Source organism: Rhinoderma darwinii, chromosome 5 (assembly GCF_050947455.1).
Source record: "Rhinoderma darwinii isolate aRhiDar2 chromosome 5, aRhiDar2.hap1, whole genome shotgun sequence".
Classification (NCBI taxonomy): domain Eukaryota; kingdom Metazoa; phylum Chordata; class Amphibia; order Anura; family Rhinodermatidae; genus Rhinoderma; species Rhinoderma darwinii.
In genome coordinates this window covers 169,244,451-169,388,629 of record NC_134691.1, presented here as the reverse complement: position 1 = coordinate 169,388,629, position 144,179 = coordinate 169,244,451, and positions in this window count along the sequence as shown.

The following is a 144,179-nucleotide window of genomic DNA, read 5'->3' as shown; positions in this document are numbered from 1 at the left end:
GGTATAGTGAGCATTTAGACCCCACACGTCTTTTGCAGAATTGATTAGAATTAGGTTGTGAAAATTAATATCAACATTATTTCCACTAAAATGTTGCATTTTTTTTCAATTTCACAAAGGATAAAGGAGAAAATGCACCCCAACATTTGTAAAGCAATTTCTCCCGAGTACGGCTATAACCCACATGTGGTCATAAATGTTTTTTTCTTTGGAAAGTAATTAACCGTTTCCGAACTGATCCATGTTTTGCTTTTTCTTTTTCGTTTTTCCTCCCCGCTTTCCGAGAGCCACAACTTTTTTATTTTTCCGTCAGTAGAGTGGTGTGAGGGCTTATTTTTTGCGGGACAAGCTGTAGTTTTTATTGGTACATAAGACTTTTTGAGCACTTTTTATTACATTTTTTGTTAGAGCGAAGGTGACCAAAAAACAGATTTTGCCGTTTAAAATGCTTTATTTTTCACGGCGTTCACAGTGCGAGTTTAATAATGGTATATTGTAATAGCTTGGACTTTTATGGACGCAGCGATACCAATTTTGTGTATTTTTTTACATTACTTTAGAGAAAAAATGTGAAAAGGGTTTATTTTTGGACTTTAAATATTTATTTAATTTTTTCCACTAATAATAACTATTTACTTTTGTTTTTACACATTTTATTAGTCCCCCTAGGAGACTTGAACCAGCAATCGTTAGATCACAGGTAGAATACACTGCAATACTAATGTATTGCAGTATATTGTCATTTTTACAGACTCCTGTAACAGCGAGATCGCTGTTTGGGTATGTTCACACGGCAGCGTCCGTAACGGCCGAAATTACGGGGCTGTTTCCAGGAGAAAACAACCCCGTCATTTCAGCCTTAACGGCATGTGCTGGCGCTTGAACGGCGCGTCCATTACGGACGTAACTGGAGCTGGTTTTCCATGGAGTCCATGGAAAACGGCTCCATTTACGTCTGAAGAAGTGACATGACACTTCTTTGGCGCGGGTGTCTATTTACTCGCCGTCTTTTGACAGCGACGCGTAAAAATACGCCTCGTGTGAACAGACAAACGTCAGCCCATTGCTTTCAATGGGCAGATGTTTGGCAACGCTTTCAAGCCGTAATTTCGGACGTAATTCGGGGTTTAAAACGCACGAACTACGTCCGTAAATAGGCCGTGTGAACATACCCTTTCTGTCCGTTAGTCCCGGGTATCAGCTGTAATACACAGCTGACACCCGCAGCGTATGGCGCGGGCTCAGCGCATGAGACGCTCCATATATCACCCCCCACACAACGACATGCTATTAAGTTGTGGTGCGCGAAGGGTTTAATGCGCAGCGGATGGTGCAGAGTGAAAATTACAATTTTCCACTGATGTGCCATTTTAGTGCACTATATGTTGTGCCCAATTTGTGCCCCAAATACCTCATAAAATTTTAACCGGGTTCTCCTGGTTATGGCGATGCCATATCGGTGGACGTAAATGGCTGTTTGGGCATGCTGCAGGGCTCAGAAGGGAGGGACGCCATTTGACTTTTGGAGCGCAGATTTTGCTTGGTAGAAGCTCTGGCGTTTTGCTGGTATTTCAGTTTATAATGTGGGGGCATATGTAGACTGGGCAGAGTACATCAGGGGCATAATAAGAGGGTATAATAATGCTGTAAATAAATAATAATCCGCAGATATGTGGCCTTTGTGGCACTTATAAATGGCGCCCGATCTTATCCGCTTTTGGAACTCTGCATATTTTGCATCGCCATATTCTGGGAGCCAGAACTTTTTTTATTTTTTCACCACCGGAGCTGTGTCAGGGCTTAGTCTTTGCAGGACAATCTGTAGATTTCATTGGTACCATTTTGGGGTACATGCCATTTTTTTGATCACTTTTTATTCAATTTTTTGGCAAGCCAGGTGACCAAAAACCATCAATTCTAACAATGTTTTTTATTTATTTTTTACGGCTTTCACCCTGGGCTATAAATGACCATTATACTTTATTCTGCGGGTCGATACGATTATGGCGATACCATATGTATATCGTTTTATGTTTTGCAGAGTTTGCGCAATAAAATAACTTATTTAGAAAATAATTTATTTTTTGTGTCACCATATTCTGAATGCCATAAGTTTTTTATTTTTCAGTCAAAAAAGCTGTGTAAGGGCTTGTTTTTTGCGGGACGGGTTGTAGTTTGTATCGGTACTATTTTGGCGTACATGCAACTTTTTGATCACTTTTTATTGTATATTTTGGGAGGGGTGGTGACCAAAAAATAGTGATTCTGGCATTGTTTTTCATTTATTTTTTTGCGGTGTTCACCGTGCGGGAAAAATAATACTATAGTTTTATAGTTGGGGTCGTTACGAACGCGGGGATACCAAATATGTGTAGTTTTTTTTTACGTGTTCATTTTTTTTCCTATAATAAAAGACTTATTATAGGAAAAAAAAAACAGTTCTTGTTTATGTCACTTAACTTTTATTTTTACACTTTTTTGGAAACATTTTTATTCTTTTTTTTTTACTTTTTTCACTTGTCCCACTAGGGGACACTTAGGGTATGTTCACATGGCCTATTTACAGACGAAATTCGGTCGTTTTAACCCCCGAATTACGTCCGAAATTACGGCTTGAAAGCGTTGACAAACATCTGCCCATTGAAAGCAATGGGCTGATGTTTGTCTGTTCACACGAGGCGTATATTTACGCGTCCCTGTCAAAAGACGGCGTGTAAATAGACACCCGCGCCAAAGAAGTGTCATGTCACTTCTTCAGACGTAAATGGAGCCGTTTTCCATGGACTCCATGGAAAACCAGCTCCAGTTACGTCCGGAATGGACGCGGCGGCTGGTCCTCATAGGCTTCTGTACATGGCAGCCCGGAAGCCATTGTCTGGCGACCGGTTGCCATGTGTACCATCACCAGCCCCCGTGATTTCACGTGGGGGCTGCCGTTCGGCGCTAAACACCTTAATTGTGGCGGTCAAAATCGAACGCCGCAATTAAGGGGTTAACTGCCGAAATCAGCGGCGATGGGCCACTGATCGGCAACGGGGAATGCAGGTCAGACACCCTGCACAGTTAACCGCCGCTGCGGTGTAGCGCCGCGCGGCGGTTAACTGTCAAAGCACAGACGTTACTGCACGTCAAGGTGCGCAAACTTACTGCACACATTGACGTACATTAACGTCAAGGTGCGGGAAGGGGTTAAAGAATATGAAGGACACTATATCCAATACCTTAAAGAGTTTTTACATCTTCTGACAAATGATGACCTATCCACCAGTACATGATCTGTGGGGGTCCAACTCCCCGGCCCCGCATAGATCAGCTGGTCCAGTTCCTCCATGCACCGGACGTACATGCCGGAAGCAGTTGGCTCCGGCCACAGAATAGTGGCCGAGCTATAGTACTGCTGGTCGCTATACTATGTACGGAGCCAACTGCTTCCGGCTCTGTACATAGCATTATGTGCCATAACATCCAGAGTGGCGGATCTGTGCGGGGACTGGGTGTCGGACGCGCACCGATGGTATACTGATGACCTATCCGGTGTATAGGCCATCAGTTATCAGAAGGTGGACAACCACTTTAACGTACCTACACAAGCTGAATTGCTGCTGCTTAAATCCATGTGACTTTCAGCAGCCAACAACAGACTACAGATTATTTTGTGATAGCCCACAGCCTTTACTACATGTAAATGACAAAGAAAAACATATGGTTTTCCACCCTATTGTTGCTGTTCCTATATCTAGAATGGGGGTCAGTTGCGCGTGGTTCTCTCCATTCTTTTCTATGGGTATTACGGAAACAGCCGAGCAAGCGCTGCTCGACTGTTTCCGTAACTCCCCGAAAACCGAATGATCCCCTCTTCGCTAGTACTGGCCTTGAAGGAACAGCCAGCGGCCACCTCACCAGCTGAAACGTTCTCTATAGATGCGGGTCCCAGAGCTAGGACATGCATCTATCATATATTTGTGGCATAACCTGTGGATATGCCATCAGGGGCGTAGCTAAAAGCTCTTGGGCCCTGGTGCAAGAATTCAGCTTGGGCCCCCCTACCCCCACCAGACCCGTGTCCGTGCCTATGCCCAGCCGCCTTGCCCAACAGCCCCCATTGATGCCACCACAGTATAATGCCCCCCATAGCTGCCCTCACAGTATAATGCTCCCCATAGCTGCCCCCACGAAGTATAATGCCCAGCATGGCTGCCCCCACACTGTATAACTCCCCTCCATAGCTGCCGCCACACGGTATAATGCCCCCCATAATTTCCCCCACACAACATAATGCCCCCCATAGCTGCCCTGACAATATAATACCCACCATAGCTGTCCTACACAGTATAATGCCCCCCATAGCTGCCCCACACAGTATAACGTCCCGCATAGCTGCCCCCACACAGTATAATGCTCCCATAGCTGCCCTCACAAAGTATAATGCCCAGCATGGCTGCCCTCACACAGTATAATGTCCCAAGAAGGTAGAAAAACCGCAGCACACACGTTATCCAGGTGTCAAAAAAGAGGTGTCTTTATTTCACCATAAAAAGCGACGTTTCGACCCAAGTGAGGGTCTTTTTCAAGCAGTAAACAAAGTCCTAATGTGCAGTTTATATAGAGGAAGTGACATCATGACACTAATTACAAATGTCAATACAGGTGTAACATAACCATGAACAACAAACAAAGTACATCAATAAACGTACAGTAAAATACATTACATACAATATAAATAGTACCCTAGTGGATGGATGGCCGGACCGTCTAAAACGAGCGGTCAATAACTCGTCAATATTACATTTTCATGTATCGGCATTCAGCCCTAATGCCCATGTGAGCGCAAGCAGCAGGCAACGTCATCGAGTGCTGATCACTGATGTCCAGACACTCCAAATACATAGTAAGTAGTGATTTAAAGGGGTTGTCCAAGAAAAAAAAAAATTCTAAAAAAAAGTGTCCCCCAGCCTTGATTTGCCTTCACTAATACCCCCTATTAAACTTCTAACCAGTTTCTGTTTGATTTCCATCGTCACTGCTGCTCTTTCAGTCTGTTTACATACCTTGCTGTTTGTTTACATCCCTTATTGTCTGTTTCCTATCTTGTAACCCACCATACCCATGATCCCCTGCTGCATCTGAGGAAACAGTTGCATCCCCCCTTCTTTCAAAGCATCTTAGCTATTTGCATACTGCCACGCCCCTCTATGGTCACAGTGTCCTTCCCTGCTCTAATTAGAAATTACAGGCAGACAGCTCCCTCCCTGCACACTGTCTGAGGCCAGATTTACACGAGCGTGTGCCTTTTGCATGCGCAAAAAACGCAGCGTTTTGCGCGCGCAAAAGGTACTTAACAACTCTGAGTGTCAGCTGCGTATGATGCGTGGCTGCGTGATTTTCGTGCAGCCGCCATCATTATGATACTCTCTTTGTATGTTTGTAAACAGAAAAGACACGTGGTGCTTTTCTGTTTTCATTCATACATTTTACTGCTGTTGCGCGAATCACACGGAAGTGCTTTCGTGTGCTGCGGGTGATTTTAACGCACCCATTGACTTCAATGGGTGCGTGATGCGCGAACAACGCACAAATATCGGACATGTCGAGAGTTTTACGTAGCGGACACGCTGTGTGAAACTGAAACTCACGGACAGTCTGCACGGCCCCATAGACGAACATAAGTCCATGCGAGGCGCGTGAAAATCACGCTCGTTGCACGGACGTATTACACGTTCGTCTAAATAAGCCCTTACACAGTAATAATCATCATTATCCTTTGTGCTTCCATCTATCCCTGATCTAAGTACAGGCACCCATCTCCCTCCCCCGCCCCTTTCACAGCCTGATAAATGTTAGGGTATGTTCACACGCAGAGTCAAAAACGTGTCAAAATATGGAGCTGTTTTATAGAGAAAACAGCTCCTGATTTTCAGACGTTTTTTTGTGGCACTCGCGATTTTCGCTGCATTTTTTACTGCCGTTTTTGGAGTTTTATTCACCACATTCTATGGAAAACGGCTCCAAAAACGTTTCAAGAAGTTTCCTGCACTTCTTTTTTGCAGTCGTTTATTATGCGTAAAAAAACGCATCAAAAAACGCTCCTTCGGAACAGAACGCCGTTTTCCCATTGAAATCAATAGGCAGATGTTTGGAGGCGTTCTGCTTCCGATTTTTTGGTAGTTTTATGGGAGTTTACAGCCCGAAAAACGAACGAAAATAGGCCGTGTGAACATACCCTAAGTCTACCCACTCCACCTAAGTCAGACATATTGGTACACACAATCCAGTCAGCACATTTACCTCACCAGCTGCTGGATCTGTTCCAAGAGATCCTGCATTAGGCCCTATTCACACTGAGTTTTTTTGCTAGCAGAAAATTCAGCATCAAAATTCTGTCTTGAATTTGGAGGCAGATTTTGACCAGCTTGCGCGCCGTTTGCCACGTTTTTTGCCCGCGGCCATTGAGGGAAAAAGAAGCGGCATGCCCTATCTTCGGGCATTTACTCCTCTGACCTCCCTCTGACTTCAATGGGAGGCAGAGAAAGCGTTTTTTCGCAGCGTTTGTCCATTGCGCTCCATGGCCGCGGGCGAATTTTCTGCCTGCAAAAAAACTCTGTGTGAACAGGGCCTTACAGTGAAGCAAACTTCCGACTGTGTAGAGACACGGCGCGTTATCAACTACCTTAAGGCTCTATTCACATGACAGGGTCCGAGTTTCAGCCGATAAAAATGGCGGATTTGGTGCGTTTTCTCGGCTGTTTTGCATCCCTTTCCATTCCGGGCCATGCTTCAGTTTTTAACCCATTTTGCGCCCATTTTTTTCCTTGTCCGTTTTAAAAACGGATGAACTTCATTTGTCAATTTTCTGCCACACACTGCCCTCTGTAGATAATGCCACACACTGCCCTCTGTAGATAATGCCACACACTACCTTCTATAGATACTGCCACAGCCCCCCTGTAGGTAATGCACACAGCCCCCCTGTAGGTAATGCCACACAGCCCTCTGTAATCAATGCCACACAGCCCCCCTTGTAGGTAGTGCTACACAGCCTCCCTTGTAGGTAGTGCTACACAGCCTCCCTTGTAGGTAGTGCTACACAGCCTCCCTTGTAGGTAGTGCTACACAGCCTCCCTTGTAGGTAGTGCTACACAGCCTCCCTTGTAGGTAGTCCCACACAGCCCCCCTGTAGGTAGTGCCACACAGCGCCCTGTTTGTAATGCCACACAGCCCCCCTGTAAGCAATGCCACACAGCCCCCTATAGGTAGTGCCACACAGCCCCCCTGTAGGTAGTGCCACACAGCCCCCCTGTAGGTAGTGCCACACAACCCCCCTGTAGGTAGTGCCACACAACCCCCCTGTAGGTAGTGCCACACAACCCCCCTGTAGGTAGTGCCACACAACCCCCCTGTAGGTAGTGCCACACAACCCCCCTGTAGGTAGTGCCACACAACCCCCCTGTAGGTAGTGCCACACAACCCCCCTGTAGGTAGTGCCACACAACCCCCCTGTAGGTAGTGCCACACAACCCCCCTGTAGGTAGTGCCACACAGCCAGCCACCCTGTAGCTAATGCCACAGAACCCCCCTTATACATAGTTACCCCCCTACTTTCCTGTAGGGGACGGCTCTCGGAGAAATCCCTCACTTTACTTTCCATATATGGACATTGAAGGCAGAGACTTCTCCTGGAGCGGAATCCCCGGCCACATCGCTGGGGATTCCGTTTCATAAGTCCCTGACGTCATTGTGTCCATACATGGACAGTGAAGGTAGAGACTTTTCCTGGAGTGGAATCCCCGGGCACATCGCCGGGGATTTCACTTCAGAAGTCCCTAACGTTACTGTGTCCACATATGGGACTTCTCCTGGAGCGGAATCCCCAACCACATCGGTGGGGATTCCGCTTCATAAGTCCCTGACGTCATTGTGTCCATATATGGACAGTGAAGGCAAAGACTTCTCCTGGAGCGGAATCCACGGCCACATCGCTGGGGATTTCGCTTCATAAGTCCCTGACATCATTGTGTCCATACATGGACAGTGAAGGCAGAGACTTTTCCTGGAGCGGAATCCCCGGCCACATCGCTGGGGATTCCGCTTCATAAGTCCCTGACGTCTTTGTGTCCTTACATGGACAGTGAAGGTAGAGACTTTTCCTGGAGTGGAATCCCCGGGCACATCACCGGGGATTTCACTTCAGAAGTCCCTAACGTTACTGTGTCCACATATGGGACTTCTCCTGGAGCTCCTACAGGGAGCAAAAAAACACCCTCCTTCTCCTCCTCACATGTGTTTTGCACTGTGAGGAGGAGAAGGAGAGAGCGACGGAAGACACGGCCGTCACACTACACACCAACACCACATTGTTACATAGTTACATAGTTTGTACGGTTGAAAAAAGACACATGTCCATCAAGTTCAACCAAGGGATGGGAAAGGGGAAGTGGGATGGGAAAGGGGAAGTAAAAAATTTCTACACATAGCAGTTAATATTTTTTTGTTCTAGGAAATTATCTAAGCCTTTTTTAAAGCCATCTACTGTCCCTGCTGCGACCAGCTCCTGCGGTAGGCTATTCCATAGATTCACAGTTCTCACAGTAAAGAAGGCTTGTCGCCTCTGCAGGTTGAACCTTTTTTTCTCCAGACGGAGGGAGTGCCCCCTTGTTTTTTGAGGGGGTTTTACATGGAACAGGATTTCACCATATTTTTTGTATGCGCCATTCATATAAGTTAATCATGTCCCCCCTTAGTCGTCTTTTCTCAAGGCTAAATAGGTTTAGTTCTTTTAATCTTTCCTCATAACTTAGATTCTCCATGCCCCTTATTAGCTTCGTTGCTCTTCTTTGTATTTTTTCCAACTCCAGGGCATCCTTTCTATGAACTGGAGCCCAGAACTGGACTGCATATTCTAGATGAGGCCTCACTAATGCTTTGTAAAGTGGTAATATTACATCCCTGTCCCGCGAGTCCATGCCTCTTTTGATACACGACAATATTTTGCTGGCCTTTGAAGCAGCTGATTGACACTGCATGCTGAAATTTAGTTTATGATTTACAAGTACACCCAGATCCTTCTCAACAATTGACTCCCCCAGTGTAGCTCCCCCTAGGACATATGATGCTTGCAGGTTTTTCGTACCCAGATGCATAACTTTACATTTATCTACATTAAACTTCATTTGCCAAGTGGACGCCCAAACACTTAGTTTGTTTAAATCCGCTTGCAATTCACAAACATCTTCCATAGTCTGAACTATATTGCATAGCTTGCTGTCATCTGCAAAAATAGAAATAGTGCTATTAATCCCATCCTCTATATCATTAATAAATAAGTTGAATAATAGTGGTCCCAGCACTGAACCCTGGGGTACACCACTTATAACTGGGGACCATTCAGAGTAGGAATCATTGACCACAACTCTCTGGATACGGTCCTTGAGCCAATTCTCAATCCAATTACAAACTATACTTTCTAAACCTATAGTCCTTAATTTACCCATTAGATGTCTATGAGGGACAGTGTCAAATGCCTTTGCAAAGTCCAAAAACACTATATCCACAGCGGCCCCTCTGTCTAGGCTTCTGCTTACCTCTTCATAAAAACAAATCAGGTTGGTTTGACAGCTTCTGTCCTTTGTAAAACCATGCTGGCTGTCACTTATAATACTATTTGATGTCACATAATTCTGTATATAGTCCCTCAATAGCCCCTCAAACATTTTCCCCACAATTGATGTTAAGCTTACTGGTCTATAATTACCCAGCGAAGACCTAGAGCCCTTTTTGAAAATAGGCACCACATTTGCCCTGCGCCAGTCCCTTGGCACTATACCACTCATGAGAGACTCTCTAAATATTATTAAGAGGGGGACAGAAATAACTGAACTAAGCTCTTTAAGAACTCTAGGGTGTAACCCATCTGGTCCCGGGGCCTTGTGTACATTTATTTTATTTAATTTAGCTTGGACCATGTCTACATTCATCCAATTCAGTATATCAACTGATATATTAACAGCACCGGCAGCGGCTACATCAGCTGCTCTTTCTTCTGTTGTATATACAGAGCGGAAGAACCCATTTAGTAACTCTGCCTTCTCTTGATCCCCTGTGACCAACTTCCCATTACCACTATCTAAGGGTCCTACATGTTCAGACCTGGGCTTTTTTGCATTTATATGCTTGAAGAATTTTTTGTGATTTGTTTTACTATCCTTGGCCACCTGCCTTTCATTTTGTATTTTTGCTGATTTTATTACATTTTTACAGATTTTATTAAGCTCTTTATATTTTACAAAGGCTGCAAATGTACCCTTAGATTTGTATTTTTTAAATGCTCTTTTTTTGTCATGTATTGCCCCTTTCACAGAAAGTGTAAGCCATGTGGGGTTTAATTTTAGTCGTTTATACTTGTTACCTGTAGGAATACATTTTGCACTATAATAACTCAAAGTAGATTTGAAAATCTCCCATTTATCATTTGTCCCATTATTTGACATTAGTTCTTCCCAGTCTATATCCTGAATTGCCGCCCTCATCCTGGGGAAATTGGCTTTCTTAAAATTAAATGTTTTTGTCCTCCCAGCCTGCGTTTGTTTTTTACAGTATAGGTAAAATATAACTATATTATGATCACTGTTACCGAGGTTTTCACGAACATTGACATTCCCAACAAGATCTGCATTATTAGAAATTACCAGATCCAACAGAGCTTCACCTCTAGTCGGGTCTTCCACAAACTGGCACATAAAATTTTCCTGCAACAGGTTGAGGAAATGTCTCCCCTTTGCAGTTGAAGCCGAACCATGACACCAATTAATATCCCGGAAATTAAAATCTCCCATTATCACAACAGTACCCGCCTGTGCAGCCCGCTCCATCTGTTTATATATTTGACCTTCTATCTCTTCAGTTATATTGGGGGGTCTATAGATTACACCAAAAGTAATTTTTTCAGTGTTTACTTCCCTTTGTAATTCCACCCACAATGTTTCAACCTCCTCATGTTCCATTGCGAATGCGCACATTTTAACTTACACGGCTGCTGAAGATGCAGCCATATCATTTAACAGAGAATGCGTGGTGGAGTGTGTCAACCATGCATGCTCTAAGCAGGAACACGTGGTACAGTTACGTAATTTGTGACGTAACCGTACATTGTGAAAGCCGGAAACCGGAAGTTAGATAGCGGAGCGAATGGACGGGTCTGCACAGGAAGTAAAAATTTTACATTACCAAGCGGTCACGTGACGGAAGACAGGATACGACGCTACATTCATCTAATCAAACGTAAGTACATTACAAAGTTATATTTTTTCCATTGTTTAATTTAACTATAAAAGTAATTTTTTGCTTCAGGAAAACCCCTTTAACTATTCATCTGCCAACATACTTGCTTCTTAATGTAACATGCTCAAAAGGGCATGTAACCACGAGTGGATGTCATAGATTAGAAAACTAAAGAAATATCACGTCAGTATCACAGTCTAATTTTTATAAACACTCATTCAATAGGTTCCATCTAAATTTTAACTTATCTTTAATTTTTAACCCATTGTATAGGAAAGCAATACAATGCTAATGTCCATAATGTTGTACGCGTTAAGGATAACCAGCACTGTACCCATTCATAATGTTCCACAACCTAACAATAGACAAAATCATAAGATAATATCGCAGGAGGGGGAAAAACATTTTTTTTTAAAAAGAATCACCCCAAATATAAGTACATTTAGTATTACTATGCCTAAGGAGCATATACTCAAATAAAAGTTTTCCTGTGTCTCAAGGTCTCAGGGAACATTATAATCTACAGTGTAGAAATATACATACCACCAAAGGGCATATAAAATAATTTTATTATAATGAATGACATCAAGAGGAAATATGCATGGCAGAATAACTCTAGACATTTGAAAAAGATGTTAATTTATATCATATTGGTCCGGAATTCCATCTCCACAGAGTTTACAACATCCCAACAGGTGTAAACAATCTAAGAAAAAAGAAAAATATTTTTTTGTTTATTATAAGATAAAGCCAAAAAAATTATAAAAACATAACAAATCCGTACAATTGTTAAGTACAAGCACATAAATTTAAAACCAAACCTACAGCAACATGGTAGAAACAGAGCCAATTTTGAATTCTCGATTTAAGCATTTTGGCTCCAAACAATCAAGCTCATAGATCCAACGAAGCTCCAACCTTTTCAACATGGCTTCCCTATCACCTCCCCTACATAACTCAGGGATCCCATCGATAATTCTAAAGCTTAATTGAGAGACATTGTGTCGATATTTTTCAAAATGTTGTGGGATGGGTAAAGCCAACTTTTTTTTACGTATAGTATATTTATGTTGGCTAATCCTATTCCTGCATTCTTGTGTGGTTTCCCCAACATAAAGCAACCCACAGGGGCAATGTAAAAGGTAGATAACAAAATCAGTTCTACATGTAAAGTATTGTTTTATTAAGTAACGTCTACCAGTACGGGGATGTACAAAACTATTCCTCTTCTGTATGCTGTTGCAATTGCAGCAGCCTAGGCAGGGGAAGCATCCTGTCTTACCATGTCCAGAAATCCTCTGGCCCATGGAATCAGTCTTGACCAAACGGTCTTTTAAATTTTTAGATCTTCTGAACGACATTAGTGGAGGAGTGTTGAACTCCAGAATATCAGGAAATGTTTGTGGAAGAATAGACCAATTTTTCTTTACAATATTACCCAACCTTTTGTTAACATTGGAATAAGTAGAAACACTTTTCAATTTTATTCCTTCCACAAAGAACATCATTCCTAGAATGCTTCATTACCTTCTCTCTATGGCGATTCACCAAACTACTGGGATAACGCTTCGCTAGAAATCGATTACACATCTCATCAAGACGAACATCAACGATATCGTCCTCCGCAACAATTCACCTAACCCTCAACAGCTGGCTAAGTGGTAGGGACTCAATCATATTTCTGGGATGTTGACTCTCATATCTAAGGGTACCATTCCTGTCTGTCGGTTTGACATATAAATCCGTCATGAGCATATACACATCAGTCAAAGATCCCAGGGTATCTACTCTATATTTGCTTCCTAAAATACATAAAAATAAGGAGAATCCCCCAGGAAGACCTATAGTCTCTGGTGTGGGAAATCTAACCGAAAAATGCAGCATTTGGTTAGATCATGAACTTAGAGATATAGTCTACCAGCTGCCTTCCTACACCAGAGACACAATGCAGATTCTGAAAGAGATAGAAGGGATAAATCTAAACCCAGATGAGATACTTGTGACTTGTGATGTGGAAAGTCTCTATACAAGCATTGACCACTCCAGAGGATGTAGAGCTGTGGAATTTTTTCTATCTAAAGACACCAATTATAACCCTATACGGAAAAATTTTGTTCTCCGGGCCCTGAAATTTATTCTCACCCGAAACTACTTTCTATTCGATGGTCGGTTCTACTTACAAACTCGCGGAACTGCAATGGGAGCAGCAGTTGCTCCTACCTTTGCTAATATTTATTTGGGCTGGTGGGAGGAAATGATTGTCTTTGATGACAGAATGAGGTATTTTACAAATCATGTCAGTCTATGGCGGCGTTTTATAGACGATATTTTGGTGGTTTGGAGCGATACTGTCTCCAACCTTCAAGAATTTATACAACAACTTAATGATAATGACTTCAATCTTAAATTAACTTTGGATTTTAGTTATAACTCAATACCATTCTTGGACATTAAAATATACAAAGACGATAATGGAGAGTTAAATACTGACTTATATAGGAAAGAAACTGCCACCAACAGTCTGTTAGACGCCGAGAGTGCACACTCTCCCAGTACTATTAGGGGAATTCCTAAAGGAGAATTTCTGCGGTTGAGACGCAACTGCTCAACATTTGAGATCTTTAAAGAAAGAGCTGTAGAATTAAAATCAAGACTACAAATAAGAAATTACTCTAATAGAAGCATAAAAGAAGGCTACAATATAGCATTACGAACAAACAGAATCGATCTCCTAACTCCAAAGAAAAAAGATCTTGAATTTCCACGCCAACCGAGATTTATTACTGACTATCATGAAGATTGGAACACAATGCTTGACATTTTAAACAAACATTGGCATGTTCTAAAAACTGATATAGATCTGGGAAAAATTTTGGGAGAAAGAATTCCCACAGGCTATCGTAAGAGTAAAAGCATCTCAGACATATTAGTTTCAAGTCATTTCTCCCGAACTAATAATCAACCAAAAATCTTAGCACCAGGATTCCATCCTTGCAAGCTATGCAGGGCATGTAAAATTCTAAAAAGTACAAAGACCTTTCTGGATGGGTCAGGTAAAAGTTACACAATAAGGGAACACATTAGATGTTCATCAACAGGTGTCATTTACTGCCTCGAGTGCCCTTGCGGCCTTAGATATGTATTCAAGACAAAAAGAGAACTCTGTTAATCCAAACGGCCTTAATGAGAGTTTTAATTTTGGTTGCTTTCTGTGAATAAAAAACCCCTTAAAATAAATAAATACTCTTGATACGTTAATAATTTGTCAACATCTACTGGTAATCTACCATGGGTATGATAAAGATAATTTGTTAATTCAACGTGCTTAATATTCCTAAAAAATCCCCCTATTTCTCTCCTTCGCCTATAAAATTTGATAATTAAAAGGGTACTATCTATGGATGTCATTTCGGTATATGAAAGAACAATAATTGGAGAAGAAATACTTTGAAGTGAAGAATATGGAATGGGAGATAAATATACACATAAATAATTATGTACTTTGGACATTAAAATAAACATCAATAAATCAAGTACAACAACCCTCTACAAACTTCACATATGATATCAAAGAAATCTTTCTCATCATATCTGTCTGAACTATATGTATATATGTATATGGAACTAATATCCATATGTACATTAGAAACTCACAATTTAAATAGACATAGGAAACTAAGAGTAAAAGTTAATATCATAACAAAACATCATTTAAAATTGATTCTTCTTTTAAGAAATAATATTGAACCCTATGACAGATATTTGGAACTGCTCTACCTGTCATTTACACACTGCTATAATCAAAACAATCCTATTGGCCCCCTTGGCTGTCACTCAGCACGCACAATATTTAAGGGCGTCAGAACCGGCGGGTTACACCCCAAGAGGAAGCCGGAATGCCGGCGAAACGCGCGTCGGGTGTCCAGTCATATTTATGAAATCAATGTCTAAGGTCCCAGCCTTATCAAACGCTACCTGAATAATTAACTAAAAGTCGGCAACGACTTACATGTGGAAGCGCTGCTCCCTGAAGGAGAGCGGTGTGTGTATCTTGACAGACGCTGCAGGGAAAAATCCCTGGCAGCGCTCATTGAACCAGCTCACTAAGCCAGCTGATATACAAAAGCTGGTCGATCAGATTACCAAATCGTGCTGCTATTCACTGCCCAATCTGTGATAGCGGAGATAGTGAACAGCAAGCAGCTCACAAACAGAGCACAATATAAAGTGGATATCTAATTGAATTTGTAGCGCTCACAGGGCTCGCTGACACACACAGGCATCACTGTCAGAACATTACAATCTATGTGGAAGCGCTGCTCCCTGAAAGAGAGCAGTGCGTGTATCTTGACAGACGCTGCAGGGCAAAATCCCTAGCAGCGCTCATAGAACCAGCTCACTAAGCAAGTTGACGTACAAAAGCTGGTTGATCAGATACCCAATTGTGTTGCTATTCACTACCCTTTCTGTGATAGCAGAGATAGTGAACAGCAAGCAGCTCACAAATAGAGCACAATATAAAGTGCATCTTTAATAGAATTTGTAGTGCTCACAGGGCTCGCTGACACATACAGGCAGCTCTGTCAGAACATTACAATCAGCTGCTGCTCCTTGCCCTTATGGAAAGCGGCGATAACAGACAGCAAGCAGCCCATAAACAGTGCAATTCTATCTGCAAAAGATCGTTGGCACACAAGCTATCTAGCATACATACTATCTAGTGCTGCTGTTCACAGTCTCTCACAAACCCACGGTGGGAAATAACGATGAGCACATGACAATTAGAGCACTCCCTGTAGTGCCCATTCACACAGATTAACGCACCGTTGCTATTTCAGACAGAATTAGCCAGCATGTTAAAATAAAACAATGTGGACAATTGCAAGAATCTAAAATTGTATAATAAATTCAGTGAATCTAAGAGAACTTTGAGAATTGACAACTTTTAGACTAGCAAGCTTATAGTGACACATTCAGTGCACAGCACAGAACCAAAAATTGATACAATTTCTATTTACAAATAGAAAATACTGCAACTGTCAATGCATACAAGAAACAGATACAATGTTTAATGATTGACAGCAATACTAATTCACACAGTACATACAATATACCAGAGTGATAAGATCTTCACTTACCTCAGCAAGTAATAGAGTCCAACCTTGTTGTACAACAGTAGCAATTGATAATAGAGTATACAAAAGACAAATTCTGTTCTTCAAGTGCAGGATAAGGGGTTTTCTACACTGCTATATAAATTTTGACCTACATTGATAAAATAAAAAATATTATTTTAGAATTATTTTAACAAAAACATATTAATAAAGTTTATTATTTTCGTTCTCTACAGGAACCACAACTCTTTTCCCTTCTTCCTATTTCCAAAATATAAAATTGCATATACTGGTGGTATACACCTTTGTGGTTCCCTAAAACTCACTTTGTATATAATAAATAAGTGAGGGTATCAGCAAAATCTCTATTTTTATACACATTTGTGTCCAGGAATTGCAGACTCTCACTTGAGTAAACAGAAGTAAATTGTAACTCTGTATGAATCCCATTCAGATAACTCAGCCAATTATTAAGACATTTTTCTGTCCCTGTCCACACGGAAAATATATCGTCAATGTATCTCATCCAACCCCTCACAAATTGGAAGGGGCTGGATGAGTATACATAGTCCTGTTCAAAGAGTCGCATAAAAATATTGACGTACGTAGGGGCCACATTTGACCCCATCACAGTGCCTCTGCGTTTGAATATAGTATCGATCCAGGAACATAAAATAGTTCCCACGGAGCACTAGTTCAAGTAATGAGAGAAGAAAATTATTACTTTCTACATCAAGAGTGGAGTCTGCCAGTACACAATTAACAGAATCTATTCCCATATCGTGGTCTATACTCGTATACAGACTTTACGACATCAAACGAGACAAGTAAACCATCACCTTGGGCGTCCAATGATTCTAACCTGAGGATGAAATCAGTTGTGTCCCTCACATATGATTGAGCACCTACTGCAAATTTTCTGAAAGTTTTGTCCAAAAAGGTGGCTATTAGGGTAAACACTGAGCCCACCCCTGAGACAATTGGTCGACCTTGTGGATCCATCATGTTCTTATGTAACTTCGGTAAAGTATACAGTATAGGTGTAATTGGGCAGATAGAGATTAAAAAGTCATGCAGTTTAATAATAACTACGTCCATAGCTAAAGCATCATCAACTAGCAATTTAACTCTACGTATAATGTTACATTTCGGATTGGAGTAAACTCTCTCATATACATTGATATCGTTCAGTTGGCCCTCAATTTCAGTAATATATTTAGCAGTATCCACAATTACTATCTCTCCCCCTTTATCCGCTGTTCTTATTGTAATATCGGGGTTATCACATAACTTTTTAAGGGATTTAACTTCAGTACCTAAAAGATTAGGTTTAAATGAATGTTTAGTTGTTTAGTTGTTTTTCGTTTAAGCTCTGCTACATCCTTTTTTACCAATGAGATATAGGCCTCAACTGCATTGCATGTAGTAGGAGGTTGAAAAGCAATTTTGCTATATAAATGAACATTATTCAATGTCATCATGTCAGACTCGCACTTCTCCAAGATTCAAACACATTATCATAAATTTTTCTATTATTAAGGAATTCCTTCAAATGTAATCTCCTAAAAAAAAAAAGCATGCAAATCAATCTCACATCTGAACCAGTCCACATCAATACCTGGACAAAATGAAAGTCCTCTGTTTAGGAAACTAATATCAGTGGAGGATAATGAGTGTTTATAAAAGATTAAGCTATTAGACTGCGATACGGACGTGATATTTTTTTAGTTTTCTAATCTATGACATCCACTCATGGTTAAATGCCCTTTTGAGCATGTTACATTAAGAAGAAAGTATGTTGGCAGATGAATAGTTAAATTACTACTTACTATGTATTTGGAGTATCTGGACATGTGATCATCACTCGATGATGTTGGTTGCTGCTTGCGGTCACATGATCGCGGTCGCCAGGCAACGTTAACGCTGCTGTGATGCGTATTGAATCCTGTGCATGGGCATTAGAGCTGAATGCCGATACATAAAAATGTAACACGAGTTATTGACAGCTCGTTTTAGACGGTCCGGCCATCCATCCACTAGGGTACCATTTATATTGTATGTAATGTATTTTATTGTACGTTTATTGATATACTTTTTTTATTGTTCATGATTATGTTACACCTGTATTGACATTTGTAATTAGTGTCATGATGTCACTTCCTCTATATAAACTGCACATTAGGACTTTGTTTACTGCTTGAAAAAGACCCTCACTTGGGTCAAAACGTCGCTTTTTCTGGTGAAATAAAGACACCTCTTTTTTGATACCTGGATAACGTGTGTGCTGCGGTTTTTCTACCTTCTTGTGTCCGCTTTGGAGTTGGATTGGCTATGACTCAACACTGCCTGCACCGATTGAATTTTTTTTTCTCCTGCTTAAATGCGCCCTGTGATTGCTCTCTGGGACTGTGATGTGCTGCTGATCTCTTTCTTTTGTTTACAGTATAATGTGCCCCATAGCTGCCCCCCCCACACAGTATAATTCCCCTCCATAGCTGCACCCACACGGTATAATGCCCCCATAACTGCCCCCACACAGCATAATGCCCCCCATAGCTGCCCTCACAATATAATGCCCACCATAGCTGTCCCACACAGTATAATGTCCCCTATAGCTGCCCCACACAGTATAATGCTCCCAATATCTGTCCCCACACAGTATAATGCCCCCCATAGCTGCCCCACACAGTATAATGCCCACCATGGCTGCCCCACACACTATAATGTCCCGCATAGATGCCCCCACACAGTATAATGCTCCCCATAGCGGCCCCCACACAGCATAATGCCCCCCCATAGCTACTTCCACACTGTATAATGCCCCACATAGCTGCCCCCACAATATAATGCCCCCATAGCCGCTCCCATAGTATATTGCCACCCATAGCTGCCCACCACACAGTACAATGCACCCCATAGCTTCCCCACAGTACAATGCCTCCCATAGCTGCCCCCACACAGTATAATGCCCCCATAGTTGCCCCCACAGTACAATGCCTCCCATAGCTGCCCCCACACAGTATAATGCCCCCAGAGTTGCCCCCAGAGTATAATGCCCCCATAGTACAATGCCCCCATAGCTGCCCCCACACAGCATAATTCCCCCACAGCTGCCCCCACAGTATAATGCCACCATAGCATATTGCCACCCATAGCTGCCACCCACACTGTATAATGCCCCATAGTGCCTCCCACACAGAGTATAATGCCCCCATACAGTATAATATATCACAAATCTGCTTTGTGTGAATATACCGTTTAATTACAGAGGACTCATAACAGCATGGTTCTTGCAAATCTAAGCCTGATGAACAAATCAAGCAGGCATGGACATGGACAGCTGTTTACATAAATGTAATAATAAGATTCTAATTCAAGTTATTCCAGGGCTTCAGTATGAAATGTAACTCACTTTTCATTAAAACTCCTGCTGATTGAGTGACTTCTATTGCATGCTACAGACCAGGAATTGCTTATTCTTCATAAATAAATGTACCAGGATCCATATTTATTTGCTGGTCTACTCTCTCCCAACTTAGGCAGACACTGAATTTCACACCAAATAACGAGAAGCTGCTTTTGGCATAATCAAATTTACAATATTCTATGATAACCAGAATAGCATAGCATGTTACGTTATTCTTTACAGTAAAAAAAAAAACAAAAATCTAATGGACCCATTATAAGTCAACAGAATCTGCAATACCCGGTCCTCAAGCGGCTCTATTGAACCAAACTTAGAGTTAAAGTCCAAGTGTATGTTCACACGCAGTGTTTTCAGGCATATTTCGGGGCGTTTATGCCTAGAAAACGCATGAAAAAACAGAAGCTGAACGCCTACAAACATCTGCCCATTGAAATCAATGGTAAAAACAGCTTTTAGTTCATACTAAAAAGTCGCTCCGTAAAAAGAAGTGCATGTCACTTCTTAAGGCTGAGTTCACACGACCTATTTTCAGGCGTAAACGAGGCGTATTATGCCTCGTTTTACGCCTGAAAATAGTGCTACAATACGTCGGCAAACATCTGCCCATTCATTTGAATGGGTTTGCCGACGTACTGTGCAGACGACCTGTAATTTACGCGTCGTCGCTTGACAGCTGTCAAACGACGACGCGTAAATTGACTGCCTCGGCAAAGAAGTGCAGGGCACTTCTTTGCCACGTAATTTGAGCTGTTCTTCATTGAACTCAATGAAGCACAGCTCAAGATTTACGAGCGTCACAGACGCCTCGTAAATTACGAGGAGGAGCATTTACGTGTGAAACGAGGCAGCTGTTAACAGTCTGTCTTTTCACACGTAAATGCCTCTCAGCGTGTGAACATACCCTAAGGCATTTTTTGGAGCTGATTTTACATTGAACACTTTGAAAAACGCCTTAAAAAACGCCTCAAAAGAAGTTCCAAATTAAAAGAGGCTTCATTTTCAGCTTCAAAAACGCCTGAAAATCAGAGGCTGTTTTCTCTGAAAACAGCTCTGTAATTTTCAGCCGTTTTTGACGCTTGTGAACATACCCTAAGGGTTCTATAGTGACCAAACTTTGGTACAGTAAATTTCTGGATATTGCAGCCAAAATATGGAATGTAAAATGTGGACACCTTACGGTGGTATGAAGCTGACTCAGTTCAGTGAAACGTACGTCGGGACATATCGACCCTGACAGTAGGGAAAGATTACACAGGGCAAGATTGGAGCCATGAATAATAATTAACTAATCCTGCCGAATTCAAGTCCGCTCCAGACAGCTGGAGGGAACAGACGTAGTGGCGACACTTGAGACCAGTGTGTTGCTGAGTGCCCATGACGTCGCGGCACTCACAGCCAAAACTCTGAAACAGCCAGCAATCCTTACAACTGCACGAACCAGTAGTTTTCACTGCTAACAGGCAGGCTGTCTGTTTGCCTAAACACAGCGTACGCTGCTGTCTCTGTATTGCCGCCGAGTTGTGTATCGCAGCGGCAACGCTGAGAACACTAAATAAAACACAACAGGCAGTTTGTCTCTCTGCATTGCCGCATAATTAAGAACCGCAGCGGCAACGCTGAGAACACAAAACGCACTCGGTGACCAGCTAGCTGCTCACTGAGATAGATTGCCTTCTGTCCGCGTTGCTGGCCGAGCTGCTGCTTGAGCCAGGAATGGAACAGCAACGCTGGTAACAGAACAAATACAACTCAATCTGAAGACTAATTAACTGTTCATTGACACAAAAATTTTAATCCTTTTGCGCTGCTACTAACCAAAAGTTTGGAGCGGCAACGCTTAAAAGGTAGTCAATGATCAGGCAGTTGCTCATAGAGTTTGAACACCACCTCCTGTAGTGTGCATATGCAAGGTATCTTACAGATACAAAAATAACCCTTGCAGCACCACCTCGTTTATTTCCACCTGAGTAGTAGGGCCAACAAGCTCCCTACCCAGTGGAATTTGTTTAAAGCTGTATTCACACTGTGCAATAATTTAATCAAAATACCACACAATGTGGCAATAAAGGGGACATTGCACAGTATAATCCTTCTCCTACTACACTAGTCGGTATCAATAAAAATTGAAGGTGACATTGTCCACCTTGCTCTACCTTTCCTCCTCTCTCCCTATACCTACAAGTTTCATGATTTAATAGGTGGTGTACACCAGAGCATGGAGGGATAAATTTAACAACTTATAATATAAATTGGAAGTCTACTCTACAATTTCACGGTGGTATGAAGTCCTAAGGCTGGGTTCAAAATTGCTGTTTTTTGTGCAGCTTTTTGTTCCACTTTTTTAAAGGGATCCTGTCATCAACATCTTACCTGTTAAACTCACCTGACCCCTCAATGGCCGCAGCTGTTCAGAGTTCATTCCTGTTCTCTTCTTTCCTGAAGTCCTCCTCTGTCAGTAAATATAGTCATTTAAACTTTTCCTGCCTTTTATGGTAATTATTTTTCCCTCTGGGATGCAGCTTCTTAACCACACCCACTGCCACCACCTGTCCGGCCCTGACTGGCTAAGGAGCTGTCAATCAAAAAGAAGGAGGTGGAGTCCACTCTGAGATGCTGGAGGAATGAAAACCTGACTCTTTTCAGATGAAGATTTGACTCTTTTCTGCTCATTTGCATACGGTGTGGGACCACTGAAAAACGGAATACTAAAGGTACAGAGCTCACTTAGAACATATTTATAGCTTAGATGACAATGATTTTTCACCCACTTTCACCAGGTATTGCTGGCTTTATAGCTAAAATGCTGGTGACAGGTTCCCTTTAAGTACATACTGTAATATATTTTACTGTAATTTTACAAAAAAAATGTCTAAGGAAAGCAGGGCAAAAATCCATGAAAAACTATGGCAAACACAGCATGTTGAACCTAACTAAATTCTAATCCATATTTCTAATCCATTCATGACCTGATCAGGTGAGTCATTTCTGATTGTCTTATTGTGAATATACAGATGCAGCCGTCCTTATCATGACTTTTAACGGATTAAATAAACAATCTCTAGATCTCTTATCTTGACATTTTCAATGACTTTTCAAAGGCTTTTGTTGTGTGATATTACGCTGCAGCAAGTTATCAGAATCAAGTTCAAGATGGCTACATCTGTACACTGCCTAATGTGTTCAGCCTTTTTAGTGGGGTTGTGAAGCTGCGTGTTCCTGCAACCAGTCTGTCTATGATTACTTAAAGGGGTTTTCCGGGCATGGGGCGTTTTTTTCATACTAATGACCTATCCATGGGATAAAGCATCAGTATATGATCGTTGGGGTCCGACACGAGGACCCCGCACCGATCAACTGCTCCGGCTGTTTCCGGGCACCGGATGTTATGCAGTGGCTGGTGTCATAAGCAGATGTCTCCGTAGACGGTATAGCGGCCATGCTGCAGTACTGCAGCTCTGCTCCTATTCTGCTCCTGTAGCTAGGTCATCAGTATGAAAAAACGCCCCGTGTCTTGACAACTCCTTTAATTCCTTAACTTAAAGGGGATGTCCCAAGATCAACATGTATCACCTATCCACAGGGTAGGGAGGGGTCTGGGGGTACGAGCTACCTGTTCCTCCTCACTGCACCACCGCAGTGAGAGCATTAAATAGACCGGTGGTTGAGCGTGCGCTTTACCGCTCCACTCAAAGTCTATAAGACAGACTGAGACAGACAAGCACGGCGCTCGGATGTTTCTTTCAGCCACATAGACAGTGAATGGAGCGTCATGGCGCATGTGTAACAGGAGGGGGTTTAGGATGGTTACTGTCCCACAGAGGAAATTGCGCAGACAACACAGGTATAAGATGCTGAACAGAACTTTACTCCAACACAGGCACAATCTTCATGGTTACAATATTTAGTACATACAGTTAGGTTCACAATTATTTGGACAGTGACACAATCTTCATGTTTTGGGCTCTGCATGCCACCACAATGGATGTGAAATGAAACAACTGAGATGCAATTGAAGTGTAGACTTTCAGGTTTAATTCAAAGGGTTGAACAAAAATATCATGTGAAACATTTAGGAATTGCAACCATTTTTCTACACAGCCTCCTCATTTCAGGGGCTCAAAAGTAATTGGACAAATTATCATTACCATAAATAAAATGTTATTTTTTAATACTTCGCAGATAATCCTTTGCAGGCAATGACTGCCGGCAAATCCACCCACTTACTCCCTCTCCTGCATATCCCACATACATCACTCTTTCTCTCTCTCTCTTCCATCACTCAGCAACTGTCACTATCAAAAAATATCGTTATTTTTTTTAAAGACTAGGCTCCTCCCATATTTTTTTTTTTAAAAAGGGCCGCACGCCACAACTGACCTCTGACGCTAATGTGCCTTCACAGAGTCCCTCTGTACAAAATATAGAGTGCTTCATAGAAAATAACCTCTTCTCCTAATACAAATATAGTTACATTACATAACATAACATTAGGCACTTAACATATATACATAAGTGGGTTTGGGGCACACCCTACACATGCACCGTATATGGTGTTGAATAAACATGGATCTTGCACAGATACACCCCAAAAACCTGTATTATAAGATAATTGAGATAATGGAATGTATTACACTGACATGCAGCAATGCTTTGGTATAGCAAGTATACCAAAGCATTATAGAATCGATCAAAGCAGTCCCTAGTGGGACTAAAAAATTATTGTTTTAAGTCCAAATTAAATTAATAAACTGTACAGTAAAAAATTAATAAAATTATATTTTTCTATAAAAAGTGTTTTTATTTTGTCAATGTATTTAAAAAAAATGCACATATGTGATATTGCCACAATTGTAACGACCCGAACAATAAAGTTAACATGGTATTTAAACCACATGATTAGAGATGAGCGAACCGGGACAACAGAACCCGGTTTCGGTCCGAACATCGGGAAAAGTTCGGTTCGCAGCGAATCCGAACTTCACCGGGTTCGGCCGAACCCGTTTTGATCGAACCCGGCTACATTTTGGCGCCTGCCACATGTTAGATGTAAAAAGGAGGATTTCACAATATCACCTGACATCAGACTACCCCATAATGCCTTGCAAACGGCTCTTCCAGCCAATTGGGAGGCAGCATAGGGGCGGGCTCAAGCCTGCAATAAAAGTCTATGCACGGAGCTCAGCGGCCATTTTACAGACAGGAGCTGTAGGGATAGCATCTCTGTGCAGTTAGGGAAAGCTTTAGGAATCTAAAAGCCAGGAATCCAGCAATCGAAGGGGCTCATCCACTACAGCGGGAGTCTACTCTAAACATCCAAATTGCAATACAAATTCTCCATTTGCCAAGCCAGTGTGTGAATAAGCTTTTAGAAGGGGCTCATCCCGTTGCATGGGTTAACCTAACAATCCAACTTGCAATACAGGCAGCCTTTGTAGTACTACAACGCCCAGCATTCCCTGAGTGCACAGTGGCTGATAGAAATTCTCATTCATTGCCATTTGCCAAGCCAGTGTGTGAATACGCTTTTAGAAGGGGCTCATCCCCGTTAACATAACAATCCAACTTGCAATACAGGCAGCCTTTGTAGTACTACAACGCCCATCATTCCCTGAGTCAGTGCAGTGGCTGATAGAAATTCTCATTCATTGCCATTTGCCAAGCCAGTGTGTGAATAAGCTTTTAGAAGGGGCTCATCCCCGGCCGTTAACATAACAATCCAACTTGCAATGCAGGCAGCCTTTGTAGTACTACAGCGCCCAGCATTCCCTGAGTCAGTGCAGTGGCTGATAGAAATTCTCATTCATTGCCATTTGCCAAGCCAGTGTGTGAATACGCTTTTAGAAGGGGATCATCCCTGTTGCATCCAACTTGCAATACAGGCAGCTGAGGCAGCCTTTGTAGTACTACAATGCCCAGGGCCAGCATACCCTGAGTCAGAGCACAGTAGCTGATAGAAATTCTCATTCATTGCCATTTGCCAAGCCAGTGTGTGAATAAGCTTTTAGAAGGGGCTCATCCCCGTTAACATAAAAATAGCAATCCAGCCTGCAATACAGGCAGCCTTTGTAGTACTACAACGCCCAGCATTCCCTGAGTGCACCGCGGCATGGCTGATAGAAATTCTCATTCATTGCCATTTGCCAAGCCAGTGTGTGAATAAGCTTTTAGAAGGGGCTCATCCCCGTTAACATAACAATCCAACTTGCAATACAGGCAGCCTTTGTAGTACTACAACGCCCAGCATTCCCTGAGTGCACCGCGGCGTGGCTGATAGAAATTCTCATTCATTGCCATTTGCCAAGCCAGTGTGTGAATATGCTTTTAGAAGGGGCTCATCCCTGTTGCATCCAACTTGCAATACAGGCAGCTAAGGCAGCCTTTGTAGTACTACAACGCCCAGCATTCCCTGAGTGCACCGCGGCGTGGCTGATAGAAATTCTCATTCATTGCCATTTGCCAAGCCAGTGTGTGAATACGCTTTTAGAAGGGGCTCATCCCCGTTAACATAACAATCCAACTTGCAATACAGGCAGCCTTTGTAGTACTAAACGCCCAGCATTCCCTGAGTGCACCGCGGCGTGGCTGATAGAAATTCTCATTCATTGCCATTTGCCAAGCCAGTGTGTGAATACGCTTTTAGAATGGGCTCATCCCGGGCCGTTGCATCCAACTTGCAATACAGGCAGCTGAGGCAGCCTTTGTAGTACTACAACGCCCAGGGCCAGCATTCCCTGAGTCAGTGCACAGTGGCTGATAGAAATTCTCATTCATTGCCATTTGCCAAGCCAGTGTGTGGATAAGCTTGTAGAAGGGGCTTATCCCCAGGGTTTTGATTCAACTTGCTGCACTCCAGCAGTGAAATGTCTGGTAAAAAAAAGGTTGTGAAAGGATGGGGTAGAGGAAAAAACACCCATGTCGTGTCCTCTTCCAGTCCAAATGTTGGATCTGTTGGTGCCAGACCCAGTACCAGCATTTGTGGCACAAGACATGTGCCCAGTTCCACTAGTAGCAGCAGCAGCCATGTGCCTGCTGGTAGTAGTAGCAGTATCAGCAAGCCAGACTTGTCCATCTCCTCCGGTGGGCGGGTTACTTTATACAATATGGCCATTGTAGACTGGTTGGCTGGCTCGCGGTCATCTCAGCAGGAAGACTCTGATGATCTGGCTTCAAGCCAGGTTTTGTTGGATTCCAGATCCTCTACAGTTGCTTAGCACAGTGACAGTAGTAATATGGGTATTTCTAGCGTTTCCATTCCATCATCTATGTCTTCACTCCCCCTTCCTAGCGGGAAGCCATCTTTCCTGAAAGTCCTAAGAGACATCTCCTCGGGTGCGAAGGAAGATACTGAACAACATAGTGATGGTGATTTGTTTTCCACGAGTCAGCCAACGGAGTGTGTTGCGGCGGTGGTAGTGTCCGAGACGCATAGCTGTGGTAGTGGGGGTGTTGGTGGTAGCCGTGGTGGCAGACGCAGTAATGAGGGGGGGCATGAAGCCCGCCATGATGTCACATCACATTCAAAACACAGTGACAGAAGTGGCGGGGATGATGAGGAGGGCTATGATGATGTTGTTTTAGACAGGACGTGGGAACCAGGTGACGAGGTGATGACGGCGTCAGAGGAGGAGGGTAGTAGTGGCGGCACTGGCAGTGATAAACAGCCAAGCCGAGGTAGGGGAAGAAGTCAATCTGCAAAATGTTGCAGCAGTAGCGTCAGCTCTGGAGCCGGTGATGGCGAAACTGATGCTACTGGTGTAGGCTCCCGAAAAAGCCTGCCAGACAAGGGGCAAGCTCGGATGGTGGTGGTGGTGGTGGACGTGGTACTACCTCTGTACGGTACTCTGCCGTGTGGCAATTTTTCTGTACCTTCCCGGAGGACGAAAACATGGCACAGTGCCGTATCTGCAAGCAGAAAGTAAGGCGTGGGCAGGGCAGCAATGTAGGAACTACCGCTCTACGTAAACACATGGAGCGGCATCACAAAGCCATGTGGGACAATCGACATGCCCCACCATCATCATGTACATCTAATGAAGACCCCTCTGCCGCTGCTGCTGCTCCGAGTCCCTGTCATCTAAGTAGTTGCCAGGCCTTATCCACCATGTCGTTGTCATCATCATCATCACTGTCATCTAGTGCTCCTCTTACGTCCCGTCAGTTATCCATTACGGAATCGTTGTCCAATAAGCAACAATATATACCCAGTCATCCACTTGTCGTGCGGCTTAATTCACACCTGGCTAAGTTGTTGGTGGTGCAGTCGCTGCCGTACCACCTGTTCGACTCCGCCGGCTTCAAGCAATTGATGGCGTGCGCTCAGCCTAGGTGGCGAATACCTAGCCGACATTACTTCTCCAAAACAGCTGTCCCTGCCTTGCACAAACATGTGGAGGAAAAGGTGGCCAGTCCTTGCAATTATCCGTGTGCAGCAGGGTACATGCCACCGTCGACACGTGGAGCAGCAACTATGGGCAGGGACAGTACATGTCTTTCACAGCCCACTGGGTCAATATTTTGCAGTCCGATGCACCACCGCAGCAATGCCAGACATTACCACCTCCACGCTTGTATCTTTCTGGTTCAACTCCGGACACCAGGCGCCTACCATCCTCCTCCTCCTACTCCTCCTCCTCCTCCTTGCCTCCATCCTTGGAGGTCTTCCCGTCCCCGACAGGACACAGCGTATCTTCCACTCCTCCTACCTCCTCTTTTCATAGGTGCAAGGTGAAGCGCCACAACGCTGTCTTACACCTGCTGAGCCTGGGCGAGAAAAGCCACACAGGGCAGGAGCTGCTGCTGTGCATCAAGGAGGAAATCGCACGCTGGCTGTCTCCTCTGAAACTCACACTGGGCAATGTTGTCTCTGATAACGGCAAGAACGTTGTGGCTGCACTGCATCTAGGTCACCTGACACACGCTCCTTGCATGGCACATGTGATCAATCTGGTCATAACACACTTCTTAAAGTCATATGTTGGTTTGAAGGGTGTGCTGGCCATGTCCAGGAGGGTTTGCGTTTGCTTTAGACGTTCGTATGCATTTAAGCACGCCCTCCTGGACTTGCAGCGTCAAAACAATCTCCCAGAACACAGCCTGATTTGCGACGTTCCAACACTCTGGAATTCCACCCTGCACATGTTGGACCGTCAGTACGAACAGCGGAAAGCCGTGAATGATTTCCTGATGCAGCAGACGGGCAGCGTTTGGAGCCAGTGTAATTTCGAGCTCAGGCACTGGCAGCTGGTTAGAGACGCATGTCGCGTTTTGAGGCCCTTTGAAGAGGCCACACGATTTGTGAGCCGTGACGCTAGCGGAATGAACGATGTTATGCCGCTGATATTCATTATGGAGCAAAAGCTCACAGCGATGATTCAGCAAAGGATGGAGGAAGGATCACATCTGGCTATGGATGTTGAGGAGGAGGAGGAGGATGAGGATGAGGAAACAGGACCTGAAGAGGAGCTGGATTTGGAGAAGGAATCACAGGAAGGGATAGGGGACGAGGCAGCCGCACAACATGACAGTGATGGTGGTGATGACGAGTCTGACGACGACCTTGATGATGGACAACCATGGCAGTATGGGGCGGAGATGGAACCAACCGGGCCCTCTGAAACGCTGGCCAGGATGGCAAGCTGTATGCTTTGTTACTTGCGCGCTGACTGTCGTATTGTTAGCATGAAGCAAAGAGATGAGTACTGGATAGCCACACATTTAGACACTCGGTATAAAGCCAGAATGGGGGAGTTTTTTGCGCCTTCTGAGAGGGAGGCAAAATTGGCTTATTATCGAGAGAAGCTATGCAGCCAGCTTGTCACGGCTTTCAAACGGCAAACACCTGCTGCAAGCTTGTCTGACCGGGGGGCCACTCTCCGCACCCCACTGTCTCATCGTTCCACCGCCTCTGGCAGAGCTACCTCTGCAACAGGCAGCAGCGGCAGCGGCAGCAGCAGCAGCAGCCAATTCAGTTTGGAAAATATGATGACAACATTTTTACATCCAATACCCCGACCTGACACACATCGTAGTCACCAAAGGGATGTTCACCATCATCAGGTGCAGCACCTAAACAACCAGGTTCACTCGTACCTGGACTGTGCCCTTTCTCCGTCAGAAATGCTGATCCCAGACCCCATGGACTTCTGGGTCAGCAGATTGGATCATTGGCAAGAACTGGCCCAGTTTGCCATGAGTGTACTGTCTTGTCCACCCTCCAGTGTAGCGTCAGAGAGGGTATTCAGCCCGGCAGGGGGCTTCGTCACCCCTAAGCGAACAAGATTGTCCGCCAACAACTTGTAAAATCTCACGTTTCTGAAAATGAATCAAGCGTGGATCGGTGAGGATTTTAAAACCCCTGTGCCTGATGCCACTGATTAGATCTGACATTGCTGCTGCTGCTGCTGTCGCTGCCGCCTGCTACTACGGGATTCTGTCCTGTCCACTCTTTTTTTAATGTGCTGCTGCTACTACTACTACCACCCTTGCTGTCTGTGTTGGCTACCTCTACAACCACCAATACACCTCCACTGCCATCTGCTACAAGCAGGCCTGCCCCACCACAGGGCTTTTGTCCTGTGACTGTCCAGTCTCTTTTTTTAATGTGCTGCTACTACTACTACCACCCTTGCTGTCTGTGTTGGCTACCTCTACTACCACCAATACACCTCCACTGCCATCTGCTACAAGCAGGCCTGCCCCACCACAGGGCTTTGTCCTGTGACTGTCATCCAGTCTCTTTTTTTAATGTGCTGCTACTACTACTACCACCCTTGCTGTCTGTGTTGGCTACCTCTACTACCACCAATACACCTCAACTGCCGCCCGTCTGCTACAAGCAGGCCTGAGGCTTGCCCCACCACAGGGCTTTGTCCTGTGACTGTCCAGTGTCTTTTAATGTGCTGCTACTACTACTACCACCCTTGCCAATAACAAGGGTCAATTGTTGGAGGGCTTGTCAAAAGCCATTGCTTGTTGCTTTTACATCCATGTATTGATGAACCCCGGCAGGCATCTGGCAATAAAAAGGGTACATTTTTGGAGGGCTTGTCAAAAGCCATTGCTTGTTGCTTTTACATCCATGTATGGAAGAACCCCGGCAGGCATCTGCCAATAAAAAGGGTACATTTTTGGAGGGCTTGTCAAAAGCCATTGCTTGTTGCTTTTACATCCATGTATGGAAGAACCCCGGCAGGCATCTGCCAATGAAAAGGGTCAATTTTTGGAGGGCTTGTCAAAAGCCATTCCTTGTTTCTTTTAGATCCATGTATGGAAGAACCCCGGCAGGCATCTGCCAATAAAAAGGGTCAATTTTTGGAGGGCTTGTCAAAAGCCATTGCTTGTTGCTTTTACATCCATGTATGGATGAACCCCGGCAGGCATCTGCCAATAAAAAGGGTAAATTTTTGGAGGGTTTGTCAAAAGCCATTGCTTGTTGCTTTTACATCTATGTATGGAAGAACCCCGGCAGGCATCTGCCCAAAAAAAGGGTCAATTTTTGGAGGGCTTGTCAAAAGCCATTGCTTGTTGCTTTTACATCCATGTATGGATGAACCCCGGCAGGCATCTGCCAATAAAAAGGGTCAATTTTTGGAGGGTTTGTCAAAAGCCATTGCTTGTTGCTTTTACATCTATGTATGGAAGAACCCCGGCAGGCATCTGCCCAAAAAAAAGGGTCAATTTTTGGAGGGCTTGTCAAAAGCCATTGCTTGTTCCTTTTACATCCATGTATGGATGAACCCTGGCAGGCATCTGCCAATAAAAAGGGTCAATTTTTTGAGGGCTTGTCAAAAGCCATTGCTTCTTCTTTTACCACCTTATATGTTTGAACCCTGGCAGGCATCAGCCGCCTAAAATGGTTAATTTTTGTACCTTTTTTAACAATGCATTAAGCATACAACATGCACAAGTGCAGTGGTTTCTGTTAGTTATCACCATGTCCCATCCGTTTTCCTATAGCCATACATGTTGGCGTAACTTTGACACTAACTTTGCCTTAAAGACAGCTCAAAAGTACTTGGATACACTCATGGATGACATAAGAGTGTTATACAGGGCTTCTAGGGCTTTTAAACAGTGTTATACATGATTTTTAGGGGCTTTCTTGTATTACAGGTTCGGTCAGAACTAGTTCGGTCCGAATCGAACTTTTTCACGAAATTCGGCGAACCTGCCGAACCGAACTTTTCATAAGTTCGCTCATCTCTAATCAAAATGTGCACTAAGAACCTCCCTATTTGTAAGTAGATTTAGCAGTAATGCATATTTATTTATATTTAGTGGCTTAGGTGGCATTAGTGTCGCAGTGTGCTGTCGCCATTTCTCTTTCTGCTGTACATTTGCAGTCACAGGCGTTCTTGCACCTGCATACATGTTTTGTATAATTTTGTTGAAATGTGCTGTTCAAATTTTTGTTGTGTTTATGTGATTCATATATGTGGGGTTAGTGACTTCCTCCATTTTTGTTCTTGCACTCCTCAAATTCTGCCCTGGGTGATTTTAATTAGTTCAATGCTGGATCCTACGATCCCCAGGTATATATGTAGGCTTAGTCCCAGTTCTGGGTGTATGTGCAGCATAGGTTCCCACCTTACAGAGGTTGCCTTGTCGTGGCAGGTGGGCAAACACTTTTTGATCAAAATGTGCACTAAGAACCTCCCTATTTGTAAGTAGATTTAGCAGTAATGCATATTCATTTATATTTAGTGGTTTAGGTTACATTGGTGTTCACAGTGTGCTGTCGCCATATCTCTTTCTGCTCTATCTATCTATCTATCTATCTATCTATCTATCTATCTATCTATCTATCTATCTATCTATCTATCTATCTATCTATCTATCTATCTATCTATCTATCTTTTTGTCCTGCAACACCACCATTAAGGTAAACAGTAAAGGTAAGTAGTATCCAGCCCACCTAATCTGTCAGCTGAGTAATACTCTATAAATTATTTCAGAACTGAGTAGAAAATATTTTGATACACTGCAACAATTTAGTATTATTTGTATGTAGCAACCAGTATTGTGACAAGTTAGAAAAAACTGAGACGCGCAAATAGCAAAATCAGACAATCAAATAATGACAGGTCACAGTTTTTGCTGGACAGTTTTCTTCAACTATCTGTCGAAACTTCCTGTGTGTAACCACTGTAAAACTCCTACTTACTTCACTCCAATTATAAGCCCTGGTCTGTCACTCACTCCCCTGGCAGCAATCTTTAATGCATTCACTGGTTCATGGCTTGGAGAAGTGCTAGAGGAGAGACTGATGGACCATGAATGATGATTGGATCATAGTGTGACAGGGCTTTGTGAGCAGAATATAAAAATGTGTTCAATATTTTTCCCTAGCACTGTTTAATAAAAGGTTATATCATAAGATTTTTAAAAAATGAATTACTATGGATTTATTTTCTAAATGTATCAATGTGTATGTATTGCTTTAAATAATATTTACATTTTGGAGTTAAATTCATGTATCCATAAAATGAGTGGGTGACAATACAGCTAAATCTTCAATTCTGTCAGCCACCTTCAGCTAAGCACTCAAGATCTGTCTAGAATAGTATTCAGCCATCAGTGCAGTATTGCCTTAATAGCCACAGCAGCTGTTATGGGGCCCCACTGCATATGTAAGTTAGCATGGAACTGCACTCTACTATAACTTGTATGCCTAATCGTCCCTTAGACACTTAAACTTTTAAGGCAGAACTATAAATTCCTTAATTTTCAGGATCATTTTTATCCTTTTTGTTCATTCAGAAATTTTATTAGTAAGTTCATAAGTGTGCCCATGGATCTGTTTGGACAATTCTGCCAATTTCCCAATTCAATGGGTTGCTTTAAAACCACGCATGGCACACGGAAGCACTTTCGTGGGACGCGCGTGATTCGCGCAACAGCAGTGAAAAGTATGAATGAAAACAGAAAAGCACCACGTGCTTTTCTGTTTACAAACATACAAACAGAGTGTCATAATGATGGCGGCTGCGCGAAAAGCACACAGCCGCGCACCATATGATCATGACACACCCGAGCTAAGTGCCTTTTGCGCAAAATGCACACGCTCATGTGAATCCGGCCTGAGAGCCATAACTTTTATATTTTTTCATCGATTGAGCAGTGTGAGGGCTTATTTTTTGCGGGACTAGCTGTAGTTTTTATTGGCACCATTTTTTGGTACATACGTTTTTGTAGCACTTTTTGTTCAATTTATTTATGCCTTTCACCATGTGAGTCAAATAATGCTATATTGTAATAGTTTGGATCTTTACGGATGCCGCAATATCATTTTTTTTATTTTTAACATTGTGCTTGTGGAGAAAGGTGTTTTTTTTTACTTTTAATATATTTTTTTACACTCCTGTATATTTTTCTAACTACTTTTTTTTGCACATTTTATTAGTTCCCCAGGATCATTAGATCGCTGGTACAATACACTGCAATACATGGATGAGTTACAGAAACAGCGTAACTTGCTGAGCTATGCTGTTTCTGTAACTCACATAGTAGTGAATGGCAGTTAAAAAAGCAGCAAGCACGTGGATCCTGTAGATATGCCATAAATGTCCTTGATGGGAAAACCCCTATAAATGCTGCGGTCTCTATTGACCGTGGCATTTAACTGGTTAAACGTCCAGGAACAGCGCGATCGCTGTTCCTGGCCATTAGAGCAGCGTGTCAGCTGTAAAACACAGCTGACACCTGCAGTGTATGGAGCAGTCTCAGTGCGTGAGCCTGCTCCGCTCCAAACATGATCCCCTACCCGCTCCATGAAGTGCCAGCACATCATGGGTCATGAAGGGGTTAAATAAAGAAGTGGTCAGGGGGCCCGGCGCAGCCGGCTCCCTTGACTGCCGACTATAAGACGCAGGGATTTTTTAACAAGATTTATTCTTTTCTAAAAACTGCATCTTATAGTCCAAAAAATACGGTATTATGATAATACGCATAAAAGACATGTCCATCTGCTCAATACAGTTCTCAACGTTCAGTCCAGTTGAATGTTTTTTTTGGCTCTCCAAAATTGTAGTTTTGAGATGCATGACCCAATTACAACTACTTCCCGCACTCGATTTTGTGACAAACTGATCTAATGTGGTAGTGCCCGTTGTTCAACTTCTCCTGACTCTATGCACATTTCAAGATATACATATTTGCCCTCCAGCACTGGGATTCTGGGTTCTAATTAAACCAAGGGCAACATCTGCATGGAGTTTGTATATTTTTATCTGTGTTTGCATTGTTTTTTTTCCCACACTAAAAACATACTGATAGGTTAACAAGCATCCTATGTGATCCTATGAAACTGTCCCGAGTGTGTGTGTGTGTGTGTGTGTGTGTGTATAATATAGGAAATTTTAATTGTGAGCGCTTTTGCGGACAGGGACTAATGTAAAAGGTTCTGTGAAGAATACCTTGGCACTATACAAGCAAAGGGAAATAAGTAAAATACGGTAAATGAAAACACATTTTTATTTTTATCTCCATTTTACTTATCTTTTTATTAAGTAATAACTTTAAAACACAGTTTTATTATTTTTTTTGTAATCCTGTCAACGTCATATTTTTTTTTTTACAAAATGAACTACGCTATATATTCATTATAAGCATATGTCTCACGGGACAGGTGAAATGTGGGCTAGGTGATTCCATATGCGGTATTACACCTCCAAAAATAATTAGTGATAACAAATAGGAACTCCACAAAATCATATATTAGTCCTTCTCAATGAACTAGAATATCATCAAAAAGTTAATTTATTTCAGTAACTCAATTCAAAAAGTGAAACTCATATATTATATAGATTCATTACACAAAGAGTGATCTATTTCCAGCATTTTTTTCTTTTAATGTTCATGCTTATGACTAACAGTCAATGAAAACCCAAAATTTAGTGTCTCAGAAAATTAGAATATTATATAAGCCCAATTTCAAAAATGATTTGTAACACCGAAATGTTGGCCTACTGAAAAGTATGTACAGTATATGCACTATATACTTGGTCGGGGCTACTTTTGCATGAATTACTGTATCAATGTGGTGTGGCATGGAGGCGATCAGCCTGTGACACTGCTGAGGTGTTATGGAAGCCCAGGTTGCTTATATAGCGACCTTCAGCTCGTCTGCATTGTTGGGTCTGGTGTCTCATCTTCATCTTGACAATACCCCATAGATTCTCTATGGGGTTTAGGTCCGGCGAGTTTTCTGGCCAATCAAGCACAGTGGTACTGTGGTTATTAAACCAGGTATTGGTGCTAAGTCCTACTGGAAAATGAAATCATCATCTCCATAAAACTTGTCAGCAGAGGGAAGCATGAAGTGCTCGGAAATTTCCTGGCAGACGGCTTTATTGACCCTGGACTTGATATAACACAGTGGATCAACACTGTTGCTCAATGGTCCAAAGTCCTGTTTTCAGATGAAAGTAAATTTTGCATTTCATTTGGAAATCAAGGTCCCAGAGTCTGAAGGAAGAGTGGAGAGGCATCAATACAAGTTGCTTGCGGTCCAGTGTGAAGTTTACACAGTCAGTGATGGTTTGAGGAGCCATATCATCTGCTGGTGTTAGTCCACTATGTTATATCAAGTCCAGAGTCAGCGCAGCCGTCCACCAGGAAATTTTCGAGCACTTCATGATTCCTTCTGCTGACAAGATTTATGGAGATGCTGATTTATTTTTCCAGCAGGAATTGGCACCTGCCCACACTGCCACAAGTACCAATACCTGGTTTAATAACCACAGTATCACTGTGCTTGATTGGCCAGCAAACTCGCCTGACCTAAACCCTATAGAGAATCTATGGGGTATTGTCAAGAGGAAGATGAGAGACACCTGACCCAACAATGCAGGCGAGCTGAAGGCCGCTATCAAGGCAACCTTGGCTTCCATAACACCTCAGCAGTGCCACAGGCTGATCACCTCCATGCCACGCCGCATTGATGCAGTAATTCATGCAAAAGGAGCCCTGACAAAGTATTGAGGGCATATACTGTACATACTTTTCAGTAGGCCAACATTTCGGTATTAAAAATAATTTTTGAAACTGGGCTTATTTAATATTCTAATTTTCTGAGACACTACATTTTGGATTTTCATTAACTGTTAGCCATAATCATCAACATTAAAAGAAAAACATGCTGGAAATAGATCACTCTTTGTGTAATGAATCTATATAATATATGAGTTGAACTTTTTTAATTGAATTACTGAAATAAATTAACTTTTTGATGATATTCTAGTTAATTGAGAAGGACTAGTATATGCAATAGAGGACAAGGAGTAATGCACTATTTATATATGAAAGTAGAAAATCTTAAATTTGTTATATCTCAAAAAATGGGGAATATAATATACACAGGAGATCCCAACAAGATTAACTGTAAGTGGGCTAAACATAAACCGACAAATGTAAAAATATCACAGTGATACATACATAATGCATGAATATGTGACTATCACTGAAATATATAATATTAGTTACACATACATCTGGGTATAGGATACCCTATATAGGACATATGTTATTCAAAGGGAAACACAATGCAAAAATGTAGATTGTACAGCCAATGCAGTATTCAAATTTATGGAGAGAGGCATACATATCCACAGAAAAGAAGGGCACATTATAGTTTATAGCAGGGGAAAAAAATCAGCATATGCAATCGCAGGCCTCCGATGGGGTGTCATGGCAGCCGGGGGCCTGATAAAAGCCCCCAGGTCTGCACTGGGCATATGCCTATTAGGCGGCGCCAGAGGCACGTCCTAATAGATTGTCTGTCAGTTTTACACTGACAGGCAATAATGCTTTGGTATACTAAGTAAACCAAAGCATTATAGCAGTGATCTAATAATCGCATAGCAAGATCCCCTAGTGGGACTAAAAAAATTAGTAAGTAATGTGAAATAAAAATTAATAAAAATGACAGTAAAAAAATAAATAAAACAATTTTTTCCCATAAAAGGTGATTTTATTTAGTAAGAGTGTATAAAATAAATAAAAGTGCACATATATGGTATTGTCGCGACCGTAAGGACCCAAAGAATAGCGTTAATATGTATTTTAAACCGCAAGGTGAACACCGTAAAAAAAATCACAAAAAAAATAAATGGTGAAATTGCTATTTTTTTCCATTGCCCCCAAAAAAGTCATAATAAAAGTTAATCAATAAGTCCCATGTACCCCAAAGCAGTACCAAACAAAACAACATCTTGTCCCGCAAAAACAAGCCCTCATATCACTACATTGACGGGAAAAAAATAATTACGGCTCTTGGAATGTGACAATGCAAAAACAAATAATTTTAGTTCAAAAGTGTTTTTATTGTGCAAAAGTTGAAAAACATAAAAAACTTCTACATATGTGGTATCGCCGTAATCATAATGACCCATAGAATAAAGGTAACATGTTATTTACGCCGCACGGTGAACGGCGTGAATTTAAAACGCATAGAACAATGTCAGAATTTCAGGGTTTTTTTCTATCCCCCCCCAAAAAGTTAATAAAAGTTAATCAAAAAAATATGTTCCCCAAAATGGTGCTATTAAAAAGTTCAACTAATCCTGAAAAAAACAAGTCCTCTTATAGCTTAGTTGACAGAAAAATAAAAATGTTATAGCTCTTTGAATGCGACTATAGAAAAAATAAATAAATAGCTTGGTCATTGGGGCCTAAAATAGGCTGGTCACTAAGGGGTTAAAGTTACTTTTGGAAGTTAACTGTAATATTGCATATTGTATTTGAGAACTTTAGGAAAGACAATGTTCTGATGCTTCTTTTATTGTGTAAATGCATCAGAACAAAGTGTTAGTCCTACCAAATCACATTGTATTGCAGGAATGTGCATTGGAATTTGATGAAAGAATCACAGATAGAACGATCGTGTAGTTTGTATAAAAGAACAATGCTCCAGTTTTGAAATTCATTATATTACATTTGTATTGAGCAAATTGCAGCACTACATGTATACTATACCTGGAAATATCAATGTCATTGCACATGCAACATAATAATGCATCTGCCATTCCATTTGCATCTAAATTCTGTTTCAGTAATAATGGGATGCAGCTTTTTTGTTTTCCAAATAATATATATGCAAATTTCTTAACCTTTTATATTTATGACTATGAAACTGTTACAACAAATTGCAGATTTTAAAACAATAGACTTAAAAATGCTATGGAAATCTTTTTTCTCAGCGTAGTCATTAAATTGATTATTATATAGTAACCTTTTTACTAAATTATGTCTAGAATACAGCTGATGCAATGCTAAATTTGCAAGTATGATGCTAAGTGTGTTTAACCTGTATAAAATTAATGATGTGATGACAATAAGATGGAATAATTGCTTTGCTTAAGCAATTTACATGCTTCAAAGTGGACAGCTTCTGGATGTTAAATTAGTGTCATTTGCATAGACAGAGTTAGAAAATTGCAGCATTTTAAATTTTGCAGAGCACAGTAATCCGTAAAGAGAATTACAAAGATTTTCAATACATAACTCATTACAAGAAATTACACCTGTCAAAACACTAACCTGATTAGAAATGTAAGAATGTTGGGAAAAAAGTTGATTACAAAGCAATGCAGAAAGTCATCATCATAGGATGAAGTCAAACCCAGCAGTTCTACCACAGATAACAAAACTGACTAGGTGCTATATATACATATATATATATATATATATATATATATATATATATATATATATATATATATATATATATATATATATATATATATATATACATAGTGAAGATAAACCTCTTAACTTTACACATTGTATTGGAATCCAAGAGGCTCTCCCTGCATACAAGCACAACCTAAAAATCAGGGTTTTAGACCATTCGAAGGCTCCATTGCAAATTCCGGAAGATTTGGCTGGGTGAAAAACCCTGCATGTAGTGCTATTCTTCCCGCCAACCCGTCAGACCCCAATGTAAGTCAATGGGGTACGTCAGTCGATGGTGGTAAGCAGATCCAGCACAGCGTTATTGTTTCTGTTATAAACAGAAACCACGAAGCAGGTGTGAATAGAGCCGTAATCATATGATTAGTCTTTACACTGCATTGTGGTGTTGTGACCATATAAGGAGGAATTTATAAAAAAGATTTTAAGCCAGATTTATGGCATAGAATAGTCATAAATTATGGCGCACCCCATATTTGGCTTTTATTTTTTTGCTTTTTTTGCCCCTTGACACTATTCAAACTTAGCGAGAAAATTGGGCGGGATTTAGTAGGGAGGGGCAGGGCACTCTGCTCATAGCAGGCATAGATTTAGAATACTGGCACACGGACAGCCAAATATGTGCAAAATTTATTAAGAGGTGTGCAGGTTTCTATAATTTTGGTGCATCTTACCCCAGCACACTTTAGTTTAAGACTGGTATGTGAAACGTCAGTATTAGCAAATTCCCCTTATAGTATTTACCGCATAAGCCAGATGTAATGACCAAGATTTTAAAATATCAGATTGAAATGTTAAATACTTTTGTGTCAAAAAAGACAAAAGTATAATAGGTATGATACCTTTATTGGCTAACCATAAAAGTTCTATATGCGGCTTTCAGAGCACAGAGGCCCCTTCTTCAGGCAGTTTACAAATGAATGACTTAGAAAAAAGCACAACATTTAGATGTTACACAAAGACAATTAGTACAAATATCAGATTAAGACAAATATCAGATTAAAACAATGCAGCATAGATCGGAGAAATTTCTAGGGTACAATCTATCTCCATAAATTTTGTGAGGTATTTCTGCTCATTGACTTCAATCAACCAAGAAAGAATGCAGCAGAAAAATACACACATAGAGATGACAATCATGGTCTCTTTATTTAATTTACCTATACTAGTTTCTCATGAAATTTAAGCAAGTTTTATCCATTGTTGCTTATCTCTGCTAAAACCTCTTGTACTAAGATTTGTGGCCTCACCTCTACCTGAACAAATTAACCAGATATAAAAAGTTTCAATGTAAATTACTATTATTTTTATATTATTAATATAAATATTAGCACTTGAAGGTTTTCAGGATAGTTTAAATTAGAGTGTTAAACATTAAATGGAATACATAGCTTGTGTTATGTTTACATGTTGGTAAGGGCCTGTTCACATCAGCATTTGGGTTTGGTTCATCAGTTCGATTCAACCTTTCCGCCAGAGGAACCAATGAACGGAAAGCCAAAGGGAAACTATCGCTCCTGTTTGCATTACCATTGATTTAAATGATAAAGCTTCCGTTTCAATATGTTTCCGTTTCTTTCCGTTCCGTACAGATTCCGGTTTTTTTTTCACGGAAACAATAGCGCTGTCAAATGTTGATGTGAACAGGTCCTTACTATGCTACATATTGATTATTATGTCTTGTTTTGTATATCTATATGCACATAAAGGGCATATACAAACTTCAAAGTATACAGAGGGGAGATACATTTTTAATGCATAATAAATTACATGTTAAGCCATAATGTAAGGACCAACACATTATTACTATTTAATAGGGTTGTCAGGATTAGAAAAAAAGAACTGTTTTTTTTTCTAGAAACGGCTCCTGGTTTGACCATGGGCTAGGCTAAGCATTGCAAATCACGCCTAAGCAAGTGAATGCGGTTGAATTGCATTTCTAAATACAGCCTATGCACAGATGTGGCACTGTTTCTGTAGGCGTAGTAACAATTATTTAAATACCCATTTTATTTTATAGATTGCAGACGTTTTCCTTTAGCAAATAGAAGCAAAGGCCAGATCAAGCTCTGTGGTGGCCTTCGGACAAAATATTTTGTTAAATCTCGTCTCTGTCATTGTAGAAAATTACTTACGAAAATGTAGTTCCTGGTCAGAAGAAAAAATTAAGGATCCCGCTATGACAAGCTCAGTTTAAAGTGTCCCAAACATTTACAGAGAGAAAATTTGTGTGAAAATTTTAACATGTATTTGCACTTTTGAACATTTCTGAAGCAGAGGCAGGGGATATGGGTGAATCTTCATTCCCAGCCAGAACACTGCATAGAATAAGAATTCTATAGCAAAATGACCCAGTGACATGAAACTGAAACATCTTAAGTAACAATAATGAAAGTTATGGATAATAGTGCCAAATATCAGAAGACACACATAGTAGTGCTAGATAGCAGAAAGCCAACAACTTATTATATTATTCCTCACAAAAAGGAACAATGTGCTGATTGGGGCCCCTTCAACTTCTGGGTACCATCAGGGTTGCCAACCTCCTCTTCAGAAATTTCTAGACAACTGAGCTAAAATTCACAGACAGACCAAAATGTTTACGGACACATTACAAAATCATTGCCTGTCCACTGTGCAGTGTGCTAGGTGTAACCCACCATTCACAGCTCTGCTTGTAGCTTCCCCCCACTAAATTAGGTGATGTTTTCTCTGATTAGAGTCGGTCGCTTTCCCTTTTTTTCTCCATCCAGCCCAGACCACTGTGACGACTTATTCCAGCCACGACTCGTCTTTTCCAGCATCCTCCACACTTAGACCCCATCCTCTAAACAAACTCGTAATCCACAGCGTCCCAGATGGTAATAATGAACCCTCAGTGCTCCACATAATAAAAGTGCCCCCTCAATAACCGAGCCCCCTGCAGATAACACCACACACAGCACCACACACAGCTCCCCCTTGTATATAGCCACGCAATTCCCCCTTGTAGAAAGCCACATAGCTCCCCCTTGTAGAGAGCCACACAGCACCCCCTTGTAGATAGCCACACAGCGCCCTCCTTCCATGGTTGGGAACCGTCCGTAAATTTCCGAACAGTCCGCAAAAATGGGTGTTTTTTTGCCGTCCATTGCGTCTGGCATAAAATAGGCACCATCCGGGATTTTCGGCAGTCTCCCGGAACTTTGCACTGCGCATGAGCCAAAATGTACATGCACAGTGCAAAGGAATAGAAGGCTGCAACCGGGCATATTTTCAGATTCTGCGGAATCTGAAAATATGCAGAACGGCCGCAGCCAAGTGAGGTCGGTGCCAGGAGTGGACCAATTTAGTCACCTGACATGACGTCAGGTGACTGGACTGGTCCAGTCCTTTGCCGTCACGACCCCATTCCAAAGTGATCCTCCGCCGTTTCGCCATTTGACCACCTCCCCCCTCCTGATGGTGAGTGGTATCAGGCAGAGTGGAGAGAGTGGTAGCAGTAGTCTAAATTTATGAAGTGGATGTTTGCAACCCTGCCCTCTTCCATTGTAAGTAGTAAACCCCCTTCCCTTGTAAGTAGCGCCCCCCCCTTCCCTTGTAAGTAGCACCCCCTTCCTTTGTAAGTAGCGCCCCCCCCATCCCTTGTAAGTAGCGTCCCCCGTGCAAACAGAGCGGAAAGAAGTATGAGGTCGGTGACGGCAAAGGACTGGACCAATCCAGTCACCTGACCTCATGTCAGGTGACTGGATTGGTTCACTCCCGGCACCGACCTCACTTCGCAGCGGCCGTCCTGCATATTTTCAGATAACGCAGAATCTGAAAATATGCCCGGTCGCAGCCTTCTATTCCTTTGCACTGTGCATGTACATTTTGGCGCATGCGCAGTGCAAAGTTCCGGGAGACTGCCGAAAATCCCAGACGGTGCCTATTTTCTGCCAGACGCAACGGACGGCAAAAAAAACACCCATTTTGCCGCTGCATACTCTTCCTTTTCACGGCGCATGCGCAGTGCAAAGTTTCGGGACTGCTGAAAATCCAGGACGGTGCTCTTTTCTGCCGGATGCTACAAACGACACACTTGTGAGCACTTAGTTCGCCACTCCCCTCAAGACTAGTGGGAGTGGCTATCACTATTTAATGCACCCTCCTTCTGCAGCATTTTTTGACCTGTCTGTATACTGCTGGGAACGGGTTTTCACCCACCCACTTAGTAAGTATGGCCTTTTTTGTGGTTTTGAAGTTATCTATGTCCCATTTTTTTCTGCTGGTGTCTTTAAATTAGGAACGAAAAGTTCTAGTTAGGGACTCGCAAGGCACTGGGGACCCTTGACGTTGGGTTGCGAGCTTTGCATATTTTGTCCAAAATAACAACTAATACCCCATGTTTCATGGATATTTTTACTATGTATACATTTTTTCAGGACGCGGCCAGGTCTTATATGCTGGGAGGGCATGATGTGCTGGTGTTTGGTTTGGCATGCAGAGCAGCCCGCCTTAGCTAACAGTAGCGGTGTTACAAATAGTCTGCGATCCGGCAAGATATGCTATGCCTGACGACCAGCACATTATCCCTCCACGTATTACACATAGTACTGACAACCCATGTACTATTCACAGCACTGATCCCTATTCATCATACTCATTTATATTTTATTACATTATCACATAGTTCTGACACTTCCATACATACACATTTCTTTTTTTACCATACATTCACACCCTAGCACTACACTAACACTGACACTCATTTATCACACACTTGTGAGCACTTAGTTCGCCACTCCCCTCAAGACTAGTGGGAGTGGCTATCACTATTTTATGCACCCTCCTACTGCAGCATTTTTTGACCTGTCTGCGTCCTGCTGTGAACGGGTTTTCACCCACCCACTTAGTAAGTATGGCCTTTTTTTGTGGTTTTGAAACGGCAGAAAAAAACCTATTTTGTAAGATGTGAAATATTGTCAAATACATCTGGCTTGCTGTGTGTCATAGCAATTTTTTCAGATTCTCAGTGTTCTTGTTGTAGCATCTTCAATAGTGTACCTATTGCAATTTTCACTACTGAAGCATCCCAGATAGAAGCAATCTTGACCCATTGATTCTGCTATAACAAAAGCATGGCAACTAACCCCTTATAAATGTCGTACATGCCCCCAGGATTAAACAACTTTGTCCATAAGGTTAGAGATGGCAGTATACAGTTGTTTTTCCAGGGTCAGAAATTTTCAACAGGACTAAAATCCTATGTTTTGTAGAGAAAACAGTGTTTCAATTTGTGTCGGTTTTTAATCCTAATTTGATATGGACTCCACAATTTGTATTAGGGAGGGCAGATTAAGACGAACGTTGCGTTTTTCCACGAGCAAACAACGCGGCGTTTTGCGCGCGAAAAAACCATTTGACAGCTGCGTGTGTCATCCGTGTATGATGCGCGGCTGCGTGATTTTCGCGCAGCCGCCATCATAGAGATGAGGCTAGTCGACGCCCGTCACTGTCCAAGGTGCTGAAAGAGCTAACTGATCGGCAGTAACTCTTTCAGCACCCGCGACAGTGAATGCCGAACACAAGATCGAGAAACCTGTTAAAAAAAAAGAAAAAGTTCGTACTTACCGAGAACTTCCCTCCCGGCCGTTGCCTTGGTGACGTGTCCTTGGTGACGCGCCTCTCTTGACATCGGGCCCCACCTCCCTGGATGACGCGGCAGTCCATGTGACCGCTGCAGCCTGTGCTTGGCCTGTGATTGGCTGGAGCTGTCACTTGGACTGAATTGTCATCCCGGGAGGTCAGACTGGAGGAAGAAGCCGGGAGTTATCGGTAAGTCAGAACTTCGTTTTTTTTTACAGGTTCATGTTTATTGGGATCGGTAGTCACTGTCCATGGTGCTGAAACAGTTTAACTCTTTCAGCACCCTGGACAGTGACTATCTCCTGACGTCGCGTACCGGAAACTTTTTTGCCGGGTTCGGCCAAAACTAGTTCGGCCGAACCCGGTGAAGTTCGGTTCGATTGTCCGGGTTCGCTCATCTTAAAGACACTCCATTTGGATGTTTGGAAACAGAAAAGCACGTGGTGCTTTTCTGGTTACATTCATCCTTTTGACAGCTGGTGCGCTGTTTCAGTCGGTTCGCACGGAAGTGCTTCCGTGCGACCTGCGTGGTTTTCACGCACCCATTGACTTCAATGGGTGCCTGATGCGCAAAATACGCGGAGATATTGAACCTGTCGCGCTTTTTGCGCAGCTGACAAACGCTGCGCAAAAAGCACGGACTGTCTGTACTGCCCCATAGACTTGTATTGGTCTGTGCGTGGCGCGTGAAAACCACGCGGCCCGCACGGACCGAATACACGCTCGTGTGAATCCCCCTTATATGTATTCTGCATCTGTATTCTTATAATTTTCTATATTTTTTTTTTTTGCCTTATTGCATTAACAAGTATGGTTTGAGATACAACATTAAATGTTTTATGAAGCAGATGTGTACAATGTAACATGTATCAACCTCACTTTCACTTCGTTCTATCAAGGATAATTAAATAGTTCTCACTCTATCTTGACACTGCTTTGAGGCTTCCAATCAACAAGTGGCTACAATAGGGATTTAAAATAAAGAGGTCAATGGCAGCTTCACATTTATATGTGAATCACGAGGTTAAGAATCTAATATTATGAGCAACTGTATCTTCTGAATGTATTCTTTTAATGTTGCCCCCACAGTTTTTTTCATTTTAAGTGCTATTGCCCATCAAAACACATGTAAGTAAACAGAAATTATAGTTTAAGAAAAAACCTTGATGTATATATTCTAAGTATTTGTTATCAATATTTTCTGTGTTTCGCTAGAATTTGGCCTATTATATTTTCTCCATTGATAAACATCTTGAAAATAATACATTATATTGTCATATGTAGTAAACTTCTTTAAATCTTTAGAACATATTCACTGGTTCAGATGGTCCTACTTACAAATTCTTTTACTGTTTCATGTCTTTGAAAACTTTGTAGAAATTTATTTCACTCAAACAGATGCAGTGTGGCTGGGGAAGGTTACTGCTTCACAGCTGCCAGATTATCATTAATATCCTTTACTATGTTGACCTGCAGTTTATTTGTAGTACACATAAAAGCTAAAAAAAATAATAAGTGCAATACATTTCTGAACACAATTATAAAAGATGAATACACACAAAATAATATGGGTAAATAGGAAGATAAAACATGTTTTCATTGACATTAGTGAAAATAAGATAAGCAAAACTTATAATCTGTTACAAATGCAATTCACCAAAGGTGCGTTACAACTTTTGTAATGTTTTTGAAAAAAAAATTGTAATCCTCTAGTTAAAAATAAAAAAATATATTTGAGCCAATCCATCAAAGACAGTGTTCCAGCTTCTTATTTGTTTTTAGTTTTTTTGTAGCACATATAATTTTTGATTATTGTCCTGTTGAATTATGAAGTTTGCTCCAGTGCTGACCACAGAGGATGTCCTCATGTTGAAAAACATCATACCTTGGCACATAACATCTTTGCATTCTGTTGAAACGTTTTCACAGTTAGAAAAAAGGTACCTTTAAAACAGGATGCAAATAGATGCCTACCCGGTTGCCATTTAGGCCTTATTCACACGACAGGGTCCGAGTGTCGGCCGATAAAAACGGCCGTTTTGGGCCGTTTTTCCCGGCCGGTTTGCATCCATTTTGCATCCGTTCCAATTCCATTCCGGGTCGTGTTGCAGTTTTTAACGGCCGATTTTGACCCGTTTTGCATCCGTTTTTTTTCCCTGTCCGTTTTAAAATTGGATGAATTTAATTTTAATTTGTTGCCACAAACAGCCCTCTGTAGATAATGCCACAGCCCCCCTGGTAGGTAATGCCACACAGCCCCCTGTAGGTAATGCCACCCAGCCCCCTGCAGGTAATGTCACACAGCCCTTTGTATGTAATGCCACCCAGCCCCCTGTATGTAATGCCACCCAGCCCCCTGCAGGTAATGCCACCCAGCCCCCTGCAGGTAATGCCACCCAGCCCCCTGCAGGTAATGCAGGTAATGCCACCCAGCCCCCTGCAGGTAATGCCACCCAGCCCCCTGTAGGTAATGCCACCCAGCCCCCTGCAGGTAATGCCACCCAGCCCCCTGTAGGTAATGCCACCCAGCCCCCTGCAGGTAATGCCACCCAGCCCCCTGCAGGTAATGCCACCCAGCCCCCTGCAGGTAATGCCACCCAGCCCCCTGCAGGTAATGCCACCCAGCCCCCTGCAGGTAATGCCACCAGGTCCCCTGTAGGTAATGCCACACAGCCCCCTGTAGGTTGCACACAAACCCCCTTCCAGGAGAAGTCACTGACTTCAATGTCCATATATGGACAGAGTAGTCACTGACTTCTCCTGGAGAGGAATTCCTGGCTACAGGGTCGGGGATTCCGCTTCAGAAGTGAGTGACGTCACTGTGTCCATATATGGACAGTGTAGTCACTCACTTCTCCTGTAGCAGAACCCCCGTCGACAGGGTCGGGGATTCCGCTTCAGAAGTGAGTGACGTCACTGTGTCCATATATGGACAGTGTAGTCACTCACTTCTCCTGTAGCGGAATCCCCGTCCACAGGGTCGGGGATTCCGCTTCAGAAGTGAGTGACGTCGCTGTGTCCATATATGGACAGTGTAGTCACTCACTTCTCCTGTAGCAGAATCCACAATCCCCGGCCGGGGATTGGGGATTCCGACTCCTACAGGGAGCAAAAAAAGACCCTCCTCCTCCTCACATGCACTCTGCACTGTGAGGAGGAGGAGGCGAGAGAGCGTGAGCGATGGAAGACACGGCCGTCACTCTGGACACATTCCGGTGATGGCCGTGTATTACCCGGCCCCATAGACTTCTATGGGAGCCGGGCGACCGGGTAAACAGCCGAAAATAGGCCATGTCCCATTTTTTGACGGCCAGGTTTCCCGAGTCGTCAAAAAATCGGTCGTGTGAATAGCCCCATTAGGCGTCTATTGTTCCTACTGCAGCCGTGTGGCGACCGTTTTATGAATGGCCGTGACCCAGCCGGGAAACACTGTCGTGTGAATAAGGGCTTACTTCTAACTTTAGAAAACCAGGAGCAGTCTTGATCCTGTTCTACAACAGAATAGAAAACAGCTTCCTAAATAATATTTGTGGCCTGTTGCATCCTGTTGTAATGGCATCAGGAGGTAAAATTGTGGTATGAACCTAGCCATTAATCTCCAGTTTTTCACCACTACCATAGGACACCCATATCATTATATTTTCTCTGTCATGCTTAACAGAATGCATCAAGCACTCCTTCAGAGTAATTTATATAGAATATTCCATAAAGTCACAATTATTAACAATGTAACCAGGGGCTTAGCTAAAGGCTCATAAGCCCCGATGCAAAAGTTGTTCTTTCAGCCCTACTAAATATACCCTACTAAATATACTAAATATATAGAACTGACCTTCCTTTGAGCTAGTTTAGAATCTGGAGCATTACATTTGTGGGTTTGATTAAACTCTCAAAATGGCTAGAAAAAAGAGCTTTCATGTGAAACTCGACAGTCTATTCTCGTTCTTAGAAATGAAGGCTATTCCATGCGAGAAATTGCCAAGAAACTGAAGATTTCCTACAACGGTGTGTACTACTCCCTTCAGAGGACAGCACAAACAGGCTCTAACCAGAGTAGAAAGAGAAGTGGGAGGCCCCACTGCACAACTGAGCAACAAGACAAGTACATTAGAGTCTCTAGCAATGTGGGAGATTTGTACAAGGTAAAAGGGATTTTGAATAAGGAAGGCTATCACTCCATTTTGCAACGCCATGCCATACCCTGTGGATAGCGCTTGATTGGAGCCAATTTCATCTTACAACAGGACAATGACCCAATGTTGTGGGAGCAGCTTGACTGTATGGTACGCAAGAAGTGCCCATCAAGCAAATCCAACTTGTGGGAGGGGCTTCTGGAAGCATGGGGTGATATTTCTCCCGATTACCTCAGCAAATGAACAGCTAGAATGCCCAAGGTCTGCAATGCTGTAATTACTGCAAATGGAGCATTCTTTGACGAAAGCAAAGTTTGAAGGAGAAAATTATTATTTCTAACCTTGTCAATGTCTTGACTATATTTTCTAGTCATTTTGCAACTCATTTGATAAATATAAGTGTGAGTTTCATTGGAAAACACAAAATTGTCTGGGTGACCCAAAACTTTTGGACGGTAGTGTATATATGGGAAACAGGATATCTGAAGGACTATCAACGCTATAGCAATCCTATAGCAATTGGCCTACTTTAAAAGTAGGCCAATGAACTAAGTTAACAGGGCACCACATGATATAAACTAACCAATGACACCTTAGAGCTATCTCTGCTTAGAGACCACCTAACCTGAAGGATTGCTTGGTACGTGCCGACATTAAAGGGAATGTGTTGACAGAAAAACATGTTTTTTTAAAAAAAATTAAACATTTAGTGTGTGGGTGATTAAACATTGTTCAAATTTTTTTTATTTTTTTGCACGAGTCCAGGAAATATTATAAATTATTTCTAATTTATAATACTACCCATTTTTGGTCACTAGATGGAGCTGTTCCCAAAATTGCAGCATTGCAACGTTGGGTTAAAAGCCCTCGCTCTAGTGAGCTCTCAGCATTCCCCCCTCCTTTATCCTGGCTAGTGCCGGGATAAACGAGGGGTTTGAACGATGTAACCTCCTACACTGTGTGTCGCCATTTTTTGAGCTAACCCACAGTGTAGTAGGTTTACATACAGTAGTAAACACACACAAACACGAACATACATTGAAATCTCTTACCTGCTCCTGCCGCCGCGGCTCCCTCCGGCCCGTCCGCTCCGTTTGCTGCCGCTGGTGCAAGTGCACAAATCCGGAAGCCGCGACCGGAAGTAGTAATATTACTGTCCAGCCGCGACTTCCGGTCCACAGGAAAATGGCGCCGGACGGCGCCAATTTCGAATAGGACTGTGTGGGAGCGGCGCATGCGCAGTTCCCACACAGACGCCGTACACTGCAGTCAATGGGACGGGAGCCGTTCGCAGTCCCTATGGGACTGTGGCTGCCGTATTCCATGTCTGTATGTGTCGTTAATCGACACACACAGAAATGGAACAAAAAATGGCAGCCCCCATAGGGAAGAAAAAGTGTAAAAATAATAAAAAGTAAAACACAAACACACAAATAAATATAAACGTTTTTAATAAAGCACTAACATCTTGAACATATGAAAAAAATTTTGGGGGATGACACTGTTCCTTTAACTCCAAACATAAGATAAATATTAACAAAAAAGGATGCTTTCTATGCTTGGAATGTTGTAACTGCATCAATATGTTGTGAGGATGTATGTTTGTACACCCGAGGACAGGAAAGATATATAACATTAGATCGTTCCCGACAGACCACTGTCTTTTGACGTCAGGCAGTGCAGGTCCCCAGTCTACAACAATGTCTTTTGGCATCGGTGTTGATCAGGCTGATGAGTGCTCATGTGAGCGCTCATCCTCTAAGCAGGGGCTGTAACTAACAGCTCCTGATCTAAGAGCAGCCTCTTGAATACAGCTGGGGTCGGAAAACATTCAGACCCCAGCTGTTTAACCCTTTGATTGCCGGGGTCCGTAACTGCGGCATGATCAAAGGGAATTCCCCTCTTTGATCGCATCACCGGGATTCCGGTGATGCGATCAAACACCAGGGAATCCCATTGCAGTCAGCCCTGGGGACCTACAAAGGACCCTAGGGCTGTCTATTCCGTTTGCCTGCTGTTCGGGCACACTATGTGCTGCCTGATCAGCAGCCTGTGTCATAGTGACACAGTGTAATGTATTAGCATACAGGAGTATGCTAATACATTACAAGTGAAAAATAAAGTTACAAATAAAGTTATCCCTTGATGGGATTAAAAAAAAAAAGTAACTAAATAAATAAATAAAAAAAAGTCCCAAAAAAGTCATTATTTTGCATAAAATACATTTTATTGCCCCTACACTAAATAAAAACAAAAAACCTACACATATTAGGTATCTACACAACCGTAATAACCTGAAAAAATAATCGAATGGGTTATTTAGCGTGAAACATGAACGGGATAAAAAAATAAACAAGAAAAACAATGTAGAGAATCGCTTTTTCCTATGTTCACATCGTAAATGAAAAAATAAAAAAGTTATGGTTGCTGAAAGGCAGAGAGGCAAAAACAGAAAAATATAGATGGTCATTAAGGTCTTTTCAGGCCCGATCATTAAGGGATTAAGCGATTTTTTACATGCCAGTCGAGTTTTGTCATATACAGTATGTGATACAGTGCCCCTGCGAATATCTGTATGTAGGGGAGACAACTCAAGACTGTCGGTCACATATTAATCAACCTAAATACACAATTAGGAGTAAAAATATTGAATTACCTACTGCACAACAGTATATATATAAATACAATTATAGAATATAATATATACTATAAATATATAGTATTTATTTTTTGTTTGTGTGGGTTTGTGTCTGGGCATATTGTAGGGAAACAAAAACTTTAGCCGATGGTGTTAAACTGGGACCATATGCTGGACAACTATTCCCATTATTTATGGGGCTTTTTGGTCTGGTGGACCAATAAATAATCCAAGTAGTTGACTTCTGGGACGATTCTCCCTCCAGATTTGGGGATTGAGACCTCCCTGACTGATTGGGATACGCTATATTGAACAATAAGTTTTGATTACCATGATTTCATGGCATATAAATATAAAATCAGTTTGAAGGTCCTTTAGCCAGATAATGACACAACCCCACTTCTCTATATGCTTATATAGCTTTAAGCTTATGGGTTGATTAGCCTTATGTCCTAGATGGGGCGGACGGAATCTCTGAGAGGTGGGAGTGCAACAATAGAGTGTCTGATGTTCACAGTACTGTAAAATTTTGAATAGCTACATACTGCGCTCCTGTTGCTTATATAGTATATGGATAGGATGGAAACCCTAATAATGTGTTTTAAATAAGGTATTTATAGATTTAAAAAGATGCAGACCAAGAATAGAGTATGGAACTTATCGCTTTATGATTAATTGATGTTAACAGTATAAATGGGGAGTGCAATTTACTATTATGTATATTTGCACTTTCTCTATGGAAAATTTTGGTAATCTCTAGGCTATAGTATGGACAAGCGAGAATGGACCCAAGTATAACCTATATATTACATAGGACCTTGATTGGTTCTCCAGCAGTGTTCACTATAAGGTGCGGCTGCACGACCACGCACCTTCCACAGTCCGCCTGTTCACTAAAGTTTAATGCCCGCGCACTGTCACAGGCGGCGGGCAGAGGCAGTGGCGTCGCTAGCGACAGCCACATTCACTTGTATATGCGTCCTCAGGACGCAGATACAAATGAATACTATAGGCTGCAGGCCACATTAGGCTTGCAGCCTATAAGGCGTTGGGAAGACTCCCTGCGCAGGCTGGCGTAATGATGTCACATCATCACGCAGGTCTGCGCATGCGCCACCCTTAGAGGCAGTGTAGCTCTCTGTCCGTTGCGGGAGTGGTGCAAGGTAAGTACAATCTTTTGTTTTTTGAGGGGGCTGTGTGGTAATATACAGGGGGGGATTGCTGTGTGGTAGTATATACAAGGGGATAGTGGGGGCTGTGTAGCACTGTATGCAAGGGGAGGGGTATTGCTGTGTGGCAGTATATACAGGGGGAGAATTGCTGTGTGGTATTATACAGGGGCGAATTGCTGTGTAGAACTATATACAAGGGGAAGGAGGGCTGTGTAGCAGTATATACAAGGGGAGAGGAGGCTGTACAGCACTATAAACAGGGGGGTATTGCTGTGTAGCACCATATACAAGGGGAGAGGGATTGCTGTGTGGCAGTATATACAAGGGGAGGGGGGCTGTGTTGCAGTATATACAAGGGGAGGGGGGATTGCTGTGTGCCAATAAACAGGGGGGATTGCTGTGGGCCAGTATATACAAGGGGAGGGGCATTGCTGTTAAGCAGTATATACAAGGGGAGGGGGATTGCTGTGTAACAGTATATACAAGGGGAAGAGGGATTGCTGTGTGACAGTATATACAAGGGGAGGGGAGATTGCTGTGTGGCAGTATATACAAGGGGAGGGGAGATTGCTGTGTGGCAGTATATACAAGGGGAGGGGGGATTACTGTGTGGCAGTATATTCAAGGGGAGGGGGATTGTTGTGTGGCAGTATATACAAGTGGGCTGTATGGCATTATCTACAGATGGCCTGTGTTGCACTACAGGGGGCTGTTTGTGGCACTCTCTACAGCAGGGGTCTCAAGCACGCGGCCTGCGGGCCGCATGCGGCCCCTGGGGCTGTCATCTGCAGCCCGCGGGACACAGAGCCGCTAGTATCGGCTCTGCTCTGAGACTCTGGAATTCCCTGACATCGCTGTCCACATATGAACAGCGATGTCTGGGGCTTCCCCTGAGCCGGAGTCCTGGGCAGAGCGCTAGTACAGGCTCTGCTCCGGGACTCTGGGGAAGCCTCTGACATCGCTGTCCATACATCGACAATGATGTCAGGGGCTTCCCCAGAGCAGGAGTCCCAGTGATGTCAGGAGCACAGCTGGAGTCCCAGGAAGAGCCTACTAGCGCTCTGCCTGGGACTCCAGCTCTGGCGTTGCCCCTGAAATCTCTGCCCATATATGGACAGTGATGTCAGGAGCTGAGCTGGAATCCCAGGCAGAGTGCCAGAAGCGGCTCTGCTCCGGGATTCCAGCTCTGGGCAAGCCCCTGACATCACTGGGGCAGCCTCTACAGAGGGCACTGGGGCAGCCTCTACAGAGGGCACTGGGGCAGCCTCTACAGAGGGCACTGGGGCAGCCTCTACAAGTGGGTGTGTGGCCTTATCTACAGAGGGCACTGCGGCCATATCTACAGCGGGCACTGCGGCCTTATCTACAGAGGGCACTGCGGCCGCATCCACAGAGGGCACTGCGGCCGCATCCACAGAGGGCACTGCGGCCGCATCCACAGAGGGCACTGCGGCCGCATCCACAGAGGGCACTGCGGCACTATCTAAAAAGGGGCTGCCCAATCTTGACATGTGTGTCTGCCAACTGAGCCTCCGGACTGCATTTAGCAACACTTAAACTGGAAAACTGGATTGTTGAAATAAGCACGTGGAGAAATATCTCAAATTTTAAACCTAGCGCTATTATTCTAGTAATATAGTGTTATAGTAGATCAAATAACTAATTGATTAACAATAATTTTGTATTGTATCAAATTTGAAAGTAATGCGGCCCGTCAACTTCCCTTTTTTTCTATATGCGGCCCACTTACCCTGCCGAGTTTGAGACCCCTGCTCTACATTGTGGGCTGTGTGGCACTATCTACAGTGGGCTGTGTGGCACTATCTACAGGGGGCAGTGTGGCGCTATCTATCGGGGGAGGGCTGTGTGTGGCAGCATCTACAGGGAGGGGGTGTGATGCTACCTACAGGGGGTCTGTGTGGCACTATCTACAGGGAGGGGGTGTGTTGCTATCTGCAGGTGTCTGTGTGGCGCTATCTACAGGGACAGTGGTGTAAGAGAGGGATTATTTCATTGATACCTATAATTGGTGTTTATTAGGGCTTGTTCACATCACCGTACGCTTTCCGTTCCGGGGTTTCGTCTGAGGTTTCCGTCGGGTGAAGCCCGCAACGGAAAGTGAAAGTGAAACCACAGCCTCCGTTTCACTCACCATTGATATCAATGGTGACGGAAACATTGCTAATGGTTTCCGTTCGTCACCATTCCGACAGATATCCGTTTTTCTGACGGAATCAATAGCGCAGTCGACTCCGCTATTTATTCCGGCGTTAAAACGGAAACCTGCCAGAATGGTGATGAACGGAAACTATTATTATTTGTGCGTCAATTAAGTGATATGAGGGCTTATTTTTTGCGGGATAAGCTGTCGTTTTTAATTCTACCATTTTGCTGTACATGCAAGGTTTTAATCACTTTTTATTAATTTTTTTTGTGGGAGATTAAGTGACCAAAAAATTGTGATTCTGGCGTTTACATTTTTTTCCCTCAAGGGGGTCCATAGTGTGTCAGGGACCAGGGTAGAAAAGGTATTTGGGCCTGTGATTATGTAATGACGGGGTATAGAGACAGACAGGTGAGCCCTACCCGCCACTCAGTCCCTGCCTACTTACCTGCCCGTCCTAGGTGACGGCGTACAACTGGGCAACGGTCCTTTCGCTCAATAAGTGCACGACAGACCAACGGACAAGGGTACACAGAAGCTAAGGGAAATGGGGCAGTTGCCCACGGCAATACCGTGCGCAACAAGACTAGTGAACGAGCTGAGTCAAACCAGGAGTGTACGAGGTACCAAACGCAGAGCAGGAGAGTAGTCAGTAAAGCCAGGGTCAATTAGAAGCAGAGGACAATAGTACAAGCAGGAGCAGCAGTGCCAGGAAACAGACAAAATCACAGGCAAAGGAGGAGCAGGAAATGAGGGTATAAATAGACAGAGGGCGGGAGCTAGCTCCGTCTGGCCAGGCTGTAATAGGTTCTCCCACTCCTCAGCCTCCCAGCCTGAGTGGTAGCAGATCGAGTCACTCTAACAGATCTAGGCACAGATGCAGGCTGATTAACCACGGGCGTCGACAAAGAAGGTGTGTCAGGCAAATCCATTACAATAACATATACAATTAAGTATGGTCCAGATGTAGCCAAGTTTATTTTTACTCTGATAGCTTGCTGAAGAGTGATATCACACAACAACAGCCTTTGAAAAGTCTTTGATAAACTCAAGTAAAAATTTATTTCCACTGTGTATTTAATGCGCTAAGAGTCCAGATAAAGATGGCTAGTAATGATGCCTACATTGGGTCAATAGTGGGACCAATGAACCTATAGGACGAACAACCAGGTAATAGTGTTGTGTAGTACAGAGTACGTCTGTGGATTTACTAGGAAGGGAACCTTAAAACACAATAAGGATTTGATATATGTTGGAACCAAACTGACCTGAACACCAGTTTGTGGCTGAGTTTCAATACTCAGTCTTATACCATCAGTCCGTTTTCAGGGTAGGTCATCCTATAGTTGAAGTCCCATCCAAAGGGTATTACCCAAGGGATTAGTACACAAAAAATGTCACTTTACGTTGATTGTGGATACACTCTGGCCGGTAGCATTCCATATGTATAGTACTGTTCAAAACTATCGCTGTGCTTAGTGACGTCACCGAACAAAGGTGCAGTGTCCTATACAGGCCACACCATCTGATTTTCGGAATACAAAACGGTTTTCTTTCCTCTGGGAGGGTATTGGTTGTAACATCTGACATTGAATAGGTGAACTTGTTCCTAGGGAAACGGGCTTTATAGCTACTCCTACAGTCTACCCCTTTTCAAGATCAAATCGACAATGATGTAATGGACAGTGTTATTCATTTATTTTGGATGAAGGTTACTCTAGTTATGGCTTCTTATTCCACACTCCTGCCATAATATAATTATTCTAAACACCACAAATTCATAATGTCTATTGTGCATGTTCCATTTACTTAAAAAAAACACTTTTACGAAACTAAAATAGTAAAAAAATAATAAGGATTCACTAAATTACTGAATATATTGAAGAATTAAAAAAGAAAGAAAATATGTAAACCAATGTATATAATAGGTTAAACAGTTGTTAATTCATCATAAAGGGATAGCTAATATAACATCCCTATACCCAAACATCCCACACCCATTGGGTGTACATTAAGGAAACAATTCCTCCTAGACAGCATCCAATTTATTCTATCACACAACATCTTCAGTTTTGAATCTACCCTTCAATAACAGATCAAAGGCTGTGCCCCAAGTTATGCTAATTTATTCATGTTTTGAGTCCCTACATATCTCCTCCTTTCACCCATACAAACAATATATATTATACTACTGCCATCATATATACAACCTATTGTATTTTGTTTTTCATGACCCAGCACAACAGACTATAGAAAGAAATCTCATGGGTAATTAAATTTACTATGAATTGTACAGTGGACCATATTGATTATCTAGACCTCATAATTTATAAAAAAAAATCAATTCTCCACCAAAATGTTTTTTTTTAAGAGTGAAGACGTCAATAGTTACCACAAATGAAACAGAGCCCAGTACCCAAAGTAGCTGAGAAACATACTCTTTAAAGAAAAATAAAATAAAAAACTGCACAAAAAAAGTAAAATTTCCCAACACTTAAAAAAAAGGACCTCAAGCAATCAATTACAGCAGCCTACAATAAAACAAAAAAACTGTCTCGGTAGGATTGTCTGATAAACAAGAAGATGGAAACAAGCACTGATGAAAATCCATTTGAACATAACCATATCACAACATTTACAGCTAACAATAATTTCATCCGTGTAACGCTCCAAAAACTTTGAGATATTCTTCATAATGATCCATACCTTTAAACCACTGCAACCTAAAAATCAGGGATCACGTATAGAAGGTCATCCACAATAGGTAACCTCCTAGTCCCAGCAGACTCCGAAAATCAACTACCATCCCAAAAACTAAACTATTTCCAACCTTAGTGAGATCTTTCAAAAATGGATGCTTGTGCAGCTGCAATATTCTTTATAAAACCTCCAATTATTCCTCAAAAATCACAAAAGTATCATTGAACATCAAAACTAGAGATGAGCGAACCGGGACAACCGAACCCGGTTTCGGTCCGAACTTCCGGTAAAGTTCGGTTCGCAGCGAATCCGAACTTCACCGGGTTCGGCCGAACCCGTTTTGACCGAACCCGGTCAAAAACATTATACAAATCGGCAGCCACTTATCTCTATCAATCACTGATAGAGAAAAGAGGCTGCTGATTAAAAATAAAATAAAAAGCATTTCATACGTACCCGGTCGTTGTCTTGTTGACGAGTCCCTCTTCTTCCTCCAGTCCGACCTTTTCTGACGCGGCAGCCTGTGATTGGCTGCAGAGGCCTCTGCAGCCTGTGATTGGCTGCAGAGGCCGCGGCAGCCTGTGATTGGCTGCAGCGCTCACAAGGCTGCATCGTCATCAAGGAATGTCGGGCCGGATGTCGAGAGGGACGCGTCACCAAGGCAACGGCCAGGAGACCGGACTGGAGGAAGCAGAAAGTTCTCGGTAAGTATGAACGTCTTTTTTTTTACAGGTACTGTGATCGGTAGTCACTGTCCAGGGTACTGAAACAGTTACTGCCGATCAGTTAACTCTTTCAGCACCCTGAACAGTGACTATTTAGTGTATGTGCACACACACTAATTACGTCCGTAAATGACGGACGTATTTCGGCCGCAAGTACCGGACCGAACACAGTGCAGGGAGCCGGGCTCCTAGCATCATACTTATGTACGATGCTAGGAGTCCCTGCCTCTCTGCAGGACAACTGTCCCGTACTGTAATCATGTTTTCAGTACGGGACAGTAGTTCCACGGAGAGGCAGGGACTCCTAGCATCGTATATAAATATGATGCTAGGAGCCCGGCTCCCTGCAGGGTGTTCGGTCCGGTACTTGCGGCCGAAATACGTCCGTCAATTACGGACGTAATTAGTGTGTGTGCACATACCCTTACTGACGTCGCCTAGCAACGCTGCCGTAATGACGGGTGCACACATGTAGCCACCCGTCATTACGGGGCCTCATGCACACGACCATAAAAACACCCGTTATCACGGGTCGTAATTACGACCCGAAATAGCGGGCCCATAGACTTCTGTTAGCCACGGGTACCTTCCCGTTTTCTCACGGGAAGGTGCCCGTGCCGTTAAAAAGATAGAACATGTTCTATTTTTTTATTTTACGGGCCGTGCTCGTAATTACGACTCGTAACTACGAGCACGGCCGGCCGGCCACGGGCAGCCAGCCGCTTTTGCGAACCGTGCTGTCATTATAATTATAGCAGCACGGCCCGTAAAATAGAAAAATAGAACATGTTCTATTTTTTTAACGGCACGGGCACCTTCCCGTGAGAATACGGAAAGGTACCCGTGGGTAACAGAAGTCTATGAGCCCGTTATTGCGGGTCGTAATTACGACCCGCAATAACGGGTGTTTTTACGGTCGTGTGCATGATGGGAGCACGGCTCGGAAAAACGAACGGCTGCCCGTGCTCATCTCCTGAAATAATCTGTGCTGCCTTAAACTCTGTGGACAGGTCAGGATCCTGTTTCTTTTAAATGCTGCTAGGGAACCCGCTCGATCCACTATATAAGGCTACGCTACAGTGCAGCATTTAAAAGAAACAGGATCCTGACCTGTCCACAGAGTTTAAGGCAGCACAGAGTATTTCAGGAGATGAGCGTGCAGATTCAGTGCTGTTGTGAACTCTGCTCTTACCATTACGTAGCTCTCAGTCTGTTATCTCTCCTCCACTCCTGTCCTCAAGAACACCTTCACATGATTGGCAAGTCACCACGTAATGGTAAGAGCAGAGTTCACAGCAGCACAGAGTATTTCAGGAGATGAGCGTGCGGATCTTGTGCGTGGTGGTGACTTGCCAATCATGTGAACGTGTTATAGAGGACAGGAGTGGAGGAGATGTAACAGACTGAGCTACGTAATGGTAAGAACAGAGTTCACAGCAGCACAGAGTATTTCAGGAGAGGAGCGTGCAGATTCAGTGCTGCTGTGAACTCTGCTCTTACCATTACGTAGCTCAGTCTGTTACCTCTCCTCCACTCCTGTCCTCAATAACACCTTCACATGATTGGCAAGTCACCACCCCGCACAAGATCCGCACGCTCATCTCCTGAAATACTCTGTGCTGCTGTGAACTCTGCTCTTACCATTACGTGGTGACTTGCCAATCATGTGAAGGTGTTCTGGAGGACAGGAGTGGAGGAGAGGTAACAGACTGAGAGCTACGTAATGGTAAGAGCAGAGTTCGCAGCAGCACTGAATCTGCACGCTCATCTCCTGAAATACTCTGTGCTGCCTTAAACTCTATGGACAGGTCAGGATCCTGTTTCTTTTAAATGCTGCACTGTAGCGCAGCCTTATATAGTGGATCGAGCGGGTTCCCCAGCAGCATTTAAAAGAAACCGTGTTTGTGTATGTGTGTGTTTGTGTATATATGTGTGTTTGGGTATGTGACTTTGTCTGTTTTTGTTTTTATATGTGTGTGTGTATATATGGGTGTGTTTGTGTATATGTGTTTTGTGTATATGTTTGTGTATATATGGGTGTATTTGTGTATATGTTTGTGTGTAGATGTTTGTGTGTGTTTTTGTATATGTGTATATGTGTGTATATGGGTGTGTGTTTGTGTGTATATATGGGTGTGTTTGTGTATATGTGTTTGTGTATATGTGTGTTTGGGTATGTGTGTTTTTGTTTGTATATGTGTTTGTGTATATGTGTTCGTGTATGTGTGTATAACTGTGTGTGTGTGTGTGTGTGTTTGGATATGTGTGTTTTTGTTTGTATATGTGTGAGTTCGTGTATATGTGTGTGTTTGTCTGTTTATGTGTGTGTGTATATCTTGTTGTGTTTGTGTATATATGTGTGTGTCTGTGTATGGTTGTTTGTTTGTGTGTGCGTGTATATATGTGTGTAGGTGAGTAAAAGTATTGGTATTGTTCACATTGATAACTGTTTTTTTATGTTGTTGCAGATTTTGATGTACCGATTGGACTACATCTTCGATTCGTTGGACTACTGCGTAGATCTGCGTTTTTTAAAATTTTAATAAAATGGTTAACGAGGGTTTTGTTGGGGATTTCTTATTTCAATAAAAAAGAATTGTCTTTGTGTTTTTTTTTTCAAACTTTATTAGTGCCTAGATAATGGTAGTTGGCTGATTGACAGCGTCCATTATTAAGGCGGTACTTAGTGTTAGCCGGTGCAGAGGCTAGCACTAACCACCCATTATTACCCCGGTACCCACCACCACCAGGGGTGCCGGGAAGAGCTTGGTACGATCCAGTACCCGACCATCTGTTGTGATGGTCGGGTACTGGGGCGGCCGTAGGCTGGTATTATGAGGCTGGGAAGGGCCCAAATCAGTGGACCTTCCCACCCTTGTAATGCTAGGCTGCTGCTGCTGTGTTGTATCGGGCTGGTTATAAAAATGGGGGGGACCCCCACGTCGTTTTTTTTTTGGAATTTAACAAATTTAGCAATAGACGGGTCCCCCACATTTTTAATAACCAGCCATATACAAGGCCGCAGCAGTCTGGCATTACATGGGTGGGAAGGGCCACTGGTTTTGTCCATTCCCAGGCTAATAACACTGTGTTGTATGTGGCTGGTTATGATAAATTGGGTGGAACCCCATGTCTTTTTAAAAAAAAAAATGTAAATAAATAAATAATTTAAAAAAATGACGTGGGGTCCCCCCCACTTTTATAACCAGCCAGATACAACACAGCAGCAGCAGCCTAGCATTACAAGGGTGGGAAGGTCCACTGTTTTTGGCCCTTCCCAGCCTCATAATACCAGCCTGCGGCCGCCCCAGAGCCCGACCATCACAACAGATGGTCGGGTACTGGATCGTACCTGGCTCTTCCCGGCACCCCTGGTGGTTTTGGGTACCGGGGTAATAATGGTGGTTAGTGTTAGCCTCTGCACCGGCTAACACTAAGCCTCGCATTAGTAATGGATGTTGTCACTCAGACAGCGGCCATTACTAAAGTGGTAATAATAAAATTTGAAAAGAAAAAGACAAAGATATAGATAAAATATTTTATTGAAATAAAGCACCCCCAACACAACCCTCATTAACCATTTTATTGTAGAAAAAAAACCGTCATCGAAGTAGTCCTCGAAACCGACGTAGTCCAAACACCAAACCTGTAAAAAAAAATAATAATGAAATAAAACATGTCGTAGGCTTAGATTCAGTTTAATGTGTGATACTGACTGTTATACCATGTATAGAAGCCTGCCGTGAAGTTGACTTAGATACAGGGCGCCAGCAGACAGTATCATACATGGCCATACATACATATATACAAATATACATACATATATACAAACATACATACATATATACAAGCATGCACATATATACATGCAAATATACATACATGCAAACATACACACATATATACATGCAAACTATCATACATACATGCATACACACACACATGAAAACATACATACATACAAACAAACATGCAAAGATACATACATACATATATACAAGCATGCACAAACATACATGCAAAAATAAAAACATGCAAACATACATACATGCACATATATACATACATACATGACAACATACATACAAACATACATGACAACATACATACATGCAAACATACATACACACATGCAAACATATATACATGCAAATATACATACAAACATGCACATGTATACATACATGCCAACATACATGCAAACATACATGCACATATATACATACATACATGACAACATACATACATGCAAATATACATACATACACACATGCACATATATACATACATGCCAACATACATGCACATATATACATACATGACAACATACATACATACATACATGACAACATACATACATATATATATATATATATATACACACATGCAAATATACATACAAACATGCATACATACATGCAAACATACATTCATGCAAACATACATGCAAACATACATACATACATACAAATATACATACACACATGCACATATATACATACATGACAACATACATACATACATGACAACATACATGCAAAAATACATACATGCAAACATACATACATACATGCAAATATACATACAAACATGCACATATATACATACATGCCAACATACATGCCAACATACATGCACAGATATACATACATACATACATACATGCCAACATACATACATGCCAAAAAATAATAATAATACGTTCATACTTACTTTCCTCCTGTCCGGCCTCCAGCGATGACGTTTCATTCATGTCGCCGCTGCAGCCTGTGATTGGCTGCAGAGGCGGTCACGTGGGATGAAGCGTCATCCTGACGTGCGTGACCGCCACTACAGCCTGCGATTGGCTGCAGCGGCGAAAGGGATGAAACGTCATCGCTGGAGGCCGGACAGGAGGAAAGTAAGTACGAACGTATAATTTTTATTTTTTTATTACATTTAAATGGTATTTTCCGCGCGCCGAGCATGTACTGTGGAGGTTGCTGAAAGAGTTAGTGCAGCCCATTAACTCTATCAGCACCCTGGACAGTAGCATGCTCGGCGCACGTAAGTGACAGGTTCGGTCAGAACTAGTTCGGTCTGAACCGAACTTTTTTGTGAAATTCGGCGAACTAGCCGAACCGAACTTTTGATAAGTTCGCTCATCTCTAATCAAAACCTTCATGAATTGCTTCTCCGACTATTTCATCTATCTATTTAGTAACCTTGCAATCTACATTATGCGGATCACTACTCAAGATCCTCCCTATAAAATGTATTGAAACAGACACCAATGATCGTTTCTCAAAACGAAATAACAAGGAATCATATTGGATTCATTAAAGTTGTCGGAATACTGTATTTTTTCTTTTTTTTTTTTTGTTTTCCACCAAAGTTAAGTTTATAAGTTAGACGATAAGATACTGGAATCAAAGTATGAGGTATAGAAAATATAACTTGTCATTCTAAATAATAATTGAATGGCTTATTGTTGGTGTTTTATTGTACAATTTTATTGCACAGTCATAATTACCAAATATTTGTTTATGCTTTATAATATATATCTACTTGCAGACTACTCAATGTCTTTAGATGTTGGGCTGGTCCGTATATAACTCTGCAGAGACGTTTTTAAGGCCAGGATAAGGCCAGATTCACAAATCATATATTTATTGTGGAATTTTGGTTGTGGAAAGTGCAGTAAAATTCTGCAACAATGTACAGTACAATGTAAGTAAATAGAGTCTTAACAAACACAAGCATAAAAACTCTGCAGCAGACTCTAGGAATGCTAACTATTTTCACTACAGATTTCCTCCATTTCAATAACATGGGTTAAATTCACAGCTAAATCCGCAATGAGATCTGCATGTAACCCACATGAATTTCATTGTGGATTTTGGTGCAGATTTCTAGGCTGTTTTAACAGCAATGTGTGAACCCGGCCTAAATCTTCATAGTGTGGGTTTTTGTTTAAGAAGCAGCTCTAGAAAATGCTCCTACAACTCATTCTGTTGAGGATCAAAATCCCTCTACTGTATGTAATACCAGTAAAAGCAGTATTTATATACAGCTTTTAAAAGCTGCAGCAAGCTTTACTAGCTTTAACCGATAGACAGAATACAAAGTATGTACTGTACATTAACAGATGTAGCCGTCTTTATTTTGGCTTTTAACGCATTAAATACAGAGTGGCAAGATCCTTTATCTTGACTTTTTCAATGTCTTTTCAATGGCTTTTGTTGTGTGATATCACGCTGCAGCAAGTTATCAGAGTCAAGGTAAAGATGGCTACATCTGTATTTTGCTGTTCAGCAAGAAGTTGTGTGTGTAGATTAGATAGATAGATAGATAGATAGATAGATAGATAGATAGATAGATAGATAGATAGATAGATAGATAGATAGATAGATAGATAGATAGATAGATAGATAGATCATTAACAATATTACTAATATATTTTCTTTCCTTACTAAAATGTGCAAAAAATAATATCTTGTTTTCTTATCTTGTTTGCTTCCTACTTGTAAATCAGAGACAGCTTGTTCTCTATCTACTCCATCTGCTTGCTCCTTATGCTGGCTCAAATGAAGAAGGTCAGCAAGAGATGGATTGATATAAGGATGGCACCCTGCTGCCTCCTATTCCCGTGCATATGTTCTCTTTTAAGACTATGAAAACACTATACATTTTTCACTATGCAGATACATGTTAGCAGTTATATTTAGCAAATCTTATCTGTCTACTTATTTTATTTTTTAAGACAAATTGGTAGTAATATTAACTATAATTGTATTAAATATTGTTGTTAAATTTAAGAAAGCTGTCAAAGCTTGTGAATGAGAATCTAAATAAATAAATAAATAAATAAATAAATAATCAAAGTTATAATGTTAATATAATATTTCATTTAAGTTAGTATAAATGTACAGTATTCCCTAGGGTTTTCCCTTAGCAACTTTCTGCAAGCCTATACTCCTACCTGTAAACTAGTGTAATACTAATAGTACCTGTAATACATAAAAAACAAGTAAATAATAAATACAATTGCAGTAGGTACCCTATCTCAAAAAGTTAATGTGAATATTTTTTATTTTAGCAAAATAAATTAACCTTTTAAGAACCAAAGCTTGAGATTGCTGAATGTCCACAACAAAATTGAAAATGTTGAAATTACACATTTTAAGGCTTTTATTTTGGCTATATATATTTTTTTTTTTACATTTAATTTGTTTAGTTCCATACAGGGGAAAATTGACAAATATAGAAACAAAGGAAATCTCCTTAGTTTCCTTTTATAATTGAATCTAATTACTTTAACCAAAAAACTTTACAACACAATATGATCCTCTCACGCTCTCATGTATAGCAGTTCCAAATATATATATACTTTGCCCAAAATACATAATTACTTTAACACCTTAGAACAAAGCTTCCCATAATAATTTTACCTTGTCCCTGACCATCAGACAGTAAATGGGATCTATCAGAAACAGGGGAGTTGGAACCAGCGCTGAGAGTGCAAATTCTGTTAAAACGGAAATCTATTTCCAAGTTTTATTTGGTCTTGGTTAAAATCGAAGCACGGAAGCTACGAACAGAAGTTAGTGACGGGTAGGTATAGTCCAAAGTACAGAGAGAAAGAGAGGATAGGCGGTAGCCTACGCGTTTCAGACCCTCGCTAGGTCCTTAGTCATGGCTTATGATCTCTTTCTCTCTGTACTTTGGACTATACCTACCCGTCACTAACTTCTGTTCGTAGCTTCCGTGCTTCGATTTTAACCAAGACCAAATAAAACTTGGAAATAGATTTCCGTTTTAACAGAATTTGCACTCTCAGCGCTGGTTCCAACTCCCCTGTTTCTGATGTATCTTTTGCGTGCGCCGACACGAGGGTCCGTGTGCTGATTCCCATACCCTTCTTGTGACAAGGTGAGCTGGAGGATTCTTTTCATATTTTTTCAGTAAATGGGATCTCTAAGCAGGTGCAAATCCCTGTGTACAAAGACATTTTATTTTGCTGTGTTTTTTAGCCGCAAACGTGGTATTAACAGCAAAAAAGCAGCAGTTCTGTCAAAATTATCACAATTTGACTCATGTAAACATACCCTTAGGATAACTTTTTTAGCATGATATAAATGCATAATTACATGGGTGCATGAGACCCATGTAATATATAACAAACTCATAGAGCTTTCTCTTTTCAAAGGGTTGAGGTAGGGCTGGGTGATTATGACCTAAATCAAAATCACGATTAATCGAACATGCAATCTCGATTACGATTAATGTACGATTATTTAGGCCACACTCCTTTTTGCATGCCACGCCACCTATTTGCATGCCAAGCCATTAAATTAATATTTATCCCCTGAGCCTGCTGTATGCTACTGTATATAATATACCCCACACAGTATATTGCCCCGATTGTGCTCCCCACACAGTATAATGCCCCATATAGCTGCCCTCCACACAGTATAATGCTCCTATAGCTGCTATCCAGACACTATAATGCCCCCCACAGCTGCCCCCACACAGTATAATGCCCACTCATTGCTGCCCCCACAGTATAATACCCTTATAACTGCCCCCATAACTGCCCTCCACTTAGTATAATACACCCTTAACTGCCCCCACAGTTGCACTCCACACAGTATAATGCCCCTATAGCTCATCCCACACAGCCTCAATAGTGCCTAATAAAATACATACTCACCTAACCCCGTTCCACCGACGAGTGGAGGAGATCCCTCTGCTCCTCCTAGCTGTGTGGCTTGGTTCAGACAGACGCAATGACATCACTGCCTCACGGCTGTCTGCGCCAATCCATGAGCGTATGGCGATACATAGTAAATGTTAGAGCAGGGACCATAAAAGCTTCCTGCTCTACCAATGGATTCAACTGTATCTGCGTCCTGAGGACACAGATACAGTTGAAACCGGGTAACTAGAAATATAAAAAAAACAAAATGTGCAACATGACATCGATTAACACATCCGCTGCAGCTAGATTTCACCTTCCTTATAGAGCCTCATTTTTCAAATCTGACATGTGTTACTTTATGTGGTAATAACTTTGCAATGCTTTTACCTATCCAAGAGATTTTGAGACTGTTTTCTCGTTACACATTGAACTTTATGTTAGTGGTAAAATGTGGTCGATACATTCAGTACTTAATTGTAAAAAAACTAATGTTGCGGGAAAATTGCAGAAATTAGCATTTTTATCAATTTAAATGCATCTGCTTGTAAGACAGATAGAAATACCACACAAAATAGTTGTTAATTAGCATTTCTTATATGCCTGTTATTTTTCTAGAACGTTACAAGGCTTATAACTTATAGCAGAAATTTCTCACATATTCAATACAATTTCAAAAGGCTATTTTTTCAGGGACCAATTCAGTTCTGAAGTGGCTTTGTGGGGTCGAGACTTTATAAACCTCTATAAATCACCCTATTTTAAAAACTGCACCCCTCAAAGTATTCAAACGGCATTTAGAAAGTTTCTTAATCATTTAGACCTAGTTCACACAGAGTTTTTTGCAGGCAGAAAATTATGCCTGGAGAAACCAGTAGGGTTTTTTTTTAAGTGGTGTTGCACCACACGCGTGTTTTGCTGAGTTTTTTGCCACTTTTTTTAGGTGTTTTTTTTTTACATCTTTCTTCAACAGGCAAAAGAAAAAAAAACGCGTCAAAAAACACAGCGAAGTTCGCTGTGTTTTTTTTCCATCTCCCATTGATTTCAATAGGGTTTTTAAGGCGGAAACCGCCTCAAGATAGGTCATGTTGCTTTTTTCCTGCAAGCGTTTTTTTCCGCTAGCGGGAAAGAAATGCCTCCACCGATGATTTTCACGTCCAAAAATGCGCCAAAGAACTCCATGTGAACAGGGCCGAAGACGTTTCACAGGAATTAAAGCAATGTACAGGTGATATTTACAATTTATATTTTTTTCAGAAATTCATTTTAAATCCATTTATTTCTGTAAGGCTGGATTCACACAAACGTGGCGTTTTTGCGGACGCAAAAACGCGGCGTTTTGCACGCGCAAAAATCACTTGCCAGCTCCGTGTGTCATCCGTATATGATGCGCGGCTGTGTGATTTTCGCGCAGCCGCCATCATAGAGATGATTCTAGCCGACGTCAATCACTGTCCAGGGTGCTGAAAGAGTTAACTAATCGGCAGTAACTCTTTCAGCACCCTCGACAGTGAATTCCGATCACCATATCTAGCAACCTGTTAAAAAAAAGAAGAGGTTCGTACTTACCGAGAACTTCCCGGCCGTTGCCTTGGTCACGCGTCCTTGGTGACGCGCCCTTGGTGACGCGCCTCTCTTGACATCTGGCCCCACCTCCCTGGATGACGCGGCAGTCCATGTGACCGCTGCAGCCTGTGCTTGGCCTGTGATTGGCTGCAGCTGTCACTTGGACTGAATTGTCATCCCGGGAGGTCAGACTGGAGGAAGAAGCCGGGAGTTATCGGTAAGTTAGAACATTTTTTTTTTTAACACGTTCATGTATATTGTGATCGGAAGTCACTGTCCAGGGTGCTGAAACAGTTTAACTCTTTCAGCACCCTGGACAGTGACTATCTCCTGACGTCGCGTCCCGGATATTTTTTTGCCGGGTTCGGCCAAAACGAGTTCGGCCGAACCCGGTGAAGTTCGGTTCGGTTGTCCGGGTTCGCTCTTCTCAAAGACACTCCGTTTGGATGTTTGTAAACAGAAAAGCACGTGGTGCTTTTCTGTTTACATTCATCCTTTTGACGCCTCTTGCGCGAATCACGCAGTTCGCACGGAAGTGCTTCCGTGCGGCATGCGTGGTTTTCACGCACACATTGACTTCAATGGGTGCGTGATGCGTGCAAAACGCCCAAAGAACGGACATGTCGTGCCTGTTTTTCAGCGGTCTCACGCTGAGCAAAAATCACGGACATGTCTGCACGGCCCCATAGACACATATAGGTCCGTGCAACGCGCGTGCAAATCACGCGCGTTGCACGGACCTTTTTCACGTTCGTCTGAATAAAGCCTAACACAGAAGATTTTACCAGAGAAATACAACTAAAAATGTATTACCCAGATTCTGCAGATTTTAGAAACATCCCACATGTGGCCCTAGTGTGCTACTGGACTGAAACACAGGCCGCAGGAGCAAAGGAGCACCTAGTGGATTTTGTGGCCTTTTTATTAGATTATATTTTAGGCACTATGTCAGGTTTAAAGAGGTCTTGTGGTACCAAAACAATCGAAACACCCCAAAAAACACCCCATTTTGGAAACTACAACCCACAAGAAATTTATCTAGGTGTGTAGTGAGCATTTTGACCCCACAGGTGTTTCATAGATTTTATTAGAATTGGGCTGTGAAAATATATTTTTTTATTTTTTTCCAATAAAATTTAGAACTTTTTTATTTCCACAAAGACTAAAGGAGAAAAAGCATCCCTACATTTGTTAAAAAATGTCTCCCGAGAACAGCAATACCCATATGTGGCCATAAAGGGCTGTTTGGACACAAAGCAGGACTCAGAAAGTGAAGGAGCAGCATTATGCTTTTGGAGCTCAAATTTTGCTGGATTTGTGGAGGCTATTTTGCATTTGCAAACCCCTGAGGGGCCAAAACCTTGGATGCCCTCTACAAGTTAACCCCATTTTGGAAACTATACCCTACAAGGAAATTGTCTAGGTGGTATAGTGAGCATTTTGACCCCACAGGTTTTTTGCAGAAATTATTGGAATTAGGTTATGAAAATGAAAATCTAAATTTTTTTCAATAAAATGTAGGTTAACTATTTTTTTTCCACAAGAACTAAGGGAGAAAAAAAAAACATTTGTCAAAAAATTTCTCCCGAGGACAGTAATGCCTCATATATGGTCATAAACTTCTGTTTGGACAAACAGCAAGGCTCAAAAATGAGCTGGAATGGTTTGCAGAGGCCATGTCGCATTTGCAAAGCCCCTGAGGGGCCAAAACATTGTAAACCCCCCACAAGTGACCCTATTTACGAAAGTACACCCCTCAAGGACATTATCTAGGAGTATAGTGAGTATTTTGACCACACTTTTTTTTACAAAAATTATTGGAAGTAGGCCGTGAAAATGAGAATCTACGTTTTTGCCAATAAAATGTAGATTTGCCTAATTTTTTATCATTGCCACAAGAACTAAAGGAGAAAAAGTTGTCAATGCTTGTGAATGAGAATTTAAATAAATAAATAAATCAATATTCAAGATAATAATGTTAATATAGGGTTTTTCCTTAGAACCTTTCTGCAAGCCTATACTCCTACTTGTAAAATAGTGTAATAGTAATAGTACCTGTAATACATAAAAACCAAGTAAATATTGAAAACAATTACAGTAGGCACCCTATGTCAAAAAGTTTATGCAACTAGTTTTTATTTTAGCAAAATAAATTAATCTTTTATGAACTAAAGCTCCAGATTGCTGAATGTCCACATCAAAATGTAAAAATTTGGAATTACATATTTTAAGGGTATGTTCACACGGCCTATTTTCTGCCATTTTTCAGGCCATAAACGCCGGAAAAATGGCCGAAAAATCGGAAGCAGAACGCCTCCAAACATCTGCTGTCACGAAGGGTCTGTGGACCCACTGGGCCGTACCACCTTGGCGGTAGGGCAGCTGGCCAACAGGGCGCAGGTCACAGTCTATGGTATATAGGGTACCTGTGGCAGCACGGACAGTAGCTTGGTAGCAACTAGGCAACAGGTGGACAACAGGCGTCGGTAGGCAGTCAAGCGTGGTATCCAGCACGGCACGACAATAGCAAGCACGTCACTAGATCGGGATATAGGAACAGGAACAGGAACGGGAAACACTGGGAGCAGGAAACACTAGGGGACCAATTTGCATAGACAGACTAAGGAAACACAACAACGCTCAGGCATCGAACTAGGGGGCTGGACCCCCCTTATAGTCCAGGGTACTCATGGGTCAAAGGTCGTCCATGATATCTGCGTCGTCCTACGGGATCTGGCAGAGGTGAGTGGATGCAAGTGGTGTTGTCTCCTGAGGAGGAGGCTGGGGCCAGCACTTGCCGACTCATGGCTGCGGCTATCAGCGGGAGGTTGGAGCCGACAGCCCGCAGCCACAGACATTACAGTTTCCCCCCTCAGTCGGATATTCCTGGACGACAGCCAGACCTTAGTGCCAGGAAGAAACTGAGGAGGCTATCTTCTCCTTGTGTCAGCCTTCCGTTTCATACGGTCCACTGCCATTAAGATGGAGGATCGAGTCTGCTATCAGATCTGCAAAAAGTCTCTAAACGTGAAGTCAGCTGCAGGTACCTCGGAAGCATCAGCCCCCCGGAAGAGGAATTAGTGGATGCTGGCCAAAGACAATGCGGAAAGGAGTATTCCTAATAGACTCACTGGTGTGATTGTTATAGGAAAACTCCACCCATGGGAGCAGCTGCACCCAGTCATCATGCTGCTTGGAGATGAAGTGGCGTAGGTAGTTCTCCAAAATCTGGTTGATCCTCTCGACCTGACCATTAGACTGAGGATGGTAGGCAGAAGAAAAGTCCAACTTCATGCCAAGAAGTCCGCAGAGGGTTCTCCAGAACCTTGAGGTAAACTGAACCCCCCGATCGGACACAATATGCTGTGGCAAGCCGTGCAGGCGGAAGATGTGTTGAATAAATAATTTGGCCAACTGAGGAGCGGAAGGAAGGCCGGTCAGAGGAACGAAGTGGGCCATCTTCGAAAATCGGTCCACCACTACCCAGACAGTACTGCATCCAGCAGAGAGAGGAAGGTCTGTGATAAAGTCCATCGCTATATGCTGCCAGGGAGCATTGGGAACAGGCATTGGCTAGAGCAGACCAGCAGGTCTGGAGTGGGTCGCCTTGTTGGCTGCACATACAGCACAGGAAGAAACGAAGTCCACAATATCTTTGGGCAGAGTGGGCCACCAGAAATGACGAGCAATCAAATCCCGGGTCTTACGTAACCCCGCGTGACCTGCCAGTCTAGAGGGGTGACCCCAGCAAGGATTCTTCCACGATCAGCCAGGCGCACAAAAGTCCTCCCAGGAGGAGTGTCCCCAATCTGCAGGGGATTGACCGAGACAATGCAGGATGGATGGATAATATTATGTGGATTCTCAATGGTGTCTTCTGTCTCGAAAGATCTGGACAAGGCATCGGCCCTCAGATTCTTGTCGGCCGGGCGATAATGAAGCTCAAACAGAAACCTTGCAAAGAACAGTGATCACCTGGCCTGACGAGGGTTCAGCCGTTGGGCCGTCTGGAGGTAGGTCAGATTCTTGTGGTCCGCAAAAATAAAGATCGGGTGAGCTGCGCCCTCTAGTAGATGTCTCCACTCCTCCAGAGCCAATTTGATGGCCAGTAACTCCCGATCCCCAATCGAGTAGTTGCGTTCTGCGGAAGAGAATAGCTTAGAGAAGTATCCACATACCCTTGACTTGCCCTTGGGACCTCTCTGGAACAGGAGTGCACCAGCACCGACAGAGGATGCGTCCACCTCCAACGAGAACTGTAGAGAGATATCCGGATGATGGAGGATAGAAGCTGACTGGAAGGCACTCCTCAGGCTATTGAATGCGGACTCTGCCTCAGGAGTCCACACTTTGGCATTCATACCCTTCTTAGTAAGTTTAGAGAAGGGAGAAGTCAGTGAAGAGAAGTTCGGAATAAGCTGCCTGTAAAAGTTAGCAAATCCCAAAAAGCGCTGTATGGCCCTCAAGCCTTGAGGGCGTGGCCACTCCAGGACAGACTTTACCTTCTCAGGGTCCATATCGATACCTCGATTCGAGACGATGTAGCCCAAGAAGGGTAGAGCATGCTTGTCAAATACGCACTTCTCCAACTTGGCTTACAGATGATTCTCCCTTAACTGTAGCAGAACCTGACGGACATGTCTCTGGTGCGTCACCATATCTGGGGAGAAAATCAGGATGTCATCAAGGTAGACTACAACACAAACGTATAGGAGGTCACGGAAAATGTAATTCACAAACTCCTGGAAGACCGCGGGAGCATTACACAGGCCGAAGGGCATTACTAGATACACAGAAGTTGATAGGGAAAATAGCGGGTAGGAGGAAACCTCCAGCTCACCAGATCCACGTTCGTGTGTTCAGGTCTCGCCCGGATCTCCGCGCCGGCCCGCGGTAATAAGCACAAGAAAGAAGAAAGGAGGATCCAGCGAGATAAAAAAATACTGTGGGGAAACTCAGTTTCCACTTTATTCGTTTGTGAACAGCAAATATGAGGGTAGCTTTTTTCTCCAAAATAGAGGGGTTTCTATCGGTGCCAAATATTCCCCATCCTTAGCCAATTTGGTTATGGCATGGTGGGAGGAATGTACTCTATTCTCCGCTCTTAATCCATTTCTCCATCAGGTCCATTGGTATGGCAGACACATAGATGACCTCCTGTTCATATGGGGAGGTGATGTATCTGCCATACCTGAATTTTTGAGGTACATTAATAATAATTTTTTCAATCTGAGATTCACTCATACCTCTCATCATACTACCATCAATTTCCTTGATCTGACATTGACGGGTACTACTGGTAAAATTATTCAGACCGAGATTTTCCATAAACCCATTTCTGGCAATACCATCTTTCATGCCTCCAGTAGTCACCCCAAGCACACCATTTCTTCAATACCGGTCGGGGAACTGACTAGGGCAAAGAGAAACTGTACTAATAATCAGAACTTTTTACTAGAACAAGGTAAAATTTGTAAAAAACTATCAAATAGGGGGTATAAGAAGTGGACTCTCAATAGAGCTTAAGCTATAGTCCACTCTATGGACAGGAGGGACTTATTATCCATTGATGATGTTAGGTCAAAAAGCGACAACTCTGCTGCTCGGGGAAGACAAAAAACCCACACTTGTCCTTAAATTTAGCAACCAATTTAACGAAATAAGGGACATGGTACATCGCTATATTCCCATACTCTTCGAGGATGCTAAACTCGAGATGATACTCAAGAATGGCTGCCAAATTGTATCCCGCAGGGCACCAACCATAGGAAACATTTTGTCCCCATCAAACCTGTCACCCATCCAAACAGTTCCAACTTGGTTGCACTATACGGGCAAAGTGTGTACTGTCAGCAAAAACACTAATCAGTTCTCCAATTCCAGTGGTACAACCAATTTCCCAATAAAAATACATCTTAATTGTAACAGTGACTATGTAGTGTACATTATTGAGTGCACTAACTGTAACTTGAAATATGTTGGCTGCACCACCAGGAAATTTAAGATCAGGATGTTAGAGCATTTAAGTTACATAAGAAATCCGGCCATTGTTAACATTTCCAATGCGAGCAGACATTTTATAACCTGCCATAATAGAAATATTAATTCCTTTAATTGCTATGCCATTGAAAAATCAACTAAAATCTACAGGGGTGGTGATGCCAAACATAGATTACTAACGCGCGAAGCATTCTGGATCTACCACCTTAATACAAGATTTCCTACAGGTCTGAATCTTAAAAAGGAGCTTATGTTCCATTACTGACATCTCTCCAATTTCATTTCTTTATTGACATACATACTAGTTTATTTCAAGTTCCCTTCCTTTTCTTTTACAAGCCATTAGCTAAAATTCTAGGTTATTTTTCGAACTTAATTGCTATTTTTTTATATTTATTGCGACAATTTATTTCCTATTTCTTGACTCTACATTTTTATTAGCGCCTCTTTTTGCTATCACACGGCATTATCACCTTTGTAGCTGTTTTCATTCTTGCTCTCCCTGTCCTAGTAGTCGGGTCCTGTTCACACTGGCTGCTCTCCTGTTGCGACTGTCTGGATCTAGGCAATCTTCTTGCAAAATAATTCACACATCGTTATTGTCAATCATATATTGTTGTAGAGGCACACTAATGCGCTCATCTTACTGAACTCATTGTGTACTATTGTACATATTTATCCAAATCTATTAATTGATTACCAAGCGTGTCCATTTATGCACACACTTCCCTACATACAATAGTCAATTTTATCCTTTCCTGTGACTTGCTCCATTGACTTAGTTCTTCAGTACATGAAGGTAATCCGTTTTTATGCTATTTGCGAAAGATACTCCATTTTTACTGCGTACATTTCTCATGCTTGCCATCATCAATTTTTTGTTACTAACTCTTACTGTAGCAATCATTTTGTTTTACTTTTACTTTATTCTCCCATTTTTCCATACATATGTTTTATTTTACATATTCTTTCCACTAGTTTTTTGATATAACTACAGATATTTCATCTATACCATCATATGTTTTATGCATGTTATGAACAGACGCCAGTATTCTGTGTTATACTAACCAACTTATTATGTACAGTTAGCATATATATATTTTTTCCATCTGTTGAATGTATTCTGCTATTTATCATTATCATTATTAATATTTATCTTTCATGCCATTTACAATTTTTCATTCTCTTATTGCATGTTTTTCTCTTCTCGGTTTTCTTTCCCTGTCTTTTACCATTTATTTATTATTATTCATTGTTACTTATTAGTGTTGCCCTGTGAGCCGATTCAAGTTTTCAACCATACATTGTTTGTAACATTGTTCTATGTATCATTTTATTACCTTCCAGGTTTTCATCATTATTTCTCTGGGACCAGTATATTCCCAGTGCCAGTTTATCATGCTTTTTATCGTCTACTGCCCAGATTCATTTTTTGACACTGACAGCAGGGCTAAAACTCTTCCCTTGCATTATTATATTCTCGGGGCATTGTCGTTACCTGGGCACAACCTTTTATCTGTTTTGCATACAACTACACCTATCTGTTTTGCATATAACTACACCTAAGGCTAACAGCAGCACACTAGAACTAGCCATGAATAAGAGCACAGATCGTGCTTGAAACGCGTAGGCTGCTTTATACCTGCCATTTTAACCACCTTGCCACAATATCTTGTTCCTGTGTCCGTTATTTGCTGTTCACAAACTAATAAAGTGGAAACTGAGTTTCCCCACAGTATTTTCATCTCTCTGGATCCTCCTTTCTTCTTTCTGGCATTACTAGATACTCATAGTGTCCATCGCGGGTGTTAAATGTAGTCTTCCATTCATCACCCTGACGAATCCGGATTAGGTTGTAAGCCCCACGCAGGTCTAGTTTGGAAACAAAATTTTCACCACGTATTCGATCAAACAGTTCGGAGATCAGTGGCAATGGATATTTATTCTTCACCGTGATCTGGTTAAGACCACGGTAGTCGATGCAAGGGCGAAGAGAGCCATCTTTCTTTTTGACGAAGAAGAACCCGGCTCCTGCCGGGGAGGAAGACTTTCGTATGAAGCCCCTTTCTAGGTTCTCCTTCACATAGGCGGACATGGACAGAGTTTCTGGCAAGGAGAGAGGATATACCCTACCACAGGGAAGGGATGCACTAGGTAACAGTTCAATAGGGCAGTCATACGCCCGATGTGGAGGCAAAGTCTCCGCCTCCCTCTGGCTGAAGACATCCGAAAAGGCAGAATAATGGCCCGGCAATCCTGCCAGTGACCGAGGCAGCGAAGGCTGAACCCAAAAAATCCTCACCAGGCAACGACCTTGACACTCAGGCCCCCACTGAAGAACCTCTCCAGAATTCCAGTCCAGAACTGGGGCATGCAGTCGGAGCCAAGGCAGGCACAGCAACACAGGATTAACGGCTTTGGATAGGACATAGAACGACAGGAGTCTCAGTGGCTTGGTCACAGCAATATCTGGGTCTGGCAGAGGTAGTCCATTCACTGAGGCAACTGTCAATGGGCTCTCCAGGAGGGTGGTGAGTAATTGCAGAAGATCCACCAGATCTCTGCGGATAAAATTAGCAGCGGATCCAGAGTCCAGATACGCAGAGACCTGGTGCGTTCTCTCGCCGACCACCATAGTCACGGGTATGGACAATTTAGACGGAAGTCCATCTTTACCCAGGGTCGTCACTCCAAGCAATCCTAGGTTTTGGGATTTTTGGGGACACAGGCGAACCAGGTGGCCATAGAGGCCGCAATAAAGACAAAGTCCAGATGTGCGTCTGCGTAGTCTCTCTTGGGTAGATAACTTATAATTGTCCGTTATTACCGACTTTTCAGGAGGATCGGCATCTGAGGGCAGCAGGGGTTGCTGCAACGTAGGGGCCAGACTAGGAAGGGCTCCCTCCCGTCGAACCTCTTGGAGGCATTCACGGATCCGCATATCAATCCGGGCAGAGAGAAAGATATGGTCATCTAGGGTAGACGGCAGATCCCGGGCGGCAAGTTCGTCTTTAATTCTGGAAGATAGTCCGTGCCAGAATGCAGCCACCAGAGCCTCATTGTTCCATGTGAGCTCTCCCGCCAGGGTGAGGAAGTGGATGGAGTACTCACTCACGGAGGTGTCTCCTTGGCACAGGTCAATCAAAGAAGCTGCTGCAGATGAGACCCGGCCGTGCTCCTCAAACACCATGCGAAAGATCCGAAGGAAGGCAGGGAAGTCACGGGTCTCTGGTCTTTGTCTCTCCCAGACAGGGTTCGCCCATGCAAGGGCCTTTCCGGTGAGGAGAGAAATTATGAACGCGACCCTGGCATCATCAGACGAAAAAGTCCTAGCGTACAAGCTGAAGTGGATCTGGCATTGATTGAAAGGGCGATAGGCACTTGCTTCTCCATCGTAGCGGTCAGGAAGGGGCAAAGAAACACGTGGGTCAATACTGCCAAGCGGTGTAGACAGAGGTTCCACATTTCCAGGAGGTGTAGTAGGAGGAACAATATTGCCAGGAGGTGTAGTAGGAGGAACAGCAGCTTGTGCCTCCTGCCAATGTGCAAGAATGTTCAACGCCTGGAGGAGTTGGTCCTGTCGGGACCGGAGGTCCAGCATATCCGCTCGCATCTCTTGCATCGTCGTCATAGTTTTGAACCGGCCAGCGGGGTCCATGGCCTGAGCGTACTGTCATGAAAGGTCTGTGGACCCACTGGGCCGTACCGCCTTGGCGGTAGGGCAGCTGGCCAACAGGGCGCAGGTCACAGTCTATGGTATATAGGGTACCTGAGGCAGCACGGACAGTAGCTTGGTAGGAACTAGGCAGCAGGTGGAAGACAGGCGTTGGTAGGCAGTCAAGCGTGGTATCCAGCACGGCACGACAATAGCAAGCATGGCACTAGATCGGGATATAGGAACAGGAGCAGGAACGGGAAACACTGGGAGCTGGAAACAGTAGGGGACCAATTTGCATAGACAGACTAAGGAAACACAACAACGCTCAGCCATCGAACTAGGGGGCTGGACCCGTCTTATAGTCCAGGGTACTCACAGGTCAAAGGTCGTCCATGATGTCCGGTGCGCGTGCTGCCCCTTTAAGAGCGAGGGCGAGCGTGCGCGCGCACCCTACAGGATCCGGCAGAGGTGAGTGGATGCAAGCGCTGGCGTCTCCTGAGGAGGAGGCTGGGGCCAGCGCTTGCCGACTCGTGGCTGCGGCTGTCAGCGGGAGGTTGGAGTTGACAGCCCGCAGCCACGGACATTACATCTGCCCATTGATTTCAATGGGAAATACGGCGTTCTGTTCCGACGGGCCGTTTTTTTGCGCGTCCATTTTGAAAAACGGCTGCGTAAGAACACGGCCGAAAAAAGAAGTGCAGGTCAGTTCTTGGGACGTTTTTGGAGCCATTTTTCATTGACTCTATGGAAAACAGCTCCAAAAACGGCCGTTAAAAACGCAGCAAAAATCGCGAGTGGCTTCAAAAACGTCTGAAAATCTGGAGCTGTTTTCCCTTGAAAACAGCTCCGTATTTGCAGACGTTTTTGAGTTTGCGTGTCAACATCCCATTAGGCTTTTATTTAGTTTTATACTTCTATGTTTTTTTACCTTTTTTGTGTGGCACAGGTCGGGTCTTAGTATCAAAAAACAACCACTGTCTAATAATTTTTTTAGTTCCATATAGCGGAAAATTAACAAAAATAGAAACAAAGCAAATCTCCTTAATTTCATTTTATAATTAAATCTAATTACTTTAACCCAAAAAAACTTTACAACACAATATAATCCTCTCATACTCTCATGTATAGCAATTCCAAATATGTATACTTTGCCCAAAATACATAATTACTTTAACCCCTTCCCTCTTTAGCCACTTTTGACCTTCCTGACAGAGCCTCATTTTTCAAATCTGACATGTTTCACTTTATGTGGTAATAACGTCGGAATGCTTTTACCTATCCAAGCGATTCTGAGATTATTTTCTCGTGACACATTGGACTTTATGTTACTGGCAAAATTTGCTCGATATGTTCAGTATTTAATTGTGAAAAACACCAAAATTTAGCGAGAAATTGCAATAATTAGCATTTTTCTCAACTTAAATGCATCTGTTTGTAAGACAGGCAGTTATAACACACAAAATTGTTGCTAATTAACATACCCCATATGTCTACATTAGATTGGCAGCAATTTTCGAACATCCTTTTATTTTTTTAAGACGTTACAAGGCTTTGAACTTTAGCAGCAATTTCTCACATTTTCATGAAAATTTCAAAAGGCTATTTTTACAGGGGTCAGTTCAGTTGTGAAGTGGCGTTGAGGGCCTTATATATTAGAAACCCCCAAAATGTCACCCCATTTTAAAAACTTCACCCCTCAAAGTATTCAAAACAGCATTTAGAAAATGTCTTAACCCTTTAGACTTTTCACAGGAATTAAAGCAAAGTAGAGGTGAAATTTACAAATTTCATATTTTTTTGCAGAAATTAATTTTTAATCCAATTTTCTTTATAACACAGAAATTTTTACCAGAGAAATGCAATTCCATATTTATTGCCCAGGTTCTGCAGTTTTAGGAAATATCCCACATGTGGCCCTAGCGTGCTACTGGACTAAAGCACCGGCCTCAGAAGCAAAGGAGCACATAGTGGATTTTGGGGCCTTATTATTATTACAACATATTTTAGGCACCATGTCAGGTTTGAAGGGCTCTTGCGGTGCCAAAACAGTGGAAATCCCCCCAAAAGTGACCCCATTTGGGAAACTACACACCTCAAGGAAATGATCTAGATGTGTAGTGAGCATTTTGACCGCACAGGTTTTTTACAGAAATGATTGGAAGTAGGCCGTGAAAATAATATCTACATTTTTTCAAAGAAAATGTGGGTTTAGCGTTTTTTTTCTCGTTTACACAAGGACTAAAGGAGAAAAAGCACCACCAAATTTGTAAAACAATTTCTCCCGAGTAAAACAATACCCCACATGTTGTCATAGACGGCTGTTTCGACACACGGCAGGGCTTAGAAGGGATGGAGCGCCATTTGGCTTTTGGAGTTCACATTTAGCAGGAATGGTTTGCGGAGGCCATGTCACATTTACAAAGCCCCTGAGGGGACAAAACAGTGGAAACTCCCCCACAAGTGACCCCATTTTGGAAACTCCACCCATTGAGGAAATGATCTAGGGGTATAGTGAGCGTTTTGACCCCACAGGTTTTTTTGCAGAAATTATTGGAAGTAGGCCCTGAAAATAAAAATCTAGATTTTTTTCAAAGAAAATGTAGGCTTAGCTAATTTTTTCTCATTTCCACAAGGACTGAAGGAGAAAAACCACTGCAAAATTTGTAAAGCAATTTCTCCCGAGTAAAACAATACCCCACATGTGATCATAAACAGCTGTTTGGACACACGGCAGGCTTAGAAGGGAAAGAGCGCTTTTTGGCTTTTGGAGATCACATTTAGTAGGAATGGTTTGCGGAGGCCATGTCACATTTGCAGAGCCCCTGAGGGGACAAAACAATGAAAATGCCCAAAAAGTGATTCCATTTAGGAAACAACACCCCTTGAGGTATTAATCTAGGGGTGTAGTAAGCATTTAGACCTTTATAGATGTTTCATAGAATTTATTAGAATCGGGCAGTGAAAATAAAAACAATCTTTTTTCTTCAATAAGACGTAGCTTTAGTGCATTATTTTTCATTTTCTCAAGAAATAAAGGAAAAAAAAGAACCCAACATTTGTAAAGCAATTTCTCCTGAGTGCGGCAATACCCCATATGTGGTCATAAACTGCTGTTTGGGCACACGGCAGGGCTCAGAATGGAAGGAGTGCCATTTGTAGTGCAGATTTTGCTGGATTGGTTTCTGGGCGCCTGTGGGACCAAAACAGTGGAAACCAAACAGAAGTGACCCCATTTGGAAACTCCACCCCTCAATGCATTTACCTAGTGGTGTAGTGAGCATGTTAACCCCGCGGGTGTTTTGTAGAAATTAGTGTGCACTCGATGTTGCAGAGTGAAAATGGGATTTTTTTCCATAGATATGCCAATATGTGGTGCCCAGCTTGTGCCACCATAACAAGACAGCCCTCTAATTATTATGCAGTGTTTCCCAGTTTTAGAAACACCCTACATGTGACCCTAATATTTTGCCTGGACATTCGACCAGGCTCAGGAGTGAAATAGTACCATGCGAAATTGAGGCCTAATTTGGCGATTTACAAAGTATTGGTTCACAACTGCAGAGGCTCAGATGTGAAATAATAAAAAGAAACACCTGATAAGTGACCAATTTTGGAAACTACACCCCTCAAGGCATTTATTAAGGGGTGTAGTGAGCATTTCACCCCACAGGTCTTTTCCATAAATGAATTCGGATGGTGCAAATTAAAAATGTATATTTTTCCCTAGATATGCCATTTCAGTGGCAAATATGTCATGCCCATCTTATGACACTGGAGACACACACCCCAAAAATTGTTAAAAGGGTTCTCCCGGGTTTGACAATGCCATATATGTGGAAGGAAACTGCTGTTTGGGCACGCTGTAGGGTTCAGATGGGAGGGAGCGCCATTTGGCTTTTGGAAAGCGGATTTTGCTTGGTAGTAGTTTTGTTTGAGTATTGCTGGTGTTTCCATTTATAATTTGGGGGTACATGTAAGCTGGGCAGAGTACATCAGAGGCATAGTCAGGGGGTATAATAATGGGGTAAAAAAAAACAATAAAATGATGCATAGATGTGTGTTACGCTGTGAAGCAATCCTTTCTGCACAGGCCGGTGTTGCACTGATATATGGCGTCCTTTCTCATGCCCCTTTTTGTCCACACTCCGCACCTTTGCAGTTTGGGGAATTTTGCTGGGAAAGTGTTGTCCTGGTATAATACGGGCACCGTCACTTCCAGCGGATATGTTTGGGCCCTCCCTTTCCTGGTTCCCTAATTTTAGGTCCTTGATAAATCGCCTCTTCAAACAGAAGAAATGTTCCCCTCGGGCTGCACAACCTGCATATTTTTTATTTCCTGACTTATTGGAGCCATAACTAATTTTATTTTTTCATAGACGGAGTGGTATGAGGGCTTTTTTTTGCGGGACAAGCTGTAGTTATTATTGGTATCATTTTGGGGTACATGCGACTTTTTGATCACCTTTTATCCTATTTTTTGGGAGGCCAGGTAAACAAAAAACCGCAATTCTGGCATAGTTTTATTTAGTTTTTTTTATACAGCGTTCACCATGCGTTATAAATTACATGTTACTTTTATTCTGAGGGTCAGTACGATTCCGGCGATACCTATTTTATAGGACTTTTTTATGTTTTACAACTTTTTGCACAATAAAACTACTCTTGTAAAAATAATGTATTTTTTCTGTCGCAAAGTTGTGAGAACCATACATTTTTTATTTTTTTGTCGATGCAGCTGTATGAGGGTTTGTTTTTTGCGAGACGAGCTATAATTTTTATAGGTACCATTTTTGGAATACGTGCGACTTTTTGATCACTTTTTATTCCAATATTTGTAGGGCAAAGTGACCAAAAAACAGAAACTCTGGTATAATTTTTTACATTTTTTTTTACGCTGTTTACCGCGTGCAATAAATAATATAATATTTTGATACCTCATACCTATGGTTTATTATTTTTTTAAATAATAAAGGACTTGATAAGAGTAAAAGGGGGATTGTGTTTTATTTTATTGCTTGAAACTTTTATTGTTTTCAAACTTTTATTTTTTTCACTTCTTTTTTACACTTTTTTATACTTTTTTTTACACTTTTTCTCAAGTCCCACTAGGGGACTTCAAGGTCCAGCTGTCAGATTTATTTTTTTCTAATACATTGCACTACCTACATAGTGCAATGTATTAGATCTATCAGTTATTCACTGACAGCAAGCCGATAAGGCTTCGCCTCCCGGCGGGGCCTGATCGGCTTCTGTAATGGCAGAGCAGGAGGCCATTGTATCTCCTGTTTCCATAGCAGCAGCCGCCAGTCCTGATTGCCTGTCAGGGCTGGCGATCTGCTAGTAACCGCTACGATGCAGCAATCACTTTCGAAGGGGTTAATGGCAGGGATCGGAGCTAGCTCCAGTTCCTGCCGTTACAGGTGGATGTCAGCTGTAACATACAGCTGACTTCCACCGCTGATGACGCCGGAACAGCTCCTGAGCTGCCGCCGGGCGGATCTTGACCGGTTTCCGTGCTAAGCAGACCGGGAGGCCGGTATTAGGCCTCCGGTTGCCATTGCAGCCACCGAAACCCCGGCAATTTCATTGCTGGGGTTCCGATGAGCTGCAAACACCTTAAGTGCAGCCCTCGCGTTTGAGCGCTGCACTTAAGGGGTTAATGGCGGGGATCGAAGCTAATTTCGGTCCCCGCCGTTACAGTCGGATGTCAGCTGTAAGATACAGCTGAGATCCGGCGATGATGGCACCGGCTCAGCTTCTGAGCCGGTGCCAAACATTTGGCGTATGGGTACGACAATTTGTGGGAAGTCATGGCTTTCCATGGCATACCCATAGGGCAAATGTCAGGAAGGGGTTAACACCATAGTACATAGGTTCCCATATTAATTGTACCTTGTCCCTGACCATCAGACAGTAAGGCCAGATTCACACGAGTGTGTGCATTTTGCGCGCGCAAAAAACACAGTGTTTTGCGCACGCAAAAGGTCCGTGTGTCATCAGCATATGGTGCGCGGCTGCGTGATTTTCGCGCAGCCGGCATCATGATGACACTCTGTTTTTTTGTTTACAAACAGAAAAGCACGTGGTGCTTTTCTGTTTTCATTCATAGTTTTGACTACTGTAGCGCGCATCACGCGCGGCACACGGAAGTGCGTCCGTGTGCCATGCGCGGTTTTCACGCACCCATTGACTTCAATGGGTGCGTGATGCACGAAAAACGGGCAAATATAAAACGTCGTGAGTTTTACACAGCGGACATACGCTGCGTGAAAATCACGGACTGTCTGAACGGCCCCATTGACTAACATAGGTCCGTGCGACGCGCGTGAAAATCAAGAGCGTAGCACGGATGTATTATACGTTCGTCTGAATAAGCCTCAAAAGGGATCTCTAAACAGGTGAAAAGTACCTGTGTACAAAGACCTTTTACTTGAAGTAGTTAAGAGCAGATAGGGTGGGGCTGGGGAGACAGAAAATTGTAACGGTTAATTTTCTGTTTTACGGTATGTCTACACAAGTAGTTTTTTTGTTGTGTTTTTTTGCTGCAAACGTGGTATTTACAGCAAAAAGCAGCAGTTCTGTAAAAATGGCACAGTTTGACTTATGTAAACATACCCTTAGGATAACTTATTTAGCATGATATAAACGAATAATTACATGGGTGCATGAGACCCATGTAATGTTTTACCAGGTTATAGAGCTTTCTTCGGACCACACAAAGGGTTGAGGTAGGGCTGCGCGATTATGACCTAAATCAAAATCACGATTAATTGAATATGTAACCTCGATTACGATTAATGTACGATTATTTAGACCACACTCCTTTTTGCATGCCATGCCCCCTATGTGCATGCCACGCCATTAAATTAATATTTATGCCCTGAGCCTACTGTATACTACTGTATATAATATACCCCCTGACAATGCCCCACAAAGTATAATACCCCGATAGTGCTCCCCACACATTCTAATACCCCATTGCTGCCTCCACACAGTATAATGCCCCATAGCTGTCTCTACACAGTATAATGCCCCTATTACTGCCCACTTTATGTGGTAATAACTTTGGAATGCTTTTACCTATCCAAGCGATTCTGAGATTGTTTTCTCGTGACAATTTATGTTTTATAACTTTATGTTAGTGGTAAAATTTGGTCAAATAAAATTAGTACCAATCTGATAAACCTGTTTTCGTTCTGTTAAATTCTAAATTTACTGCCTGAAATGAACGATTAAAATACATTTTAATTGATAATCATTAAAATGGGCCCTTAAAGCCAAAAATACCAGGCTCAATCATAGGGTCAGCAGCAGAGACACGGCCTAAAAGGCAATAGGTAGTATTAACGCCTAGACCAGTCTCTCCTATTATATTATAATTGCTGAACTGCAATAATTGAATGGTAGTTGCGCTGTACCATGCTATACCATGCGCTACACCGCGCTAGTCCGGCTCTTTAAGCCAAGTACAGTGATATGGTCAGCAATCGAACCCAACAACTTCCGGTGATAAGTAGCATACACCTTGTTCTACAATTGCTGCCCCACATTCACTCAATGTTTATTGTGATATACCGCACTAATCCTACGCGTTTCTGCACCACCAGTGTTTATGGTGCATCATCAGGGATTATTGGTATTTTAAATTGTTATTTCACAATATTGCCTGATCGCACATTTGTGTGCTTTACATAACCTCCCGGCCCGTGCACGACTGAGGTATAATAGTCGCACACGAGCCGGCGAGGTGCCGGTCTTTTAAACGGCTCAAGCCCTCCTCCTACACTGACATGCCCACGACCACCGCCAATCCAGATACGACACATCACTAGTGACCTCTCAGAACGGTGGCGCGCCTCCCTATCTCGGCAACCAATCTAGTGTAGTCCAGACGCTCAGCGTCCCTAGTAACATCAGAGATCCGAAAAGCGGATATATTATTTACATGGGGATCTAGCACTGGAATACCAGAAGCAATCCATGCGTAGAGCATCACTGTGCTCAAGACCTGACTCTATAAAATGTTGTTCTGTTCTTCAACAAAGTACTATGTACACAACATTTACGATGTTAGCAGAGTGTTGGCGTCTGGTTGTCATAGCAACCAGCACAGCCATAAGGACATACTGCATTACATTTGCCTATTGACCCGGGACTTGAAGACTCAAATAGCATTAGGTTACTATGGTATGTAGTTCAATTAGATATACACCCCTACCCTAATAAATCTATAGTGATGACCTCCGTTAAAGAATAAAACGAACATGGGTATGTTCGCTGGAATCTAATGCGGCCTATATAAATTTTCATTAGGTGCAACCCATCAATAGAATGTAATAGCTGTATTAAAGGCCTACCACTCCATAGAGTACTATTGTCTACTCAAACAGAATACCATGTACACACCATTTACGGTGTTAACATAGTGTTGGCGTCTGGTTGTCATGGCAACCAGACTGCACTATACATGCTTATTGACCGTGGAGTTTATGACTCCAGACAACATAGAATTACTATGGTGGGTGGGCTCAACTAAGTATAAACCCTGCTTATGTTCAGTCTATACTGACCTCCATCAACGAACTAGGTATACATGGGTATGTTTAACACATTTATAACAACCTGATTACAAGGATTTATAAGGATGGTAAACAGTAATCGTCACAGAAAGCACGCATATGAGATCTGTTCATTGAGGCCCAGGGGAGTAGTAGTACGCAGCCAATAAATCCATTTCGCCTCTTTTTGTAGGATAATTTTATTAATATCCCCCCCTCTAATCGTGGGTCTAATGTGTTCAATGCCTTGGAAACTGAGACATGAACTGTCACCATTATGAAATTCCCATACATGACGGGATATCGGGGTATCCTCCTTCCTCCTACAATCCCCTATATGATCCCGGATCCTCCTTCTAAACTCTCTGATGGTTTTCCCAATATACTGTTTCTCACATACACATGTGATCAGGTACACAATGCCCTTTGTTCGACAATTGATATAGGATCTGTTCTCAAATGTTCTTCCTGTGGTGGTACTTTTGAACCTATTATTACATTGAATGGAGACACGAGCCTTGCAGGATCCACATCTATAGCTCCCTTTCAGGTTACTACTCAGCCATGTAGTAGGGGAATCCTGTCCACCCATATGGCTATGTACCACATGATCCTTAACATTCCTCCCCCTACTGAAAGTGATAAGGGGAGAATGTCCTACCAAATGCCCTATGTCCGGATCAGCTTCTAAAATTCCCCAATAGCGTTGGAAAATTGCTCTCACCTCCATGCTGGCTGAATCGAACGTCCCAATGACCCTGACAAGGTTGTCATCGCTACACTTTGGTCTGGGATTCAGTAAGTCATCGCGATTACATCCCAGGGCATTCTGATAAGACCACTCTTAGAATATGTCTCGGGTATCCTCTATTTATGAATCTATTTTCTAATTCACGTGCTGATGTTTGAAAGTCAAATAGAGTAGAGCAATTTTGTCGTGCCCTCAAATATTGACCCTTTGGAATCCCCCGTTTCAAGTTCATCGGGTGACATCTCTCCTATCTGAGAAGACTATTTGTGTCTGTTTTTTTTACGATGCATGCTTGTTTGAATGTTGCCACCAACGGTTTTAGATATCAGTATATCCAGAAATGTGATTCTATTCACATTGTTCTCCGATGTGAAAAATAGACCCTTATCATTCACATTAAGGATTGCAACAAAGTCCTCAAACTCAATCTGAGTCCCTTTCCATAGTATTAAAATGTCATCAATGAATCTTATCCACAGTATGACATGTGATGCCCACTGTTCCATTTTCTCACTGAAAACACATTCCTCTTCCCAACAACCCAGGTATTAAGTTCGCATAGGTGGGTGCACATGGGCTCCCCATCGCCATGAGCTGCAAATTGTGTTCCTTTCCCTCTCAAAAAGTGTTGAATTGCAAGACATCCCTGATCGTGCGGGATAGAACTATACAGGTTCTCGACATCCAGGGAGGCCAAAAGTACGTCTTGATCACATCTAATACCATCCAACTTTCTAAGAGCGTCCATGGTGTCCCTGATGTAGGACGGGAGTGACACCACGAACGGTCTCAGAATCCTGTCTATATACAAGCTGGCGTTTTGCGATAGACTGTTAATACCAGACACAATTGGTCTACCCTTTAATGGATTTGTCCCTTTATGGATTTTAGGCAAACTATAAAAGGTGGCAATTTGGGGAAAGTCAGTTAACATAAAGGTCATCTCCTTTTCACTAATAAGGTCCAGAGTTCTTGCAGGACCCAAGATGCCCTTCAGTTGATTTTTAAAGATGCTAGTGGGATCCGACTGTAACACCCTGTAACATTGTTTGTCACGTAGTATTCCTTGACACATTCTGTAATGGCAGGAAGGAGGTGAAGGGAACAAGTGAGCCCTAATCTACCCACCGCCCTGTCCCTGCCTACTTGCAACGACCCGCCCTAGGCGACGGGGTACAACTTGGCGGCGGTCCCTACGCTGTCTAAGTGCAAGGGAAACAAACAGGGAACACGCAAGGGAATACAGTAGCCCACGGAACGCCGCGAGGAAACGGAGCGGTGAATGAGCCAGTCAGGATCAGGAAGTAGTGGAGTATACAAACGGGAGCACGGAGCAGAAGCAAGCCAGTGGTAGAGCAACGCAGGATAAACGGAACTGAAGCAAAGCAGAAGCACGGCAGAAGCAGGCTGGAGCAAGGCAGCAGAGGCCAGGAATCCAAAAAGAATAACAAGCAAGGAGGAAGAGAAAACGGCAGGTATAAATGGACAGGGGGCGGAGCTAACTCTGACTGACCAGGCCGCGATAGGCTCTCCCACTCCTGAGCCTGCCACCCTGATTGGTGGGAGCAGGTGTCAGTCTCAGAGGTCTGGCCTCAGGTGTCGACTGATTCATCCTGGGAGTATACCCAGATGTAGTACCTGGCAGATCCTTTACAGTACTCCCCCTTTTATGAGGGGCTACCGGACCCTTACTAAGAGGACCCGGTTTAGTGGGGAAGAGAAGGTGGAACCTCCTTATCAATACCCCAGCGTGAACATCTCGAGCAGGTACCCAAGTCCTCTCCTCCGGCCCGTATCCTCTCCAATGGACCAGGTACTGGAGGGAGCCCTGGATCATCCTACTGTCCACAATCTTGGCCACCTCGAATTCCACCCCCTCAGGGGTGAGAACGGGAACAGGAGGTTTCCTCGAGGGGGACCAGGACGGGGAGCAGCGTTTCAGGAGGGAGGCATGGAAGACGTCGTGTATGCGAAAGGATGGGGGCAGCTCCAGACGGAAGGATACAGGGTTGAGGACTTCAATGACCTTATAAGGTCCAATAAATCGGGGAGCAAACTTCCTGGACGGGACCTTAAGGCGCAAGTTCCTTGACGACAACCACACCAGATCCCCGATGACAAACCGGGGGTTGGCAGAACGTCTACAATCAGCCTGAATCTTTTGTACGCTCTGGGACGCCTCTAGGTTCTTCTGAACCTGGGCCCAGACTGTGCACAGTTCCCGATGAACGTCCTCTACCTCGGGATTATTGGAACAACCAGGGGAAACGGAGGAGAACCTAGGATTAAACCCGAAATTACAGAAAAACGGGGAGACCCCTGACGAGTTACTGACCCGGTTATTCAGGGAAAATTCGGCGAGGGGAAGGAATGAGACCCAATCAAATTGACAGTCAGAAATGAAACACCTTAAATATTGTTCCAGGGATTGGTTAGTCCTTTCCGTTTGGCCATTAGTTTCGGGATGGAAGGCGGAGGAGAAGGATAGATCAATCTCCAACTTTTTACAAAAAGCTCTCCAAAATAAGGAAACAAATTGTACCCCTCTGTCCGAAACTATATTGACCGGGGCCCCGTGGAGACGCAGAATGTGTTTCACAAACAAAGAAGCTAACGTCTTGGCGTTAGGTAGTTTCTTAAGGGGCACAAAGTGGCACATCTTGCTGAAGCGGTCTACTACCACCCACACCACCGACTTGCCCTGAGATGGAGGCAAATCGGTGATAAAATCCATGGAGATATGGGTCCAAGGTCTCTGGGGAATGGGCAAGGAACGTAGTAAGCCCGCAGGTCGGGACCTAGGGGTCTTGGACCTAGCACAGACCTCACAAGCGGCGACGTAAGCCCTAACGTCTTTAGGCAACCCAGGCCACCAATAGTTTCTGGTAATGAGGAGTTTGGTACCCAAGATGCCAGGATGACCAGATAGAGCGGAGTCATGGTTTTCCCTGAGTACCCTTAGCCGGTATTGCAGGGGGACAAACAGTTTGTCCCCAGGGAGGTTCCCGGGAGCTGAACCTTGATCAGCCGCGATGTCAGAGGCTAAGTCAGAATAAGTGGCAGAAACAATTATACCAGGGGGTAAAATACAAGCAGGATCCTTCTCAGAAGGAGGATTAGCCATGAAACTATGTGACAGTGCATCAGCCTTAATATTTTTGGACCCAGCCCTATAGGTAACCAAGAAATTAAATCTGGTAAAGAACAGTGCCCAACGAGCTTGTCTAGGATTAAGCCTCCGGGCAGATTCTAGGAAAACCAGATTCTTGTGGTCAGTAAGGACCGTTACCTGGTGTCTGGCCCCCTCCAAGAAGTGACGCCACTCTTCAAAAGCCCATTTAATGGCTAAAAGTTCGCGGTTGCCAATATCATAGTTACACTCCGTGGGCGAAAACTTCCTAGAGAAGTAAGCACAGGGGCGGAGATGGGTGAGGGAGCTGGTACCCTGGGACAAGACAGCCCCCACTCCCACCTCGGACGCGTCAACCTCCACAATAAATGGCTCCCTTTGGTTGGGCTGAACCAGCACGGGGGCCGAGATAAAGCACTTCTTGAGGGTCTCAAAAGCCTGGACGGCCTCAGGGGGCCAATGGAGGACATCAGCACCATTGCGAGTGAGGTCCGTAAGAGGCTTAGCGACGACCGAGAAGTTGGCAATAAATCTCCTGTAATAGTTAGCGAACCCCAAAAAACACTGTAGCGCCTTCAGGGAGGCAGGTTGGACCCATTCCGCCACAGCCTGAACCTTGGCAGGGTCCATGCGGAATTCATGAGGAGTGAGGATTTGACCTAAAAATGGTATCTCCTGTACCCCAAACACACATTTTTCGGTCTTCGCAAACAGATTATTTTCCCGAAGGACCTGGAGGACCTTCCTGACATGCTCCACGTGGGAGGACCAGTCCTTGGAAAACACCAGTATGTCATCAAGGTACACTACAAGAAAATTACCCAGGTAATCTCTCAGAATTTCATTAATAAAATTCTGGAAGACGGCAGGGGCATTACACAACCCAAAGGGCATGACTAGGTATTCGAAATGACCTTCGGGCGTGTTGAACGCAGTTTTCCACTCATCCCCCTCTTTGATGCGGATAAGGTTATATGCCCCCCGTAGATCGAACTTAGAGAACCATTGGGCCCCCTGAACCTGATTAAAAAGATCCGGAATCAAAGGAAGGGGATACTGGTTCCTTACTGTGACCTTATTCAAGTTCCGATAATCAATGCACGGCCTAAGACCACCATCCTTCTTCCCCACGAAAAAGAAGCCAGCACCTACAGGAGAAGTCGAGGGGCGAATGAAACCCTTGGCCAGGCATTCTTGGATATACTCCCTCATAGCTTTACGTTCAGGACATGACAGATTAAATATCCTCCCCTTAGGAAGCTTGGCACCAGGCACCAAATCGATGGCGCAATCGTAATCTCTATGAGGGGGCAACACCTCGGAGGCCTCCTTAGAAAACACATCAGCGAAGTCCTGAACAAACTCAGGAAGCGAGTTTACCTCCCGGGGAGAAATAGAGTTAACCGAAAGACATGACATCAGGCAGTCACTACCCCATTTGGTGAGATCCCCAGTATTCCAATCAAACGTGGGATTATGCAGCTGCAACCAGGGAAGACCTAATACCAGATCGGACGATAATCCCTGCATCACCAGTACAGAGCACTGCTCCAAATGCATGGAGCCAACACCGAGTTCAAAAACAGGAGTATGCTGAGTAAAATAACCATTAGCAAGAGGAGTGGAGTCGATACCTACTACAGGGATAGGATAAGGTAAATCAATAAATGGCATTTTTAGAGACATAGCAAATTCCACAGACATGATATTAGCAGATGAGCCCGAATCCACGAAGGCACTGCCAGTAGCAGACCGGCCAGAAAACGAGACCTGAAAGGGAAGCAAAATCTTATTGCGTTTAGTATTAACGGGAAATACCTGTGCGCCCAAGTGACCTCCCCGATGATCACTTAGGCGCGGAAGTTTTCCGGCTGCTTATTCTTGCGCCTGGGACAGGTGTTCAGTAGATGCTTGTCGTCCCTACAATAGAAGCAGAGACCATTCTTCCTGCGAAACTCTCTATGTTGTCGAGGGGACATGGAGGCCCCGAGTTGCATAGGTACCTCCGAGTCTTCCGTGGAAGAGCGAGGAGACGGGACCTCGGGGGGAATCGCAGGGCAGTCAGAGGGGAAAACATTGAAACGTTCAAGCTGACGTTCCCTGAGACGTCGGTCAAGTCGTACTGCTAGGGCCATAACCTGGTCTAGGGAGTCAGAAGAGGGGTAGCTAACCAGCAGATCCTTCAGGGCGTCAGATAATCCTAACCTAAACTGGCACTTTAGGGCCGGGTCGTTCCACCGAGAAGCTACGCACCACTTTCTAAAATCAGAACAGTATTCCTCAACAGGTCTCCCACCCTGACGTAAGGTCACCAGCTGACTCTCGGCTAAGGCAGTCCTGTCAGTCTCGTCGTAAATGAGACCGAGGGCAGAGAAAAACCGATCAACGGAGGAAAGTTCAGGGACGTCAGGAGCCAAGGAGAAGGCCCACTCTTGGGGCCCTTCCTGGAGTCGGGATATAATGATACCCACCCGCTGGTTCTCGGAACCTGAGGAGTGAGGTCTTAGGCGGAAATAAAGTCTGCAACTCTCCCGGAAGGAGAGAAAAGTCTTACGGTCCCCTGAGAACCGGTCAGGTAACTTGAGGTTGGGTTCTAAAGGTGAGGTGAGGGGTACTACAAAGGCAGCGTCAGACTGATTGACCCTCTGAGCCAGGGCCTGGACCTGTAGGGAGAGGCCCTGCATCTGCTGGGTCAGGGTCTCAAGGGGGTCCATGATAGCGTCAGCGTAGAAGAAATGGTAGACTAGGTAAGGGCTTGTTATTATGTAATGGCAGGAAGGAGGTGAAGGGAACAAGTGAGCCCTAATCTACCCACCGCCCTGTCCCTGCCTACTTGCAACGACCCGCCCTAGGCGACGGGGTACAACTTGGCGGCGGTCCCTACGCTGTCTAAGTGCAAGGGAAACAAACAGGGAACACGCAATGGAATACAGTAGCCCACGGAACGCCGCGAGGAAACGGAGCGGTGAATGAGCCAGTCAGGATCAGGAAGTAGTGGAGTATACAAACGGGAGCACGGAGCAGAAGCAAGCCAGGGGTAGAGCAACGCAGGATAAACGGAACTGAAGCAAAGCAGAAGCACGGCAGAAGCAGGCTGGAGCAAGGCAGCAGAGGCCAGGAATCCAAAAAGAATAACAAGCAAGGAGGAAGAGAAAACGGCAGGTATAAATGGACAGGGGGCGGAGCTAACTCTGACTGACCAGGCCGCGATAGGCTCTCCCACTCCTGAGCCTGCCACCCTGATTGGTGGGAGCAGGTGTCAGTCTCAGAGGTCTGGCCTCAGGTGTCGACTGATTAATCCTGGGAGTATACCCAGATGTAGTACCTGGCAGATCCTTTACACATTCCCTTATATTTAATCCGGTCCATGACCACGATATTCCCACCTTTATCAGATGGTTTGATAATAATCGTGTCATCATTCTCCAGAGATCTTAATCCTGCTATTTCCTCCCTGGTTGTGTTAAACTGATCACATCTAGAGTCATCTAGCAGACGGAGTTGGTCCTCCACTACTTTGACAAACACATCAATCGGGGTGTTATCATTGAGAGGCGCAAATTTGGTGGATGGAACCCTTAGATCCATAGTAATTCTATGTTGTCTGGAGTCATAAACTCCACGGTCAATAATCATGTAAAGTGCAGTCTGGTTGCCATGACAACCAGACACCAACACTATGTTAACACCGTAAATGGTGTGTACATGGTATTCTGTTTGAGTAGACAATAGTACTCTATGGAGTGGTAGGCCTTTAATACAGCTACATTCTATAGATGGGTTGCACCTAATGAAAATGTATATAGGCCGCATTAGATTCCAGCGAACATACCCATGTTCGTTTTATTCTTTAACGGAGGTCATCACTATAGATTTATTAGGGTAGGGGTGTATATCTAATTGAACTACATACCATAGTAACCTAATGCTATTTGAGTCTTCAAGTCCCGGGTCAATAGGCAAATGTAATGCAGTATGTCCTTATGGCTGTGCTGGTTTCTATGACAACCAGACGCCAACACTCTGCTAACATCGTAAATGTTGTGTACATAGTACTTTGTTGAAGAACAGAACAACATTTTATAGAGTCAGGTCTTGAGCACAGTGATGCTCTACGCATGGATTGCTTCTGGTGTTCCAGTGCTAGATCCCCATGTAAATAATATATCCGCTTTTCGGATCTCTGATGTTACTAGGGACGCTGAGCGTCTGGACTACACTAGATTGGTTGCCGAGATAGGGAGGCGCGCCGCAGTCCTGACAGGTCACTAGTGACGTGTCGTATCTGGATTGGCGGTGGTCGTGGGCATGTCAGTGTAGGAGGAGGGCTTGAGCCGTTTAAAAGACCGGCACCTCGCCGGCTCGTGTGCGACTATTATACCTCAGTCGTGCACGGGCCGGGAGGTTATGTAAAGCACACAAATGTGCGATCCGGCAATATTGTGAAATAACAATTTAAAATACCAATAATCCCTGATGATGCACCATAAACACTGGTGGTGCAGAAACGCGTAGGATTAGCGCGGTATATCACAATAAACATTGAGTGAATGTGGGGCAGCAATTGTAGAACAAGGTGTATGCTACTTATCACCGGAAGTTGTTGGGTTCGATTGCTGACCATATCACTGTACTTGGCTTAAAGAGCCGGACTAGCGCGGTGTAGCGCATGGTATAGCGTGGTACAGCACAACTACCTTTCAATTATTGCGGTTCAGCAATTATAATATAATAGGACAGACTGGTCTAGGGGTTAATACTACCTATTGCCTTTTAGGCCGTGTCTGTGCTGCTGACCCTATGATTGAGCCTGGTATTTTTGGCTTTAAGGGCCCATTTTAATGATTATCAATTAAAATTTATTTTAATCGTTAATTTGAGGCAGTAAAATTTGGTCAATACTTTCAGTGTTTAATTGTAAAAGCACCAAAATGTTGCAAAAAATTGCATTTTTATCAATTGAAATGCATCTGCTTGTAAGACAGCTAGAAATACCTAACTTATTTAACTATATATCACTATATAACTATATATTACTATATAACTTATAGCAGATATTTCTCACATTTTCAATAAAATTTCAAAAGGCTATTTTTTTAGGGACCAGTTCAGTTCTGAAGTGGCTTTGAGGGGCCCATACTTTACAAACCCCCATAAATCACCCCATTTTAAAAACTTTACCCCTCAAAGTATTCAAAGCAGCATTTAGAAACTTTCTTAATCCTTTAAGCGTTTCACAAGAATTAAAGCAATGTACAGGTAAAATGTACAAATCGTATTTTTTTTCAGAAATTCATTTTTAATCCAGATTATATTTTAGGCCCCATGTTAGGTTTAAAGAGGTAGTTTAGTACCAAAACAAAGGAAATCCCCCAAAAAACACCCAATTTTGGAATCTACACCCCACAAGGAATTTATCTAGGTGTGTAGTGAGCATTTTGACCCCACAGGTGTTTCATAGATTTTATTAGAATTGGACTGTGAAAATGAAAATGTTCTTTTTTTCCAATAAAATGAAGAATTTTTTACTTTCCACAAATATTAAAGGAGAACAAGCAAGCTTTGCTGGAATGGTTTGTGTAGGCCATATTGCATTTGCTAATGCCCCTGAGAGGCCAAAACAGTGGAAGCCCATCACAAGTGACCCTATTTGGGAAACTACACCTCTCAAGGAAATGATGTAGGAGTATAGAGAGCATTTTGAACCCACAGGTTTTCTGCAGAAATTATTGGAAGTATGCCAAGAAAATTAAAATCTAAATTTTTACCAATAAAATGTAGGTTTAACTACTTTTTTTTTCCCATTTCCACAAGAACTAAAGGAGAATAAATCCCAACTTGTTTAAACAATTTCTCCCGAGTACAGCAATACCCCATTTGTGGTGATAAACGGCTCTTTGGACACACGGCAGGGCTCAAAAGGGAAGGAGCGCCATTTGACTTGGAGCTCAAATTTAGCTGTAATGGTTTGCGGATGCCATGTCGCATTTGCAAAGCCGCTGAGGGGCCAAAATACTGGAAACCCCCACAAGTGACCCCATTTGGCAAAGTACACCACTAAAGGAAATTATCTAGGGGTATATCTTTTTCATTTCCACAAGAACTAAAGGAGAGAAATTTGTTAAACAATTACTCCCGAGTATGGCAATTCTCCATATGTGGTCATAAACTGCTGTTTGGACACATGGTAGGGATCAAAAAGGAAGGAGCGCCATTTGAATTTTGGAATGGCACCATGTCGCATTTGCTGAGCCCCTGTAGTACTAGTACAGTGGAAACCCCCCGAAAGTGACTTTATTTTGGAAAATACTACCCGTTGCTTGGTAGTAGTGAGTATTACTGGTATTTTAGGTAAAAATGTGGGGGCAGATGTAATCTGAGTACATCAAGTTATAATAAGAGGCTATAATAATGGGGTAAGTAATAAAACTATCCAGTTCCTATATACTAGGGCCCTAAAACTGAAGGAATGTTCCCCTCCGGCCTGCACATTGGGATGTATTTTCATCACCACATTACTAGTGCCATAACTTTTTTATTTTTCGGTTGATGGAGCTGTGTGAGGGCTTGTATTTTGTGAGGCAAGCTGTAGATTTTATTGGGACACATGGCTTTTTGATCACTTTTTATTTCACTTGATTTTGTTTTGGAAGAAAACAAGTAATTCTGGAATAGTTTTATATTGGGGTTTTTTTCGGCATTCACCGTGTGCCATAAATTACATGTTAACTTTATTCTGCGGCTTTATACGATTAAGGTAATACCAAATTGATATGATTTTTTTTATGTATTGCAACTTTTGCACTATAAAATCATTAATTTTGTATTTTGTGTCGCCATATTCTAAGACCCATAACTTTTTTAATTTTTCGTGAACAGAGCTGTGTCATGGATTTTTTTTTTTTGCCGGATGGGCTGTCATTTTTGTTGGTACTATTTTGGGGTAAATGTGACTTATTGATCACTTTTAATTCAATTTTTTGGAATTAGATGTGAACTAAAAACCCGATTCTGGCTTTGTTTTTCATAAGTTGTTTTTTTTTTTACGGCGTTCACCATGCGGGATAAATTATGTAATAGTTTTAAAGTTTGGGTCGTTATGGATGCGGCGATACCAATAACGTATAATTTTTTTATTTTATTTGTTTTTTCCAATAATAAATGACTTATTATGGGGAAAAAAGGCATTTTTGGGTTTTTTAACTTGAAGCTTTTATTTTTTTAGAACCTTTTTATTAACTTTTTTGAACTTTTTATTTTTTCCCTCTGGGGGGGGCTTGAAGACCTGCACCATTGATCGCTATTCTAATACAATGCACTACATACGTAGTGCAGTGAATCAGAACTGTCAGTCCTACACTGACAGCAAGCCTATGAGGATTCGCCTCTGGACAGTGAAGTGAGGGACTTCTCCTTGATCGGAGAAGTGGTGGGGATTCCGCTTCAGAAGTCCCTGACGTCACTGTGTCCATATATGCACACTGTATTACCCGGCCCCATAGACTTCTATGGGAGCCGGGGAGTCTGGGAGAATGGCCAAAAATAGGGCATGTCCCATTTTTATGGCCGGGTTTCCCAGGCCGTCAAAAAAATCGGTCATGTGAATAGCCCCATTTGGGGTCCATTGTTCCTACTGCGGCCGTGTGACGGACGTTTTTTGAACGTCCGCCACACGGCCGGGAAACCCTGTCGTGTGCATAAGGGCTAATTGTTTCAGACAATGCTGGCATGGATATATTTGAATGGGTTTGCCGACGTACTGTGCAGACGACCTGTAATTTACGCGTCGTCGTTTGACAGCTGTCAAACGACGACGCGTAAATTGTCTGCCTCGGCAAAGAAGTGCAGGGCACTTCTTTGCAACGTAATTTGAGCCGTTCTTCATTGAACTCAATGAAGAGCAGCTCAAAATATACAAGCATCACAGACGCCTCGTATATTACGAGGAGGAGCATGTACGGCTGAAACGAGGCAGCTGTTTTCTTCTGAAAACAGGCTGTCATTTCAGCCGTAAATGACAGCTAGCGTGTGAACATACCCTTATTCTGGCTAGTGCCAGGAGAAGGAGGGAGTTTGAATCGTCAAACCTCCTACACTGTGTGCCGCCATTTTCTGAGCGACTGCACAGTGTAGGAGGATTACATACAGTGCTCAGCAGACAGTTTAACACAAAGATACACGAACGTAAAACACACATCACATACACGAACATAACTTACCTGCTCCTGTCGCCGCTGCCGCCTCCACTCCTATTCCTTGTGCCTTCGCTTCCTTGAACATATGGCCGGAAGCCGCGGCCGGAAGTCGTCATCTTACTGTCCGGCCGCGGCTTCCGGTCCACATGAAAATGGCGCCAGATTTCGCTCTGCCAAAGGCCTTCCTTTTGATCTGTGTGGGAGCGGCGCATGCGCCTTCCCACACAGACAGCGTACGCTGCAGTGAATGGAACGACTCCCATTTGCATTCTCTATGGGGTTGTATGTGCCGTATTCCATCTCTGTATGTGTCGAACACAAGAACACAAACAAATAACATTTATTTTAATATCATACTAAAAGCAATTGGATAAAAAAAATAATTCATGACACCTTCCCTTTAAAGCAACATGACTTTTTTAATCACATAATTGATTATTTAGGCTACAAGATAGGTGCCAGATATACAAGATGGAAACCAGATATACAAGATGGAGTCTACACAAAATGGAATCATTTAAACACATTTTAATCACTTTCACCGTTTACAAAATGGGGTATTTTTTGGGGGTGTTTCCACTGTTTTGGCCCCACAAGACCTCTTAAAACCTGACATGGTGACTAAAATATAATCTAGTAAAAAGAAGGCCCCAAAATCTACTAGGTGCTCCTTTGCTTCTGAGGCCTGTGCCTCAGTCCATTAGCAAACTAGGGCCACATGTGGGTTATTTCTAAAAACTGCAGAATATGGCTAATAAATTTGCAGTTGTACTTCTCTGGTAAAACCTTCTGTGTTACAGAAAAACAATGGATTTAAAATTTATTTCTGAAAAAAAAAATGAATCTATTGCTTTAATTCCTGTGACACGCCTAAAGGTTTAAGAAACTTTCTTAATGCTGTTTTGAATACTTTTTTAAGGGTGGTTTTTAAAATGTGGTGATTTATCGAGGTTTATAAAGTATGGGCCCCTCAAAGACACTTTAGAACTTAACAGTTCCCTGAAAAAATTGCCTTTTAAAATTTTCTTGAAAGCGTGAGAAATTTCTGCTAAAATTATACGTCTTGTAGTGTTCTAAAAAAAATAAAAGGATGTTTAAAAAAATGATGCAAATATAAAGTAGACATATGGGAAATGTATATTAGCAACAATTTTGTTTGGTATTACTTTCTGTCTTACAAGCAGATACATTTCAATTTATAAAAATTCAAATTTTTGCAATTTTTCGCTACATTTTGCTGTTTTTCACAATTAAATACTGAATGTATCGACCAAATTTTACCACTAACATCAAGTCCAATGTGTCACGAGAATAGCTTGGATAAGTAAAAACATTCTAAATTTATTACCAGAAAAAGTGCCAAAAGATAAGGCTCTATTAAAACTAGCCTCTGCGGGACCAGGCCTATTTTGACCTTAAAGACCAAGCATTCTTTTTTCGATTTTAACTCTCCGCCTTTCAAGAGTCATAACTTTTTTATTTTTATGTCGACATAGCCAGATGAGGGCTTGTTTATTGTGGGACAAACTGTATTTCATGGCACCATTTATCATACCATATAAAATAACCATTTTTGGGTATATACATTATATTGATTACATTTTAATAATTTTTTTGGGGGAAGGAATTGAAAAACAATAGCTACTTCAGCATTGTTTTTCACGTTTCAAATTGACGCCATTCACTATGTGGTGTAAAAGACATGTTAACTTTATTCTATGGGTTAGTACAATTACGCAATACCAAATATGTATAGGTTTTTTATGTTTTACTAATTTTGTACAATTAAAACACTTTTAAACAAAAATTATTTGCTTTTGCATTGCTGCTTTTCAAGAGCCGTAGCTTTTTTATTTTTTCATTGATGTAGCCATATGTGGGCTTGTTTTTTGCGAGACCAGATTTTTTTGGAGTAATGGGACTTATTGATTAACTTTTATTTTACTTTTTGCCGTTTTTTTTTTGGACGGCTTTCGCCTGTCGGTTTAATTAATGTGTTAACTTTATTGTTTTTGGTTTGTCACAATCACTGTGATACCAGATATGTATGTTTTTTTTTTACACTTTTAGTAAATAAAACCACAAAAAGTGGTTTTAGTTTCATTTATACTTTTTTTTATGTTTTAATAAACTTTAACTGTTTTAATTATTATTTTTTTTAGTCCCACTAGGAGACTTTACAATACGATCTCCTAATCGCAGATATAATGCTTCGGTATAGTTAGTATACTAGTCAGGGCAGGCCTGGAGGCCTCTGTTATGCTGCCGGCTGCCTTGGTAACCCATATGCGGTCGCGATCGTATTCACGGGCCACCGACAGGTGACAGAGTGAGTTCCCTCTATCAAACCACTTAAATGCTGCGGTCCATATTGACCATTGCAGAGGGCACCCGGCTGTCAACTCCTTAATGACCCGGCTTATTTTGGCCTTAAAGGGGTTTTCCCATCTTGGATATTTTATGGCATATCCACAGGATATGCCATAAAAGTCCGATAGATGCGGGTCCCACCTCTGGGACCCGCACCTATATCTAGAACAAGGCCCCCTAAACCCTGTTCTAGCTTAGTCTGCTTTCGGTGCCTCCCGGCCACTTCCTGGCTAGGTGGTCAGGAGTTACATAAACAGCCGAGTGCTCGCTGAGGTACGCTGTTTCTGTAACTCCCATAGAAGTGAATGAGAGTTACTGAAACAGCGTAGCACGGTGAGCTACACTGTTTCCGGAACTCGGTAGCTACGGGAACAGCGCAGCTCGTCGTGCTACGCTGTTTTCGTAGCTCCCATTAATTTCTATGGGAGTTACGCAAACCGCTTATCTCTGTGAGCTATGCTGTTTCCGTAACTCCCGACCACCTAACCAGGAAGTGGCCAGGAGGCAGCGAAAGCCGAGTAAGCTAGAACAGGGTTTAGGGGGCTCTGTTCTAGAGATAGGTGTGAGTCCCAGAGGGGGGACCTGCATCTATTGGACTTCTATGGCATATACTGTGGATATGCCATAATTGTCCAAGATGGGAAAACCCCTTTAACCCTTTCACGTCGCAAAAAAAATATTTGGGTTGGAAATAGAAAAATTGCAGTTCTGCCGTTGTTTTTTTCAATATTTTTTGGTACGGCATTCATCATGCGGTTTAAATAACATGTCAACTTCGTTGTTTGGGTCACTACTGCTGTACCCGTGGTTGCTGACTGCCGGAATGGCATACTTCCCTCCGGCAGCGCGCGCAGTCGTCCCGGCCTTAAAGGAACAGTGTCACCCAAAAATGTTTTTTAATATGTTAAAGATGTTAGTGCTTTATTAAAAACGTTTGGATTAATTTGTGTGTTTGTGTGTTACTTTTTTTTATTTTTACACTTTTTCTTCCCTATGGGGGCTGCCATTTTTTTTTCCATTTCTGTATGTGTCGATTAACGGCACATACAGACATGGAATACAGCAGCTCCAGTCCCATAGGGACTGCGAACGGGACCCGTTCCATCCACTATCGTGTACGCCGTTCACAGTTCAATTTGAAATGCGCGCCGTCCGGCGCCATTTTCCTGTGGACCGGAAGTCGCGGCCGGACAGTAAGATTACTACTTCCGGTCGCGTCTTCCGGACTTGTGCACATGGAGCAGCGGCAGCAGACGGAGCGGATGGACCGGAGGGAGCGGCGGCGACTGGAGCAGGTAAGTTATTTCTATGTATGTTCGTGTTTCAGTGTGTTTACTACTGTATGTTAACCTTCTACACTGTGTGTTAGCTCAAAAAATGGCGACACACAGTGTAGGAGGTTAGACCGTTCAAACCCCTCGTTTCTCCCGGCACTAGCCAGGATAAAGGAGGGGGGGATTCTGAGAGCTCACTAGAGCGAGGGATTTTTACCCAATTTTGCAGCATAAAGCAATGTGGTTGCTTTACCACATGCAATGCTGCAATTTTGGGAATGGCTCCATCTAGTGACCAGTGCTGGGAAATATTATAAATTGAATCCAATTTATAATATTTCCTGACTCGTGAAAAAAAAAAAAAAATTAGAACAATGTTTAATCACCTATACACTAACTGTTTAACTAAAAAAAACAAAACATGTTTTGCTGGCAACACATGTCCTTTAACCCCTTAGTGACCAGCCCATTTTAGGCCTTAATGACCAAGCTATTTTATTCGTTTTTCTATAGTCGCATTCAAAGAGCTATAACGTTTTTATTTTTTCGTCTACATAGCTGTATGAGGACTTGTTTTTTGCGGGATTAGTTGTGCTTTTTAATAGCACCATTTTTGGGTACATATAATTTTTATATTAACTTTTATTAACCTTTTTGGGGGGGATTATAAAAAAAACCTGAAATTTCGCCATTGTTCTATGCGTTTTTAAATTGACGCCGTTCACTATGCGACGTAAATAACATGTTACCTTTATTCTATGGGTCGGTACGATTACGGCGATACCACATATGTGGAGGTTTTTTTATGTTTTACGACTTTTGCACAATAAAAACACTTTTGAACTAAAATTATTTGTTTTTGCATCGTCGCTTTCCAAGAGCCGTAATTTTTTTTATTTTTCCATCAATGTAGTGATTTTTTGGGCTTGTTTTCTGCGGGACAAGACGTAGTTTTGAATGGTACTGTTTTGGGGTACATGGGACTTATTGATTCATTTTTATTATGACTTTTTTGGGGGGCAATGGAAAAAAATTGCAATTTCGCCATAGTTTTTTGCGTTTTTTTTTACGGTGTTCACTTTGCGGTTTAAATTACATATTAACTTTATTAATGGAGTCATTACGGTCGCGGCGATACCACATATGTGTACTTTTTTTTTTTTTTTACACTTTTACTAAATAAAACCACTTTTTATGGAAAAAAATGGTTTTATTTATTTTTTTACTGTACTTTTTATTAATAATCTTTATTTCACTTTGATGACTTATTTTATTAGTCCCACTAGGGGACTTTACTGTGCGATGTTCCGATCGCTGCTATAATGCTCTGGTATACTTCGTATACCAGAGCATTATTGCCTGTCAGTGTAAATCTGACAGGCAATCTGTTAGGACGTGCCTCCGGCGCGTCCTAACAGGCATATGTCCAGGGCAGACCTGGGGGCTTTTATCAGTCCCCCGGCTGCCATGACACCCCATCGGAGACCCGCGATTGCATTCGCGGGCCGCCGATGGGTGACAGAGGGAGCGCACTCCCTCTGTAAACAAAGTTAAATGCCGCGGTCGCTATTGACGGCGGCATTTAACGGGTTAAACGGCCGCGATCGAAGTAAACTTCGATCGCGGGCGTTGGAGCAGGAGCTCAGCTGTCATCAGACAGCAGAGCCCCGGCTCCTGCCTGCACGGGAGACCCGTGCAGAACTAAGACTAGGCTGACGTGAAAAGGCGTCAGCCTAGCCTAAAGCCCATTAGTGAATCACGTAAAAAGGCGTATTAGTGGTCACTAAGGGGTTAAAGGGCTAGTGCGTGCACACCCTACAGGCAGCAGTGGGGAACTGCAGCCGTGTGTGCTGGCGTCTCCGGGAAGGGAGACACCGATAAAAAGAGAGTGTCCTGCGGTCGGGGCTGTCGGAGGTAAGTAGGATGTGCCAGCACTCAGCAACCACGGGCACAACAGAAGTGACCCAAAAGTTTGTTTATCCAGCACATCTTTTGTTTGCACGGCCTCCCACTCCATATTGTGTCAGATCGGGGTGCACAATCCACATCCAGGTTCTGGAGAGCCTTATGTAGAATTTTGATGTGAAATTGGACTTTTCTTCTGCTTATCACCCGCAGTCTAATGGCCAAGTTGAAAGGATCAACTAGGTACTTGAGAATTATCTTTGTCATTTAATTTCAGTTCATCAAGACAATTGGGTACAGCTTTTGCCATGGGCCAAATTCTCCTACAACAATCATACTAACTGAATCTACTGCTCCTTCTCCGCTCTTCATTGTGTACAGTCATCATCCACGTGTTCCTCTTCCTGTGCCAGCTATGTCTCAAGTGCCTGCAGCAAATTCTTCCTTTGGAGGTTTTCTTCACATCTGGCAGCAAACTAATTCTGCAAAGCTTCAGGCAGTTGATTGCATGAAGAGATAGACGGATAAGAAAACAAAAATTCCTCCTCAGTTTTCTCCTGGAGTCAAGGTCTGGTTGTCGTCCAAAAACATTCATCTGAAGATCCCTTCCCTCAAATTTGCTCCCAGATTCCTCGGTCGCTTCGAAATTTTGCAACAGATAAACCCTGTATCCTATAAGCTTTGGCTACCGCCTACCCTCATAATCCCCAACTCATTCCATGTGTCCCTACTAAAGGCTGTGGTTCTGAACCGATTCAGCAAATCCCCTGGGTCTACAGTTGCTCCCTGTGTTTCTTCTGACGTCTTTGATCTCCCGAAGGAGATCCTGGACTATAAGAGGGTAGGAGGAAAGTCGTTCTTTCTGGTGGACTGGAATGGATTTGGTCCTGAGGAGAGGTCTTGGAAGACAGAAGAGAATGTTAATACCCCAACTCTCATCAAGAAGTTGCTCTTACTCTCTGGACCTACGAAGAGAGGGTGTTAGGGTCGAGAACTGTTTTGCAAACAGTCGCTGACTACCAACACGTCCTACTTACCTCCGGCAGCCGCGACCGCAGGACACACTCTTTTTGCCGGTGTCTCCCTCCTCAGAGACACCAGCACACATGGCTGCAGTTCCCCACTGCTGCCTGTAGGGTGTGCGTGCTGGCCCTTTAAGGCCGGGACGAAGGCGCGTGCGCACCCTACACCCTATTGCCTGTAGTGTGCGCGTTCGTCCTGCCTTAAAGGGCCAGCACGCACACCAATGTAAATATTCTCTAACCAATCCCTTTGCATCCTGGACTACATAAAGGACTCTGCCCTCTTCCTCCTTGCCTGAACATTGTTGTGTCTGACCATGTGCATTATTGCAAATGGTCCCTTAGTTGTATCCTGCATCCCATGTTCCCGTATGCAGAATTTGTGTTTGTTCCAGTGCGAAGGCTAGTGTCGGAGTCGAGAGTGTCATATGTGCCAAGTGTCATCTGTGTCAAATGTCTGCTACATCAAACGTCTGCTATGCCAAGTGTCTGCCTAATCTTCTATGCAGGTACTCTTGGCCTAAAGACTTTTATTGACTGTTGTTTGACCAGCTGCTACTCCGCTACAGCGGAGCGTCCTCGTGGGTCCACATAACCATAGCCGCAACAATTACGATTGGTGCGATACCATATATGTGTCTATGTGCAATTGTCTTTTACACTGATTTTATTTTATTTTTACTGTGAATTTTTTTTGGGAATAAACTTTATTTAACTGTATTTAATTTTTTTAGTCCCATTAGGGGACTTCACAATGCGATCTTCTAATGCACTACTGCCTGTCAGTGTAAAACTGATTGGCAGCCTATTAGGCCGATGTCTCTGGCACGGTCTAATAGGCATATAGTTAATGCAGGTCAATTTTAGTTGGCGATCGCATTCACGGACCATCGATGGGTGACAAAGGTAGTCCCTTCTCTTTGTCAAACTACTTAAATGGCGCGGTTTCTATTGACCGGGGAATTTAAGGAGTTAAACGGCCACAATCTGAGTTTTCTCTGAATCTGGCCATTGCATTTTTGTAATTCTTGTTTGGCGCAGCCCACATATAACTTCTTACAGGTGCATTTAATATCATATGTTACACCATTAGTGTGATAATTAATATGGTCCTTAATAATATAATATGGACCCCCATCAACATGGCTAATAGATTATTTTATTATTTTTGCTTCCTGACATGCGCAACATTTTCTGCAGGTGAAAACGCCCGGTATTTGCAAAACTTTTTTCTCTCCAGGAACTTGTTGTTTGCCCCCTTTTCTCTTTCTGATCTTTTGGAGCCACTAAATTTCCAAATTTAAACTAGAGACCTTTGGGCCCTAGGGAAAATTTTAGACCCTGTCGATTCCCCCCTCCCGCTTGGATGCGCGTGCCTCAGTGGCATTGAGAATTTTAAGGACAACATAGTTACTAGACAATTTTCTATGTATGATAATATACCTCTAAATGATACAGTAATAAAGTTACCACAAAATACCACTATCCACTATACAAATATCTTTATTAGTATATCAAAGTAAAAATGGGCCCTGTAGCCAATTTTACAATAACAGGCTTAAGCATTATGAACATAAGATAAATCAAAGGTATCAGGACAGCGTAATGTCACTATATTCCTAACTGTTTAGAGGCACCTTATCTATCTAAACCAACTATATTTTTTAGATCTACTGCCACTATCATTTATAGGTGTCCCTATGCGTCTTTGCACCCCTCGGTCAAACACTGGTGTCGCTGCATGCTGGGGAGACACTAACAGCATGTAAACTGTGCTGACCGGCAAATTATTCTTATTAAAGTGTGACCTCTGGGGTCGCTCCCTTCACTTTGTCGGGTGCAGAAACCCATAGGTACACCTATGAATGATAGTGGTAGTAGATCAGAAAAACATATTTGGTTTATAAAGATAAGGTGCCTCTAACCAGTTAGGAATATAGTGACAATACGCTCTCTTGACACCTTTGATCTATCTTCTATTCATACTGCTTTAAGCCTGTTATTTAGAAATGGGCTACAGGGCTCGTTTTCAATTTGATATACTAATAAATAAATTTTAATTGTTCATTAAGACAGTGACTTGACTATAAATGTGAACGTATATACACCTTACATTATACAGTGAGTTTGCTTACAGGGAAGGAAATAAGTATTTTATCCCTTGCTGATTTTGTAAGTTTGCCCACTGTCAAAGTCATGAACAGTCTAGAATTTTTAGGCTAGGTTAATTTTACCAAGTATTTGATCCCCTACCAACCATTAAGAGTTCAGCCTCCTCCAGACCAGTTACACGCTCCAAATCAACTTGGTGCCTGCATTAAAGACAGCTGTCTTAAATGGTCACCTGTATAAAAGACTCCTGTCCACAGACTCAATTAATCAGTCTGACTCTAACCTCTACAACATGGGCAAGACAAAAGAGCTTTCTAAGGATGTCAGGGACAAGATCATAGACCTGCACAAGGCTGGAATGGGCTACAAAACCATAAGTAAGACGCTGGGTGAGAAGGAGACAACTGTTGGTGCAATAGTAAGAAAATGGAAGACATACAAAATGACTGTCAATCGACATCGATCTGGGGCTCCATGCAAAATCTCACCTCGTGGGGTATCCTTGATCCTGAGGAAGGTGAGAGCTCAGCCGAATACTACACGGGGGGAACTTGTTAATGATCTCAAGGCAGCTGGGACCACAGTCACCAAGAAAACCATTGGTAACACATTACGCCGTAATGGATTAAAATCCTGCAATGCCCGCAAGGTCCCCCTGCTCAAGAAGGCACATGTACAGGCCCATATGAAGTTTGCAAATGAACATCTGGATGATTCTGAGAGTGATTGGGAGAAGGTGCTGTGGTCAGATGAGACTAAAATTGAGCTCTTTGGCATTAACTCAATTCGCCGTGTTTGGAGGAAGATAAATGCTGCCTATGACCCAAAGAACACTGTCCCCACTGTCAAGCATGGAGGTGGAAACATTATGTTTTGGGGGTGTTTCTCTGCTAAGGGCACAGGACTACTTCACCGCATCAATGGGAGAATGGATGGAGCCATGTACCGTCAAATCCTGAGTGACAACCTCCTTCCCTCCACCAGGACATTAAAAATGGCTCGTGGCTGGGTCTTCCAGCATGACAATGACCCGAAACATACAGCCAAGGCAACAAAGGAGTGGCTCAAAAAGAAGCACATTAAGGTCATGGAGTGGCCTAGCCAGTCTCCAGACCTTAATCCCATCAAAAACTTATGGAGGGAGCTGAAGATCCGAGTTGCCAAGCGACAGCATCGAAATCTTAATGATTTACAGATGATCTGCAAAGAGGAGTGGGCCAAAATTTCATGTAACATGTGTGCAAACCTCATCATCAACTACAAAAAACGTCTGACTGCTGTGCTTGCCAACAAGGGTTTTGCCACCAAGTATTAAGTCTTGTTTGCCAAAGGGATAAAATACTTATTTCTCTGTACACAATGCAAATAAATATATATAATTTTGACTATGTGATTTTTCTTTTTTTTTTTTTTTATATAATCTATCTCTCACTGGTAAAATTAACCTAGCCTAAAAATTCTAGACTATTCATGTCTTTGATCGTGGGCAAACTTACAAAATCAGCAAGGGATCAAACACTTATTTCCTTCACTGTATATATCCACTATACAAAAACAAATATCACCATGCTTTTACGGAACAAAACCCAGCGTACCAAGGTCAATATTATAAACGATACCACTATACAAGGGACAAACAATACCGCCACGCTATGACCACATATTACAACTACATAGTGACTGAATATTACAAACATACTGTTAGTGAATAATGCCTCCACACCATAACAACAAATTACCACTACATAGTTACTGAATAATACCACCATACTGTTACTGACTAAAATAAACTATTCAATGACCAATATTACCACCATATAGGACCATATAGTGGTAAATACCAGTATTACACAAGCACTCTGCAGACCATATAAGTGAATACAGTACAGGTACATCTACTGACTTACAGGTGACAATATTCTCAGATTGGAGTTGTTCGCTTTCCCTTTTCTTCTTCTTCATCCAAACAAGACTGCCATGATGACTTCTTACAGCTACAATTTATCTCTGCAGAATTTACAGCACATACATCTTTGGCTCCTTGATTTTCCAGCAATCTGTCCACCTATTCTCAAACGTTAATAATGATCCTCTTATAGCCCCACACAGTAATAGAGCCCCCAAACAGTAGTAATGTCCCCCTTTGCACCACCCATACAGTCCTCTTTTATGCTCCATATAATAGTTAGGTGCCCCCAATAATAGTTAGGTGCTCCCATATAGTAGTCAGGTGACCCCATATAGAAGACAGTTGCCCAATATAGTAGATAGACTCTCCTATAGTAGATAGGCCCTCATATAGTAGATAGGTGCCCCTATATAGTATATAGGTGCCCCTGTATATTAGATAGGCACCCTCATATAGTAGGGAGGCCCAATAAAGTAGTTAGACCCTCCATACATTAGATAGACCCCATATGTATTTAGGCTCCCTATATAGTAGATAAGTGATCCCTAAGTAGCAGTTAGTACCCAATATAGTAGATAGGTGCCCCCATATATTAGATAGATGTCCCCATGTAGCAAACAAAGGACCCTATATAGTAGTTATGTTGTTAGGCCCTCATGTAGTAGATAAGTGACCTCCCTGATAGAGTAGTTAGGTCCCCTACTCAATTAATAGTGCTTCCTATAGCACCATTAAAAAGTTAAGAAAATGGAAACTCACTTAACAACGTTCCCACAAAGAGTTCCTGCTTCTTCAGCCTGCTGCCTGGTGCAATACAGTGACGTAATTATGCATTGCGTCAGGCTGATGTCCTCAGCATCCTCATTAACCTGTAGTAGGCCACTGTCCTAAAACAGCCTGCGGCTTACTGAAGTTAAAGGCGTGGCAGGAAGCCAATAACTCTGCCATGCTAATTGAAGCGACGCTCGCCTGCGATCCTTACGCCCCTGAGTAAATGTAGAAAAACATTAGAAAAGTCTCAGAATGAAAAAGTATGTAGCTGGGTAGATGTAGTTAGGGGAAATAGAAAAAAGTTTCAGGAGAGGAAAGCTAGCCCGCTCTCTACACCCAAACAAAATTGTCAGGTTGGGTTATCATGCAAGAGTTTCAGTACCAGTTGAAATTGCTCCATCTAACTGCCATCAATATAGCCCACCAGTAGTATGGGAAGGGGAGAGGGTGAATATATGGGTAGGGCTAAACAGTTAGTGGTAAAAGGGTATTCAATCATTAAGAAATTGTATAAAATAATTTGTCACCAGGACCTCCTCAACTAAATGGTTTGTTTTATTGGCAGTTCAGACAGAAAAGTAAATTCTGATTAATGCTAAACGACTATTAATATTGAGCAATGCATTGTGGGAAACATGATGGCAGTCACACAGTGGAATGGAGAAAAAACACAGTCTGGAAAAAACCAAACCAGAAGAATTTTGGACAACTATTGTAAGCAGCTATGTATTAGGCTGGGTTCACACGAGCACATTAACGTCCGTAATGGACGGACATATTTCGGGCAGAAGTCCCGGACCGAACTCAGTGCAGGGAGCCGGGCTCCTAGCATCCTAGTTATGTACGATGCTAGGAGTCCCTGCTTCTCTGCAGGACAACTGTCCCGTACTGTAATCATGTTTTCAGTACGGGACAGTTGTCCTGCAGAGAGGCAGGGACTCCTAGCATCGTACATAACTATGATGCTAGGAGCCCGGCTCCCTGCACTGAGTTCGGTCCGGGACTTGCGGCCGAAATACGTCCGTCCATTACGGACGTTAATGTGCTCGTGTGAACCCAGCCTTAGGGCAGATTCACACGAGCGTTGCGTTTTTGCGCGCGCAAACAACGCGGCGTTTTGCGAGCGCAAAAAACATTTGACAGCTGCGTGTGTCATGCGTGTCTGATGCGCGGCTGCGTGATTTTCGCGCAGCCGGCATCATAGAGATGAGGCTTGTCGACGCCCGTCACTGTCCAAGGTGCTGAAAGAGCTAACTCTTTCAGCACCCTCGACAGTGAATGCCGAACACAACAGCGAAAAACATGTAAAAAAAAAAGATAAAGTTCCTACTTACCGAGAACTTCCCGGCCGTTGCCTTGGTGACGCGTCCTTGGTGACGCATCCTTGGTGACGCGCCTCTCTTGACATCGGGCCCCACCTCCCTGGATGACGCGGCAGTCCAAGTGACCGCTGCAGCCTGTGATTGGCTGCAGCCTGTGCTTGGCCTGTGATTGGCTGGAGCTGTCACTTGAACTGAAGTGTCATCCCGGGAGGTCGGACTGCAGGAAGGAGACAGGAGTAATCGGTAAGTTAGAACTTCGGTTTTTTTTACAGGTTCATGTATTTTGGGATCGCAAGTCACTGTCCATGGTGCTGAAACAGTTTAACTCTTTCAGCACCATGCACAGTGAATCTCTCCCGACGTCGCGGACCGGAAATTTTTTTGCCGGGTTCGGCCAAAACGAGTTTGGCCGAACCCGGTGAAGTTTGCCTCGGTTGTCGGGGTTCGCTCCTCGCAAAGACACTCCGTTTGGATGCTTGGAAACAGAAAAGCACGTGGTGCTTTTCTGTTTCCATTCATCCTTTTGACAGCTGTTGCGCAAACACGCAGTTCGCACGGAAGTGCTTCCGTGCGACATGCGTGGTTTTCACGCACCCATTGACTTCAATGGGTGCGTGATGCGTGAAATACGCAAAGTTATTGAACCTGTCGCGTATTTTGCGCAGCGAACAAACGCTGCGCAAAATACACGGACTGTGTGTACTGCCCCATAGACTTCTATAGGGCATTGCGTGCCGCGCGAAAACCACGCGCCCTACACGCTGCCAAATCACGCTCGTGTGAATCCCCCCTTAGGGTAGGGAAAACAACATAACTCTAAATTTAAGTGCATAATTTACAAAATTCTATTTTTATTTATTTTAATCCCTTAAGGACACAGCCTGTTTTGGCCTTCAGGACACAGCCAATTTTTTCAAATCTGACATTTGTCACTTTATGTGGTAATAACTTCGGAATGCTTTTACCTATCCAAGCGATTCTGAGACTGATTTCTCGTGACACATTGGATTTTATGTTACTGGCAAAATTTGCTCGATACATTCAGTATTTAGTTGTGAAAAACACCAAAATTTAGCAAAAAATGTAAATGTATCTGCTTGTAAGACAGATAGTAATACCACACAAAATTGTCACTAATTAACATCCCCCATATGTCTACTTTAGATTGGCATCGTTATTTGAACATCCTTTAATTTTTCTAGGACGTTACACGGCTTAGAACTTTAGTAGCAATTTCTCATATTTTCAAGAAAATTTCAAAGGGCTATTTTTACAGGGACCAGTTCAGTTGTGAAGCGGATTTTAGGGCCTTATATATTAGAAACCCCGATAAGTCACCCCATTTTAAAAACTTCACCCCTCAAAGTATTCAAAACAGCATTTAGAAAGTTTCTTAACCCTTTATACGTTTCACAGAAATTAAAGGGAACCTGTCACCAGCATTTCACCTATTAAACCAGCAATACCTGGTGGTAGTGGGTGAAAAATCATTTCTATACAACCTATAATTGTCTTCTTAGTCGGCTCTGTAGCTTTAGTATTCAGTTTTTTAGTTTTCCCGCGCCGTATGCTAATGAGAAGAAAAGAGTCAAAACGTAGTTTGAAAAGAGTCATATCTTCGTTCCTCAAGTCTTTCCGAGTTTACCCCACCTCCTTACTTTTGATTGACAGCTCCTCGACACAAAATCCTGAGCTTGCGCATTGATGTCTTATTCTGGGGTGTGCGTACAACGGGACACCGGGTTATTACGATAAAAGGCGCAAAATGTTTGCAGACCGTTATTTACAGTCAGAGGAGGAGTTTAGGATAGAGGATAATGGCAATGAACTTTGGATAGCAGCGGCCAGTGAGGGATAACTAAAGTTCAATAGGTGAAATGCTGGTCACAGGTTCCCTTTAAGGCAAAGTACAGGTGACATTTTCAAATTTCTTTTTTTTTTTGCAGAAATTGATACTTCATCTATTTTTTTTGTAACAGAAAGTTTTACCAGAGAAACGCAAATCAATAGCTATTGCCCAGATTCTGCAGTTTTTAGAAATATCCCACATGTGGCCCTAGTGCGCTTATGGACTGAAGCACAGACCTCAGAAGCAAAGGAGCACCTAGAGGTTTTTGGGGCCTCCTTTTTATTAGAAAATATTTTAGGCACCATGTCAGGTTTGAAAGGCTCTTGGGGTGCCAAAACAGTGGAAATCCCGCAAAAGTGACCCCATTTTGGAAACTACACCCCTTGAGGAAATTATCTAGGGGTATAGTGAGCATTTTAACCCAGCAGGTTTTTTGCATAAATTATTGGAAGTATGCCGTGAAAATGAAAATCTACATTCTTTCATAGAAAATGTAGGTTCAGCTAATTTTTTTTCTAATTTCCACAAGGACTAAAGGAGAAAAAGCACCACAACATTTGTAAAGCAATTTCTCCCGAGTAAAACAATACCCCACATGTGGTAATAAACGTATGTTTGGGCACACGGCGGGGCTTAGAAGCGAAAGAGCGCAATTTGGGTTTTTGGAGCTCAAATTTAGCAGGAATGGTTTGCGGAGACCACGTCGCATTTGCAAAGCCCCTGAGGGACCAAAAAAGTTACTCCATTTAGGAAACTACACCTCTTGAAGAATCCATCTAGGGGTGTAGTGAGCATTTTGACCCCACAGCTGTTTCATAGATTTTATTAGAATTGGGCCGTGAAGATAAAAAAAATCCTTTTTTCCAATAAGATGTAGCTTTAGCTCAAATTTTTAATCTTCTCAACAAATAAAGGAATAAAAGAACCCCAACATTTGTAAAGCAACTTCTCTGGAGTTCGTAAATACCCCATATGTGGTCATAAACGGCTGTTTGGACACACGGCAAGGATCGGAAGTGAAGGAGCGCCATTTGGCTTTTGGGAGGCAGGGTGACCAAAAAACAGCAATTCTGACATATTTGTTTAGTTCTTTTTATACAGCATTCACCACGCATCATAAATTACATGCTAACTTTATTCTGCGGGTCAGTACGATTCCGGCGATACCTAATTTATGTCACTTTTTTATTTTTTACAACTTTTTGCACAATAAAATTACTTTTGTAAAGAGAATGTATTTTTTCTGTCGCCAAGTTGTGAGAGCCATAGCTTTTTAATTTTTTCGTCGACGGAGCTGTTTAAGGGCTTGTTTTTTGCCAGACGAGTTATAGTCTTTATAGGTACCATTTTTGGGTACATGCAACTTTTTGATCACTTTTTATTTCAATTTTTGGAAGACAAAGTGATCCAAAAATATCAATTATGTCAGTATTTTTTAGGTTAAATAGAACAAATAACCTAATATTTTTATAGTTAAGGTTGTTACGGTCGCAGCGATACCAAATATGTATGGCTTTATTATTTTTTTCAATAATAAATGACTTGATAAGGGAAAAAGGGCGATTGTGTTTTATGTTATTAGTTTAAACTTTTATTGTATTTTTTACAACTTTTATTTGTACTCTTTTTTTACACTTTTTTACACCGAAGCTCCAACTGTTTGATGTGTTAATACTGTTGTTTGATGTGTTAATACATTGCACTACCTATGTAGTGCAGTGTATTAGAACTGTCAGTTGTTCACTGACAGCAAGCCGATCAGGCTCCGCCTCCGGCTTCCGTAATGGCAGATAGGAAGCCATTTTTAGACCTCCTGTTGCCATAGTAGCAGTTGCCAGCCTTGCCATCGCATGGCAGGCTGCCGATTTACTAGAAACCACTTTGAGCGATCGCATTGGATTGCTGCATTGAAAGGGTTAATGGCAGGAATCGTAGCTTGCTCCGGCCCCTGCCTTTACAGTGGGATGTCCGCTGTAACATACAGTGGACACCCACTGCTGATGACGCCGGCTCAGCTTATGAGCCGGAAGCTGAGCCGGAGCCATCTTGCCGATGGTACCGGAAGCCTCCTGGGCCACGCAAACGACAGGGCATAGGAGGATTACTGGCAGACCGGGAGGTAAGTATTAGCCCTCCGATCGCCTTTGCAGCCACCGGCAACCCAGCGATCACGTTGCTGGGGTGCCGGTGGCTATAAACTCCTCACATGCTGCGATCCTGTATTGAACGCAGCATGTGAGCGGTTAATCGGCCGGATCGGAGGCTAGCTCCGGTCCTGCCCCATACCTCAGGGTGCCAGCTGTAACATACAGCTGTCACCCGGCGATTATGTCGCTGGCTCAGCTCCTGAGCCAGCTCCGTCTCCTTCACGTACAGTTACGTGGAAATGCGTTAAAACACCATTTCCCATCACGTAACTGTACGTGAAAATGCGGGAAGGAGTTAAATGCCTAAGTAAAGAAAGTGATAAAGTGATAGAGACAAAATTTGTGCAAAAAAAAAACATGTGTCTGGGCAACTGCCAGTACAGTACGAGCAAGTCTCGCTTGTTTGTCGCTAGGGGCACCGGGGACCTGGAGCGCAAGCCTTGGAATTTTGGCCCTGTTCCCCCGGATCTTCTCAGAACGCAGATACAGTTAAATACTATATCGGAGCAGGACGCCTTCATCTCCCTGCTCCGCCATTCTCTCTTATAGGCTACAGGCCACTTTAGGCCTCCAGCATATGAGACGGTGTCGGTTTTCGAAGGGATCTTGTCCCAACGTCTCATAGTCTGCTGCCTAAAGAGACTGAGCAGCTCTGTTTCTTTGTGGGAATTGGGCTAGGTGAGTATTAGTTTTATTTATTTTTTATTTGGCTATTCCTCTATAGGAAACATTAAGTTGGCAGCAGTACTTAGTGGGGGGCACTATGAGCAGCATTACTGAGTGGGTGCACTTAGGGGGCAGCATTAATGAGTCGGGGTTCTAAGAAATTAGCAATACTGAGTGGGGGCACTAAGGGGGAAGCATTACTGAGTGGGGCACTGTGGGGCAGCATTGCTAGGTGGGGGGCACTATGTTGACAATGATTTGGGGGCAGGGCTGATGTTTCTATTGGTACAGTTTTTTATAAATAAATTAATTAGGGACAGTGTATTGATGAGATGGTGTATCTAAGCCTATCTTCTTAAAGTTGCATTATAGCTATGCTTTTTTTCAATATACAGTATTTTTTGGTGGGTAAGGGGGCAAAACATAGGCCTCTCTGCAGTTGAGAGTGCTTTGCAATGTTCGAAATATTCTGATGAAAGTCAGAAACTTCAACTTACACTGTTACTTATACTTTCGACTTACAATAAATTTTTGTTTTAGAATATTTTTTTTTTATATAAATAAGGGGATTGGCAATGGGTGCCAATGTCGCACCAACTTATGCAAATTTCTTTGTGGCCAGGATAGAAGAGGTATATCCCTATGTAACCCACTATTTCCATGTTTTGAGGTGGTGGTGATGATAGATAGATAGATAGATAGATAGATAGATAGATAGATAGATAGATAGATAGATAGATAGATAGATAGATAGATAGATAGATAGTGATGACATAGTTGACATTTTCCTCACCTTGATATGCAATGAGACAGAACTGCACGAGTTTCATGCTTTTCTGGATACTATTAACCCCAATATCACATTCTGGTAAATTCTTGCAAACAATACAGTGCTTGGACACTAAAGTAGTATTCTTTGCTGACAGATTACATACTGAACTCTACTCCAAAAATACAAACAAAAACATCTTACTATGATTTGATAGTTGTTGTCATGATCTAGGGGTATGTGGACCCACTAGGCCGCTCTGTCGTAGCGTAGTGGCAGCTGGCCAAATAACAGTCTATATAAAGTCTATACAAAGTCCTAGCACAAGAGAACCTGCAAGAGTCCAGACAGTAGCAGGGGCTTTGGCACGAATGAAGCTTGACGTGGCAGATGTGGCGGATGTTATCAGACGTGACAGATGATAGGAGATGTGGCAGATGACAGCAGACGTGGCAGATGACACCAGGCATGGCAGATAACAGCAGATGTGACAGGTGATACACACGACTCCGACTAAAGGCTCAGGTACAGGAAACAATACAGCAACTAGATACAGGATTAGAGATGAGCGAACCGGGAGAACCGAACCCGGTTTCGGTCCGAACATCGGGAAAAGTTCGGTTCGCAGCGAATCCGAACTTCACCGGGTTCGGTCGAACACGTTTTGACCGAACCCGGCGGAGATAGTCACTGTCCAGGGTCCTGAAAGAGTTAAACGATCGGCAGTAACTGTTTCAGCACCCTGGACAGTGACTTTCGATCACAATATACATCAACGTGTAAAAAAAATAGAAGTTCCTACTTACCGATAACTCCCTGCTTCTTCCTCCAGTCCGACCTCCCGGGATGACGATTCAGTCCAAGTGACCGCTGCAGCCAATCACAGGCCAATCACAGGCTGCAGCCAATCACAGGCTAATCCCAGCCTGCAGCGGTCACATGGACTGCCGCGTCATCCAGGGAGGTCGGGCTGGATGTCAAGAGAGGGACGCGTCACCGTTGCCTTGGTGACGCGTCCCTCTCGACATCCAGTCCGACCTCCCGGGATGACGCGGCAGTCCATGTGACCGCTGCAGCCTGGGATTGGCCTGTGATTGGCTGCAGCCTGTGATTGGCCTGTGATTGGCTGCAGTGGTCACTTGGACTGAATCGTCATCCAGGAATGTCAGGCCGGATGTCACGAGGGACGCGTCACCAAGGCAACGGCCGGGAGACCGGACTGGAGGAAGCAGGAATTTCTCGGTAAGTATGAACGTCCTTTTTTTTTACAGGTTACTCTATATTCTGATCGGAATTCACTGTCCAGGGTGCTGAAACAGTTACTGCTGATCAGTTAACTCTTTCAGCACCCTGGACAGTGACTATTTACTGACGTCGCCTAGCAACGCTGCTGTAATGACGGGTGCACACATGTAGCCACCCGTCATTACGGCAGCTCCATAGACTTCTATGGGCTGCCCGTGCCGTACATGTTCTATCTTTTTCAACGGCACGGGCACCTTCCCGTAAGAAAACGGGAAGGTACCCGTGGCCAATAGAAGTCTATGAGCCCGTTATTACGGTCGTGTGCATATATGCAAATGAGCTTTGAAATGGACAACTAGGCGTTTTTTTTTCGTTATGTCCAACTGGGCATGTATTGTGTTTTTAACTGGGCGTGTTTATGTGTATGACGCTGACCAATCAGTGACCAGTCAGCGTCATACACTCCTCAACATCTGCAAGCTCCTCTCCTGAAATATTCTGTGCTGCTGTGAACTCTGCTCTTACCATTACGTAGCTCTCAGTCTGTTACCTCTCCTCCACTCCTGTCCTCAATAACACCTTCACATGATTGGCAAGCCACAACCCCGCACAAGATCCGCACGCTCATCTCCTGAAATACTCTGTGCTGCCTTAAACTCTGTGGACAGGTCAGGATCCTGTTTCTTTTAAATGCTGCTGGGTAACCCGCTCGATCCACTATATAAGGCTGCGCCTCCATCCTCTTCTGCCCAGTCACTTATTCCCAAGCACTGTAAACTTTCAGATTGGTTGCGCTGTGAATATTCGTATAACGTGATTGGTTTATGTGCAGGGTAATGAACATACAGACAAGCAGTAGAAGACTGAATTCAATGAAATGCTCAGCCCTTAGTCAGTCTTCTACTGCTTGTCTGTATGTTCATTACCCTGCACATAAACCAATCACGTTCTCAGAATATTCACAGCGCAACCAATTAATGTGCAGCCCATTAACTCTTTCAGCACCCTGGACAGTACCATGCTCCGCGCACGGAAATTACAGGTTCGGTCAGAATCAAACTTTTTCGTGAAATTCGGCGAACCAGCCGAACCGAACTTTTCATAAGTTCGCTCATCTCTATACAGAATACATGGAGCAGGATACAGGAACACTGGGAGCAGGATACAACTAAGGAACCGTTTGCAATACAAACATGGGTAGACAACAACAATGCTCAGGCAAGGAGTGGAATGGCGGAGCCCTTTTTATAGTTCAGGGTGATCTGGGGATAGGTAGGGAAACATTTAGCATGCACACTACCCCTTTAACCCCTTAAGGACGCAGCCTGGTTTGGGCCTTAAGGCTCAGAGCCCAATTTTGAAATCTGACATATTTCATTATATGTCGTAATAACTTCGGAATGCTTAAACCTATCCAAGCGATTCTGAGATTGTTTTCTCATGAGACATTGGGCTTTATGTTAGTAGTAAAATTTGGTCTATATATTCAGTGTTTATTTGTGAAAAATAGCAAAATTTAGAGAAAATTTAAAAAAGTGAAAATGCATCTGCTTGTAAAACAGATGGTTATACCACACAAAATAGTTACTAGTTCACATTTCCCATATGTCTACTCTAGATTAGCATAATTTTTTGAACATTCTTTAGTGTGCTCGTGGACTAAAACACAAGCCCCAGAAGCAAAGAAGCACCTAGTGCATTTTGAGGCCTCTTTTTTATTAGAAAATATTTTAGGCTGCATGCCAGGTTTGAAGAGGTGTTGAGGTGCCAAAACAGTAGGAATCCCACATTTTGGAAACTACATCCCTCAAGGAATTCATTTATGGTTGTTGTTACCATTTTGACCCCACATTTTTTACACAGCACGTATTTGAATTGGGCTGTGAAATTAAAAAAATTACATAAAATAGCCCAATTTGTTGCCCAATTTGTCCTGAGTGTGGCAATACCCCATTTGTGGTGATAAACTGCCGTTTGGGCCCATGGGAGGGCTCAGAAGGAAAGCAGCGCTATATGTTCTTTGGAGTCAAAATTTTGCTGGATTAGTTTTCGGGTGCCATGTCGCATCTGTAGAGCCCCAGAGGTATCAAAGCAATGTAAACACACCAGAAGTGACCCCATTTTGGAAACTACAACCCTCAAGGAATTCATTTATGGGTGTTGTGACCATTTAAACCCCATAGATTTTTCACAAAAATTATTTGAATTGGGCTGGGAATTACAACAAAATGTATTTGTTTCCAATAATCGTTTTGGCTCAAATTTTTTTATTTTAACAAGAAATAAAATACCCCATTTTGTTGCCCAATTTCTCTTGAGTGCGGCAATACCCCTTTTGTGGTGATAAACTGCCGTTTGGGCCCATGGGAGGGCTCAGAAGGAAAGGACCACCATTTGGTCTACTGGGGAATTTCTGGTGCGAAGTCATGTATGCAGAAGCCCCTGAGGTACCAATACAGTTGAAACCCCAGAGAAGTGACCCCGTTTTAAAAGCTACACCCTTAAGGCATACATCTAGAGGTGTAATGAGCATTTTGACTGGAGACATACACCCCATAAACTGTAATGTGGGTTCTCCCGGGAATGGCAATACCCTCAATGTGGCTGTTATCAGCTGCCTGTGCACAGAGCAGGGCTCAGAGTAAGTAAAACTGGGGTAGATTAAAAATCAAGGGATGTATGATAAATTTTAAAACACTCTTTCATACAGAGCCCTGGTTTTTCGGGAGACGTGTCACATTGATATATTATGTCCTTCCTTATCCCCCTCTTATAGCAGACTTTGCACCTCTTTTGACTTTTTCCCTTCTTGCCAGTTTGGGGAACTTCTCCTGGAAAGTGTTGCCCTGGTACGATGCGTGTGGCCTCGCTTCCAGAAGTACTGGGTGCCCCCTTTTCTTAGTCCCTAAAGATTAGGTTCTTAAAAACCACCTCTTGAAATTCCAGGAAAGTTCCCGTCTGGCCTGCACATTGATGTAGCACATACACATTGTACAATGGCATCTGTATGATGTACACGGCGAGCTTCTTAAACCACACCGCATGACGCTGAAGGGCTTCAGGACTTGATCTGACAAGTCCACCCCTCCCAGGTACCTATTGTAGTCCAGGATGCAGTCTGGTTTGGGGGTCTCTGTACTGGTACCTCGTACAGGTACGTGGGTACTGGTGCGGCCATGTTTTGTTGTCTCTCTTGTCCTTGTACTTGACACATAATATGTTGCTGCTAGAATGTGCCCTGCTCTCACCCCTTCTTGTTTGCCCAAGCAGAGTCATAGGGAGGCCTCTCAGATTTCTTCTAGCAGTGCCGAATGCCGCAGGACTTCTGGAAGCGAGGCACTTGAAGAGTGGGATGCTGGTATAAAAATTATCCAGGTAGGGGTGGTAACCCTAGTCCAGCAGTGGGTGCACCAAATCCCACACAATTTTGCATTAACTCCCAGTAAGGGGGGGGGGGATTCTGGGGGCTGAATACTGGTGTCCTTCCCTTCATATATCCTAAATTTGTAAGTATACCCTGATGCACTCTCGCACATCTTATACATCTTTACACCATACCTTGCCCTCTTGCTCGGCAGGTACTGGCGGAATTGAAGCCTCCCTTTAAAATGTACCAATTACGCATCAATAGAAATACACTTCTCGGGGGTGTATGCTTGGGAAAACCGGGCACTGAAACGGTCTAATGGGGGTCTCCGTTTATACAAACAGTCATCTCTGGGTGGGCACTGCTCATTATCAGTATAATGTAATAAGCAATGTATTGCCTCATTTTATTTATTTTTTTAGATTCCAGTTCAGTTCTGAAGTTGCATTGATGGGCCTATATATTAGAAACCCCTATCAAACACACAATTTTAGAAACTAGACCCCTCAAAGTATTCACAACAGCATATAGAAAGTTTATGAACCCTTTAGGTGTTTCATAGGAATTTAGAGCAAAGTAGAGGTGAAATTTACATACTTATTTTTTTTTGTCAGAAAATCCTTTTTATTCCATTTTATTCCATATCCATCCAACAGAAGGTTTTACCAGAGAAACGCAACTGAATACTTATTGCCCAGATTCTGCAGTTTTGAGAAATATCCCACATGTGGCCCTAGTGCACTAATGGACTGAAGCAGCGGCCTCCGAAGCAAAGGAGCAGCGAGAGGATTTTGAAGCCTCCTTTTTATTAGGGATCAATAAAACCTAGAAGCACTCCAATGATTCTTTCGAAATATTTTCAAGATAATTTTATTATGAATAATTCATACACGATATTCCTTTTCAAGCGATAATTCTTGGACGTTTCGACCTCACCTAGGTCTTTATCACAATCGCTGTAATAACATAACATGTACAACGTATGTAATGACATAATAAAATAAAATAAAATGTAACGGACAACTGCATAGAGTAAACAAATAATATAAAATAAAGAAAAACCACACATGATAAACAGTGTAGAGAGCAGACTATGTCAGCAAAGCATATGTATTGATCAATAATTCAACATATGAAGTAATGCATCAACCATGAGGGTTGTACAGACATATATATACATTCATGCAATACAGTATTATAATACTATCGCATACAGGTAAGAATAAATTTTAGATTAGAACTGTCACCTAAGCAACATGTAATGAGATACTAAAGATATTACTATGTCAGATACATTCATAAAAGTAAATCTACACAGGAACTGATAATATCAATAGGGGCTAGAACTATGTCATTCCATCAGACCATGACCTAAACCGGTAACATCTTAACGATTATCAGGTATGCTCACTCTCTCGTTACAACTCAATGGCTCTTCTTTCTTCATTATACTTTTATTCTGTGCACCAACCAATATTACCGGTTTAGGTCATGGTCTGATGGAATGACATAGTTCTAGCCCCTATTGATATTATCAGTTCCTGTGTAGATTTACTTTTATGAATGTATCTGACATAGTAATATCTTTAGTATCTCATTACATGTTGCTTAGGTGACAGTTCTAATCTAAAATTTATTCTTACCTGTATGCGATAGTATTATAATACTGTATTGCATGAATGTATATATATGTCTGTACAACCCTCATGGTTGATGCATTACTTCATATGTTGAATTATTGATCAATACATATGCTTTGCTGACATAGTCTGCTCTCTACACTGTTTATCATGTGTGGTTTTTCTTTATTTTATATTATTTGTTTACTCTATGCAGTTGTCCGTTACATTTTATTTTATTTTATTATGTCATTACATACGTTGTACATGTTATGTTATTACAGCGATTGTGATAAAGACCTAGGTGAGGTCGAAACGTCCAAGAATTATCGCTTGAAAAGGAATATCGTGTATGAATTATTCATAATAAAATTATCTTGAAAATATTTCGAAAGAATCATTGGAGTGCTTCTAGGTTTTATTGATCACTATTGTGGGTCATCCAGCCCGAACCTTCATAGCACCAATACTACGTCTATATAAGGTGTGCATCCTTACATATTTGAGAATATTCCTTTTTATTAGGCACCGTGTCCGGTTTGAAGAGGTCTTGTGGTGCCAAAACAGTGGAAACCCCCAAAAAGTGACCCCATTTTGGAAACTAGACCCCTTGAGGAATTCATTATAGTTTTCATGGGGTGCATGCAACTTTTTGATCCGTTTTTATTCTATTTTTAAGAGATGTGGTGACTAAAAAACAGCAATTCTACTATTGTTTTTTTATTCTATTGTTTGTTACAGCATTCACCGTGCGCTATAAATGACATATTCACGTTATTCTGCGGGGTGATATGATTACGGCGATACCTTATGTTTATAGTTTTTTTTAGTCTTATGGCGTTTGCACAATAAAATAATTTTTGTAAAAAATCATTAACTTTTTGTGTTACCTTATTCTAAGAGCCATAACTTTTTTTATTTTTCCATCAAGAAAGCCGTGCGAGGACTTGTTTTTTTTGCGTAACAAACTGTAGTTTCGATCAGCACCATTTTTAGGTACATGCAACTTTTTGATCTCTTTTTAGTCCATTTTGTGGAAGGTGAAGTGACCAAACAATTGTGATTCTGGTGTAGTTTATTATTGTTTTCTTTTATAGCGTTAACCGCGCAGGATAAATAACAAAATAATTTTGTAGTTCAAGCCGTTACGTATGCGGCAATACCATTTATGTATAGTTTATTTGTTTATTTATATATTTTAATTAATAATAAAGGGCTGATAAGGGAAAAAGGGGGATTTTGACTTTTATTACTTTTAAAACTTTTATTTTCTTATTTTTACACAACTTTTTTTTACTTTTCTTTTACTTTATTACTTTGTCCCACTAGGGGACTTGAGGGCAGGAGGCCCTGATCGCAATTCCAATACACTGCACTACATGCGTAGTGCAGTGTATTGGAGCTGTTCGCTAATCCCTGACAGCAAGCATAGTGGGTCCTGACTTTGTCAGGACCCACTAGGCTTCCTTAGATGGCATAGCTGGACGCCATTGTTAGGCGTCCGGTTGCCATAGCCACCATCACCGCCCGCTATCATGTAGCGGGCCGTTGATGGTGGTTTAACCCCTGAGCCGCAATCGCTATTGAACGTGGCTTTTAAGGGGTTAATCAGCGGGGACGCAACGATCGGTCCCCGCTATAGGAGCTGCGTCAAGCGCTGTACAAGACAGCAGCTGTCACAGCTCCTGTATGTGTCGGGAAGATGGCCGTTACTCCCGTGACGTATTATTCCGTAATGGAGCACAAACGAGATTGTTTCCATGATGGAATAGTACGTCACTGAGCGTTAAGGGGTTAAGGATGGGGACGAGTGCATGCGCACCTTAGCAGTCAGTCCAGGGCAGGACGGCCGCGTGAACTGGCGTCTCCTAGGAGGGAGATGCTGGCAGGAGGCCAGGAGTCTGCGGTCGCGGCCGTCTGACTGAGGGGAACGGCGGCGGTCCGTGGCCGCAGCCGTTACAGTTGTCAGCCAAGGAAAAGGATAAAGTCATTACCCTTTAGCCAGAATAACTTTATAGATACGGATGTAGCCATCTTTAACTTGACTTCCAATAACTTGCTTCAGCGTGATATCACACAACAAAATGCATTGAAAAGTCATTGAAAAAGTCAAGATAAGAGATCTTGACACTGTTCATTTAATGTGTTAAAAGTCAAGATAAAGACTAGTGCATCTGTAGTTTTGCTCATAACATTATCTGTACCCATCCAAATTATTAGAAACAACAGGCGTTTTTGGTAATCTATCTCGAGATAGACCTCTGAGAATTCCCTTTATATTGACAATTAATGACCTAAGTAATGAGATTACTGGAGTATTTAAGAAACATTGGCCAGGGGTGAGAGAAAGTAATAGACATATTGAAGACTTGAAACTGTGTTTGCTTATGTCTTGTAGTTGTTTTTATTTGAGAGATAGACTTGTGAAGTATTGTGGTATCCTCTAAAAACAAGATCAAATAACCATCGATGCACAATACGCAACAAACTACGGTATCTTCCTCAAAACATTATTTTCTTTTGGAGGCAAAGCAAAACATATTTCTTGGGGCTTGTGCCCCAGATCCTAGCAATGCCCCTGGCTGATAGTGCTGCATTGATGGGTCACTTAAAGGCTTATGACCATCTCAAACATTTATGGCATATATTAACAGGATATGCCATAAATGTCTGATAGATGTGGGTCCGAGCTATGGGACAGATATATAGAGAACAGAAGTTTCTCAACCACCGTCCTGCCTAGTGAGGTTGCCGCTGGCTGCAGACAGGGCCGCCAACAGGAGAGTACTACTGGTTCTACCATCAGGGTCTTGGCCACATGGCTGAGAAAAAGGGGCCCCCTCTACTGGTGGCACCCCCCCCCCTTTGCTAACCTGCTATAACTTCTCTCTCTCCTGGCAGGCTGTCAGGAGAGGGAGAGCGGTAATAGTAATAATAAGACACTTTTTTTTTTTCAAATATCTATCTATCTATCTATCTATCTATCTATCTATCTATCTATCTATCTATCTATCTATAAATCCAAGAAATGAGCAGCAACTCCAATATAAAGGGTGAAAAAAGTGGGTACTTTATTGCCCGTGCAACGTTTCAGCTCCGTTCACTGGAGCCTTTCTCAAAAGAGAAAGGCTCCAGTGAACGGAGCTGAAACGTTGCATGGGCAATAAAGTACCCACTTTTTTCACCCTTTACATTGGAGTTGCTGCTCATTTCTTGGATTTCTGTGTATCTGGGACTTGGTCTGTCCCTCTGAGCTTGCACCCACACGTTGCTGGTGCTGCTGGACTTTGTATCTATCTATCTATCTATCTATCTATCTATCTATCTATCTATCTATCTATCTATCTATCTATCTAAAAACAGTAAATAGGCAGCACTCACAAAGGCTTATGGTGAAAAAAGTGGGTGCTTTATTGACCCCAAAAGTGCAACGTTTCGGCTCTCACAACCTGAGCCTTTCTCATGGCTTGAGAAAGGCTCAGGTTGTGAGAGCCGAAACGTCACACTTTTGGGGTCAATAAAGCACCCACTTTTTTCACCATAAGCCTTTGTGAGTGCTGCCTATTTACTGCTTTTTGTCTATCTATCTGTCTATCTGTCTATCTGTCTATCTATCTTGTTCAAAAAAGAGGCAGCACTCCGAAAAATGAAAATAACTCTAATGGGTTTATTCCATTCTTGACATTTTGGTTCCTAATCTGGAACCTCTCTCCTTGAGATAGATGGATAGATAACAGGAAAGCAAGACCAAAAAACCCAAGACCAAATACATGTAGGTTGGAAGAGTAATAGAACAACAATTTGCTTTTAAATTGGCTATATATATATATATATATATATATATATATATATATATATATATATATATATATATGGTCTTGACATATAGACTGACCTTACTGCAGGGATCAAAGAAGCAAGTTACTGTTCTGTGCACTTTAAATATATAAGGTCTATTACAAATGACACAAATAGATGGGATGACAAGAGCAAATCCTAAGTCAAAAAGTCTTAGAAAGGAATGATACAAATAAAGTCCCTTATTTAGAAAGACAAAGCAAAGGAAAAGAGAAATTACAGTAAGAAAGCAAACACGATTACATCTTTAGCTGGAAGAAAGGCAAACACCCAAATCCATCTCCAGGGTACAACAATGAATCAGATCTTATCTAATAGAGAAGGGAATGAAGCAAGGACTTATCTTCAATACAATAGTAATGGCTCTGTGCGGGATGTGTCTGATGCTTTAAAAATCTGATATTACCTAACTATTGTTCAGAGCAGGCAATTACTGACAATATTATTTCCAAAATTCTGTAAAATAATCTAAACTATGTTTTATTCCATAGAAATTAACACTTATTCTGTTTACTATACTTTCATCTTGGATTTTTGTGAACACAAGGCTACTAATTATACAATATAATTTACGCCTATTTCTAGCTCTGTATCCCCTCCCTTCCCTCCCTTCTATATTCAAAACTAAATAAAGAATTATATATATATATATATATATATATATATATATATATATTATATTTGATGCAAAGTTGTTGAGAAAACATAATTTTATATAAGGTAAATAAAAGTACATTAAATAAATCTAGATAACATAGCTATTGAATAGCAATATAGTCAAAAGAATAGCGCAAACAGACATTACTGGGCCTACTCCATAATGCATCATTAGTAATGTCCCTTCTTTGCTCTGTCAAATTGCCTTATCTAGACAAGCAGTAAGGCCATTTTGTAGGTGCATGTTCAGTGTATAAGCCAGAAGAATATCCTTTTTGCATAAGTTTTGCCAGTATACATTGGGATCCGGCTGCCCCAACTGTAGAATACATCATAACTGACTAGAGCGCTTGTTGCAATAAGGTTCCTGATTGTTATTTTGTTCTACCCTTTGTATTTTCAGTGTTACGCTAGCTCTTTAATATGCTATATTCACCTTTGGATTATGTACTGTCTAGTCTGGGGATAGTTTGAACCCTCTCATCCTGTGTTGTCTGCCCTCTTTCTATTTAGCCATTACATAGCTTCTTTAAAACAGGAATGGCGGACTTCCATAGGAGGTAGCATCTCTATGATTGTACCGGCCACAGTCACGGACCGCCATCTTCACTCACCTCTCGAAGGCCGAGACTGCAGACCCCTGTCTTCCTGCCGATATCTCCCTCCTCGGTGATGCCAGCACATATGCGGTCGCTCTGCTCCGAAGTGTCCTTAGGGTGCACGCACGCGTTCATTCCTGGCCTTAAAGAGTCAGCACGTGCACATGCAAATAATTACTAATTATCCCCAGATCACCGTGGACTATAAAAAGTGATCTGCCTTTTCACTCCTTGCCTGAGCATTGTTGTTGTTTTATTCCCATGTTAGTCTTAGTAAATGGTCCCTTAGTTGTATCTTGTTCCCAGTGTTACCGTGCCCTGCTACCTGTATCCTATATCCCGTGCTGTGTTTGTTCCTGTGCCTCTTCTAGTGTTGGAGTCATGTTGTGCCATCTGCCACGCTTGCTGTCATACACTACGTCTGGTGTCTTCTGCCACGCCTGTTGTCATACACCACGTCTGGTGTCATCTGCCTCACCTGTTGTCATACACCACGTCTAGTGTCATCTGCCACGCCTGCTGCCATATACCACGCCTGATATCATCCGCCATGTCTGGCATCATCTACCACATCAAGTTCCATCTTTGCCTTAGCCTCTGCTACTATATGGGCTCTTACAGGTACTGTTGTGCTACGACTTTGCATAGACTTTATAGACTGTTGTTTGGTCAGGTGCTACTCCAATACGGCGGAGCGGCCTAGTGGGTCCACATACCCACGGATCGTGACAATGATGAAGCAACTTACCAAATGTTCTATGCCTTAGTAGGACCAGCTGAATAGTACTCATGTGTTGTAAACGAAGACTGTTGTTAGCGATAAGAATACAGATCATAATATTGGATGAAAAAGGAACAAAAGATTCACAAAAAAATTCTCAGCACTTATTCTTTTCTATTGAATCTACACTATGAGATACATATTCCTCCCATCAACGGTAGGCCTACTACTTTATTTTTCCTACTAGACATAATCAAGTTGAACAGGGGCAAGTGTCGGCTCTGAATTCTATTGATCCTCCTGCTCCCTTTCTAATTTTCCCACTTTTCTTGCTGTTTTAAATCTTAAAAGACTAACTTCAGTCTTTACTTCTCTAACTCTTTAACCACATTAACGTGTCCTCACGCACAAGGAAGAACTTATCATATATACATGAGTTATCACCCACTTACTTATTGTCTTCCCACGCTTCCCTTACTCCCCTGCCTCATAAAACTTGTGAAAGATGTTGGTAAAGAATCCACAGATTCATGACTCAGGGTATGTTCACACACAAACTCAAAAACATCTCAAAATATGGAGCTGTTTTCAAGAGAAAACAGCTCCTGATTTTCAGAAGTTTTTTGTGCCACTCGCGATTTTCGCTGCGTTTTTTACAGCCGTTTTTGGAGCTTTTTTCAATAGAGTCTATGGAAAACAGCTCCAAAAACATCCCAAGAAGTGTCCTGCACTTCTTTTTCGCAGCCGTTTTTTTATGCGTAAAAAAACACAGCGAAAAACGCTCCGTCGGAACAGAACGCCGTTTTCCCATTGAAATCATTGGCCAGATGTTTGGAGGTGTTCTACTTCCGATTTTTCGTCCGTTTTTCGGACGTTTACGGCCCGAAAAATGGTCGAAAATAGGCCGTGTGAACATACCCTTACGGTGATCACCATTCACTTTTTGCTATGGCTTCATTAGACTAAATTCATACAATATGAAAGGTTGGAACTTACCCAAGAAATGTAGAATGTAAAAAGTTTGTTTCCACAGTTCCTGTCTCAGCTCTACATCTCGAAGTGTTACAGTTTAAATTTACAAGGAGGTGGCTCAGCACAGTTTTATAGATGGCAGAGCCATATTTATTAAAGGCTAAATAGGTTACACAGCTTTCACTCTTGTAAAATTGTATGCTCCAAACTCCTCACAGAGGGTATGGGTGGCAAAGGCTTTGGATGAACTACGGGCTTTTGCACTAAGCCCATTCATAGTGGGTGGAGATTTTAATGTTACACTGAACCCTTTCCTAGACTTTTCTACTAAATATACTTCCACATCATTCTTTGCAGCCTTAGCCAAAATAGGAGAAGCTACAAGTGTCGAGAGTAAGCTGACTATACATTTCTCTTTCAGCCACACAGATCCCACCAATGTTTGGATTACATGTTTATTCACAAGACACTCCTTACTGTATAACACTACCTAGATATAGACCAGATCACTCTATCAGACCAGCTTAAAAGTAAATTATAATAAATGAGAAGCTTTAGATGTTTCCCTCTCCTTTCAGCTGGTTTGAATACTGCAAGCAAATGCACCTTTCTCATGGCAACAAATGTCTATATGCTACTTAGGCATATAACTCCCTAAGAATCTTAACTACTTATACAATCTCAATTATCAACCATAATTACAAAAAAATATCCTTACAAGTTTCATACCACCTTCTTTTTATTTTCTGGTTGAGTGAAAAAATATATATTACAAAGTTATACCTGTCGCACTGTGTGTTATACATATGGTCTCAATCCACCTACAAAACCAGAAAAGCTATTTCACCTGTTTAAGACATCTCTTCTGCACCATCCTTTGGAAGCAAATGAGACCAAGACTACTGCATAAGCTACTCATTAAAAATAAAATAATAATAGACTTTGGTATGTGGATTTGGAGACCTCACGATTAGGCAACTCCTCACTGAAATCACTTTGGCTCCCACACAGAGAAAACGTTTGTTCTCTCCAGAATCCACGTATATGAGAGACAATAACTGTTTGGCCCTAACATAAATCACTGATCTATGGCTCATCATCCTCTTCACCACTCATTGACACCATATCTGGCATTTCCTAGCAAGGACCCCATAACTGACACCTGGGGTTTGCTCACTCATATCCATATTGCAGACCTTATGAACCGCAACATGGCTCCAGACTATGACAGAAACAAGTATTTTGTTTCCCCACTAAAATTATATTATCTCCAACTTCATCAAATACTGCTAAATAATAATAATAATCCTTTTTGAAAACAAACAAAGCTATCAAAGAGTTCTTGTGGTTAGAAAAACTTTCTACTATTTACACTTTTTCGAACAAAGCTCTTACAATGCCATCTTTCTTGCTGTCTTGGGAGACAGAGCTAAGATTGTAACTCACATAAGAAGGGAGATCGACTGTTCTCAAAAACTCCAATGGTTTTTCCAAGTCCATAATACTACAGGAAAAATACAACAAATTGCTAACACGGTGGTATAGAACGTGTAACGTACGCAGACGCAGACCGCAGACTCCTCTCATCCTGCTGACGCCTTCCCTCCCGGAGATGCCAGCACATGCGTCTGTCCTGGCCTGCAGTGACCACTAGGGTGCGCACACGAGCTCAGTCCCGGCCTTAAAGAGCCAACGCGCACACATGTTTAGAAATGTCTAATCACCCTGGACTATAAGAAGGGCCCTGCCCCTTCACTCATTGCCTGAGTGTTGTTGTATTTTCCCGTGTCAGTTTAGCAAATGGTCCCTTAGTGTTTTCCTGTTCCCAGTGTTCCCGTTTCTGCTACCTGTATCCTGTATCCCATGCTACCTTGTTCCTGTGCCTTAAAAGAGTTGGAGTCGTGTTCTGTTACACCACGCCTGGTGTCTGCTGCCAAGGTCCCATCTGAGCCTAGCCACCGCTACTGTCTGTACTACCACAGATACCCTTGCTAGGACTATAGACTACTTTTTACACTGTTTGGCTAGCTGCTATCCCGCTACGGCGGTTCGGCCCAGTGGGTCAACATACCCACAGATCGTGACAGAATGCCTCAAATTCTACACCACTTGGAACTCTCTGATTCCAAATAAATTCATAATTTATCCCATATTTGGTGGTAATGCAGGCTGGCCTGTCCCCCCTGGATTGCTGTCGAATCACACATTAATACACCGCATTCCAAATTATTATGCAAATTATATTTTTCGCTGATTTTCCTAAATAGTCAGTGCAAATGACAGTCAGTATAATCTTCAAGCCATCAACCGTTGGAGTATAATGCAAATTTTATTGAACAAATCTCCTAATGATAACAGATTTTTTTTTTAGAAGTAAAAAACTCAAAATGTACTGATTCAAATTATTATGCACAACAGAGATCAAAACTCTTTAAAGGTTGTAAAGAGAACTAAAATGGTAATTTGATGAATTTGCAGCATCAGGAGGTCATATTTACAGAAATCAAAAGCTCTTTCAATAAAAAAAAATGTAACAGGCCAAGTTACATGTTAACATAGGACCCCTACTTTGATATCACCTTCACAATTCTTGCATCCATTGAATTTGTGAGTATTTGGACAGTTTCTGCTTGAATATCTTTGCAGGGTGTCAGAATAGCTTCCCAGAGCTTCTGTTTTGATGTGAACTGCCTCCCACCCTCATAGATATTTTGCTTGAGGATGCTCCAAAGGTTCTTAATAGGGTTAATGTCAGGGGAACATGGGGGCCACAAAATGAGTTTCTCTCCTTTTATGCACATAGCAGCCAATGACACAGAGGTATTCTTTGCAGCATGAGATGGTGCATTGTCATGCATGAAGATAATTTTGCTACAGAAGGCACGGTTCTTTTTTTACCACGGAAGAAAGTGGTCAGTCATAAACTCTACGTACTTTGCAGAGGTCATTTTCACACCGTCAGGGACCATAAAGGGGCATGCCAGCTCTCTCCCCATGATTCCAACCCAAAACATGACTCCGCCACCTCCTTGCTGACGTCGCAGCCTTGTTGGGACATGGTGGCCATTCACCAACCATCCACTACTCCATCCATCTGGACCATCCAGGGTTGCACGGCACTCATCAGTAAACAACACGGTTTGAAAATTAGTATTCATAAATTTCTGAGCCCACTGCAACCGTTTCTGCTTGTGAGCATTGTTTAGGGGTGGCCAAATAATAGCTTTATGCACACTTGCAAACCTCTGGAGGATCCTACACCTTGAGGTTTGCGGGACTCCAGAGGCACCAGCGGCTTCAAATACCTGCTTGCTGCTTTGCAATGGCATTTTAGCAGCTGCTCTCCTAATCCTATTAATTTGTCTGGCAGAAACCTTCCTCATTATGCCTTTATCTGAACAAACCCGTCTGTGCTCTGAATCAGCCACAAATCTTTTCACAGTACGATGATCACGCTTAAAGAGGCTCTGTCACCAGATTCTCAAATCCCTATCTCCTATTGCATGTGATTGTCACTGCAATGTAGATAACAGTAACGTTTTTTTTTTTAAAAAAAACGTTCATTTTTGGCCAAGTTATGAGCTATTTTATATATATGCAAATGAGCTTTGAAATGGACAATTGGGCGTTTTGTTTTCGTTATGTCCAATTGGGCGTGTATTGTGTTTTTAACTTGGCATGTTTACGTGTATGAGGCTGACCAATCAATGACCAGTCAGCGTCATACACTCATCTCCATTGATTTACTCAGCAGCGATGTGCAGACACATAAACAGAGATTAACGTTAATCAAGTGTCCTGATAATGAATACACATGAAATCCAGTCTGGACGTCATGTGTATTCAGAATCCTGACACTTCTGACTCTTTTCTTTGAGATTTCCTGCAAGGGAAACGAAATCTCGTTTTTCTCCGTAATCTCGCGAGATTATGCGTGGCTTGCGGGAATCTCACAGAAAAGAGTGAGAAGTGTCAGGATTCTGAATACACATGACGTCCAGGCTGGATTTCATGTGTATTCATTATCAGGACACTTGATTAACGTTAATCTCTGTTTATGTGTCTGCACATAACTGCTGTGTAAATCAATGGAGATGAGTGTATGACGCTGACTGGTCATTGATTGGTCAGCGTCATACACGTAAACACGCCCAGTTAAAAACACAATACACGCCCAGTTGGACATAACGAAAAAAAAACGCCCAATTGTCCATTTCAAAGCTCATTTGCATATATATATAAAATAGCTCATAACTTGGCCAAAAATGAACGTTTTAAAAAAAAAACTTTACTGTTATCTACATTGTAGCGCCGATCACATGCAATAGGAGATAGGGATTTGAGAATCTGGTGACAGAGCCTCTTTAAAGAGGCTCTGTCACCAGATTTTGCAACCCCTATCTGCTATTGCAGCAGATCGGCGCTGCAATGTAGATTACAGTAAAGTTTTTATTTTTAAAAAACGAGCATTTTTGGCCAAGTTATGACCATTTTCGTATTTATGCAAATGAGGCTTGCAAAAGTACAACTGGGCGTGTTGAAAAGTAAAAGTACAACTGGGCGTGTATTATGTGCGTACATCGGGGCGTGTTTACTACTTTTACTAGCTGGGCGTTGTGCTGAGAAGTATCATCCACTTCTCTTCACAACGCCCAGCTTCTGGCAGTGCAGACACAGCCGTGTTCTCCAGAGATCACGCTGTGTCGTCACTCACAGGTCCTGCATCGTGTCAGACGAGCGAGGACACATCGACACCAGAGGCTACAGATGATTCTGCAGCAGCATCGGCGTTTGCAGGTAAGTCGATGTAGCTACTTACCTGCAAATGCTGATGCTGCTGCAGAATCAACTGTAGCCTCTGGTGCCGACACGATGCAGGACCTGTGAGTGACGTCACAGATCTGCACTGCCAGAAGCTGGGCGTTCTGAAGAGAAGTGGATGATACTTCTCATCAGAAAGCCCAGCTAGTAAAAGTAGTAAACACGCCCCGATGTACACACATAATACACGCCCAGTTGTACTTTTACTTTTCAACACGCCCAGTTGTACTTTTGCAAGCCTCATTTGCATAAATACGAAAATGGTCATAACTTGGCCAAAAATGCTCGTTTTTTAAAAATAAAAACGTTACTGTAATCTACATTGCAGCGCCGATCTGCTGCAATAGGAGATAGGGGTTGCAAAATCTGGTGACAGAGCCTCTTTAAGTTTTCTTGAAATATCCAATGTTTTCATACCTTGTCCAAGGTATTGCACTATTTCACGCTTTTCGGCAGCAGAGAGATCCTTTTTCTTTCCCATATTGCTTGAAACCTGTGGCCTGTTTAATAATGTGGAACGTCCTTCTTAAGTAATTTTCCTTTGATTGGGCACACCTGGCAAACTAATTATCACAGGTGTCTGAGATTGATTACAATGATCCAAAGAGCCCTAAGACACAATACCATCAATGAGCCTAATTGAAAAACTAATAAGTAAATATTTATGACACATAAATCCAATGTGCATAATAATTTGGAACATGGTGTAGAGTGTGCTCCTATCAAATAAAAATTATATTTAGCTCTCATAGCCTTGGCAATTCCTATCTCAGACTTCGGACCCTCTAAAAAGAACTTGGCTACACATATATTGGTGGCAGCAAAGCAGTTTGTTTCCCTGCTTTGGCTTAAAAATAATTCCCGTGAAACAATCACTGTGGATTGACAAGATTAACCAACTATGTGGGTTAACGGAAACTGATCATCTGGCAAGAGGGTCACCATAATGAGTTCTCACAAATCTGTAACCCCTGGCTCACTCATACGTAATTTGTCCAGTAATCGAACTCTTGCTCTACTAGCACCATATCCGGATCTAACTACTAGGTAAGGATGGAGACCCAATCTCCTCCCTTACCTATATGTGTCACAGCGTGGGGTGTGGACCCACTGGGCCATACCGTGTTGCGGGATAGCAACTGGCCAAACAGGTACAATTCAATGTCTATAGTCCAGAAAGGGTACCTGAGGCAATGTAGACAGTAGCGATGGATTTAGGCTAAGATGAGGCTCCAACAGTAGACAGACACCCTGCGGGGTGTGACACAATAGATGCAGTGGAAGACACAACACTACTCCAATTCTTGATGCACAGAGGCACGGTAGCACGGGATACAGGGTACAGGCAGCAGGAACGGGTAACACTGGGAACTGGAAAACACTAGCCAACAATTTGCAATGACAAACTTTAGGTAACACAACAACGCTCAGGCAATGATCAAGAAGGCAAAGCCCCTTTTATAGTCCAGCAGCATTCTTGGCTAATTGCAGATTTTCTGCAACTGTGTGCGCACTGGCCGTTTAAGGCAGTGCACGCGCGGGCGCGCGCCCTGTGGGAGACAGTATTCGGACCAGGAAGTGAGTGCCGGCATCTCTCAGGAGGGAGATGCCGCCGAGAACTCACACAACCATGGCCGCAGCCGTCAGATGGTAAGTCAGGACGACGGTCCGCGGCCATAGACGTTACAATATGTAAGTTTGCATTAAGCTCCAACAAAAACTCTCACCTAATTATGTATTGAATAGCTATATCTTAACCTCATCATCATCTGCCAGGTCTCCACCCTCATCCTGGGCTCTGTACTATTGTATATGTCTTTATTTTTACAAATGCATATACATTGTAACTAATCTGCTTAATTGTGTTTTATTTTGTTCATTGCTACATATGGATAGCTTATTATCTCTTTGTTTTAAGTACTATGATAGCTGTAAATGTCATACTTGTTATTCAATGTGGAGCGTTTATATACATTTTGTTTGCTTGTAAATGAATCAATGAAAACAGTCTTGATAAAATAAAATCTTAGCTGACTATGCATTTGAATACAACTATATAAAAAAAATATTATACATGTAATATATCCTTTTTTGATCATAGTCAATGGGAAAACAGTTGCTTATGTCTGGGCATATGTTTGGTGAACATAATTGCCAAACACAGGTTTTTTTTTATTATTATTAAAATGATTAAGTGTTTACATTTAGGAGAAATTTGCATGTTTTTATATAAATAAAACAAAACTGCATAGAAAGTATGCAGACATATGCCAAATTATGGCATATCTTGCCCGATTAATTTCTATTTGACCAAAAAGTACACTTTTGTAAGAACTCAACTGTCTCTGTTGGCCTCGAAGACATTAAAAAGAGTGGCAGCTCACATCCGCCACTGCCGCCCAATTCAAAATCCTCCCCACAATGATCGTGCAGTGAGGAGGAACAGCAGTCGGGATCCTTGTTCTAGTAATCGTGGGGATCCCAGTGGTGGGGCCAAGAGTGATCATAAATTGATCACCTATCCTATGGATAGATGATAAATATCAATTGTTAGAAAGCCCCTTTGAGTCTGCTCCGATGCAGGTAACAAGTGTCACACCAATGATTGTGTTAGTCCTCTCGCTTCTGGTAAATGACAATTTAGATGACTCAACATCTATTTTAGATCATCTAGTTCGCTACTCTGCTAATGTGTCATGGAATAAAGCACAGCCTAGGCTATATTATCACTGAAATCAATATGTGGGTTCTCCAAAGAAACAAGTACCTTCTATGAGTGTGAACTCTTCATAAAACATAATCTTTATTCATGATTCAGATAAAAATACTGTAGGTAATTATTTTGATACACAAATATCATATAATAAATTTAATAACCGTCCCAACGTGTTACCCCAACCTAGATGGTTCATCACGGGACAATACTGGACAATTTGTGTGTAATTGGAGACCTACAAATAGGGACCCAGTGGATTTATAGGTTCAGATCGCATTTAATCCATATGGATTTAAAAGGTTTTCCCACATTCTTACAACTGATGACCTATCCACCGAATAGGTCATCAGCATATGATCGATGCGGGTCTGACACCTGGAGTCCGCACGAATCAGCTGATCCGTCTGCCTCCGGGCACCGGATGTTGTGAACGGTATGCATTAGTTGGCTCCAACCACTGCATAGCGGCCATTTGGCAGAATTTCGGCTCTACTCCTATTTATTTGAATAGGAGCAGAGCTGCAGCACTGCAGCTTGGCCGCTATTCTTTGACCTGAGCCGACAATATCGTCCGATGCTCGGAGGCAGCCACAGCAGGTGGATAGGTCATCAGTTTTCAGAACGTGGACAACCCCTTTAATGAGGCACTTTCCTTTGTAAGCTTCCTGTAGCTTTGTTATTCCCTCTTTAATTATGTTCTTAATTTAATTTGGGTAACGTTTAACTGATATATGCCATGCATATGTTATGAAATAACTCTGTTACCTAGAGTATTTTAATCTGAATAATGAATAAAGGTTATGTTTTATGAAGAGTTCCCACTCTGTGATACTACAGCCCAGGCTATCCCACCAACAAAGCCATGGGACAGTAGTGGAGCACTCACCATTACATTCTGATACAGCATAGTGTAATATCTGACTTGTCACTCACCGAGCCAGAGAACTAACACAATCATTGGAATGGTTCCCCATATCAGAGCAGACTTATGATTGCTACTGCATTTTACCTTCCAGGGCAGAACGAGGCTATACCTATTAGCTGGTGTCCCTCTGCTAGTAGTGGAGTAAACATTATTTTACTCCAATGCTATTTTATCAGGGTTTCCTTATATAATCAGCACTGCTTCAATAAAACTGTTAGTGGATGCTAAATGTGCATAATTATGAGAATTGGGACCTATATTATAGATATGTGACTGGCAATCTTTATATAAAATCAGCATGCTGAGTATCTCACTTGATTAAATCCAATTTGTTACCTCTATAGTCATCTCCGACAAAATAAAGCAAATACTGAATGCTGAGCCTATATTCTGTATATCTTACCTATAGTACCTCTCATAATTCAACAATGCATCATGGTCTTTGGTTAGTTGGCATTACATTATTAATGCCCAATATGCAATAGTATTTTTTTCTTCAAGTAATGTTGATTGATGTTGAAGTTAATGTTATTAAACATTTTTGAAAAATGGTGATTACAGCAACCTACCCTTATTTGAGAAGGACATATGTCTGAAAATAAATATAGTAGTTTATACAAAATTAGTATAAAAAGAATAAAATATTTAATAATCTCAACATCATAAATATTGCACTTTGGTGCAGTGAGCCTTATTAGGTTGTGCACTGTTGCTGGTCACTTCCCCCATCATTACTGGAAACATTCATTGCAGCAGATTTTTAAATATTTGGATATATATTTTATTAATTCATTTAAAAAAAGTTGTTTTTTAATTATATCTGTTGTTATAGCACAAAACCACACACTTTGCCCCTCCTTTCCCCTGTTTATTTGTGCTTTATTTGCTATTAAAGCACAGACACTGTTCACTATAGTGGAACCTGCAAAGATGTAATATTATCAAATATTCAAATAGTGATAGTATAATTGATTATCCAGGTCAAAGATTTGCAGTGAATCCAAATGATTTGCTTTCTGGGGGATTCAAAGGAGAAAGGAATTAGTATTTTTTACATCTCTCTATACCGATCGGCCATAACATTAAAGCCATTGTCAGGTGAAGTGAATAACATTGATTATCTGGTTACAATGGTGCCTGTCAAGTTGTACTGTGTAGCTACAGACTGGTCAGAGTGCCCATGCTAACCTCTGTCTACTGACGAAAGCGCCTTCCATAGGCACATGAGCATCAGAACTGGAACATCAAGTACTTGAAGTAGGAGGCCTGGTCTGATGAATCACATTTTCTTTTACATCATGTGGACGGCCGGGTGCATGTGCGTCGAGATGCAATCAGAATGCACTATGGGAAGAAGTCAAGCCGGTGGAGGCATTCTGATGCTCTGGGCAATATTCTGATGGGAAACTTTGGGTCCCGGCATGCACATAGTTCTTACTATGACACATACATACCACTGACCTAAACATTATTGCAGAACAAGTACACTCTTTCATGGCAATGGTAGGAAAGTATACTTTTTGGTATAGAAAGGATGTTTTTTATATTAGACGACTATTAGATAAAAATTGAGGTAAATATTTTGTCAATTTGCAGGATGAATTTGCACTTGAGAATAATGAATTTTTTCATATACACAAAAATATAAATGCAAACATTATGTTAGCTCACTTTACAAAAACTAAAATAAAGACGGGGTTTATGTTAAAGATTTACAGCGTGTTAAATACCTATAACACCTTGGATAATGTGAATAACAGCTATGAAAAAAATGGAACAAAGTTGATACAGAAATAACACGCGAAAAATGGCTTAGGGATTTGCAGCTTTTACCTAATGGTTTACCTGATTAATTATTCGTATTGTGCTTCTCAGCAGTGGCGTCGCTAGCACCCGGCTTTCGGGGCCAAAGCCCCGGATTTTTGGGCCGGTGCCCCAGATCCTAGGGCGACTGCCACTTAATGGTGTAGCTATAAGGGTCGTAACGGTCGCAAATGTGACCTGGCCCTGAAGCCAGAGGGGCCCGCGGCCCCCCGCCTATAAACAGTTACTATAGTAACTGTGGCCTATGTAATAAAATACATGGGCCCCTGTTACTATAGTAATAACAATATATTCTCCTCATTCCCCCACTCCTCATTCCCGAGCACAGCGTCGCGACGCTGGATGTCGTCAGGACCTCTGCTGCGTCCGCAGCCAAAGAGGAGGGTAAGTATAACGTTACTGTCTGCTGGGGCCCCTCTATCTTAGCCTACATTGTGGTAGGCTTAGATACAGGGTCTAACAGACCGTATCACACATGGGCCCTGTATCTAAGCCTACCACATAGTAGGCTTAGATACAGGGCCCCAGTAGACAGTATTTTTATACTGTATAAGATTACTGTCTGCTGGGGCCATGTATCTAACCCTAACATGTGGTAGGCTTAGATACAGGGCCCAGCAGACAGGATCACACCATGTGTGATCCTGTCTGCTGGGCCCTGTATCTAAGCCTACCATATGGTAGGCTTAGATACATGGCCCATTTGTGATCCTATCTGATGGGCCCTGTATCTAACCCTACCCCATAGTAGGCTTAGATACAGGGCTACAGCAGACAGTAATCTTATACTGTATAAGATTACTGCCTGCTGGGGTCCTGTATCTAATCCTAACATGTGGTAGGTTTAGATACATGGTCCAACAGACAGTATTACACACATGGGCCATGTATCTAAGCCTACCACATGTGTTACTGATGGTTTTTTTTGTGTTTGTGCTTTTTTTATAGGGTCAGTTGTCGGACTATGTCGGATTTGGCGACTACTTTGATGACAGATTTTTTATTTTCAATAAAATGGTCAACGAGGATTACGTGTTTTTTTTTAATTTCAATGAAATATTTTTTCTATGTATTTTTTTAAACGTTATATCTACTGCCTTAGTAATAGCCGCTGGCTGATTGATAACGTCCATTACTAAGACGAGGCTTAGTGTTAACCGGTGGAAAGGCTAACACTAACCTATATTATTACAACGGTACCCATCGCCAGCAGGGGTGCCAGGAAGAGCTGGGTACGATCCAGTACCCAACCATCTGTAGTGATAGTCGGGTACTGTGGAGGCCACAAGTTGGTATTATTAGGCTGGGAAAGCCCAAAAACCCCAAGTCATTTAAAAAAATAAAAATAAAAATAATTAGAAAAAACTATGTGGGGTCCCGCATATTTTTCATAACCAGCCAGATACAACAAAGCAGCTGCCAGCTAGCATTCCGTTGTCCAACAACCGAACCTGTAAAAAAACACAAACACACAAAAAAATGAGTAACACATAAGCAAAGCAATTATTATCTTACCTTTTCTGGGTCCAGCGCTGGAGCGCAATGTCAGCGAGCAGGGCCCTATATCTAAGTCTATCATTGATAAAGTCTGCTCAGACAATGCATCCAATTCTATCCAGTGTTGCAGCTATAGGGCTTGTGCCCCTGCTTCTCGGATATATATATATATATATATATATATATATATATATATATATATATGTTTATGTCAAATATACTCCAGAAAGGCTTAATGTATATGGGTTAAGAGGAGATAGCATCTGACACTCAAGCTAAATGTGTTAGTGTCACACAGGATGTCTGATATTAGTGTATGTGAGTTCAGAGAGGTGTGCACTTTTTTTGGGGGGGGGGGTTATCTTATTTTATTATTATTTTTTACTTTTTTCATTGTTTTATTAGGGTATGTGCACACGATAGCAGGCATTTACGTCTGAAAAGACAGACTGTTTTCAGGAGAAAACAGCTGCCTCGTTTCAGTCGTAAATGCTCCCGCATTTTGCGAGGCTTCTCTGACAGCCGTAAATTTTGAGCTGCTCTTCATTGAGTTCAATGAAGAACGGCTCAAATTACGTCTGAAAGAAGTGTCCTGCACTTCTTTTGACGAGGCTGTATTTTTACGCGTCGTCGTTTGACAGCTGTCAAACGACGAGGCTTAAATTACAGGTCGTCTGCACAGTACGTCGGCAAACCCATTCAAATGAATGGGCAGATGTTTGCCGACGTATTGTAGCCCTATTTTCAGATGTAAAACGAGGCATAATACGCCTAGTTTACGTCTGAAAATAGGTCGTGTGAACCCAGCCTTATTTATAGGCCGTATGGGGAATCATGAGCTTTATAGGTGGTGATAAACATCTCTATTCATGGGTGGCATGGTGACATTCCATCTTATTATAGTATGATAGGACGACAAAAATTCTAAGCCATGTTTGGAGGAGAATGTAGGGAGGGGTTTTCAAATCTGACAGGCTTTATAATGAATGTTGCAGAATGTGGTCCTTGCTTAGACGAGACTTCTGGGAGGGGATTTTGGAATTTTTGTGAATGGGGCTATTGGATATAGTGGATAGCTGGACGTGTAAGGGTGGGGAATTCAGATCCTTTTTAAATCATATGTCAATATATTTGAGATTAAAATAAAAAGCAAATATTAAAAATGTGTAATAACAAAAATGTTCCCAAGCATTTTATACTAGGATATTATACCATAAATTAAATATTAGTAAACATCTGTGTTGTTATGTAATATGTGTGGACATAATATGATTTCATTAAATATAAAGTTACAGATCTGTGTAGATCGTTATTTATATTTATATATACACTGTTTATATAAGTCATATGTTAAATGAAATGGATTTCATATATTTTTTATATATTTTTTAATGGAGGTTCAATAATATTAGCAGCTATTTAAACTTGAACTTTGGTGCACGCCTAGTATACACTTCATTTTTAAATGCATTTTTATATGCAAAATTGTGTGTGAAGGAGGCCTTAGGGCATGACCACACGTGGCGGATTTCTGCAGACACTGTCCGCATCAATGCCGCACATAATCCGCATTGCGGATTACGCTGCGGATTTTGCCAAAGTGCTGCGGATTGCCTTGCGGATTTAGTTGCGGATTTAGGTGCGGATTTCAAAGGCAAGTCTTCCAAAAAGGGAACTGACATCATTTGTGAGGTCAGTTCCTATGACGACGTGCTGGACACACCCATGGCATGTATAAGTGTGGCCAGAAAGAGAAGTGAATCTGGCAGGAGAAGTATACTAGTCCGAAGTGTGGGATAATGCCTGACATCCAGGAGCGACCACTTCAATTACGCCGACAATATTTGATTCTGCTGCTGCGCACCATAGTCAGCATTGTCCGTCGTCGGCAAAGGCAACGTGTAAGTAATATTTAGTCACCTACACACGTCCTATGCAAAAGTATATGTTTCTGTCTGCTAATGATATAGTAACATGTTTCTTGGATTTCACAATCATTATTTGCACACAGGCTGAAGAACGAGGCCGTGTCCGACTGTGGGTTCACCCTTTGGTTGCTGAAAG